Raw genomic sequence first — 144,179 nt, 5'->3', positions numbered from 1 at the left:
GATCATATCCTCAAAACTTGTCCTCTTTTTGCGGGAAACGCAAGACCCTAACTGGTCCTGGGGCGTCCAGTTGGGGGTGATAGTCAAGCCATCCCATTCGATGGATAGTCTTTTATCAATGATCATTTCCCACAAGTCAAGGACAAAAGAGGTGAAAGCCTTAATAGATTCAGGTGCTGCTGGAAATTTCATTCGTGAGTCTCTGGCCGTGACCTTGGGTATACCGCTCACTCCTTTACCAAACAAAATTGATATCTCTGGTGTAGATGGTAATATTATTTGTGGAGACGCTATCTCATCCATTACTCTTCCGGTCTCTCTTCAAAGAGGATGCCTTCACCACGAAGAACTGGAATTTCTAGTGCTTCCATAAACTTCTTACGAGTTAGTCTTAGGTCTGCCGTGGCTTAAAAGACACAATCCCACACTGAACTGGACCAATATGCAAATCCTAGCTTGGGGTCCTGACTGCTTTCATCGATGTCAGACCCGTGTACTTTCGGTGCATATCCATCAAGTTTCAAGTAAGCCTCTTCTTCCTGATTGATCAAGTGGCCTGCACCCTATCAGGATTTTTCTGATGTTTTTAATGAACAAGCTGCAGACCAGCTACCCCCCCCATCGCTCCTGGGATTGTGGCATTGACCTACTTCCTGGGAAAATGCCTCCCTGGGGCCGTATTTACCCGTTATCTGTTCCAGATGTTGATTACATCAGGGAAAACATGGCTAAGGGCTTCACCAAACCAATCTCCTCTCCTGCTGGAGCCGGTTCTTTTTGTTGAAAAGAAGGACAGAGGGCTCAGACCCTGTAAAGACTACCATGGTCTCAATCTGATCACTATCAAGAACCGATACCCTCTTCCACTCATCTCTGAACTTTTCGATTAGCTTCGTGGGGCCCACCTTTTCACCAAATTAGACCTCCGAGGCACTTACAATTTAATTTGCATTAAAGCAGGAAATGAATGGAAGACTGCGTTTAACACCCGAGATGGTCAGTTTGAATATTTGGGCCTGCCATTTTGTTTATTCAATGCCGAAGCGGTATTTCAGAGGTACATGAATGAGATCTTCAGGGACATCCTTTACAAATTCGTCATGGTCTACCTGGATGACATCTTCATTTTTTCCAAGGACCTGCAGTCCCACCGACTTCACTTGCTCGAAGACAAGTAAGAGGTCCTTACTTGTCTTCAAGCTCACCATTTGTACGGTAAGATCTCTAAATGCCTCTTTGAACAACCCTCCATGCCTTTCTTGGGGCATTTCATTTCTGTGGATTCTCTGCAGATGGATCCGTACAAACTGTGGGTCTCATTCAGACCCGCTTGCAAGCGCAGGACGCTCGCAAGCGGGTCCATGGTACCCAAATGCGCATGCGCACGATGGAGGGAACTCCGTCGTGCGCATGCGCGAGACCCGGATAGTGACAACCAAGCTGTCGCTCCGGGTCTCGCACCAAAGGGGGTGTGCTGTCGATGGTGAGTGACAGCACGCCCCCTTTGGTGGGTGTGCCGGGGGCGTGGCTGCCAGACGGAGGCGTTCCCATGGGAACGCCTACCGTCTGGGTCCGGCCCCACTGACATCACTAGTGATGTCAGTGGGAGTGATTTTGGCTCTGATAGAGCCAAAATCACTCCAGGGCTTGCGGCAGCGAGACCCTACCGCAGGGTCTCGTCGCAAGCCCGATGGTCGCGATGGTCTTGACCATCGTGACCATCATCATGGACACTCACATAAGCTGTGGGTGGCAACCCACAGCTATGCGAGCGTCCAAAAGGCCGCTCCAAATTTATCTAGGACGGCCCTGATTCACAGCGAGCGCTCTGGTCAGAGCGTCCGGCTCTGAATCAGGGCTGTGTGCCATCCGGGACTGGTCCCAACCAAATTCTTTAAAAGCCACTTAGCGATTCTTGGGGTTCTCAAATTGTTATCGCAGGTTTATCTTCAACTTCTTTACCTTAGTTGCTCCAATTGCATCCCTCACTTAAAAAGGAGCCAACCCTTCTTGTTGGCCATCTACAGTAGCGGAAGCCTTTCAACCTCTGAAAACAGCCTTTTCCACCACTCCAATGTCTGAGACTTCATTGTGTCTTGCGCTTAATGTGCCCAACATAAAGTCACCCACAGTAAGATTACCGGGCTGTTCCCTCTCCTACCCATTCCTGATCCTCCTTGGACTCATCTCTCCATGGATTGTATCTCTGAATTGCCACCATCCAAAGGGCATAACACCATTTGGGCAACTGATTTTCAAAAATGGCTCACTTTGTCCCCATATGCCCGTATTCAATTTGAGGCGAAATGTCAGAATCGGCGATAATTTATCGCTGATGATGTCATTTTTGCCTATTTCAAATATCCCCGTATTCAATTACATTGACTTTTCGCTGGTGCGAAAAAAAGTGCAGAATTGGGGTTTAGGGGTGTAGGGTAAAAAAAATAGCCTGCAGCCTTTATTAAGTCCCCTTAGGATAAACTGTGTAAAAAAAAAATTAAAATACCCTCAGGACCCCACGAAAAATGGTGTTACTTTTTGGGGTGAAAAAAAAGGGGGACAGTGTTTAAAAATAGCAAAATAAATTCAGGGGTGTTCTGCAAGTATGCGGCAGGTGTTTTCTAGAATAGGCTATTAGCGGCAGGTGCTTTTTTGCTGAATTTTTTAAAAATTAGTTTAGGGACTTGCTAGTATCCATTTTCAAGTACCCCAAATTTGATGGGACCACTTTTTAAAATGAACAAAAAAATCTAAGTGCTCTTCTGCATCACTTCTTCAATGTCGGGAAAAAAGCACCTGCCGCAGCTATTTAAATACCCGACTTTCTTCTGCAGGCAAAACCGGGGGTACCCATAGTGATCCCCCAGGCGAAAAGTCCAGCAGGCGAACAGTCTGGACTTTTCGCCTCAAATTGAATACGGGCCTTAGTCGGTCTTCCTTCAGCACCACAGTTAGCCAAAATGTTCAATGTGTTCAGGCTGCACGGTCTTCCAAAAGAGTCTGATCGAGGACTTCAATTTGTGGCTAAGTTTTGGAAGGCTCTTTGTGCTTCTTGCGGAATAAATTGAAATTTTAATCCGCCTATCATCCCCAAACTAATGGCCAAACCGAGAGGTGAACCAGGAACAGGAGACCTCTTCGTATCCTCTTCGCAAGATGACTGGCTCGATTTCCTACCTTGGGCGGAATTCTCCCATAACTTCAGATACCATTATTCTACAACACCCGAGAGTACCCGATTTCCAAGAGTTACCTCCTATAGAAGTTCCTGCTGTATCTGATCTTGTGAATTCCTTTGCAGATGTATGGAAAAGATTCACTGTTCCCTGAAAAGGGCTTCCAGAATTTACAAGAAATTTGCTGACCGGAAACGCCTTGCTGTTCCCCTTCTAAGAGTCGGATACAGAGTATGGTTATCGAACATTCGTTTAAAAGTCCCAAGCATGAAATTTGCCCGTTTCATTGGACCTTATCATATCCTGAAAGTGATTAATCCAGTGGTTTATAGATTGGAGCTCCCGCCTCAGTTGAAGTTCTCCAACACATTTTATATCTCACTGTTATGTCCTCTAATTCTCAATCAGTTTCAACATTGTCCACCCAAACACCTGAAGTTCGGGATCAACAGGGGTTCGAGTTTGAAATTGTGAGGATCCTTTACTCTCGACATCGATCAAATTGCCTTCTATATCTCATCGACTGGAAAGGATATGGGCCGGAAGAACCTGCATGGTTCAAAGCCTCAGATGTCCATGCTCCTCAACTCATTTGAGGGTTTCACAGGAAGTTTCCTGATAAACCTTATGGGTGTCCAGAGTCCACCCTGAAAAGGGGGGATACTGTCAGGATTCGGCATAGGATCGGCCGTTACTCACCCCAGCACCAGCTTCCCCTGACTTCTCGTGCAATCAGACGTCAGGTGCGGCGGTGGGTAAAGCGCTGAGGAGATTGATTAGGTGCTTTTGGACTTCCATGTGTGGCTACGTGTCTTGGTTTCCGAGGTTGCCGTCATGGGCGCCGCCACGTTAGTCTTTCTCACCTGACTGTTCCTTAACCAATGGTAGCGTAGTCTCGGTCAGCTGACACTGACCTCCAATGAACTGCTACTGTAGGGTATATAACTGGGCTCTGGACACCAGGAAGTTGCCTGTGCAACATCGTCATTTCCAGTGTATGCTGATCGTTACTCTGTTCCTGGTTCCTGTTCCTTGTCCTCAAGTCTTTGCTTATCATCTCATTACCATCCTCCGGTGCGTCTGGATTCGCACATTGTGTACTCAGTACACACCACTGAGTACAACTACCAAAGCATCCAACGGTGCGTCTGGATTCGCACATTGCATACTCGGTACACACCACTGTGTATAATTACCAAAGCATCCTCCGGTGCATCTGGATTCGCACATTGTGTACTCAGTAGTACACACCACTGAGTACAATTACTGAATCAATCCCCGGTGCGTCTGGATTCGCACCTTGTGTACTCTGTACACGCCCACCACTGAACCACCTTCTGTACTAGTGGTGGGCCGATTGGTCTGTGAGAACGCTTGTGGCTCTGCCTCCCGAATCGCATAGCAGGCTGTCCCTGCTTTGTGTTTGCATGACACGCAGCCCGTCCGCTTCCCGTCACATTTAGTAAAGCAGCCCGCCTCTCTCATGCAAAGAGGCTTTCCTTTTAAGTTCCCAGCCAGGAAAGGGTGCTGTTTCATACGCCAGACACCACAGAGGAGGAGCGGGTCCGCGGCCTGCGGTAGCAATAAATTCATGGGGGGGGGGAACCGCCATGCCTGCCAGCACAGGCAGCCAGCCCCAAGTGTCTCCTCTCCACTCTGTCCCCTTCCCCAGGCTGTGAAGTTAAACTGTAACTTCACAGTCTGGGGAGGGGACAAAGTGAAGAGGAGACAATCAGGGCTGGCTGCCTGGTAGACTCAGGCAGGAACCAGGTTAATTCAACCAGAGGGGAAGCCAGGAGAGGAGACCAATGGAGCTTGAGGGGGAGGCTATTTTTATTTTTTAAAAACTAGCTGATAGCTAGGGTCGGGAGATGGAGATATATCTCAGGGGGATGGGGGGCAGGCGTCTATTCTGTACTAGTCTGGGGGGTGGGGGAATGATGATCTATCTCTCTGAGAGGGAGGGGGGGTTATTCTGTACTAAGGGGACATGTTCTGTCTGTGGGGACGAGGCTATTTTGTGCTAAGGGGAGATGATGATCTGGGGGAAGGAGAATTTGCTGCACTAGGGGGAGATGATCTGTCTGTGGGGCAGGGTGATATTGTTTGCTAAGGGGAGATGATGATCTGTCTGTGGGGAGTGGGGCTATTCTGTGGTAAGGGGAGATGATCTGTCTGTGAGAAAGGGGGGCTAGTCTGTGCTAGGGCAGGAGGATGCCACTGGTGAGGCGCAGGATGATGGCGCTGGGGAGACGCAGGATAATGGTGCTGGGGAGTCGCAGAATAATGGCGCTGGGGAGATGCAGAACGGCGCTGGGGAGGCTCAGGTTGATGGCGATGGGGAAATGCGGATAGCTCCAAATGACCAAATATACTTTATTAATATAAAATAGTTTGATATGGGAAACTACCATTTTGTCCTGCCCCAAAATTTCTGTTACTATGTATTATCTGGTTGAACCTCTGTTGCATGTTGATAACATTGGCTTTATTGCTGCGCAAACAGGCGGCTTCCAGACCATGTGATCTCCTGCATGAATAGTGAATACCGAATCAAGAAACTGCTTGTCCAGGAAGAATCAATTTCTACAGAGGTTCCCTCCTGCAGAGAAATCATAGGTAAGAAAATGCTCATTCACCTGCTCACTGTGCTTATTCACTGGAGAGAGGGACTGGAGACATGGCTATCAACTCCTGGAGCGGTGGGCATGCCTCCAGCATGAGAAAATGGGGGGAGTGGCTTGTGGGCATGGCATTTCCCAGTAGGCCACACCCCTTGCAACTAGGTCGTACCCACTTTCCCAGGCGTGCGCCTGAGGCGCGCGCACACAGGGCCTTTTCCAGAGTTTTTTCCTCTTTAAATTCCCAATTCACCCCTTCCTGCCACTTACGTTCAGGATTCTGGAGCCCCGGATGCTGGCGCCGGTACTCTGACAAGTGTTGGTGCCGGAATCCTCACGGTCGGCACCGCATCACTTGCTGGACAGCTTTATTTTTACACTGCAATTTAGATTTCAGTTTGGACACACCCCTCTCAAAGCTAACACCCTTTTCATATCAAAATGCCGGGTCGCACCCGGGATTTTGTATGTGGCTCCAACTTGGATGCGACCTGGCTCAGACCCCTTTCAGACATGTGGCTTATTCCCGGGTTGGCCATGTCACTGCAATGTGTGCAGTGTTGGCGCTTGGGAAGGAGCTAATCTCCAAGCACCGGCTCTTCCTATGCTGTAATGGATCCTGGGTCGGATGAACCGAGTTACCCGTTTACCCGGCACCGCAGCCCGCGTAGATCCCGGGTTCAACCCTTGTAACCACCCGAGTTGAAATGTGTTACCAGGGTTTTTTTAAGGATCCTTTCAGACTAAGCAAAATCCTGGGTTGCTGCACGTACACGTGCAATAATTTGGGATTTTGCTGGGGATGCAGTCAGGAAGCCAATGGTTGAAATTAGGGGTGAGCGGGTTCGGATTTCTGAAATCCGAACCCCCCCGATCCGAGGCAGATCCGAGTCAGGCTCGACTTTTCCTGCCTGACTCGGATCTGAAATCGAGGCAAAACGTCATCATCCCGCCTTCCGCGTCTCGCGGGTTTTGGATCCTATATAAGGAACCCGCGTCGGCGCCATTTTCTCACTCGGCTGTGGACAGTGAAGAGGGAGGGTGGGAGTTAGGGCTGGCTGGGCTGTGTAGTGTAGTGTAGTGCAGAGTAGTGTTGTGCTGTGCTGTGCTGCGCTGTGCTGCTGTTGTCCATAGGGGCTGTGTCCACTACTTCAAAGTCCATAGGGGCTGGCTGTGTTGTGCTGTGCTGCTGTTGTTAATAGGGGCTGTGTCCACTCCAAAGTCCTGTGCAGTGTCCCAGTCCTAAAGGGGTGCTGTAGTGTTGTCCAGGGGGTGCTCTGTCCATCAGGGGTGCTCCCCCCAAGTGCTAAAAAAATAATATTTTTTCTGTGTTTGTGAATTGTGTGCGCAGTAGCCGCACGTGCATCAACAAAGTAGTGCCAAGCGTGCGCCTGTGTCATAAGTAAAGGGCCGGCTGGCTTGACCGTTAAAGGGTGCTGTAACCCCCAAAGTACACTCCAGTCCAAACCAAATAAAAAAATATTTTCTGTGTTTGTGAATTGTGTGCGCAGTAGCCGCACGTGCATCAACAAAGTAGTGCCAAGCGTGCGCCTGTGTCATAAGTAAAGGGCCGGCTGGCTTGACCATTAAAGGGTGCTGTAACCCCCGAAAGGACACTCCAAACCAAATAAAAAAATATTTTCTGTGTTTGTGAATTGTGTGCGCAGTAGCCGCACGTGCATCAACAAAGTAGTGCCAAGCGTGCGCCTGTGTCATAAGTTAAGGGCCGGCTGGCTTGACCGTTAAAGGGTGCTGTAACCCCCAAAGTACACTCCAGTCCAAACCAAATAAATTTTTTTTTTCTGTGTTTGTGAATTGTGTGCGCAGTAGCCGCACGTGCATCAACAAAGTAGTGCCAAGCGTGCGCCTGTGTCATAAGTAAAGGGCCGGCTGGCTTGACCGTTAAAGGGAGCTGTAACCCCCAAAGTACACTCCAGTCCAAACCAAATAAATTTTTTTTTCTGTGTTTGTGAATTGTGTGCGCAGTAGCCGCACGTGCATCAACAAAGTAGTGCCAAGCGTGCGCCTGTGTCATAAGTAAAGGGCCAGCTGGCTTGACCGTTAAAGGGTGCTGTAACCCCCAAAGTACACTCCAAACCAAATAACAAAATATTTTCTGTGTTTGTGAATTGTGTGCGCAGTAGCCGCACGTGCATCAACAAAGTAGTGCCAAGCGTGCGCCTGTGTCATAAGTAAAGGGCCGGCTGGCTTGACCGTTAAAGGGTACTGTAACCCCCAAAGTACAGTCCAAACCAAATAAAAAAATATTTTCTGTGTTTGTGAATTGTGTGCGCAGTAGCCGCACGTGCATCAACAAAGTAGTGCCAAGCGTGCGCCTGTGTCATAAGTAAAGGGCCGGCTGGCTTGACCGTTAAAGGGTGCAGTAACCCCCAAAGTACACTCCAGTCCAAACCAAATAAATTTTTTTTTTCTGTGTTTGTGAATTGTGTGCGCAGTAGCCGCACGTGCATCAACAAAGTAGTGCCAAGCGTGTGCCTGTGTCCTAAGTAAAGGGCCGGCTGGCTTGACCGTTAAAGGGTGCTGTAACCCCCAAAGTACACTCCAAACCAAATAACAAGATATTTTCTGTGTTTGTCAATTGTGTGCGCAGTAGCCGCACGTGCATCAACAAAGTAGTGCCAAGCGTGCGCCTGTGTCATAAGTAAAGGGCTGGCTGGCTTGACCGTTAGAGGGTGCTGTAACCCCCAAAGTACACTCCAAACCAAATAACAAAATATTTTTTCTGTGTTTGTGAATTGTGTGCGCAGTAGCCGCACGTGCATCAACAAAGTAGTGCCAAGCGTGTGCCTGTGTCATAAGTAAAGGGCCGGCTGGCTTGACCGTTAAAGGGTGCTGTAACCCCCAAAGTACACTCCAAACCAAATAACAAAATATTTTCTGTGTTTGTGAATTGTGTGCGCAGTATCCGCACGTGCATCAACAAAGTAGTGCCAAGCGTGCGCCTGTGTCATAAGTAAAGGGCCGGCTGGCTTGACCGTTAAAGGGTGCTGTAACCCCCAAAGTACACTCCAAACCAAATAAAAAAATATTTTCTGTGTTTGTGAATTGTGTGCGCAGTAGCCGCACGTGCATCAACAAAGGAGCAGCGCCAAGCGTGCGCCTGTGTCCCATAAGTAAAGAGCCAGCTGCCTCATTTCTTAAAGGGTGGTGTAACCCACAAAGTGCACTACTCTCCAGCAAAAATAAAAAAATATTTTCTGTGTTTGTGTGCGCCTTAGCCGCACGTATATATCAAATTGATATAACATAAATGGAGGACTAAACTTTCTCCGATAAAAATAAAATAGAGAAAGATCAAGAACCACTTCCTCCTAGTGCTGAAGCTGCTGCCACTAGTCATGACATAGACGATAACATGCCATCAATGTCGTCTGCCAAGGCCGATGCCCAATGTCATAGTAGAAGCCACATACAATCCCAAATGAAAAAGTTCAGGAAAATGACCTTAAAAAAAACATTTAAATCATCTGAAGAGAAACGTAAACTTGCCAATATGCCATTTATGACACGGAGTGGCAAGGAACGGCTAAGGTCTTTCCTTATGTTCATGACTAGTGGTTCAGCTTCACATGACGATGGAAGCCCTCCTCCCACTAAAAAAATCAAACGAGTTAAGCTGGCAAAAGCACAGCGAAGAACTGTGCGTTCTAAGAAGATATCACAAATCCCCAAGGAGAGTCCAAGTGTGGTGGCGGTTGCGATGCCTGACCTTCCCAGCACTGGATGGGAAGAGGTGGCTCTTTCCACCATTTGCACGCCCCCTGCAAGTGCTGAAAGGAGCACCCACAGTCCACTTGCTGATATGCAAATTGAAGATGTCACTGTTGAAGTACAACAGGATGAGGATACTGGTGTAGCTGGCGCTGAGGAGGAAGTTGACGAGGAGGATTCTGATGGTGATGTGGTTTGTTTAAATCAGGCTCCGGGGGAGACAGTTGTCCGTGGGATGAAAAAGCCCATCACGGTCATGCCTGGGCAGAAGACCAAACATTCCACCTCTTTGGTCTGGCAATATTTCTATCCAAATCCGGACAACAACTGTCTTGCTATATGTACCTTATGTAAAGGTGGAATAAGTAGGGGTAGGGACGTTAACCACCTAGGAACATCCTCCCTTATACGGCACCTGCAGCGCGTTCATAATAAGTTACTGTCAAGTTCAGAAACTTTGGCTAAGACCGTAAGCAGTCCAGGGACACCTAAATCCCGTTGTCCTGTTGTATCCAAGCGCCTGCAAACCACACCGTCAACTCCCTCCTCGTCAATTTCCTCCTTAGTCAGGATCGGAAGTAGTCCTGCAGGCCATGTCACTGGCATGACTGACTCTCCTATCCGGGATTCCTCCGGAGGATCCTGCATTGCTACGCCTCCTGCTGCCGCTGCTGCTGTTGCTGCTGCTGGGAGTCGTTCATCTTCCCAGAGAGGAAGTAGGAACACCACTACTTTTACTAAACAATTGACCCTCCAACAGTCCTTAGCGAGGAGGATGAAGTACAACAGCAGTCATCCTGAAGCAAAACGTATAACTGAGGCCTTGACTGCTATGTTGGTGTTAGACGTGCGTCCGGTAACCGCCATTAGTGCAGTGGGATTTAGACAATTGATGGAGGTAGTGTGTCCCCGGTTCCAAATCCCGTCTAGATTCCACTTCACTAGGCAGGCGATACCGAGACTGTACAGAAACGTCAGAAAAAGTGTCCTCAGTGTCCTGAAAAATGCAGTTGTACCCAATGTCCACTTAACCACGGACATGTGGACAAGTGGAACAGGGCAGACTAAGGACTATATGACTGTGACAGCCCACTGGGTAGATGTATCACCTTTCGCAGCAACAGCAGCAGCGTCACCAGTAGCAGCATCTCAGAAACGCCAGCTCGTTCCAAGGCAGGCTACGCTGTGTATCACCGGTTTCAGTAAGAGGCACACCGCCGACAACCTCTTAGAGAAACTGAGGGAAATCATCGCCCAGTGGCTTACCCCACTTAGACTCTCCTGGGGATTTGTGATATCTGACAACGCCACCAATATTGTGCGGGCATTACATCTGGGCAAATTCCAGCACGTCCCATGTTTTGCTCACACAATAAACTTGGTGGTGCAGAATTTTCTGAAAAGCGACAGGGGCATGCAGGAGACGCTTTGGGTGGCCCAAAAAATTTCTGCCCACTTTCGCCATTCAGCGACTGCGTGCCAAAGACTGGAGTGCCAGCAAACACTCTTGAACCTGCCCCGCCATCACCTGAAGCAAGAGGTTGTGACGCAGTGGAACTCAACCCTCTATATGCTTCAGAGGATGGAGGAGCAGCAAAAGTCCATTCAAGCCTATACATCCACCTATGACATAGGCAAAGGAGGGGGTATGCACCTGACTCAAGCGCAGTGGAGAATGATTTCTGTGTTGTGCAAGGTTCTCCAGCCCTTCGAACTTGCCACACGTGAAGTCAGTTCAGACACTGCCAGCTTGAGTCAGGTCATTCCCCTCATCAGGCTTTTGCAGAAGCATCTGGAGAAAGTGAAGGAGGAGCTAAGATGGAGCGATTCCGCTCAGCATGTGGGACTTGTGGATGAAGCCCTTCATTCGCTTTGCCAGGATTCCAGGGTGGTCAATCTGTTGAAATCAGACCACTACATTTTGGTCACCGTGCTCGATCCTAGGTTTAAAGCCTATGTGGTGTCTCTCTTTCCGGCCGACACAAGCCTGCAGAGGTGCAAAGACCTGCTGGTGAACACACTGTCAGCTGAAGCGGAACGTGACACGTCAACAGCTCCTTCATTTTCTCCCGCAACATGGGCTGCCAGGAAAAAACTTAGGTATCCTAAGCAACCCGCTGGTGGTGATGCAGGGCAGGCAGGACCAAGTTTGGACATCTGGTCCGGACTGAAGGACCTGCCAACAATTTCTGACATGTCTACTGTCACTACATATGATACTGTCACCATTGACAGAATGGTGGAGGATTACATCGTTGACAGCATCCAAGTAGGCATGTCAGACAGTCCATACCTGTACTGGCAGGAAAAAGAGGCAATTTGGAGGCCCCTGTACAAACTGGCTCTATTTTTGCCTGAGTTGCCCCCCCTCCAGTGTGTACTCCGAAAGAGTGTTTAGTGCAGCCGGGAACCTTGTCAGCGAAAGGCGTAGGAGGTTGCTTCCACAAAATGTGGAGAAGATGATGTTCATAAAAATGAATGATCAACTCTTCCAGGGAGTCCAGCCTCCAGAACGTACAGAGGGACCTGTGGTGGTGGATTCCAGTGGGGACGAGTTAATACTCTGTGAGGATGAGGATGTACACAACACTGAAGAGGGTGAGGAATCGGTGGATGAGGAGGATGAGGACGACATCTTGCCTCCGTAGAGCCAGTTTGTGCAGGGACAGATTAATTGCCAGCTTGTTTTGTGGGGGCCCAAACGAACCAATCATTTCAGCCACAGTTGTGTGGCAGACCCTGGCGCTGAAATGATTGATTTCTTAAAGTGTGCATGTCCTGTTTATACAACATAAGGGTGGGTGGGAGGGCCCAAGGACAATTCCATCTTGCACCTCTTTTTTTTCTTTGCATTATGTACAGTTTGGGGCCTAGTTTTTCAAACTGCCATCCTGTCTGCCACTGCAGTATCACTCCTAGATGGGTCACGTGTTTGTGCCGCCCACTCGTGTCGCTTAGCATAGTCATCCAGCTACCTCGGTGCAACCTTTTGGACATAAAAACACTATTGTGAGGTGTGAGGTGTTCAGAATAGACTGGAAATTAGTGGAAATTAAGGTTATTGAGGTTAATAATAGCATAGGAGTAGAAAAACCAACACATTTTGTGATTTTAGCTGTTTTTATGCTTTTTTAAAAAAAAATACAGATCCAAAACACAAAACCCAGAACCCAAAACACGGAAGGGTGGTTTTGGCAAAACCAATCCAGATCCAAAACACGAAGAAAGATCCAGATCCAAAACGAAAACACGAAAAGTGGCCGGTGCACACCCCTAGTTGAAATGCCGACTGCCGGCTTCCCGACTGTCAAATCCCGGCAGGGTACTTATGACAGGCGTCGAAATCCTGACGCCTGTCACTAGACCTGTGCTGGGAGCTCGACGCCCAGCACACCGAACGAACGTAAGCCGGGCGCCAGGCTCGGACAGCCACACGGGGGGAGGGGGGAGGGTTAGGTTTCAGGACTCCCGGGGGGATTTATGGTTAGGCACACCTCCCCAGGAGGGTTAGGCTAGGGAAAGGGGGGGTTAGGTTTAGGCACCCCCGGGGGGGAGGTTAGGGTTAGGCACCCCTTCGGGAGACTTAGGTTTAGGCTGTGGGGACGGGGGGTTAGGTTTAGGCACTTAGGTGGGGTTAGAGTTAGGCACCCCTAAGGGAGGGTTAGAGGGGTAGAGTTAGTGTTACTTACCAAAATTCGCTGACAGGATCTTCACCATACGGCCGGCGGTAATACATACTGATTCCTTTTGGTGCTCGTCTGAAAAGGGTATAAATCTCTGCACATTTTATATGTGTCCCACCTGCAGTGCGCCATGGTTTTACAAGATGCACAGTTACTGGATCACTTTTACTCTATTGCGAAATCTGAATCGGGCCCATAGTCACATGGCAAAGCAAAAGGAGAAGTAATTGCATTTTTTCCATGCCCAAATCTCTGTAACGTGTCGACATCTGCAAAATATCAACATGGACACAATGTTGACACATGAGATGTCGATAGTGAAAATGTCTACATTAGCATTAGGGTTAAGCTGAAAACTGCTTGTTGACATTCTCACCATTTCGACATTTCATCAATGCGATGATACGTGTCAACATGTTATCTGTCAACCATGTCAACATAATATTGTCGACATAATGAATGTCGACATGACAAATATCAATATTATGCTGTCAACATAATGAATGTCTACACGGTGAATGTAGACAAATATATACTGAACCAGAAAATACTGCTGTAGAATTCAAACTCCACACTTCAGAGAGCAATTCTGCAACCAATATTTGACAATACTCCAAAACGGGCCCCTAGTTTGGGAAGTTTGGACTCATACGCTGCAAATAGATAGGGATCATCTGCACATATTTTAGTTTTTCCATCTGCTCATAGATCTGTACTTAATAAACAGGGCCTATCTTAATGTGTATCATAATTCACTTTTAAATTCATTGCATGGTTGACTGAAAGCAAAATCGTTTAGATCACCTGGCATATATGTTTTTTTTTTTCTAATAAAACATGAATATTATGTATTATCGGCATCAACCTATTAATGGTGCAAAAATTTATTTTCTTTATTGTATTTGTCTAATTATGTATCAAAGAAACACAGAGCCTGATTCAGAGCCGCTCGTAAGTGGCCGCTTGTTCGCTCCGAGCGATGTTCGTACATCTGCGCATGCGTATGGGTCGTAATGCGTATGCGCCAACCAGTCATTGTGATCGGAAATCGAGGGCTCGCAAAATAGCAAGTGCCTGCTAATTTGAGTGACAGGATGAGGCGTTTGTGGGTGGTAACAGGGGAAGGTGCTTGAAAACGCGGAGTGGTGAACCGAACGCAGGCGTGCCAAACGGTCAAAACGGGCATTTTAAGGGTGTGTATAATTAAAAAAGCAGCGTCATCGGCCACGTCACTTGGTTGTTTCTTAGCCTGAACTGTTCGCATTATTGCGGTAGGATAAACCTACCACAAGCACTGCGAGCAGTTCAGATGCCTTTCGATGTGCTCGATTAATCAAATAAATAGCGGAGATGACGTATGATGCGAGCGGCCATGGGGCGTCTTTACAAAATAGCGAGTTCATGTTTCGTTCGCTCGCTCAGACATAGAGGCGTCAACAGACCGCAAAGAGCGAGCGCTCAATTTAAATAGCCGGCCCCTTTTTCTGACCGAGCGAGCGCAAATAGCGTCCGGCTCTGAATCAGGCCCACTGTTCAGACTTTTTGTCCTTTCACGGTAATAAATTCACCTCAGAGGACAGCCTAAGCCCTTCACACAGCCTGTGCTGGCAACGAATTAGTCTCAACCTGTCCTGTGACATGAACTGATAACTGTGTGTCTGCAGCTGAAATGTGCATTACAGGCATGCCAGTGTCTGACCCTCTCTCACGTGCTAGTTCTTCAAAGCAATCACATGTCTCTGAACTAATTTCTAAAACTAAGAGATCTCAGCTGCTGCAGAACCTCTTGACATGGATTCCAGGCACTCTCCTGTATATTTTAAATATTCTGATTATATATATATATATATATATATATATATAGTCCTGCACTGTAATGTACTGTAAGTTACTTGTTTCTTGCTCACTTATTTGTTCTATGTACTATGTAAGGCGCTGCGGAACACTTGTGGCGCCATATAAATAAAGGATAACTGACACAAGGCAGTGGCTAATAAACCAACGCTTCGATATATGTTTCAGTATATACTGAAACATATATGTATAAACATGTATTCTGGACCTCATTCAGACCCGCTAGCAAACGCTATGTGCTCGCAAGCGGGTCGATGGTGAGGGCCTGCGCATGCACAGCGCGTGCGCAAGCCCCAGAGCGAGTGACAAATGCACTAGCTCCGCGGCTCGCTACAAAAGGGGCGGCTGTCGATGTTGATCGACAGCTCGCCCCGTTTTGTAGGCGGGGTGGGGGGTGGCCGGACAAACGGAGGTGTTCCTGAAGGAACGCATGCCATTTGTAGGCGGCCCTACTGACATCACACATGATGTCAGTAGGGAGCTTCCTGCTCTGTTAGAGCAGGAAGCTACCTGGGGCTTGCGGTAGACTAGACCCTACCGCAAGAGTTTCGTCGCAAGCCCCGATGGTCCACGACCATCACCTAGTCACTCACTAAAGCTGTGGGTGGTAACCCACAGCGTAGCGAGCGGCCAGGAGGCCGCCTTTCAAAAGAAAAGCGGCCGCCCTCATTCAGAGAGAGCACTCGCTTTTTGCGAGCGGCTCTGAATGAGGTCCCCTGTGCGTGTGTATAATCTATTAGCTATTTGTGCATAATTTACTTGTACCTGCTGTTCAAATGTCATTGGCCCCACTGTAGATGTCCTGTCCTGCATTGCACCGGGTCTTTCCTACGTTACATCAGTGGGATCTAAGGCAATGATCTTTGACAGTCTGCCACAGATACAGAACAAATCAGTTGCACTCTGATCGCTGTATGTATCTGCTCACTGTGAGCCTTATTCAGAGTTGTACACTATTCCGTCTGCGCAATGCGCATGTGACTGAGTCGCACTGTGCATTAATAAGTCCCCCAAAAAAGCGCTTCTTGCATTAACCGCATTAATAAGTCCATAACCCTTACTTGCAAGCAGCGACTTTTTAATCGCAGAGTGACAGTGAAGGGCCATTTGGGATAGGTAACAGGGTGTGCCACAAAAAAAGCAGGCGTATTGCAAGCCCTCCTGCAGTGTGTCGCTGCCTGCGTCTGATATCCTGTATGCACAAAATTTGGCTCTGGCATCTCAATTCAAGCGACCATTCTACGGGACCATAGAGTCACTTAGGAGGCCGATTATCGAAGGATCTTCGTATGCGGTTGCATATTAGTATGAAGTTGCTTGGATTTGCGATGGCACCTGTGGGCGTCTTAATACACATCTCGGCACCTACGACATTAACATATTTTTACATATCCTCTGCAGACATAGGGCCTGATTCAGAGCCGCTCGCAAATTGTGGCTGCTCGCTGGCAAAAAGGGGCTGGATATTTAAATTAAGCGCTCGCACTGCGTCTCGTAAGGATGCCCTCTATGTTTTAGCGAGCCCCGGCAATAAGCGCTCACTAGTGTATAAAGATGCCCCCTTGCCACACGTCATCTCCGGTATTTGAAGGATTAATCGGTAACATCGAGAGCCATCGGAGCTGCTTGCAGCGCTTGAGGTAGATCTTACCCTCCCGCAAGCACTGCGAGCAGTTCAGGGTAAAAAACAACCAAGTGATGTGTTCAATGACGCTACTTTGCTAATTAAGCACACCCATTAAACTCCGTTCTGACGGTTAGACACGCCTGCGTTCACAGCACCACTCCCCCGTTCACAAGCAACTTCCCCTGTTACCACCCACAAACGGCACTATCTGTCACTCATTCCACTGGGCAGTCTTTTCAGGACGAGCGAGCAAAATCCGATCTCTCGTACTAGTTTGTGACTTATACGCATGCGCAGATGGGCGACCATCGCTCAGAGCGAGCGAGCGCAACTTAGCGTCTGGGTCTGAATCAGGCCCATAGACACAGCAGCGGTGGCGGCGGCATTTACGTATGACTCTGAATAAAGCAGTGTATTGCAGAGCTCAGCAGAGCAATTCCGACTGTTTAGTACCGACTCTGGGGGTCATTCAGACACGCTCGCGAGCGCAGGACGCTCGCTAGCGGGTCGATGTTGCCCCACTGCGCATGCGCACGACGAAGGGAGCTCCCTCGTTCGCATGCGCGAGACCCGGATAGAGACGGGCTCTCCGTCGCTCTGGGTCTCGCACCAAAGGGGGCGTGCTGTCGATGTTGATTGACAGCACGCCCCCTTTGGTGGGCGTGCTGGGGGCGTGGCTGCCAGACGGAGACGTTCCCATGGGAACGCCTACCGTCTGAAGCCGGCCCCACTGACATCACTAGTTAATTAATTAGTTAATTAATTAGTTAATTAATCACTAATTAGCGCATTTTTACTACTTACTATTGTGACTTGTATTTGCGAACTAATTAGCGCATTTTTACTACTTACTATTGTGACTTGTATTTGCAAACTAATTAGCGCATTTTTACTACTTACTATTGTGACTTGTATTTGCGAACTAATTAGCGCATTTTTACTACTTACTATTGTGACTTGTATTTGCGAACTAATTTGCGCTTTTTAAAATGCTTATTAATCATTTTAATATTTTTGAGGTTGCCCTTTCGCTTTTTGTGCAAACATTTCAACCCATTTTGATGTACTGTGTGCAATGTCGTTTTGCACTTTTGCCAAATGTGTGTTTCGCATATTTTAAGTTTGGTCTAGCACAAAATTTAGAAACAAAAATGCACAGAGTGAAATTTGTCAAATAATTTTTGTGATTAATTTCAGTTTGGACATATCATGACAATACCCCGGCATGTAAGCAGCAATGGATGGTATCATCAAGCTAAGTTGTTTTGAATTTTCTTTTGGGGTGGGTCCAAAGCCTTACATTCCAATCTTGCCATTTCAGGTTGATCTAGGGCGGATTGTTCTGGCCATGCTCCCGGAAGCCGACCAACCTCAATCTCGTCCCAGGCGTAGGCATCGTAGGCGTGCAAGGCCCCAGATATTTCGAACACGTGTCACCCTTTTTGGAATGCCCGATGATGAGGTTTTAAGACGCTACCGTCTTCCTCCCAAAATCATCATAGACACTCTCTCATTAATAGAGAGTGATCTTGAGCGGCAAATTGACAGTCCTACAGCAATACCACCACTTACGCAATTTATGGCGGTGTTACATTTCTGTGCCTCAGGATCGTTTCAAACAACGGTGGGAATAGTGGCGGGCATCTCACAATCCTCCTTTTCCCGGATCCTGAGGGCAGTGATGGAGGCACTTTTCAAGCACCTCCATCATTTTATTCAAATGCCTTTGGATATGGGTGCCCTTAGTGTGGCCAAGGCCAATTTTTACCAAATAGCTGGCTTCCCACACATCATAGGGGTTGTGGATGGTACTCACATACCACTTCAGCCTCCAGCACGGCTGGAGGCCATATTTCAAAACAGGAAACACTATCACTCCCTGAATGTAATGGTGGTAAGTGATGCCTCCCTCCAGATCCTGTCCCTGAATGCAAAATTACCAGGAAGTGCACATGACTCCTTCGTCATCCGGCAATCAGGGATATGGCACAAATTAAACAACCTACAAGCTGGTGATGCGTGGCTTCTGGGTAAGTGAAGACCTTTAGTACATAACAATGTTAAGCTTGATACACAGTGATCCTGATGTTGTCTATTCTTTTTCACAGGAGACAGTGGATACCCTTGCATGCCCTGGCTGCTCACTCCTTACTTGGCTCCCACACCAGGTCCACAAAGTGAGTTTAATACCGCACTTTCAGCCACCAGGCAAGTGGTGGAGCGCTGTATCGGCCTTTTAAAAGGCCGATTCAGATGCCTCCACCGATTTGGTGGCGAGCTCATGTATTTGCCGGATATGGTTTCGAAAATTGTGGTCCTGTGTGGGATATTTCACAACATCGCCATAAGGAGTGGTGTTCCAATGCAGCCAGAGGATGCCTTACCTGAGGATGGCCCCCCCGAGGTTGGTCGGAGGTCAGTATGTGGGGGGGCCATACGCGATGATGTGGTGGCCCGATATTTTAGGTAATTATTGATCAAACAACAGTGTGTATACCCAATGTGTTCCATTTTTTTAACGTTCATCTTTTTTTATAATAATTCTTGCACCATCTTCTGTTTGTTTGCATAATCTTTGGCACTCCCACGATGACTACTTCCTGCTACCCTTCCAAAACCTTTCTGTGGAAACTTCGGGAATATATTCTGACACCAATATTGCAACGCCATATTTTTGAAATCATGTGGGCATGGACCTTCGTCAACCAGTTCTTGATTTGTGTGTTTGTTTAGTTTTTTTGGTATGTGGAGTTTTTCTGATTATCACTGTGTGTTTTATTTGTGAGTGACCACTTTGGATTTTGATTTCTGTTGTGAATAAATATTTGGAGAGTGTCATTTGTTTCCTTTTTGGGCACGTTAGAAGCAAGTGTAAACAAACTCCCAAACGTTAATTTTACCTAAGGGGTAACCCAGTAATGAAGCAAGTGGAGCTAAAATGTAATATGTTTTCGGGGTACTAACCAACACAACAAGGAATCGTGTACAATCAGTTGCCTTCGTAAGATTGTCATGAGCAGTTTGGCCACCAAATAGGAACCTGAAAAATGGTGTAAACTATCATGTTGACCACCACAAAAAAGGAAAATGACATTGGTACTGGGAGGTGTTTCTTGTGCCTGTTTGCATTCAAAATACAACACACAATCTGTAGTGAGTTTCTGGGGCAAACCTTGCTTTAAGAGTCTACTTATGTCAGTGTAAAGAATCTTGGATTTACTCGAAACGCATGAGACAGAGCTTGATTTTAAACAGGTTTATTAAGAAACAATTTGTAAAAAAAATAAAAAAAAACCTAATTCCTAAGGAGGACCAACAGAAGCTCAAGGCCCTGCATTAGCCCGGTGACCTGCTCCCGCATACGGCCCACACAATTCAGAATCTCTTCCCGACGCCTCTGTTCCTCTGTGGGTGACAAAAGTTTGGGGATTAATAAATCGATAATGAAGCAACATTGTAAAAAAACAAAAAACAAGCAAACACAAACTTACAAGCTTGTGGGCCAAAAAAAAATTACACGGATAAAACCCAGAACCCCAAAATGTCGTATGCCAAAAATACAAGGGCCCTAAAAAAAGGCACACAGGTGTGATATGTGTATGGTGACATCAGCAGGAACAGGTAAAGACAACCCCCAAAAATACCCTAAGGCGAAAAAAAGTAAAAAAAAATGGGGACGACACATGATTACATACAAACAGTTTGTGGTGTCCAAAATAAACTTTAAAAACATACTGGTCTCCAAAACGAGAGAGCCAGAAGCCACTCCCTGGACCACCTCGGAGGTGGCTACATTCCCCAACCTGAGGGGCAAGGTGTTTTCTTGATCCTGGGAGGGGGTATTTGGAGGAGGGACGGATGGAGGAGAGGGGGAATTGGGCTGGAGGGGAAGTAGGCCAGAAATATCGGCCACAGGGTCTGCGGAGGAGGGGGGAATAGAGGAATTGGGGGTTGGAGAGAGGGGCCGGGACCGGCGTCTTGTGTGGCGATGCCGCCGTAGTGTTTGCTGTGCCCCTAAAAAATTACCAAAAAATTGTTGTTAGTTTCAACAGGAAACCAAAAAAAAAATAAAAAAAAATAAAAAAATAAAAAAATAGGACAGACATAAAAACATGCACATGCAGATATGACTACAATGACTCAATAGGACAGACATGAAAACATGCACATGCAGATATGACTACAATGACTCAATAGGACAGACATGAAAACATGCACATGCAGATATGACTACAATGACTCAATAGGACACACATGAAAACATGCACATGCAGATATGACTACAATGACTCAATAGGACAGACATGAAAACATGCACATGCAGATATGACTACAATGACTCAATAGGACAGACATGAAAACATGCACATGCAGATATGACTACAATGACTCAATAGGACAGACATGAAAACATGCACACGCAGTTAGGGCCCACAAGAATAACTTGAAAACCACAGTCCAGAACACTTACTTTCCGCAATCTGCATGCGAAAGCATGCCAGCAAGCGGGGCGTCCGCCGGTGCAGGTCCGACCACCTGCGCTCCAGCTGGCCAATATGTCGGCGTGAGCCGAAGGAGCGCAGGTGTTGACGTACCTCCGCATATGCGGAACGCTTGCGCCTATTGGAGATGGGTGGAGGCTGACTGGTGATCCTCCTGTCCATCACCTCCGTTCGCGCCTGGTGAATGCGGCGGATCTCATGATGGCAATGGTATTTTTTTGACAAAATATTTTTAATAAAGCACCCAAAAAAAATTTGATTGGCTAATGTATTTGGGAAATTAACAGGACCAATTCTATTGGTTAGTGTATGAGTCATGTGTTCGACAGGGCCAGAAATCTCTTGAGAGTTATGATAGGCTTGATGCAGTGACATGCGTAAGCTAATTTAAATAAAGAAATGAACCACAGAAAAATTGTGGGGAGACAAACAAATAGAACAATTGTTTAATTGGGGCTAACATGTCTTTGGAACAATAAAAGCGAAGGTTTCAGCCGTACGTATTCTGCGAGCAAATACAAACACGGACAAGATTAAAGTTTATTGCATTGTGTTGAAAAAAAATAATAAATTAAGCTAATTGATATATTGATTGGCATGATACGATTGAGGGAGGTAGGCCGAAAAAACAAGCAGGTAATCGGAATCTGACAGTCCCACTTCCGGTTTGTACTTGTGCGTGCGTTCCCTTCAAGCCATTTCGGGGATGTACGCTCGCTATTTGGCACGCTCGTTAGTCAGAGGAGGGGTCGCCTGAGTTTGGGGCGGATTTTTAGCTGCGTAGGAAAAAACGAGCGAGTGCTTGAATTTAAATATTTTTTTACGTACGGCGAACGTGCGTACGCCCACTTGCGAGTGGGTCTGAATCAGGGCCATAGTCATAATTGCTGGCACTTTACCTGGGCTCACCAGGAGACGTCAGAGGGTGGGAACCTGCCAGGTGGGAGGTTCAGGGACCGTGGCATTGTGCATCGGTGGCACGGTCACGTTAGGATTGGCAATCGACCATCAATAGTTAAGATCCATTTATGGTTAACTACCGATGTTCCAATGGTTCTCGCCCATCAATGGTAGACCTGGACACAATTTTTTCTCTTGTTACTGATATTTCAGGGGTTTAGCCCCGCCTCGGTACTGATTGTCCCACGACGTGCCGAGCCCCCCAGCAGTAGTGCCCATTGGGGGGTGCAAATAATCGATGGTTCACCATTTGTGCCATCTACATTAAATCACTGATGGAACAATTGATGGTGACCATAGATGGGCAGCCCACAGATGGCCATACCTAGGTTACGATGACACAATTCACAGCATACTGCACTGTCATGTGATGGATCCAGAAGGCTAGTCTACTCTGGGGAGTCTCTCTCTCGGACAGTCAGGGGGAGCTGGCAAGTAATGGCTAGCCTTCTATTTGAAATAAACTAGATATAGAGATTGCAGGACCCTTCATAAGTCTGAGTGATACATTACAGCACAGAAATTAGCGTGCTGTTGGTATAACCAAGGCACTATTTCACAAGCAAGATATAATAATAACACATCTAAGAAAATAAGTTTCACTGAATTTGAGACCCCAAATGCAAGAGATGTTTGTGAGAGGTCATCATTAGTTAGAATTAGGATGATACATGAGGGTTCTTATGATAAGAATGCGTCCCAACCTCAGACTTATTAAGGCATGATGTGTGTTACAGTTCAAGAGCTGCAGATTTTCAACACTTGATGCAGATGAAACGAACAAGGTCTATGACTGGTGTCTCGTTGTGTCAGCTGTGATAGCTCCCAGCACACACACAGATCTGTCTACATACAATTTACATTGCTCTCTCTCTCTCTCTCTCTCTCTCTCTCTCTCTCTCTCTCTCTCCTACAACAATTTATTTATTTCTATTTTTTTTTTCCTTTAGGAAAGTGCGAAATCTGATCTAAATTTAAACAGCAATAATAAAGAGCTTTCTCCCAATTTTGTTAAATGGAGGAAATGATTCACTGCCTTTGGAAGCAGAGTATGCCAAATCCCATGCACCTTCCTATATAAGGAGTCTGGGGTGTGAGGGAGGGGGAGAAGGTTTGTGAGGCTCCTCCTGTTAGGATCAGAGGTTTCTGGTCCTCTGGGAAGCAGTGACTGATCTGCACAGCTTCGGGCAGGGGGTCTCACTCCTCCCCCAGGGAGTTCCCACACTGCAGGCGGAAGCAGAGGGATCCTCTCTCCATCAAGGAGGTATCAGACATGGGGTCATTTGCCCCATCACTTGATTCATTTCAACACTCCATAAATCAATATCTCTGCATAATCCTCTGGGCAATCTATTAATAGTCATCCACCTGTATCATTGCATCACCCACTCACCCTTCACTGTAACTGCATGGTTACATCACTGTACCTGTGTACTTACATCACTGTACCTGCATGATTACATCACTACACCTGTGTACTTACATCATTGTACCTGTGTACTTACATCACTGTACCTCTGTACTTACATCACTGTACCTGCATGTTACATCACTGTACCTGTGTACTTACATCACTGTACCTGCATGGTTACATCACTGTACCTGTGTACTTACATCACTGTACCTGTATGATTACATCACTATACCTGTGTACTTACATCACTGTACCTTTGTACTTACATCACTGTACATGCATGATTACATCACTGTACCTCTGTACTTACATTACTGTACCTGCATGATTACATCACTGTACCTGCATAATCACATTACTATACCTGTGTACTGACTGTACATCACTGTACCTGCATAATCACATTACTATACCTGTATACGTACATCACTGTACCTGCATGATTACATCACTGTACCTGTATACTTACATCACTGTACCTGCATGATTACATCACTGTACCTCTGTACTTAGACCACTGTACCTGCATGATTACATCACTGTACCTGTTTACTTATATCACTGTATTTTCAAGATTACATTACTATACCTATGTACTTACAACACTGTACCTGCATGGTTACATCACTGTACCTGTGTACTTACATCACTGTACCTGTATACTTACATCAATGTACATGCAAGATTACATTACCATACCTCTTTACTCATATTACTATCCCTGCAAGATTACATTACTATACCTCTGTACTTACATCGCTATACATGCAGTATTACAATACTATACCTATGTACTTACATCACTGTATCTACATAGTTACATCACTGTACCTGCAATATTACATTACTATACCTATGTACTTACATCACTGTACCTGAATACTTACATTACTGTACCTGCATGATTACATTACTATACCTCTGTACTCACTTTACTGTACCTGCATGGTTACATCACTGTACCAGTGTACTCACATCACTGTACCTATATACTTACATCACTGTACCTGGCCTGCATGATTAAATTACTACACTTCTGCAATTACAACACTGTACCTGCATGGTTACTTTACTGTACCTGTGTACTTACATCACTGTACAGATACTTACATCACTGTACCTGCAATATTACATTACCATACCTGTGTACTTACATCACTGTACCTGCATGGTTACATCACTGTATCTGTGTACTTGCATCACTGCACTTGTATGGTTATATCACTGTACGAGAGTACTTACATCACTGTACCTGCATGGTTACATTACTGTACCTGTGTACTTACATCACTGTACCTGCATAATGACATCACTATATCTGTGCATTTACATCACTGTACCTACATGATTACATCACTATACCTGTGTAATGACATAATTACATTACTATACCTGTGTACTTACATCACTGTACCTGCATAATTACTAGGGATGTGCAGGCTCGGATAGGTTCGAGTTTGCACGTGGAGTTCGGATTTTTCCCTCCAAAAAAACGGAACTCAGAACGAGGCAAAACGTCATCTTACATGGACGAACATCATCATTCCTGGTCTTTTGTCCAGGAATGATGATGTTCGTCCATGTAAGATGACGTTTTGCCTCGTTCTGAGTTCCGTTTTTTTGGAGGGAAAAATCCGAACTCCACGTGCAAACTCGAACCTATCCGAGCCTGCACATCCCTAATAATTACATCACTATATCTGCGTATTTACATCACTGTACTGCATGATTACATCACTATACCTGTGTACTTACATCACTGTACCAGCATGGTTACATTACTGTACCTGCATAATGACATCACTATATCTGTGCATTTACATCACTGTACCTACATGATTACATCACTATACCTGTTACCTGTGTAATTACATTATTACATTACTATACCTGTGTACTTACATCACTGCACCTGCATAATTACATCAGTATATCTGCGTATTTATATCACTGTACTGCATGATTACATCACTATACTTGTGTACTTACGACACTGTACCTGCATAATCTCATCACTATACCTGTGTACTGATTCAGATCCGCTCGCTAAGATGCGTTTGCTCGTAGCTGCCGATAGTTCACAACATGCGCTTGTGTACGCATCGCAGTGCTCGTGCGCGAACCAGTGCGAGAGATCAGGAAGCATTCGCTCGCTGCGCATAGACTGCCCAGCAGAGTTAGTGACAGGAGAAGCCATTTGTGGGTGGTGACAGGGCTGGCCGCTAGAAACAGGGGAGTGGAGATGTGAATGCAGACGTGCCTGTGCGTCTCAACACCGTTTCAGAGGCGTGCATAATTTAAGGGCAGTGTCTTCGTACACATCACCTGGTTGGATTTTACACTGAAGTGCTCACAGTGCTTGCACTAAGGTATGGTCAGCCACAAGTGCTGCGATCGCATCCGATAGTACTCGATGTTACTGATGGTTGCATGCACTTCCTCGAGATGGCGTACGCAAGTGGACGCCTTAAGACAGGCTGGTGGGCATCTGCATACACAATGCGATCGAACGCCAAGACATAGTGGGCATTCTAATGCCTTGCCGTGCGATCGCCTGCCTTGCTGAATTTGCATACTCATCGAGCGCGCAAACACATCTAGTGAGCGGGTCTGAGCCAGGTCCTTAGTTCAATGTACCTGCATTATTACTTCACTATACCTATGAACTTACACCACTGTACCTACATAATTACATTACTATACCTGTATACTTACGTCAATGTACCTGCATGATTACATCACTGTACCTGCATTATTACATCACTATACCTGTGAACTTACACCACGGTACCTACATAATCACATCACTATACCTGTGTACTTACACTACCGTTCAAAAGTTTGGGGTCACCCAGACAATTTCCTGTTTTACATGAAAACTTACTCTTATTTATCAAATGAGTTGCAAAATGAATAGAACATATAGTCAAGACATTGGCAAGGTTAGAAATAATGATTTTTATTTGAAATAATAATTTTGTCCTTCAAACTTTGCTTTCGTCAAAGAATGCTCCTTTTGCAGCAATTACAGCATTGCAGACCTTTGGCATTCTAGCTGTTAATTTGTTGTGGTAATCTGAAGAAATGTCACCCCACGCTTCCTGAAGCACCTCCCACAAGTTGGATTGGCTTGATGGACACTTCTTGTGTACCATACGGTCAAGCTGCTCCCACAACAGCTCAATGGGGTTGAGATCTGGTGACTACGCTGGCCACTCCATTACAGACAGAACACTAGCTGCCTGCTTCTTCCCTAAATAGTTCTTGCATAATTTGGAGGTGTTCTTTGGGTCATTGTCCTGTTGGAGAAGGAAATTAGCCCCAATCAAGTGCTCTCCACAGGGAATGGCATGGTGTTGCAAAATGGAGTGATAGCCTTCCTTATACAAAATCCCTTTTACAAATCTCCCAATTTAACAGCACCAAAGCAGCCCCAGACCATCACATTACCTCCATCATGCTTGACAGATGGCGTCAGGCACTCTTCCAGGATCTTTTCACTTGTTCTGCATCTCACAAATGTTCTTCTGTGTGATCCAAACACCTCAAACTTCGATTAGTCTGTCCATAACACTTTTTTCCAATCTTCCGCTGTTCAATTTCTGTGTTCTTTTGCCCATATTAATCTTTTCCTTTTATTGGCCAGTCTCAGATATGGCTTTTTCTTGGCCACTCTCCCTAGAAGGCCAGCATCCGGAGTCGCCTCTTCACTGTAGATGTTGACACTGTCGTTTTGCGGGTACCATTTAATGAAGCTCCCAGGTGAGGACTTGTGAGGCGTCTATTTCTCAAACTAAAGACTCCAATGTACTTGTCTTCTTGCACAGTTGTGCACCGGGGCCTCCCACTTCTCTTTCTACTCTGGTTAAAGCCTGTTTGTGCTGTTCTCTGAAGGGAGTAGTACACACCGTTGTAGGAAATGTTCAGTTTCTTGGCAATTTCTCGTATGGAATAGCCTTCAATTCTAAGAACAAGAATAGACTGTCGAGTTTCACATGAAAGTTCTCTTTATCTGGCGATTTGGAGAGTATGATAAAACCCACAAATGTGATACTCCAGATACTCAACTAGCTCAAAGGAAGGCCAGTTTTATAGCTTCTCCAATGAACAAACCTGTTTTCAGCTGTGCTAACATAATTCCACAAGGGTTTCCAAGGGTTTTCTAATCATCCATTAGTCTTCTAATGTGCTTAGCAAACACAACGTATCATTAGAACACTGGAGTGATGGTTGTTGGAAATGGGCCTCTATACACCTATGTAGATATTCCTTTAAAAACCAGACATTTGCAGCTAGTATAGTCTTTACCACATTAACAATGTATAAAGTGTATTTCTGATTAATTTAATGTTATCTTCACTGAAAATAAACAGTGCTTTTCTTTGAAAAATAAGGAAATTTCTAAGTGACCCCAAACTTTTGAACAGTAGTGTACATCACTGTACCTGCATGATTACATCACTATACCTATGTACATTCATCACTCTACCTGTATGATTACATAACCATACCTGTGTGCTTATATCACTGTACCTGCATGATTACATCACTGTAACTGTTGTGGGCCTGATTCAACAAGGATCGCTATTCTGCTTAAACACAGGCAATGCAGTTGCTAATATCAGCGGTGATATGTAAATGTTTGCATTCACATTGCGATCGCAGCCTAACATAAGGACACCCACTTCCCCTTACTCACATCCGTATACTGGAGCAACATAGTGAAATAATCGGTAACATCAAGTAACATCGGACTCATACACATAGTTATGGCAGGTCATACCTCACTCAGGAATTGCTTACTTCAGCGAATGCTACGCTATGAGGCCTCAGGCTGCGTATGGTATCGCAGTGGATAATTTATGCACGCCCATGTAACGGCACTGAAATGCACTGGCATGCCGGCGTTTGGCTGACCACCCCTCCCCATCACCACCCACAAACGGAACTTCCTGTCAATCACTCTGCGATGGGTCTGCATGGTCACTGCGATCGCGTCCTGATCGTAGTTGCCGGTTCGCGAACATGCACTGCGATGCATACGCATGCGCAGTACCTAACAATTGGCCGATTGCATGCGTATCCTTGCTGAATCAGGCCTTGTGTACTTATATCACTATACCTGAATACATACATCACTGTGCCTGCATAATCACATTACTAAACCTGTGTACTTACATCACTGTACCTACATAATCACATTACTATACCTGTGTACTTACTGTACATCACTGTATCTGCATAATAACATCACTACACCTGTGTACTTACATCACTGTACCTGTATAATCACATCTCTATACCCGTATACATACATCACTGTACCTGCATAATAACATCACTATACCTGTGTATTTACATCACTGTACCTGCATAATCACATCTCTATACCTGTATACATACATCACTGTACCTGCATAATCACATCTCTATACCTGTATACATACATCACTGTACCTGTATAATCACATCTCTATACTTGTATACATACATCACTGTACCTCCATAATAACATCTCTATATATGTATACATACATCACTGTACCTGTATAATCACATCACTATACCTGTATACATACATCACTGTACCTCCATAATAACATCTCTATATATGTATACAAACATCACTGTACCTGCATAATCACATTACTATACCTGTATACATACATCACTGTACCTGCATAATCACATCTCTATACCTGCATACATACATCACTGTACCAGCATAATAACATCACTATACCTGTATACATACATCACTGTACCTGCATAATAACATCACTACACCTGTGTACTTACATCACTGTACCTGCATAATAACATCACTATACCTGTGTACTTACATCACTGTACCTGCATAATCACATTACTATACCTGTGTACTGACTGTACATCACTGTACCTGCATAATCACATTACTATACCTGTATACATACATCACTGTACCTGCATAATCACATCTCTATACCTGTATACATACATCACTGTACCTGCATAATCACATCTCTATACCTGTATACATACATCACTGTACCTGCATAATCACATCTCTATACCTGTATACATACATCACTGTACCTCCATAATCACATCTCTATACCTGTATACATACATCACTGTACCTGCATAATAACATCACTATACCTGTGTATTTACATCACTGTACCTACATAATCACATTACTATACCTGTGTACTTATATCACTGTACCTACATAATAACATCACTACACCTGTGTACTTACATCACTGTACCTGCATAATAACATCACTATACCTGTGTACTTACATCACTGTACCTGCATAATCACATTACTATACCTGTGTACTGACTGTACATCACTGTACCTGCATAATCACATTACTATACCTGTAAACATACATCACTGTACCTCCATAATAACATCTCTATACCTGTGTACATACATCACTGTACCTGCATAATCATATTACTATACCTGTAAACATACATCACTGTACCTCCATAATAACATCTCTATACCTGTGTACATACATCACTGTACCTGCATAATCACATTACTATACCTGTGTACATACATCACTGTACCTGCATAATCACATTACTATACCTGTAAACATACATCACTGTACCTCCATAATAACATCTCTATACCTGTGTACATACATCACTGTACCTGCATAATCACATCACTATACCTGTAAACATACATCACTGTACCTCCATAATAACATCTCTATACCTGTGTACATACATCACTGTACCTGCATAATCACATTACTATACCTGTATACATACATCACTATATCTGCATAATCACATTACTAAACCTGTGTACATACAACACTGTACCTGCATAATCACATTACTATACCTGTATACATACATCACTGTACCTGCATAATCACATTACTAAACCTGTGTACTTGCATTACTGTTCCTGCATAATCATCACATCTCTATAGAGTCTATACCTGTATACATACATCACTGTACCTGCATAATCACATCTCTATACCTGTATACATACATCACTGTACCTGCATAATCACATCTCTATACCTCTATACATACATCACTGTACCTGCATAATAACATCACTATACCTGTGTACATACATCACTGTACCTGCATAATCACATCTCTATACCTGTATACATACATCACTGTACCTGCATAATCACATTACTATACCTGTATACATACATCACTGTACCTGCATAATAACATCTGTATACCTGTATACATACATCACTGTACCTGCATAATCACATCTCTATACCTGTATACATACATCACTGTACCTGCATAATCACATTACTATACCTGTGTACATACATCACTGTACCTGCATAATAACATCACTACACATGTGTACATACATCACTGTACCTGCATAATCACATTACTAAACCTGTGTACTTGCATCACTGTTCCTGCATAATCATTACATCTCTATACCTGTGTACATACATCACTGTACCTGCATAATCACATTACTATACCTGTGTACATACATCACTGTACCTGCATAATCACATCTCTATACCTGTATACATACATCACTGTACCTGCATAATAACATCTCTATACCTGTGTACTTACATCACTGTACCTGCCTAATCACATCTCTATACCTGTATACATACATCACTGTACCTGCATAATAACATCACTATACCTGTATACATACATCAGTGTACCTCCATAATAAGATCTTTATACCTGTATACATACATCACTGTACCTGCATAATCACATCTCTATACCTGTATACATACATCACTGTACCTGCATAATCACATCTCTATATATGTATACATACTAGGGGTGTGCACCGGCCACTTTTCGTGTTTTGTGTTTTGGTTTTGGATCTGGATCTTTCTTCGTGTTTTGGATCTGGATTGGTTTTGCCAAAACCACCCTTCCGTGTTTTGGGTTCTGGGTTTTGTGTTTTGGATCTGTATTTTTTTAAAAAAAAGCATAAAAACAGCTAAAATCACAGAATTTGTTGGTTTCTCTGCTCCTATGCTATTATTAACCTCAATAACCTTAATTTCCACTAATTTCCAGTCTATTCTGAACACCTCACACCTCACAATAGTGTTTTTATGTCCAAAAGGTTGCACCGAGGTAGCTGGATGACTATGCTAAGCGACACGAGTGGGCGGCACAAACACGTGACCCATCTAGGAGTGACACTGCAGTGGCAGACAGGATGGCAGTTAGAAAAACTAGGCCCCAAACTGTACATAATGCAAAGAAAAAAAAGAAGTGCAAGATGGAATTGTCCTTGGGCCCTCCCACCCACCCTTATGTTGTATAAACAGGACATGCACACTTTAACAAATCAATCATTTCAGCGCCAGGGTCTGCCACACAACTGTGGCTGAAATGATTGGTTCGTTTGGGCCCCCACAAAACAAGCTGGCAATTAATGTGTCCCTGCACAAACAGGCTCTACGGAGGCAAGATGTCATCCTCATCCTCCTCATCCACCGATTCCTCACCCTCTTCAGTGTGTACATCCTCATCCTCACAAAGTATTAACTCGTCCCCACTTGAATCCACCACCACAGGTCCCTCTGTACCTTCTGGAGGCTGGTCTCCCTGGAAGAGCTGATAATTCATTTTGATGAACATCATCTTCTCCACATTCTGTGGAAGCAACCTCCTACGCCTTTCGCTGACAAGGTTCCCGGCTGCACTAAACACTCTTTCGGAGTACACACTGGAGGGGGGGCAACTCAGGTAAAATAGAGCCAGCTTGTACAGGGGCCTCCAAATTGCCTCTTTTTCCTGCCAGTACAGGTATGGACTGTCTGACATGCCTACTTGGATGCTGTCACCGATGTAATCCTCCACCATTCTGTCAATGGTGACAGTATCATATGCAGTGACAGTAGACATGTCAGAAATTGTTGCCAGGTCCTTCAGTCTGGACCAGATGTCCAAACTTGGTCCTGCCTGCCCTGCATCACCACCAGCGGGTTGCTTAGGATACCTAAGTTTTTTCCTGGCAGCCCCAGTTGCGGGAGAAAATGAAGAAGGAGCCGTTGACGTGTCACGTTCCGCTTCAGCTGACAGTGTGTTCACCAGCAGGTCTTTGCACCTCTGCAGGCTTGTGTCGGCCGGAAAGAGAGACACCACATAGGCTTTAAACCTAGGATCAAGCACGGTGGCCAAAATGTAGTGGTCTGATTTCAACAGATTGACCACCCTGGAATCCTGGCAAAGCGAATGAAGGGCTTCATCCACAAGTCCCACATGCCGAGCGGAATCGCTCCGTCTTAGCTCCTCCTTCACTTTCTCCAGCTGCTTCTGCAAAAGCCTGATGAGGGGAATGACCTGACTCAAGCTGGCTGTGTCTGAACTGACTTCACGTGTGGCAAGTTCGAAGGGCTGGAGAACCTTGCACAACACGGAAATCATTCTCCACTGCGCTTGAGTCAGGTGCATACCCCCTCCTTTGCCTATGTCATAGGTGGATGTATAGGCTTGTATGGCCTTTTGCTGCTCCTCCATCCTCTGAAGCATATAGAGGGTTGAGTTCCACCGCGTCACAACCTCTTGCTTCAGGTGATGGCGGGGCAGGTTCAAGAGTGTTTGCTGGCGCTCCAGTCTTCGGCACGCAGTCGCTGAATGGCGAAAGTGGCCAGAAATTTTTCGGGCCACCCAAAGCGTCTCCTGCACGCCCCTGTCGCTTTTCAGAAAATTCTGCACCACCAAGTTTATTGTGTGAGCAAAACATGGGACGTGCTGGAATTTGCCCAGATGTAATGCCCGCACAATATTGGTGGCGTTGTCAGATATCACAAATCCCCAGGAGAGTCTAAGTGGGGTAAGCCACTGGGCGATGATTTCCCTCAGTTTCTCTAAGAGGTTGTCGGCGGTGTGCCTCTTACTGAAACCGGTGATACACAGCGTAGCCTGCCTTGTAACGAGCTGGCATTTCTGAGATGCTGCTACTGGTGACGCTGCTGCTGTTGCTGCGTAAGGTGATACATCTACCCAGTGGGCTGTCACAGTCATATAGTCCTTAGTCTGCCCTGTTCCACTTGTCCACATGTCCGTGGTTAAGTGGACATTGTGTACAACGGCATTTTTCAGGACACTGAGGACACTTTTTCTGACGTTTCTGTACAGTCTCGGTATCGCCTGCCTAGTGAAGTGGAATCTAGACGGGATTTGGAACCGGGGACACACTACCTCCATCAATTGTCTAAATCCCACTGCACTAATGGCGGATACCGGATGCACGTCTAACACCAACATAGCAGTCAAGGCCTCAGTTATACGTTTTGATTCAGGATGACTGCTGTCGTACTTCATCCTCCTCGCTAAGGACTGTTGGAGGGTCAATTGTTTAGTAAAAGTAGTGGTGTTCCTACTTCCTCTCTGGGATGATGAACGACTCCCAGCAGCAGCAACAACAGCAGCGGCAGCAGTAGGCATAGCAATGCAGGATCCTCCAGAGGAATCCCGGATAGGAGAGTCAGTCATGCCAGTGACATGGCCTGCAGGACTACTTCCGATCCTGACTAAGGAGGAAATTGACGAGGAGGGAGTTGACGGTGTGGTTTGCAGGCGCTTGGATACAACAGGACAACGGGATTTAGGTGTCCCTGGACTGCTTACGGTCTTAGCCAAAGTGTCTGAACTTGACAGTAACTTTTTATGAACGCGCTGCAGGTGCCGTATAAGGGAGGATGTTCCTAGGTGGTTGACGTCCCTACCCCTACTTATTTCACCTTTACATATGGTACATATGGCAAGACAGTTGTTGTCCGGATTTGGATAGAAATATTGCCAGACCAAAGAGGTGGAATGTTTGGTCTTCTGCCCAGGCATGACCGTGATGGGCTTTTTCATCCCACGGACAACAACTGTCTCCCCCGGAGCCTGATTTAAACATACCACATCACCATCAGAATCCTCCTCGCCAACTTCCTCCTCAGCGCCAGCTACACCAGTATCCTCATCCTGTTGTACTTCAACAGTGACATCTTCAATTTGCATATCAGCAAGTGGACTGTGGGTGCTCCTTTCAGCACTTGCAGGGGGCGTGCAAATGGTGGAAAGAGCCACCTCTTCCCGTCCAGTGCTGGGAAGGTCAGGCATCGCAACCACCACCACACTTGGACTCTCCTTGGGGATTTGTGATATCTTCTTAGAAAGCACAGTTCTTCGCTGTGCTTTTGCCAGCTTAACTCTTTTGATTTTTTTAGTGGGAGGAGGGCTTCCATCGTCATGTGAAGCTGAACCACTAGTCATGAACATATTAGGGATCGACCTTAGCCGTTCCTTGCCACTCCGTGTCGTAAATGGCATATTGGCAAGTTTACGTTTCTCTTCAGCTGATTTAAATGTCTTTTTCAAGGTCATTTTCCTGAACTTTGCCATTTGGGATTGTATGTGCCCTCTACTATGACATTGGGCATCGGCCTTGGCAGACGACGTTGATGGCATGTTATCGTCTATGTCATAACTAGTGGCAGCAGCTTCAGCACTAGGAGGAAGTGGTTCTTGATCTTTCTCTATTTTATTTTTATCGGAGAAAGTTTGGTCCTCCATTTATGTTATATCGATTTGATATATACGTGCGGCTAAACACAGAAAATAATTTTTTTTTTGGTTTGGACTGGAGTGTACTTTGTGGGTTACAGCACCCTTTAACGGTCAAGCCAGCCGGCCCTTTACTTATGACACAGGCGCACTCTTGGCACTACTTTGTTGATGCACGTGCGGCTACTGCGCACACAATTCACAAACACAGAAAATACATTTTTTTTGGTTTGGACTGGAGTGTACTTTGGGGGTTACAGCACCCTTTAACGGTCAAGCCAGCCGGCCCTTTACTTATGACACAGGCGCAAGCTTGGCACTACTTTGTTGATGCACGTGCGGCTACTGCGCACACAATTCACAAACACAGAAAATAATTTTTTTTTGGTTTGGACTGGAGTGTACTTTCGGGGGTTACAGTACCCTTTAACGGTCAAGCCAGCCGGCCCTTTACTTATGACACAGGCGCACGCTTGGCACTACTTTGTTGATGCACGTGCGGCTACTGCGCACACAATTCACAAACACAGAAAATAATTTTTTTTTTGGTTTGGACTGGAGTGTACTTTGGGGGTTACAGCACCCTTTAACGGTCAAGCCAGCCGGCCCTTTACTTATGACACAGGCGCACTCTTGGCACTACTTTGTTGATGCACGTGCGGCTACTGCGCACACAATTCACAAACACAGAAAATAAATTTTTTTTGGTTTAGACTGGAGTGTACTTTGTGGGTTACAGCACCCTTTAACGGTCAAGCCAGCCGGCCCTTTACTTATGACACAGGCGCACTCTTGGCACTACTTTGTTGATGCACGTGCGGCTACTGCGCACACAATTCACAAACACAGAAAATAAATTTTTTTTGGTTTGGACTGGAGTGTACTTTGGGGGTTACAGCACCCTTTAACGGTCAAGCCAGCCGGCCCTTTACTTATGACACAGGCGCACGCTTGGCACTACTTTGTTGATGCACGTGCGGCTACTGCGCACACAATTCACAAACACAGAAAATAAATTTTTTTTGGTTTGGACTGGAGTGTACTTTCGGGGGTTACAGCACCCTTTAATGGTCAAGCCAGCCGGCCCTTTACTTATGACACAGGCGCACGCTTGGCACTACTTTGTTGATGCACGTGCGGCTACTGCGCACACAATTCACAAACACAGAAAATAATTTTTTTTTTGGTTTGGACTGGAGTGTACTTTGGGGGTTACAGCACCCTTTAACGGTCAAGCCAGCCGGCCCTTTACTTATGACACAGGCGCACGCTTGGCACTACTTTGTTGATGCACGTGCGGCTACTGCGCACACAATTCACAAACACAGAAAATAATTTTTTTTTGGTTTGGACTGGAGTGTACTTTCGGGGGTTACAGCACCCTTTAACGGTCAAGCCAGCCGGCCCTTTACTTATGACACAGGCGCACGCTTGGCACTACTTTGTTGATGCACGTGCGGCTACTGCGCACACAATTCACAAACACAGAAAATAATTTTTTTTTGGTTTGGACTGGAGTGTACTTTGGGGGTTACAGCACCCTTTAACGGTCAAGCCAGCCGGCCCTTTACTTATGACACAGGCGCACGCTTGGCACTACTTTGTTGATGCACGTGCGGCTACTGCGCACACAATTCACAAACACAGAAAATAATTTTTTTTGGGTTTGGACTGGAGTGTACTTTCGGGGGTTACAGCACCCTTTAACGGTCAAGCCAGCCGGCCCTTTACTTATGACACAGGCGCACGCTTTGCACTACTTTGTTGATGCACGTGCGGCTACTGCGCACACAATTCACAAACACAGAAAATAATTTTTTTTTTGGTTTGGACTTGAGTGTACTTTGGGGGTTACAGCACCCTTTAACGGTCAAGCCAGCCGGCCCTTTACTTATGACACAGGCGCACGCTTGGCACTACTTTGTTGATGCACGTGCGGCTACTGCGCACACAATTCACAAACACAGAAAATAATTTTTCTTTTGGTTTGGACTGGAGTGTACTTTCGGGGGTTACAGCACCCTTAACGGTCAAGCCAGCCGGCCCTTTACTTATGACACAGGTGCACGCTTGGCACTACTTTGTTGATGCACGTGCGGCTACTGCGCACACAATTCACAAACACAGAAAATAATTTTTTTTTTGGTTTGGACTGGAGTGTACTTTCGGGGGTTACAGCACCCTTAACGGTCAAGCCAGCCGGCCCTTTACTTATGACACAGGCGCACGCTTGGCACTACTTTGTTGATGCACGTGCGGCTACTGCGCACACAATTCACAAACACAAAAAATAATTTTTTTTGGTTTGGACTGGAGTGTACTTTCGGGGGTTACAGCACCCTTTAATGGTCAAGCCAGCCGGCCCTTTACTTATGACACAGGCGCACGCTTGGCACTACTTTGTTGATGCACGTGCGGCTACTGCGCACACAATTCACAAACACAGAAAATATATTATTTTTTTAGCACTTGGGGTGAGCACCCCTGATGGACAGAGCACCCCCTGGACAACACTACAGCACTCCTTTAGGACTGGGACACTGCACAGGACTTTGGAGTGGACACAGCCCCTATGGAGAACTGACTGCACAACACAGTCCAGCCAGCCCCTATGGACTTTGAAGTAGTGGACACAGCCCCTATTAACAACAGCAGCACAGCACAACACAGCCAGCCCCTATGGACTTTGAAGTAGTGGACAACAGCAGCACTACACTACACTACACTACACAGCCCTAACTCCCACCCTCCCTCTTCACTGTCCACAGCCGAGTGAGAAAATGGCGCCGACGCGGGTACCTTATATAGGATCCAAAACCCGCGAGACTCGGAAGGCGGGATGATGACGTTTTGCCTCGATTTCAGATCCGAGTCAGGCGGGAAAAGTCAAGCCTGACTCGGATCGGACTCGGATCGGGGGGGCTCGGGGGGGTTCGGATTTCAGAAATCCGAACCCGCTCACCCCTAATACATACATCACTGTACCTGCATAATCACATCTCTATACCTGTATACATACATCACTGTACCTGCATAATCACATTACTATACCTGTATACATACATCACTGTACCTGCATAATCACATCTCTATATATGTATACATACATCACTGTACCTGCATAATCACATCTCTATACCTGTATACATACATCACTGTACCTGCATAATCACATCTCTATACCTGTATACATACATCACTGTACCTCCATAATCACATCTGTATACCTGTATACATACATCACTGTACCTCCATAATCACATCTCTATACCTGTATACATACATCACTGTACCTGCATAATCACATCTCTATACCTGTATACATACATCACTGTACCTGCATAATCACATCTCTATACCTGTATACATTCATCACTGTACCTGCATAATCACAACTCTATACCTGTATACATACATCACTGTACCTCCATAATCACATCTCTATACCTGTATACATACATCACTGTACCTGCATAATCACATCTCTATACCTGTATACATACATCACTGTACCTGCATAATCACATCTCTATACCTGTATACATACATCACTGTACCTCCATAATCACATCTCTATACCTGTATACATACATCACTGTACCTCCATAATCACATCTCTATACCTGTATACATACATCACTGTACCTGCATAATCACATCTCTATACCTGTATACATACATCACTGTACCTGCATAATCACATCTCTATACCTGTATACATACATCACTGTACCTGTATAATCACATCTCTATACCTGTATACATACATCACTGTACCTGTATAATCACATCTCTATATTGTTATACATACATCACTGTACCTGCATAATCACATCTCTATACCTGTATACATACATCACTGTACCTGCATAATCACATTACTATACCTGTGTACATACATCACTATATCTGCATAATCACATCTCTATACCTGTATACATACATCACTGTACCTGCATAATCACATCTCTATACCTGTATACATACATCACTGTACCTGCATAATCACATCTCTATACCTGTATACTTACATCACTGTACCTCCATAATAACATCTCTATACCTGTATACATACATCACTGTACCTGCATAATCAGATCTCTATACCTGTATACATACATCACTGTACCTGCATAATCACATCACTATACCTGTGTGTACATACATCACTATATCTGCATAATCACATCTCTATACCTGTATACATACATCACTGTACTTGCATAATCACATTACTATACCTGTATACATACATCACTGTACTTGCATAATAACATCTCTATACCTGTATACATACATCACTGTACCTCCATAATAACATCTCTATATCTTTATACATACATCACTGTACCTGCATAATCACATCTCTATACCTGTATACATACATCACTGTACCTGCATAATAACATCTCTATACCTGTATACATACATCACTGTACCTCCATAATAACATCTCTATACCTGTATACATACATCACTGTACCTGCATAATAACATCTCTATACCTGTATACATACATCACTGTACCTGCATAATCACATCTCTATACCTGTATACATAGATCACTGTACCTCCATAATAACATCTCTATACCTGTATACATGCATCACTGTACCTGCATAATCTCATTACTATACCTGTATACATACATCACTGTACCTCCATAATAACATCTCTATACCTGTGTACTTACTGTACATCACTGTACCTGCATAATCACATCTCTATACCTGTGTACTTACTGTACATCACTGAACCTGCATAATAACATCTCTATACCTGTATACATACATCACTGTACCTGCATAATAACATCTCTATACCTGTATACATACATCACTGTACCAGCCTAATCACATCTCTATACCTGTATACATACATCACTGTACCTGCATAATAACATCTCTATACCTGTGTACTTACATCACTGTACCTGCCTAATCACATCTCTATACCTGTATACATACATCACTGTACCTGCATAATAACATCACTATACCTGTATACATACATCACTGTACCTCCATAATAAGATCTTTATACCTGTATACATACATCACTGTACCTGCATAATCACATCTCTATACCTGTATACATACATCACTGTACCTGCATAATCACATCTCTATATATGTATACATACATCACTGTACCTGCATAATCACATCTCTATACTTGTATACATAGATCACTGTACCTCCATAATCACATCTCTATACCTGTATACATACATCACTGTACCTGCATAATCACATCTCTATACTTGTATACATACATCACTGTACCTCCATAATCACATCTCTATACCTGTATACATACATCACTGTACCTGCATAATCACATCTCTATACCTGTATACATACATCACTGTACCTCCATAATCACATCTCTATACCTGTATACATACTAGGGGTGTGCACCGGCCACTTTTCGTGTTTTGTGTTTTGGTTTTGGATCTGGATCTTTCTTCGTGTTTTGGATCTGGATTGGTTTTGCCAAAACCACCCTTCCGTGTTTTGGGTTCTGGGTTTTGTGTTTTGGATCTGTATTTTTTTGAAAAAAAGCATAAAAACAGCTAAAATCACAGAATTTGTAGGTTTTTCTGCTCCTATGCTATTATTAACCTCAATAACCTTAATTTCCACTCATTTCCAGTCTATTCTGAACACCTCACACCTCACAATAGTGTTTTTATGTCCAAAAGGTTGCACCGAGGTAGCTGGATGACTATGCTAAGCGACACGAGTGGGCGGCACAAACACGTGACCCATCTAGGAGTGACACTGCAGTGGCAGACAGGATGGCAGTTAGAAAAACTAGGCCCCAAACTGTACATAATGCAAAGAAAAAAAGAGGTGCAAGATGGAATTGTCCTTGGGCCCTCCCACCCACCCTTATGTTGTATAAACAGGACATGCACACTTTAACAAATCAATCATTTCAGCGCCAGGGTCTGCCACACAACTGTGGCTGAAATGATTGGTTCGTTTGGGCCCCCACAAAACAAGCTGGCAATTAATGTGTCCCTGCACAAACTGGCTCTACGGAGGCAAGATGTCATCCTCATCCTCCTCATCCACCGATTCCTCACCCTCTTCAGTGTGTACATCCTCATCCTCACAAAGTATTAACTCGTCCCCACTTGAATCCACCACCACAGGTCCCTCTGTACCTTCTGGAGGCTGGTCTCCCTGGAAGAGCTGATAATTCATTTTGATGAACATCATCTTCTCCACATTCTGTGGAAGCAACCTCCTACGCCTTTCGCTGACAAGGTTCCCGGCTGCACTAAACACTCTTTCGGAGTACACACTGGAGGGGGGCAACTCAGGTAAAATAGAGCCAGTTTGTACAGGGGCCTCCAAATTGCCTCTTTTTCCTGCCAGTACAGGTATGGACTGTCTGACATGCCTACTTGGATGCTGTCACCGATGTAATCCTCCACCATTCTGTCAATGGTGACAGTATCATATGCAGTGACAGTAGACATGTCAGAAATTGTTGCCAGGTCCTTCAGTCCGGACCAGATGTCCAAACTTGGTCCTGCCTGCCCTGCATCACCGCCAGCGGGTTGCTTAGGATACCTAAGTTTTTTCCTGGCAGCCCCAGTTGCGGGAGAAAATGAAGAAGGAGCCGTTGACGTGTCACGTTCCGCTTCAGCTGACAGTGTGTTCACCAGCAGGTCTTTGCACCTCTGCAGGCTTGTGTCGGCCGGAAAGAGAGACACCACATAGGCTTTAAACCTAGGATCGAGCACGGTGGCCAAAATGTAGTGGTCTGATTTCAACAGATTGACCACCCTGGAATCCTGGCAAAGCGAATGAAGGGCTTCATCCACAAGTCCCACATGCCGAGCGGAATCGCTCCGTCTTAGCTCCTCCTTCACTTTCTCCAGCTGCTTCTGCAAAAGCCTGATGAGGGGAATGACCTGACTCAAGCTGGCAGTGTCTGAACTGACTTCACGTGTGGCAAGTTCGAAGGGCTGAAGAACCTTGCACAACACGGAAATCATTCTCCACTGCGCTTGAGTCAGGTGCATACCCCCTCCTTTGCCTATGTCATAGGTGGATGTATAGGCTTGTATGGCCTTTTGCTGCTCCTCCATCCTCTGAAGCATATAGAGGGTTGAGTTCCACCGCGTCACAACCTCTTGCTTCAGGTGATGGCGGGGCAGGTTCAAGAGTGTTTGCTGGCGCTCCAGTCTTCGGCACGCAGTCGCTGAATGGCGAAAGTGGCCAGAAATTTTTCGGGCCACCCAAAGCGTCTCCTGCACGCCCCTGTCGCTTTTCAGAAAATTCTGCACCACCAAGTTTATTGTGTGAGCAAAACATGGGACGTGCTGGAATTTGCCCAGATGTAATGCCCGCACAATATTGGTGGCGTTGTCAGATATCACAAATCCCCAGGAGAGTCTAAGTGGGGTAAGCCACTGGGCGATGATTTCCCTCAGTTTCTCTAAGAGGTTGTCGGCGGTGTGCCTCTTACTGAAACCGGTGATACACAGCGTAGCCTGCCTTGTAACGAGCTGGCGTTTCTGAGATGCTGCTACTGGTGACGCTGCTGCTGTTGCTGCGTAAGGTGATACATCTACCCAGTGGGCTGTCACAGTCATATAGTCCTTAGTCTGCCCTGTTCCACTTGTCCACATGTCCGTGGTTAAGTGGACATTGTGTACAACGGCATTTTTCAGGACACTGAGGACACTTTTTCTGACGTTTCTGTACAGTCTCGGTATCGCCTGCCTAGTGAAGTGGAATCTAGACGGGATTTGGAACCGGGGACACACTACCTCCATCAATTGTCTAAATCCCACTGCACTAATGGCGGATACCGGACGCACGTCTAACACCAACATAGCAGTCAAGGCCTCAGTTATACGTTTTGCTTCAGGATGACTGCTGTCGTACTTCATCCTCCTCGCTAAGGACTGTTGGAGGGTCAATTGTTTAGTAAAAGTAGTGGTGTTCCTACTTCCTCTCTGGGATGATGAACGACTCCCAGCAGCAGCAACAGCAGCAGCGGCAGCAGTAGGCGTAGCAATGCAGGATCCTCCGGAGGAATCCCGGATAGGAGAGTCAGTCATGCCAGTGATATGGCCTGCAGGACTACTTCCGATCCTGACTAAGGAGGAAATTGACGAGGAGGGAGTTGACGGTGTGGTTTGCAGGCGCTTGGATACAACAGGACAACGGGATTTAGGTGTCCCTGGACTGCTTACGGTCTTAGCCAAAGTTTCTGAACTTGACAGTAACTTTTTATGAACGCGCTGCAGGTGCCGTATAAGGGAGGATGTTCCTAGGTGGTTGACGTCCCTACCCCTACTTATTTCACCTTTACATATGGTACATATGGCAAGACAGTTGTTGTCCGGATTTGGATAGAAATATTGCCAGACCAAAGAGGTGGAATGTTTGGTCTTCTGCCCAGGCATGACCGTGATGGGCTTTTTCATCCCACGGACAACAACTGTCTCCCCCGGAGCCTGATTTAAACAAACCACATCACCATCAGAATCCTCCTCGCCAACTTCCTCCTCAGCGCCAGCTACACCAGTATCCTCATCCTGTTGTACTTCAACAGTGACATCTTCAATTTGCATATCAGCAAGTGGACTGTGGGTGCTCCTTTCAGCACTTGCAGGGGGCGTGCAAATGGTGGAAAGAGCCACCTCTTCCCGTCCAGTGCTGGGAAGGTCAGGCATCGCAACCACCACCACACTTGGACTCTCCTTGGGGATTTGTGATATCTTCTTAGAAAGCACAGTTCTTCGCTGTGCTTTTGCCAGCTTAACTCTTTTGATTTTTTTAGTGGGAGGAGTGCTTCCATCGTCATGTGAAGCTGAACCACTAGTCATGAACATACTAGGGATCGCCCTTAGCCGTTCCTTGCCACTCCGTGTCGTAAATGGCATATTGGCAAGTTTACGTTTCTCTTCAGCTGATTTAAATGTCTTTTTCAGGGTCATTTTCCTGAACTTTGCCATTTGGGATTGTATGTGCCCTCTACTATGACATTGGGCATCGGCCTTGGCAGACGACGTTGATGGCATGTTATCGTCTATGTCATGACTAGTGGCAGCAGCTTCAGCACTAGGAGGAAGTGGTTCTTGATCTTTCTCTATTTTATTTTTATCGGAGAAAGTTTGGTCCTCCATTTATGTTATATCGATTTGATATATACGTGCGGCTAAACACAGAAAATAATTTTTTTTTTGGTTTGGACTGGAGTGTACTTTGTGGGTTACAGCACCCTTTAACGGTCAAGCCAGCCGGCCCTTTACTTATGACACAGGCGCACTCTTGGCACTACTTTGTTGATGCACGTGCGGCTACTGCGCACACAATTCACAAACACAGAAAATAATTTTTTTTTGGTTTGGACTGGAGTGTACTTTCGGGGGTTACAGCACCCTTTAACGGTCAAGCCAGCCGGCCCTTTACTTATGACACAGGCGCACGCTTGGCACTACTTTGTTGATGCACGTGCGGCTACTGCGCACACAATTCACAAACACAGAAAATAATTTTTTTTTGGTTTGGACTGGAGTGTACTTTCGGGGGTTACAGCACCCTTTAACGGTCAAGCCAGCCGGCCCTTTACTTATGACACAGGCGCACTCTTGGCACTACTTTGTTGATGCACGTGCGGCTACTGCGCACACAATTCACAAACACAGAAAATAATTTTTTTTTAGGTTTGGACTGGAGTGTACTTTCGGGGGTTACAGCACCCTTAACGGTCAAGCCAGCTGGCCCTTTATTTATGACACAGGCGCACGCTTGGCACTACTTTGTTGATGCACGTGCGGCTACTGCGCACACAATTCACAAACACAGAAAATAATTTTTTTTTGGTTTGGACTGGAGTGTACTTTCGGGGGTTACAGCACCCTTTAACGGTCAAGCCAGCCGGCCCTTTACTTATGACACAGGCGCACGCTTGGCACTACTTTGTTGATGCACGTGCGGCTACTGCGCACACAATTCACAAACACAGAAAATAATTTTTTTTTTGGTTTGGACTGGAGTGTACTTTCGGGGGTTACAGCACCCTTAACGGTCAAGCCAGCCGGCCCTTTACTTATGACACAGGCGCACGCTTGGCACTACTTTGTTGATGCACGTGCGGCTACTGCGCACACAATTCACAAACACAGAAAATAATTTTTTTTTTGGTTTGGACTGGAGTGTACTTTCGGGGGTTACAGCACCCTTAACGGTCAAGCCAGCCGGCCCTTTACTTATGACACAGGCGCACGCTTGGCACTACTTTGTTGATGCACGTGCGGCTACTGCGCACACAATTCACAAACACAGAAAATAATTTTTTTTTTGGTTTGGACTGGAGTGTACTTTCGGGGGTTACAGCACCCTTAACGGTCAAGCCAGCCGGCCCTTTACTTATGACACAGGCGCACGCTTGGCACTACTTTGTTGATGCACGTGCGGCTACTGCGCACACAATTCACAAACACAGAAAATAATTTTATTTTGGTTTGGACTGGAGTGTACTTTCGGGGGTTACAGCACCCTTAACGGTCAAGCCAGCCGGCCCTTTACTTATGACACAGGCGCACGTTTGGCACTACTTTGTTGATGCACGTGCGGCTACTGCGCACACAATTCACAAACACAGAAAATAATTTTTTTTTTGGTTTGGACTGGAGTGTTCTTTGGGGGTTACAGCACCCTTTAACGGTCAAGCCAGCCGGCCCTTTACTTATGACACAGGCGCACGCTTGGCACTACTTTGTTGATGCACGTGCGGCTACTGCGCACACAATTCACAAACACAGAAAATAATTTTTTTTTTGGTTTGGACTGGAGTGTACTTTCAGGGGTTACAGCACCCTTAACGGTCAAGCCAGCCGGCCCTTTACTTATGACACAGGCGCACGCTTGGCACTACTTTGTTGATGCACGTGCGGCTACTGCGCACACAATTCACAAACACAGAAAATAATTTTTTTTTGGTTTGGACTGGAGTGTACTTTCGGGGGTTACAGCACCCTTTAACGGTCAAGCCAGCCGGCCCTTTACTTATGACACAGGCGCACTCTTGGCACTACTTTGTTGATGCACGTGCGGCTACTGCGCACACAATTCACAAACGCAGAAAATAATTTTTTTTTAGGTTTGGACTGGAGTGTACTTTCGGGGGTTACAGCACCCTTAACGGTCAAGCCAGCCGGCCCTTTACTTATGACACAGGCGCACGCTTGGCACTACTTTGTTGATGCACGTGCGGCTACTGCGCACACAATTCACAAACACAGAAAATAATTTTTTTTTGGTTTGGACTGGAGTGTACTTTCGGGGGTTACAGCACCCTTTAACGGTCAAGCCAGCCGGCCCTTTACTTATGACACAGGCGCACGCTTGGCACTACTTTGTTGATGCACGTGCGGCTACTGCGCACACAATTCACAAACACAGAAAATAATTTTTTTTTTGGTTTGGACTGGAGTGTACTTTCGGGGGTTACAGCACCCTTAACGGTCAAGCCAGCCGGCCCTTTACTTATGACACAGGCGCACGCTTGGCACTACTTTGTTGATGCACGTGCGGCTACTGCGCACACAATTCACAAACACAGAAAATAATTTTTTTTTTGGTTTGGACTGGAGTGTACTTTCGGGGGTTACAGCACCCTTAACGGTCAAGCCAGCCGGCCCTTTACTTATGACACAGGCGCACGCTTGGCACTACTTTGTTGATGCACGTGCGGCTACTGCGCACACAATTCACAAACACAGAAAATAATTTTATTTTGGTTTGGACTGGAGTGTACTTTCGGGGGTTACAGCACCCTTAACGGTCAAGCCAGCCGGCCCTTTACTTATGACACAGGCGCACGTTTGGCACTACTTTGTTGATGCACGTGCGGCTACTGCGCACACAATTCACAAACACAGAAAATAATTTTTTTTTTGGTTTGGACTGGAGTGTTCTTTGGGGGTTACAGCACCCTTTAACGGTCAAGCCAGCCGGCCCTTTACTTATGACACAGGCGCACGCTTGGCACTACTTTGTTGATGCACGTGCGGCTACTGCGCACACAATTCACAAACACAGAAAATAATTTTTTTTTTGGTTTGGACTGGAGTGTACTTTCAGGGGTTACAGCACCCTTAACGGTCAAGCCAGCCGGCCCTTTACTTATGACACAGGCGCACGCTTGGCACTACTTTGTTGATGCACGTGCGGCTACTGCGCACACAATTCACAAACACAGAAAATAATTTTTTTTTGGTTTGGACTGGAGTGTACTTTCGGGGGTTACAGCACCCTTTAACGGTCAAGCCAGCCGGCCCTTTACTTATGACACAGGCGCACTCTTGGCACTACTTTGTTGATGCACGTGCGGCTACTGCGCACACAATTCACAAACGCAGAAAATAATTTTTTTTTAGGTTTGGACTGGAGTGTACTTTCGGGGGTTACAGCACCCTTAACGGTCAAGCCAGCCGGCCCTTTACTTATGACACAGGCGCACGCTTGGCACTACTTTGTTGATGCACGTGCGGCTACTGCGCACACAATTCACAAACACAGAAAATAATTTTTTTTTGGTTTGGACTGGAGTGTACTTTCGGGGGTTACAGCACCCTTTAACGGTCAAGCCAGCCGGCCCTTTACTTATGACACAGGCGCACGCTTGGCACTACTTTGTTGATGCACGTGCGGCTACTGCGCACACAATTCACAAACACAGAAAATAATTTTTTTTTTGGTTTGGACTGGAGTGTACTTTCGGGGGTTACAGCACCCTTAACGGTCAAGCCAGCCGGCCCTTTACTTATGACACAGGCGCACGCTTGGCACTACTTTGTTGATGCACGTGCGGCTACTGCGCACACAATTCACAAACACAGAAAATAATTTTTTTTTTGGTTTGGACTGGAGTGTACTTTCGGGGGTTACAGCACCCTTAACGGTCAAGCCAGCCGGCCCTTTACTTATGACACAGGCGCACGCTTGGCACTACTTTGTTGATGCACGTGCGGCTACTGCGCACACAATTCACAAACACAGAAAATAATTTTTTTTTTGGTTTGGACTGGAGTGTACTTTCGGGGGTTACAGCACCCTTAATGGTCAAGCCAGCCGGCCCTTTACTTATGACACAGGCGCACGCTTGGCACTACTTTGTTGATGCACGTGCGGCTACTGCGCACACAATTCACAAACACAGAAAATAATTTTTTTTTTGGTTTGGACTGGAGTGTACTTTCAGGGGTTACAGCACCCTTAACGGTCAAGCCAGCCGGCCCTTTACTTATGACACAGGCGCACGTTTGGCACTACTTTGTTGATGCACGTGCGGCTACTGCGCACACAATTCACAAACACAGAAAATAATTTTTTTTTTGGTTTGGACTGGAGTGTACTTTGGGGGATACAGCACCCTTTAACGGTCAAGCCAGCCGGCCCTTTACTTATGACACAGGCGCACGCTTGGCACTACTTTGTTGATGCACGTGCGGCTACTGCGCACACAATTCACAAACACAGAAAATAATTTTTTTTTTGGTTTGGACTGGAGTGTACTTTCAGGGGTTACAGCACCCTTAACGGTCAAGCCAGCCGGCCCTTTACTTATGACACAGGCGCACGCTTGGCACTACTTTGTTGATGCACGTGCGGCTACTGCGCACACAATTCACAAACACAGAAAATAATTTTTTTTTGGGTTTGGACTGGAGTGTACTTTCGGGGGTTACAGCACCCTTAACGGTCAAGCCAGCCGGCCCTTTACTTATGACACAGGCGCACGCTTGGCACTACTTTGTTGATGCACGTGCGGCTACTGCGCACACAATTCACAAACACAGAAAATAATTTTTTTTTGGTTTGGACTGGAGTGTACTTTCGGGGGTTACAGCACCCTTTAACGGTCAAGCCAGCCGGCCCTTTACTTATGACACAGGCGCACGCTTGGCACTACTTTGTTGATGCACGTGCGGCTACTGCGCACACAATTCACAAACACAGAAAATAATTTTTTTTTTGGTTTGGACTGGAGTGTACTTTCGGGGGTTACAGCACCCTTAATGGTCAAGCCAGCCGGCCCTTTACTTATGACACAGGCGCACGCTTGGCACTACTTTGTTGATGCACGTGCGGCTACTGCGCACACAATTCACAAACACAGAAAATAATTTTTTTTTTGGTTTGGACTGGAGTGTACTTTCAGGGGTTACAGCACCCTTAACGGTCAAGCCAGCCGGCCCTTTACTTATGACACAGGCGCACGTTTGGCACTACTTTGTTGATGCACGTGCGGCTACTGCGCACACAATTCACAAACACAGAAAATAATTTTTTTTTTGGTTTGGACTGGAGTGTACTTTGGGGGATACAGCACCCTTTAACGGTCAAGCCAGCCGGCCCTTTACTTATGACACAGGCGCACGCTTGGCACTACTTTGTTGATGCACGTGCGGCTACTGCGCACACAATTCACAAACACAGAAAATAATTTTTTTTTTGGTTTGGACTGGAGTGTACTTTCAGGGGTTACAGCACCCTTAACGGTCAAGCCAGCCGGCCCTTTACTTATGACACAGGCGCACGCTTGGCACTACTTTGTTGATGCACGTGCGGCTACTGCGCACACAATTCACAAACACAGAAAATAATTTTTTTTTGGGTTTGGACTGGAGTGTACTTTCGGGGGTTACAGCACCCTTAACGGTCAAGCCAGCCGGCCCTTTACTTATGACACAGGCGCACGCTTGGCACTACTTTGTTGATGCACGTGCGGCTACTGCGCACACAATTCACAAACACAGAAAATAATTTTTTTTTGGTTTGGACTGGAGTGTACTTTCGGGGGTTACAGCACCCTTTAACGGTCAAGCCAGCCGGCCCTTTACTTATGACACAGGCGCACGCTTGGCACTACTTTGTTGATGCACGTGCGGCTACTGCGCACACAATTCACAAACACAGAAAATATATTATTTTTTTAGCACTTGGGGGGAGCACCCCTGATGGACAGAGCACCCCCTGGACAACACTACAGCACTCCTTTAGGACTGGGACACTGCTCAGGACTTTGGAGTGGACACAGCCCCTATGGAGAACTGACTGCACAACACAGTCCAGCCAGCCCCTATGGACTTTGAAGTAGTGGACACAGCCCCTATTAACAACAGCAGCACAGCACAACACAGCCAGCCCCTATGGACTTTGAAGTAGTGGACAACAGCAGCACTACACTACACTACACTACACAGCCCTAACTCCCACCCTCCCTCTTCACTGTCCACAGCCGAGTGAGAAAATGGCGCCGACGCGGGTACCTTATATAGGATCCAAAACCCGCGAGACTCGGAAGGCGGGATGATGACGTTTTGCCTCGATTTCAGATCCGAGTCAGGCGGGAAAAGTCGAGCCTGACTCAGATCGGACTCGGATCGGGGGGGCTTGGGGGGGTTCGGATTTCAGAAATCCGAACCCGCTCACCCCTAATACATACATCACTGTACCTGCATAATAACATCTCTATACCTGTATACATACATCAGTGTACCTGCATAATCAGATCTCTATACCTGTATACATACATCACTGTACCTGCATAATCAAATCTCTATACCTGTATACATACATCACTGTACCTGCATAATCACATCTCTATACCTGTATACATACATCACTGTACCTCCATAATCACATCTCTATACCTGTATACATACATCACTGTACCTGCATAATCACATCTCTATACCTGTATACATACATCACTGTACCTGCATAATCACATCTCTATACCTGTATACATACATCACTGTACCTGCATAATCACATCTCTATACCTGTATACATTCAACACTGTTCCTGCATAATCACATCTCTATACCTGTATACATACATCACTGTACCTGCATAATCACATCTCCAGACCTGTATACAAACATCACTGTACCTGCATAATCACATCTCTATACCTGTATACATACATCACTGTACCTGTATAATCACATCTCTATATTTTTATACATACATCACTGTACCTGCATAATCACATCTCTATACCTGTATACATACATCACTGTACCTGCATAACCACATCTCTATACCTGTATACATACATCACTGTACCTGCATAATCACAGCTCTATACCTGTATACATACATCACTGTACCTGCATAATCACATCTCTATCCCTGTATACTTACATCACTGTACCTCCATAATCACATCTCTATACCTGTATACATACATCACTGTACCTGCATAATCAGATCTCTATACCTGTATACATACATCACTGTACCTGCATAATCACATCACTATACCTGTGTTTACATACATCACTATATCTGCATAATCACATCTCTATACCTGTATACATACATCACTGTACTTGCATAATCACATTACTATACCTGTATACATACATCACGGTACTTGCTTAATCACATCTCTATACCTGTATACATACATCACTGTACCTGCATAATCACATCTCTATACCTGTATACATACATCACTGTACCTCCATAATAACATCACTATACCTGTATACATACATCACTGTACCTGCATAATAACATCTCTATACCTGTATACATACATCACTGTACCTGCATAATCACATCTCTATACCTGTATACATAGATCACTGTACCTCCATAATAACATCTCTATACCTGTGTACATACATCACTGTACCTGCATAATTACATCTCTATACCTGTATACATAGATCACTGTACCTCCATAATAACATCTCTATACCTGTATACATACATCACTGTACCTGCATAATCACATCTCTATACCTGTATACATACATCACTGTACCTGCATAATAACATCTCTATACCTGTATACATACATCACTGTACCTGCATAATGACATCTCTATACCTGTATACATAGATCACTGTACCTCCATAATAACATCTCTATACCTGTATACATGCATCACTGTACCTGCATAATCTCATTACTATACCTGTATACATACATCACTGTACCTCCATAATAACATTACTATACCTGTATACATACATCACTGTACCTCCATAATAACATCTCTAGTCTATACCTGTATACATACATCACTGTACCTGCATAATCATCTCTATATCTGTGTACTTACTGTACATCACTGTACCTGCATGATAACATCTCTATACCTGTATACATACATCACTGTACCTGCATAATCAGATCTTTATACCTGTATATATACATCACTGTACCTCCATAATAACATCTCTATATATGTATACATACATCAATGTTCCTGCATAATCACATTACTATACCTGTATACATACATCACTGTACCTCCATAATAACATCTCTATACCTGTATACATGCATCACTGTACCTGCATAATCACATTACTATACCTGTATACATACATCACTGTACCTGCATAATCACATCTCTATACCTGTGTACTTACTGTACATCACTGTACCTGCATAATAACATCTCTATACCTGTATCATACATCACTGTACCTGCATAATCAGATCTTTATACCTGTATACATACATCACTGTACCTCCATAATAACATCTCTATATATGTATACATACATCAATGTTCCTGCATAATCACATTACTATACCTGTATACATAGATCACTGTACCTCCATAATAACATCTCTATACCTGTATACATGCATCACTGTACCTGCATAATCTCATTACTATACCTTTATACATACATCACTGTACCTCCATAATAACATCTCTATACCTGTATACATACATCACTGTACCTGCATAATCACATCTCTATACCTGTGTACTTACTGTACATCACTGTACCTGCATAATAACATCTCTATACCTGTATACATACATCACTGTACCTGCATAATCAGATCTTTATACCTGTATACATACATCTATGTACCTCCATAATAACATCTCTATATATGTATACATACATCAATGTTCCTGCATAATCACATTACTATACCTGTATACATACTTCACTGTACCTCCATAATAACATCTCTATACCTGTATACATGCATCACTGTACCTGCATAATCACATTACTATACCTGTATACATACATCACTGTACCTGCATAATCACATCTCTATACCTGTGTACTTACTGTACATCACTGTACCTGCATAATCACATCTCTATACCTGTATACATACATCACTGTACCTCCATAATAACATCTCTATACCTGTATACATACATCACTGTACCTGCATAATCACATTACTATACCTGCATACATACATCACTGTACCTGTATAATCACATCTCTATACCTGTATACATACATCACTGTACCTCCATAATAACATCTCTATACCTGTATACATTCATCACTGTACCTGCATAATCAGATCTTTATACCTGTATACATACATCACTGTACCGCCATAATAACATCTCTATATATGTATACATACATCACTGTACCTGCATAATCACATTACTATACCTGTATACATACATCACTGTACCTGCATAATCACATCTCTATAACTGTATACATACATCACTGTACCTGCATAATCACTAGGGGTGAGCGGGTTCGGATTTCTGAAATCCGAACCCCCCCGAGCCCCCCCGATCCGAGTCCGATCCGAGTCAGGCTCGACTTTTCCCGCCTGACTCGGATCTGAAATCGAGGCAAAACGTCATCATCCCGCCTTCCGAGTCTTGCGGGTTTTGGATCCTGAATAAGGTACCCGCGTCGGCGCCATTTTCTCACTCGGCTGTGGACAGTGAAGAGGGAGGGTGGGAGTTAGGGCTGTGTAGTGTAGTGTAGTGTAGTTCTGCTGTTGTCCACTACTTCAAAGTCCATAGGGGCTGGCTGTGTTGTGCTGCTGTTGTTAATAGGGGCTGTGTCCACTACTTCAAAGTCCATAGGGGCTGGCTGGACTGTGTTGTGCAGTCAGTTCTCCATAGGGGCTGTGTCCACTCCAAAGTGATGTGCAGTGTCCCAGTCCTAAAGGGGTGCTGTAGTGTTGTCCAGGGGGTGCTCTGTCCATCAGGGGTGCTCCCCCCAAGTGCTAAAAAAATAATATATTTTCTGTGCTTGTGAATTGTGTGCGCAGTAGCCGCACGTGCATCAACAAAGTAGTGCCAAGCGTGCGCCTGTGTCATAAGTAAGGGCCCGGTTGGCTTGACCGTTAAGGGTGCTGTAACCCCCGAAAGTACACTCCAGTCCAAACCAAAAAAAAAATTATTTTCTGTGTTTGTGAATTGTGTGCGCAGTAGCCGCACGTGCATCAACAAAGTAGTGCCAAGCGTGCGCCTGTGTCATAAGTAAAGGGCCGGCTGGCTTGACCGTTAAGGGTGCTGTAACCCCCAAAAGTACACTCCAGTCCAAACCAAAAAAAAAATTATTTTCTGTGTTTGTGAATTGTGTGCGCAGTAGCCACACGTGCATCAACAAAGTAGTGCCAAGCGTGCGCCTGTGTCATAAGTAAAGGGCCGGCTGGCTTGACCGTTAAAGGGTGCTGTAACCAACAAAGTACACTCCAGTCCAAACCAAAAAAAAAATTATTTTCTGTGTTTGTGAATTGTGTGCGCAGTAGCCGCACGTGCATCAACAAAGTAGTGCCAAGCGTGCGCCTGTGTCATAAGTAAGGGCCCGGTTGGCTTGACCGTTAAGGGTGCTGTAACCCCCGAAAGTACACTCCAGTCCAAACCAAAAAAAAAATTATTTTCTGTGTTTGTGAATTGTGTGCGCAGTAGCCGCACGTGCATCAACAAAGTAGTGCCAAGCGTACGCCTGTGTCATAAGTAAAGGGCCGGCTGGCTTGACCGTTAAGGGTGCTGTAACCCCCGAAAGTACACTCCAGTCCAAACCAAAAAAAAAATTATTTTCTGTGTTTGTGAATTGTGTGCGCAGTAGCCGCACGTGCATCAACAAAGTAGTGCCAAGCGTGCGCCTGTGTAATAAGTAAAGGGCCGGCTGGCTTGACCGTTAAAGGGTGCTGTAACCCCCAAAGTACACTCCAGTCCAAACCAAAAAAAAAATTATTTTCTGTGTTTGTGAATTGTGTGCGCAGTAGCCGCACGTGCATCAACAAAGTAGTGCCAAGCGTGCGCCTGTGTCATAAGTAAAGGGCCGGCTGGCTTGACCGTTAAAGGGTGCTGTAACCCCCAAAGTACACTCCAGTCCAAACCAAAAAAAAAAATATTTTCTGTGTTTGTGAATTGTGTGCGCAGTAGCCGCACGTGCATCAACAAAGTAGTGCCAAGCGTGCGCCTGTGTCATAAGTAAAGGGCCGGCTGGCTTGACCGTTAAGGGTGCTGTAACCCCCGAAAGTACACTCCAGTCCAAACCAAAAAAAAAATTATTTTCTGTGTTTGTGAATTGTGTGCGCAGTAGCCACACGTGCATCAACAAAGTAGTGCCAAGCGTGCGCCTGTGTCATAAGTAAAGGGCCGGCTGGCTTGACCGTTAAAGGGTGCTGTAACCAACAAAGTACACTCCAGTCCAAACCAAAAAAAAAATTATTTTCTGTGTTTGTGAATTGTGTGCGCAGTAGCCACACGTGCATCAACAAAGTAGTGCCAAGCGTGTGCCTGTGTCATAAGTAAAGGGCCGGCTGGCTTGACCGTTAAAGGGTGCTGTAACCCCCAAAGTACACTCCAGTCCAAACCAAAAAAAAATATATTTTCTGTGTTTGTGAATTGTGTGCGCAGTAGCCGCACGTGCATCATTAAAGTAGTGCCAAGCGTGCGCCTGTGTAATAAGTAAAGGGCCGGCTGGCTTGACCGTTAAAGGGTGCTGTAACCCCCAAAGTACACTCCAGTCCAAACCAAAAAAAAAATTATTTTCTGTGTTTGTGAATTGTGTGTGCAGTAGCCGCACGTGCATCAACAAAGTAGTCCCAAGCGTGCGCCTGTGTCATAAGTAAAGGGCCGGCTGGCTTGACCGTTAAGGGTGCTGTAACCCCCGAAAGTACACTCCAGTCCAAACCAAAAAAAAAAATATTTTCTGTGTTTGTGAATTGTGTGCGCAGTAGCCACACGTGCATCAACAAAGTAGTGCCAAGCGTGCGCCTGTGTCATAAGTAAAGGGCCGGCTGGCTTGACCGTTAAAGGGTGCTGTAACCCCCAAAGTACACTCCAGTCCAAACCAAAAAAAAAATTATTTTCTGTGTTTGTGAATTGTGTGCGCAGTAGCCGCACGTGCATCAACAAAGTAGTGCCAAGCGTGCGCCTGTGTCATAAGTAAAGGGCCGGCTGGCTTGACCGTTAAAGGGTGCTGTAACCCCCAAAGTACACTCCAGTCCAAACCAAAAAAAAATTTATTTTCTGTGTTTGTGAATTGTGTGCGCAGTAGCTGCACGTGCATCAACAAAGTAGTGCCAAGCGTGCGCCTGTGTCATAAGTAAAGGGCCGGCTGGCTTGACCGTTAAGGGTGCTGTAACCCCCGAAAGTACACTCCAGTCCAAACAAACAAAAAAATTATTTTCTGTGTTTGTGAATAGTGTGCGCAGTAGCCGCACGTGCATCAACAAAGTAGTGCCAAGCGTGCGCCTGTGTCATAAGTAAGGGCCCGGCTGGCTTGACCGTTAAGGGTGCTGTAACCCCCGAAAGTACACTCCAGTCCAAACCAAAAAAAAATTATTTTCTGTGTTTGTGAATTGTGTGCGCAGTAGCCGCACGTGCATCAACAAAGTAGTGCCAAGCGTGCGCCTGTGTCATAAGTAAAGGGCCGGCTGGCTTGACCGTTAAGGGTGCTGTAACCCCCGAAAGTACACTCCAGTCCAAAACAAAAAAAAAATTATTTTCTGTGTTTATGAATTGTGTGCGCAGTAGCCGCACGTGCATCAACAAAGTAGTGCCAAGCGTGCGCCTGTGTCATAAGTAAAGGGCCGGCTGGCTTGACCGTTAAGGGTGCTGTAACCCCCGAAAGTACACTCCAGTCCAAAACAAAAAAAAAATTATTTTCTGTGTTTATGAATTGTGTGCGCAGTAGCCGCACGTGCATCAACAAAGTAGTGCCAAGCGTGCGCCTGTGTCATAAGTAAAGGGCCGGCTGGCTTGACCGTTAAGGGTGCTGTAACCCCCGAAAGTACACTCCAGTCCAAACCAAAAAAAAAATTGTTTTCTGTGTTTGTGAATTGTGTGCGCAGTAGCCGCACGTGCATCAACAAAGTAGTGCCAAGCGTGCGCCTGTGTCATAAGTAAAGGGCCGGCTGGCTTGACCGTTAAGGGTGCTGTAACCCCCGAAAGTACACTCCAGTCCAAACCAAAAAAAAAATTATTTTCTGTGTTTGTGAATTGTGTGCGCAGTAGCCGCACGTGCATCAACAAAGTAGTGCCAAGCGTGCGCCTGTGTCATAAGTAAAGGGCCGGCTGGCTTGACCGTTAAAGGGTGCTGTAACCCCCAAAGTACACTCCAGTCCAAACCAAAAAAAAAATTATTTTCTGTGTTTGTGAATTGTGTGCGCAGTAGCCGCACGTGCATCAACAAAGTAGTGCCAAGCGTGCGCCTGTGTCATAAGTAAAGGGCCGGCTGGCTTGACCGTTAAGGGTGCTGTAACCCCCGAAAGTACACTCCAGTCCAAACCAAAAAAAAAATTATTTTCTGTGTTTATGAATTGTGTGCGCAGTAGCTGCACGTGCATCAACAAAGTAGTGCCAAGCGTGCGCCTGTGTCATAAGTAAAGGGCCGGCTGGCTTGACCGTTAAAGGGTGCTGTAACCCCCAAAGTACACTCCAGTCCAAACCAAAAAAAAAAATATTTTCTGTGTTTGTGAATTGTGTGCGCAGTAGCCGCACGTGCAACAACAAAGTAGTGCCAAGCGTGCGCCTGTGTCATAAGTAAAGGGCCGGCTGGCTTGACCGTTAAGGGTGCTGTAACCCCCGAAAGTACACTCCAGTCCAAACCTAAAAAAAAATTATTTTCTGTGTTTGTGAATTGTGTGCGCAGTAGCCGCACGTGCATCAACAAAGTAGTGCCAAGCGTGCGCCTGTGTCATAAGTAAAGGCCCGGCTGGCTTGACCGTTAAGGGTGCTGTAACCCCCGAAAGTACACTCCAGTCCAAACCAAAAAAAAAATTATTTTCTGTGTTTGTGAATTGTGTGCGCAGTAGCCGCACGTGCATTAACAAAGTAGTGCCAAGCGTGCGCCTGTGTCATAAGTAAAGGGCCGGCTGGCTTGACCGTTAAGGGTGCTGTAACCCCCGAAAGTACACTCCAGTCCAAACCAAAAAAAAAATTATTTTCTGTGTTTGTGAATTGTGTGTGCAGTAGCTGCACGTGAATCAACAAAGTAGTGCCAAGCGTGCGCCTGTGTCATAAGTAAAGGGCCGGCTGGCTTGACCGTTAAGGGTGCTGTAACCCCCGAAAGTACACTCCAGTCCAAACCAAAAAAAAAATTATTTTCTGTGTTTGTGAATTGTGTGCGCAGTAGCAGCACGTGCATCAATAAAGTAGTGCCAAGCGTGCGCCTGTGTCATAAGTAAAGGGCCGGCTGGCTTGACCGTTAAAGGGTGCTATAACCCCCGAAAGTACACTCCAGTCCAAACCAAAAAAAAAATTATTTTCTGTGTTTGTGAATTGTGTGCGCAGTAGCCGCATGTGCATCAACAAAGTAGTGCCAAGCGTGCGCCTGTGTCATAAGTAAAGGGCCGGCTGGCTTGACCGTTAAAGGGTGCTGTAACCCCCGAAAGTACACTCCAGTCCAAACAAAAAAAAAATATATTTTCTGTGTTTGTGAATTGTGTGCGCAGTAGCCGCACGTGCATCAACAAAGTAGTGCCAAGCGTGCGCCTGTGTCATAAGTAAAGGGCCGGCTGGCTTGACCGTTAAGGGTGCTGTAACCCCTGAAAGTACACTCCAGTCCAAACCAAAAAAAAAAATATTTTCTGTGTTTGTGAATTGTGTGCGTAGTAGCCGCACGTGCCTCAACAAAGTAGTGCCAAGCGTGCGCCTGTGTCATAAGTAAAGGGCCGGCTGGCTTGACCGTTAAGGGTGCTGTAACCCCCGAAAGTACACTCCAGTCCAAACCAAAAAAAAATTATTTTCTTTGTTTAGCCGCACGTATATATCAAATTGATATAACATAAATGGAGGACCAAACTTTCTCCGTTAAAAATAAAATAGAGAAAGATCAAGAACCACTTCCTCCTAGTGCTGAAGCTGCTGCCACTAGTCATGACATAGACGATAACATGCCATCAACGTCATCTGCCAAGGCCGATGCCCAATGTCATAGTAGAGGGCACATACAATCCCAAATGGCAAAGTTCAGGAAAATGACCTTGAAAAAGACATTTAAATCAGCTGAAGAGAAACATAAACTTGCCAATATGCCATTTACGACACGGAGTGGCAAGGAACGGCTAAGGTCGATCCCTAGTATGTTCATGACTAGTGGTTCAGCTTCACATGATGATGGAAGCCCTCCTCCCACTAAAAAAATCAAAAGAGTTAAGCTGGCAAAAGCACAGCGAAGAACTGTGCTTTCTAAGAAGATATCACAAATCCCCAAGGAGAGTCCAAGTGTGGTGGTGGTTGCGATGCCTGACCTTCCCAGCACTGGACGGGAAGAGGTGGCTCTTTCCACCATTTGCACGCCCCCTGCAAGTGCTGAAAGGAGCACCCACAGTCCACTTACTGATATGCAAATTGAAGATGTCACTGTTGAAGTACAACAGGATGAGGATACTGGTGTAGCTGGCGCTGAGGAGGAAGTTGGCGAGGAGGATTCTGATGGTGATGTGGTTTGTTTAAATCAGGCTCCGGGGGAGACAGTTGTTGTCTGTGGGATGAAAAAGCCCATCACGGTCATGCCTGGGGAGAAGACCAAACATTCCACCTCTTTGGTCTGGCAATATTTCTATCCAAATCCGGACAACAACTGTCTTGCCATATGTACCATATGTAAAGGTGAAATAAGTAGGGGTAGGGACGTCAACCACCTAGGAACATCCTCCCTTATACGGCACCTGCAGCGCGTTCATAAAAAGTTAATGTCAAGTTCAGAAACTTTGGCTAAGACCGTAAGCAGTCCAGGGACACCTAAATCCCGTTGTCCTGTTGTATCCAAGCGCCTGCAAACCACACCGTCAACTCCCTCCTCGTCAATTTCCTCCTTAGTCAGGATCGGAAGTAGTCCTGCAGGCCATGTCACTGGCATGACTGACTCTCCTATCCGGGATTCCTCTGGAGGATCCTGCATTGCTACGCCTACTGCTGCCGCTGCTGCTGTTGCTGCTGCTGGGAGTCGTTCATCATCCCAGAGAGGAAGTAGGAACACCACTACTTTTACTAAACAATTGACCCTCCAACAGTCCTTAGCGAGGAGGATGAAGTACGACAGCAGTCATCCTGAAGCAAAACGTATAACTGAGGCCTTGACTGCTATGTTGGTGTTAAACGTGCGTCCGGTATCCGCCATTAGTGCAGTGGGATTTAGACAATTGATGGAGGTAGTGTGTCCCCGGTTCCAAATCCCGTCTAGATTCCACTTCACTAGGCAGGCGATACCGAGACTGTACAGAAACGTCAGAAAAAGTGTCCTCAGTGTCCTGAAAAATGCCGTTGTACACAATGTCCACTTAGCCACGGACATGTGGACAAGTGGAACAGGGCAGACTAAGGACTATATGACTGTGACAGCCCACTGGGTAGATGTATCACCTTATGCAGCAACAGCAGCAGCGTCACCAGTAGCAGCATCTCAGAAACGCCAGCTCGTTACAAGGCAGGCTACGCTGTGTATCACCGGTTTCAGTAAGAGGCACACCGCCGACAACCTCTTAGAGAAACTGAGGGAAATCATCGCCCAGTGGCTTACCCCACTTAGACTCTCCTGGGGATTTGTGATATCTGACAACGCCACCAATATTGTGCGGGCATTACATCTGGGCAAATTCCAGCACGTCCCATGTTTTGCTCACACAATAAACTTGGTGGTGCAGAATTTTCTGAAAAGCGACAGGGGCGTGCAGGAGACGCTTTGGGTGGCCCGAAAAATTTCTGGCCACTTTCGCCATTCAGCGACTGCGTGCCGAAGACTGGAGCGCCAGCAAACACTCTTGAACCTGCCCCACCATCACCTGAAGCAAGAGGTTGTGACGCGGTGGAACTCAACCCTCTATATGCTTCAGAGGATGGAGGAGCAGCAAAAGGCCATACAAGCCTATACATCCACCTGTGACATAGGCAAAGGAGGGGGTATGCACCTGACTCAAGCGCAGTGGAGAATGATTTCCGTGTTGTGCAAGGTTCTCCAGCCCTTCGAACTTGCCACACGTGAAGTCAGTTCAGACACTGCCAGCTTGAGTCAGGTCATTCCCCTCATCAGGCTTTTGCAGAAGCAGCTGAAGAAAGTGAAGGAGGAGCTAAGACGGAGCGATTCCGCTTGGCATGTGGGACTTGTGGATGAAGCCCTTCAATCGCTTTGCCAGGATTCCAGGGTGGTCAATCTGTTGAAATCAGACCACTACATTTTGGCCACCGTGCTCGATCCTAGGTTTAAAGCCTATGTGGTGTCTCTCTTTCCGGCCGACACAAGCCTGCAGAGGTGCAAAGACCTGCTGGTGAACACACTGTCAGCTGAAGCGGAACGTGACACGTCAACAGCTCCTTCTTCATTTTCTCCCGCAACTGGGGCTGCCAGGAAAAAACTTAGGTATCCTAAGCAACCCGCTGGCGGTGATGCAGGGCAGGCAGGACCAAGTTTGGACATCTGGTCCAGACTGAAGGACCTGGCAACAATTTCTGACATGTCTACTGTCACTGCATATGATACTGTCACCATTGACAGAATGGTGGAGGATTACATCGGTGACAGCATCCAAGTAGGCATGTCAGACAGTCCATACCTGTACTGGCAGGAAAAAGAGGCAATTTGGAGGCCCCTGTACAAACTGGCTCTATTTTACCTGAGTTGCCCCCCCTCCAGTGTGTACTCCGAAAGAGTGTTTAGTGCAGCCGGGAACCTTGTCAGCGAAAGGCGTAGGAGGTTGCTTCCACAGAATGTGGAGAAGATGATGTTCATCAAAATGAATTATCAGCTCTTCCAGGGAGACCAGCCTCCAGAAGGTACAGAGGGACCTGTGGTGGTGGATTCAAGTGGGGACGAGTTAATACTTTGTGAGGATGAGGATGTACACACTGAAGAGGGTGAGGAATCGGTGGATGAGGAGGATGAGGATGACATCTTGCCTCCGTAGAGCCAGTTTGTGCAGGGACACATTAATTGCCAGCTTGTTTTGTGGGGGCCCAAACGAACCAATCATTTCAGCCACAGTTGTGTGGCAGACCCTGGCGCTGAAATGATTGATTTCTTAAAGTGTGCATGTCCTGTTTATACAACATAAGGGTGGGTGGGAGGGCCCAAGGACAATTCCATCTTGCACCTCTTTTTTTTCTTTGCATTATGTACAGTTTGGGGCCTAGTTTTTCTAACTGCCATCCTGTCTGCCACTGCAGTGTCACTCCTAGATGGGTCACGTGTTTGTGCCGCCCACTCGTGTCGCTTAGCATAGTCATCCAGCTACCTCGGTGCAACCTTTTGGACATAAAAACACTATTGTGAGGTGTGAGGTGTTCAGAATAGACTGGAAATGAGTGGAAATTAAGGTTATTGAGGTTAATAATACCATAGGAGCAGAAAAACCTACAAATTCTGTGATTTTAGCTGTTTTTATGCTTTTTTTAAAAAAAATACAGATCCAAAACACAAAACCCAGAACCCAAAACACGGAAGGGTGGTTTTGGCAAAACCAATCCAGATCCAAAACACGAAGAAAGATCCAGATCCAAAACCAAAACATAAAACACGAAAAGTGGCCGGTCCACACCCCTAATAATCACATTACTATACCTGTATACATACATCACTGTACCTGCATAATCACATCTCTATACCTGTATACATACATCACTGTACCTGCATAATCACATCTCTATATATGTATACATACATCACTGTACCTGCATAATCACATTACTATACCTGTATACATACATCACTGTACCTGCATAATCACATCTCTATACCTGTATACATACATCACTGTACCTGCATAATCACATTACTATACCTGTATACATACATCACTGTACCTGCATAATCACATCTCTATACCTGTATACATACATCACTGTACCTGCATAATCACATCTCTATATATGTATACATACATCACTGTACCTGCATAATCACATTACTATACCTGTATACATACATCACTGTACCTCCATAATCACATTACTATACCTCTATACATACATCACTATATCTGCATATTCACATTACTATACCTGTATACATACATCACTGTACCTGCATAATCACATTACTATACCTGTATACATACATTACTGTACCTGCATAATCACATCTCTATACCTGTATACATACATCACTGTACCTCCATAATAACATCTCTATACCTGTATACATACCTCACTATATCTGCATAATCACATTACTATACCTGTATACATACATCACTGTACCTCCATAATAACATCTCTATACCTGTATACATACATCACTGTACCTGAATAATCACATCTCTATACCTGTATACATACATCACTGTATCTGCATAATCACATCTCTATACCTGTATACATACATCACTGTACCTGCATAATCACATCTCTATACCTGTATACATGCATCACTGTACCTGCATAATCTCATTACTATACCTGTATACATACATCACTGTACCTGCATAATAACATCTCTATACCTGTATACATGCATCACTGTACCTGCATAATCTCATTACTATACCTGTATACATACATCACTGTACCTCCATAATCACATCTCTATACCTGTATACATACATCACTGTACCTGCATAATAACATCTCTATACCTGTATACATACATCACTGTACCTCCATAATCACATCACTATACCTGTATACATACATCACTGTACCTGCATAATCACATCTCTATACCTGTATACATATATCACTGTACCTGCATAATCTCATTACTATACCTGTATACATACATCACTGTACCTCCATAATAACATCTCTATACCGGTATACATACATCACTGTACCTGCATAATCACATCTGTATACCTGTGTACTTACTGTACATCACTGTACCTGCATAATCACATCTCTATACCTGTATACATACATCACTGTACCTCCATAATAACATCTCTATACCTGTATACATACATCACTGTACCTGCATAATCAGATCTTTATACCTGTATACATACATCACTGTACCTGCATAATCAGATCTTTATACCTGTATACATACATCACTATATCTGCATAATCACATCTCTATAACTGTATACATAGATCACTGTACCTCCATAATAACATCTCTAAACCTGTATACATGCATCACTGTACCTCCATAATAACATCTCTATACCTGTATACATACATCACTGTACCTGCATAATCACATCTCTATATATGTATACATACTAGGGGTGAGCGGGTTCGGATTTCTAAAATCCGAACCCCCCCGAGCCCCCCCGATCCGAGTCCGATCCGAGTCAGGCTCGACTTTTCCCGCCTGACTCGGATCTGAAATCGAGGCAAAACGTCATCATCCCGCCTTCCGAGTCTCGCGGGTTTTGGATCCTATATAAGGTACCCGCGTCGGCGCCATTTTCTCACTCGGCTGTGGACAGTGAAGAGGGAGGGTGGGAGTTAGGGCTGTGTAGTGTAGTGTAGTGTAGTGTAGTGCTGCTGTTGTCCACTACTTCAAAGTCCATAGGGGCTGGCTGTGTTGTGCTGTGCTGCTGTTGTTAATAGGGGCTGTGTCCACTACTTCAAAGTCCATAGGGGCTGGCTGGACTGTGTTGTGCAGTCAGTTCTCCATAGGGGCTGTGTCCACTCCAAAGTCCTGTGCAGTGTCCCAGTCCTAAAGGAGAGCTGTAGTGTTATCCAGGGGGTGCTCTGTCCATCAGGGGCGCTCCCCCCAAGTGCTAAAAAAATAATATATTTTCTGTGTTTGTGAATTGTGTGCGCAGTAGCCGCACGTGCATCAACAAAGTAGTGCCAAGCGTGCGCCTGTGTCATAAGTAAAGGGCCGGCTGGCTTGACCGTTAAAGGGTGCTGTAACCCCCGAAAGTACACTCCAGTCCAAACCAAAAAAAAAATATTTTCTGTGTTTGTGAATTGGGTGCGCAGTAGCCGCACGTGCATCAACAAAGTAGTGCCAAGCGTGCGCCTGTGTCATAAGTAAAGGGCCGGCTGGCTTGACCGTTAAGGGTGCTGTAACCCCCGAAAGTACACTCCAGTCCAAACCAAAAAAAAAATTATTTTCTGTGTTTGTGAATTGTGTGCGCAGTAGCCGCACGTGCATCAACAAAGTAGTGCCAAGCGTGCACCTGTGTCATAAGTAAAGGGCCGGCTGGCTTGACCGTTAAAGGGTGCTGTAACCCCCGAAAGTACACTCCAGTCCAAACCAAAAAAAAATTATTTTCTGTGTTTGTGAATTGTGTGCGCAGTAGCCGCACGTGCATCAACAAAGTAGTGCCAAGCGTGCGCCTGTGTCATAAGTAAAGGGCCGGCTGGCTTGACCGTTAAAGGGTGCTGTAACCCCCAAAGTACACTCCAGTCCAAACCAAAAAAAAAATAATTTTCTGTGTTTGTGAATTGTGTGCGCAGTAGCCGCACGTGCATCAACAAAGTAGTGCCAAGCGTGCGCCTGTGTCATAAGTAAAGGGCCGGCTGGCTTGACCGTTAAGGGTGCTGTAACCCCCGAAAGTACACTCCAGTCCAAACCAAAAAAAAATTATTTTCTGTGTTTGTGAATTGTGTGCGCAGTAGCCGCACGTGCATCAACAAAGTAGTGCCAAGAGTGCGCCTGTGTCATAAGTAAAGGGCCGGCTGGCTTGACCGTTAAAGGGTGCTGTAACCCACAAAGTACACTCCAGTCCAAACCAAAAAAAAAATTATTTTCTGTGTTTAGCCGCACGTATATATCAAATCGATATAACATAAATGGAGGACCAAACTTTCTCCGATAAAAATAAAATAGAGAAAGATCAAGAACCACTTCCTCCTAGTGCTGAAGCTGCTGCCACTAGTCATGACATAGACGATAACATGCCATCAACGTCGTCTGCCAAGGCCGATGCCCAATGTCATAGTAGAGGGCACATACAATCCCAAATGGCAAAGTTCAGGAAAATGACCTTGAAAAAGACATTTAAATCAGCTGAAGAGAAACGTAAACTTGCCAATATGCCATTTACGACACGGAGTGGCAAGGAACGGCTAAGGTCGATCCCTAGTATGTTCATGACTAGTGGTTCAGCTTCACATGACGATGGAAGCCCTCCTCCCACTAAAAAAATCAAAAGAGTTAAGCTGGCAAAAGCACAGCGAAGAACTGTGCTTTCTAAGAAGATATCACAAATCCCCAAGGAGAGTCCAAGTGTGGTGGTGGTTGCGATGCCTGACCTTCCCAGCACTGGACGTGAAGAGGTGGCTCTTTCCACCATTTGCACGCCCCCTGCAAGTGCTGAAAGGAGCACCCACAGTCCACTTGCTGATATGCAAATTGAAGATGTCACTGTTGAAGTACAACAGGATGAGGATACTGGTGTAGCTGGCGCTGAGGAGGAAGTTGGCGAGGAGGATTCTGATGGTGATGTGGTTTGTTTAAATCAGGCTCCGGGGGAGACAGTTGTTGTCCGTGGGATGAAAAAGCCCATCACGGTCATGCCTGGGCAGAAGACCAAACATTCCACCTCTTTGGTCTGGCAATATTTCTATCCAAATCCGGACAACAACTGTCTTGCCATATGTACCATATGTAAAGGTGAAATAAGTAGGGGTAGGGACGTCAACCACCTAGGAACATCCTCCCTTATACGGCACCTGCAGCGCGTTCATAAAAAGTTACTGTCAAGTTCAGAAACTTTGGCTAAGACCGTAAGCAGTCCAGGGACACCTAAATCCCGTTGTCCTGTTGTATCCAAGCGCCTGCAAACCACACCGTCAACTCCCTCCTCGTCAATTTCCTCCTTAGTCAGGATCGGAAGTAGTCCTGCAGGCCATGTCACTGGCATGACTGACTCTCCTATCCGGGATTCCTCTGGAGGATCCTGCATTGCTACGCCTACTGCTGCCGCTGCTGCTGTTGCTGCTGCTGGGAGTCGTTCATCATCCCAGAGAGGAAGTAGGAACACCACTACTTTTACTAAACAATTGACCCTCCAACAGTCCTTAGCGAGGAGGATGAAGTACGACAGCAGTCATCCTGAAGCAGAACGTATAACTGAGGCCTTGACTGCTATGTTGGTGTTAGACGTGCGTCCGGTATCCGCCATTAGTGCAGTGGGATTTAGACAATTGATGGAGGTAGTGTGTCCCCGGTTCCAAATCCCGTCTAGATTCCACTTCACTAGGCAGGCGATACCGAGACTGTACAGAAACGTCAGAAAAAGTGTCCTCAGTGTCCTGAAAAATGCCGTTGTACACAATGTCCACTTAACCACGGACATGTGGACAAGTGGAACAGGGCAGACTAAGGACTATATGACTGTGACAGCCCACTGGGTAGATGTATCACCTTACGCAGCAACAGCAGCAGCGTCACCAGTAGCAGCATCTCAGAAACGCCAGCTCGTTACAAGGCAGGCTACGCTGTGTATCACCGGTTTCAGTAAGAGGCACACCGCCGACAACCTCTTAGAGAAACTGAGGGAAATCATCGCCCAGTGGCTTACCCCACTTAGACTCTCCTGGGGATTTGTGATATCTGACAACGCCACCAATATTGTGCGGGCATTACATCTGGGCAAATTCCAGCACGTCCCATGTTTTGCTCACACAATAAACTTGGTGGTGCAGAATTTTCTGAAAAGCGACAGGGGCGTGCAGGAGACGCTTTGGGTGGCCCGAAAAATTTCTGGCCACTTTCGCCATTCAGCGACTGCGTGCCGAAGACTGGAGCGCCAGCAAACACTCTTGAACCTGCCCCGCCATCACCTGAAGCAAGAGGTTGTGATGCGGTGGAACTCAACCCTCTATATGCTTCAGAGGATGGAGGAGCAGCAAAAGGCCATACAAGCCTATACATCCACCTATGACATAGGCAAAGGAGGGGGTATGCACCTGACTCAAGCGCAGTGGAGAATGATTTCCGTGTTGTGCAAGGTTCTCCAGCCCTTCGAACTTGCCACACGTGAAGTCAGTTCAGACACAGCCAGCTTGAGTCAGGTCATTCCCCTCATCAGGCTTTTGCAGAAGCAGCTGGAGAAAGTGAAGGAGGAGCTAAGACGGAGCGATTCCGCTCGGCATGTGGGACTTGTGGATGAAGCCCTTCATTCGCTTTGCCAGGATTCCAGGGTGGTCAATCTGTTGAAATCAGACCACTACATTTTGGCCACCGTGCTTGATCCTAGGTTTAAAGCCTATGTGGTGTCTCTCTTTCCGGCCGACACAAGCCTGCAGAGGTGCAAAGACCTGCTGGTGAACACACTGTCAGCTGAAGCGGAACGTGACACGTCAACGGCTCCTTCTTCATTTTCTCCCGCAACTGGGGCTGCCAGGAAAAAACTTAGGTATCCTAAGCAACCCGCTGGCGGTGATGCAGGGCAGGCAGGACCAAGTTTGGACATCTGGTCCGGACTGAAGGACCTGGCAACAATTTCTGACATGTCTACTGTCACTGCATATGATACTGTCACCATTGACAGAATGGTGGAGGATTACATCGGTGACAGCATCCAAGTAGGCATGTCAGACAGTCCATACCTGTACTGGCAGGAAAAAGAGGCAATTTGGAGGCCCCTGTACAAGCTGGCTCTATTTTACCTGAGTTGCCCCCCCTCCAGTGTGTACTCCGAAAGAGTGTTTAGTGCAGCCGGGAACCTTGTCAGCGAAAGGCGTAGGAGGTTGCTTCCACAGAATGTGGAGAAGATGATGTTCATCAAAATGAATTATCAGCTCTTCCAGGCAGACCAGCCTCCAGAAGGTACAGAGGGACCTGTGGTGGTGGATTCAAGTGGGGACGAGTTAATACTTTGTGAGGATGAGGATGTACACACTGAAGAGGGTGAGGAATCGGTGGATGAGGAGGATGAGGATGACATCTTGCCTCCGTAGAGCCAGTTTGTGCAGGGACACATTAATTGCCAGCTTGTTTTGTGGGGGCCCAAACGAACCAATCATTTCAGCCACAGTTGTGTGGCAGACCCTGGCGCTGAAATGATTGATTTGTTAAAGTGTGCATGTCCTGTTTATACAACATAAGGGTGGGTGGGAGGGCCCAAGGACAATTCCATCTTGCACTTCTTTTTTTTCTTTGCATTATGTACAGTTTGGGGCCTAGTTTTTCTAACTGCCATCCTGTCTGCCACTGTAGTGTCACTCCTAGATGGGTCACGTGTTTGTGCCGCCCACTCGTGTCGCTTAGCATAGTCATCCAGCTACCTCGGTGCAACCTTTTGGACATGAAAACACTATTGTGAGGTGTGAGGTGTTCAGAATAGACTGGAAATGAGTGGAAATTAAGGTTATTGAGGTTAATAATAGCATAGGAGCAGAGAAACCAACAAATTCTGTGATTTTAGCTGTTTTTATGCTTTTTTTCAAAAAAATACAGATCCAAAACACAAAACCCAGAACCCAAAACACGGAAGGGTGGTTTTGGCAAAACCAATCCAGATCCAAAACACGAAGAAAGATCCAGATCCAAAACCAAAACACAAAACACGAAAAGTGGCCGGTGCACACCCCTAATACATACATCACTGTACCTGCATAATCACATTACTATACCTGTATACATACATCACTGTACCTCCATAATAACATCTCTATACCTGTATACATACATCACTGTACCTGCATAATCACATTACTATACCTGTATACATACATCACTGTACCTGCATAATGACATCTCTATACCTGTGTACTTACTGTACATCACTGTACCTGCATAATCACATCTCTATACCTGTATACATACATCACTGTACCTCCTTAATAACATCTCTATACATGTATACATACATCACTGTACCTGCATAATCACATTACTATACCTGTATACATACATCACTGTACCTGCATAATCACATCTCTATACCTGTAAACATACATCACTGTACCTGCATAATCACATCTCTATACCTGTATACATTCATCACTGTACCTGCATAATCACATCTCTATACCTGTATACATACATCACTGTACCTGCATAATCACATCTCTATACCTGTATACATACATCACTGTACCTGCATAATCACATTACTATACCTGTATACATACATCACTGTACCTGCATAATCACATCTCTATACCTGTATACATACATCACTGTACCTGCATAATCACATCTCTATATATGTATACATACATCACTGTACCTGCATAATCACATTACTATACCTGTATACATACATCACTGTACCTGCATAATCACATCTCTATACCTGTATACATACATCACTGTACCTGCATAATCACATCTCTATACCTGTATACATACATCACTGTACCTGCATAATAACATCTCTATACCTGTATACATACCTCACTATATCTGCATAATCACATTACTATACCTGTATACATACATCACTGTACCTCCATAATAACATCTCTATACCTGTATACATACATCACTGTACCTGAATAATCACATCTCTATACCTGTATACATACATCACTGTAACTGCATAATCACATCTCTATACCTGTATACATACATCACTGTACCTGCATAATCACATCTCTATACCTGTATACATGCATCACTGTACCTGCATAATCTCATTACTATACCTGTATACATACATCACTGTACCTGCATAATAACATCTCTATACCTGTATACATGCATCACTGTACCTGCATAATCTCATTACTATACCTGTATACATACATCACTGTACCTCCATAATCACATCTCTATACCTGTATACATACATCACTGTACCTGCATAATAACATCTCTATACCTGTATACATACATCACTGTACCTCCATAATCACATCACTATACCTGTATACATACATCACTGTACCTGCATAATCACATCTCTATACCTGTATACATACATCACTGTACCTGCATAATCTCATTACTATACCTGTATACATACATCACTGTACCTCCATAATAACATCTCTATACCGGTATACATACATCACTGTACCTGCATAATCACATCTGTATACCTGTGTACTTACTGTACATCACTGTACCTGCATAATCACATCTCTATACCTGTATACATACATCACTGTACCTCCATAATAACATCTCTATACCTGTATACATACATCACTGTACCTGCATAATCAGATCTTTATACCTGTATACATACATCACTGTACCTGCATAATCAGATCTTTATACCTGTATACATACATCACTATATCTGCATAATCACATCTCTATAACTGTATACATAGATCACTGTACCTCCATAATAACATCTCTATACCTGTATACATGCATCACTGTACCTCCATAATAACATCTCTATACCTGTATACATACATCACTGTACCTGCATAATCACATCTCTATATATGTATACATACATCACTGTACCTGCATAATCACATTACTATACCTGTATACATACATCACTGTACCTCCATAATAACATCTCTATACCTGTATACATACATCACTGTACCTGCATAATCACATTACTATACCTGTATACATACATCACTGTACCTGCATAATGACATCTCTATACCTGTGTACTTACTGTACATCACTGTACCTGCATAATCACATCTCTATACCTGTATACATACATCACTGTACCTCCTTAATAACATCTCTATATATGTATACATACATCACTGTACCTGCATAATCACATTACTATACCTGTATACATACTAGGGGTGTGCACCGGCCACTTTTCGTGTTTTGTGTTTTGGTTTTGGATGTGGATCTTTCTTCGTGTTTTGGATCTGGATTGGTTTTGCCAAAACCACCCTTCCGTGTTTTGGGTTCTGGGTTTTGTGTTTTGGATCTGTATTTTTTTTAAAAAAAGCATAAAAACAGCTAAAATCACAGAATTTGTTGGTTTCTCTGCTCCTATGCTATTATTAACCTCAATAACCTTAATTTCCACTCATTTCCAGTCTATTCTGAACACCTCACACCTCACAATAGTGTTTTCATGTCCAAAAGGTTGCACCGAGGTAGCTGGATGACTATGCTAAGCGACACGAGTGGGCGGCACAAACACGTGACCCATCTAGGAGTGACACTGCAGTGGCAGACAGGATGGCAGTTAGAAAAACTAGGCCCCAAACTGTACATAATGCAAAGAAAAAAAAGAAGTGCAAGATGGAATTGTCCTTGGGCCCTCCCACCCACCCTTATGTTGTATAAACAGGACATGCACACTTTAACAAATCAATCATTTCAGCGCCAGGGTCTGCCACACAACTGTGGCTGAAATGATTGGTTCGTTTGGGCCCCCACAAAACAAGCTGGCAATTAATGTGTCCCTGCACAAACTGGCTCTACGGAGGCAAGATGTCATCCTCATCCACCGATTCCTCACCCTCTTCAGTGTGTACATCCTCATCCTCACAGAGTATTAATTCGTCCCTGCTGGAACCACAGGTCCCTCTGTACGTTCTGGAGGCTGGTCTCCCTGGAAGAGTTGATAATTCATTTTATGAACATCATCTTCTCCACATTTTGTGGAAGCAACCTCCTACGCCTTTCGCTGACAAGGTTCCCGGCTGCACTAAACACTCTTTCGGAGTACACACTGGAGGGGGGGCAACTCAGGTAAAATAGAGCCAGTTTGTACAGGGACCTCCAAATTGCTTCTTTTTCCTGCCAGTACAGGTACGGACTGTCTGACATGCCTACTTGGATGCTGTCACCGATGTAATCCTTTAACAGACAGACGCACGCTTGTCGCTGCTGCTTTGAGGATTCAAGTGCGGCTACAGCCCACACAATTCACAAAGACAGAAAAAAAAAAAGAATATTTTTATTGTTTGTGGAGCACACTTTGAGGGTTACACCACCCTTTAACAGACAGACGCATGCTTGTCGCTGCTGCTTTGAGGATGCAAGTGCGGCTACAGCCCACACAATTCACAAAGACAGAAAAAAGAAGAAGAATATTTTAATTGTTTGTGTAGAACACTTTGAGGTGTCACCACCCTTTAACAGACAGACGCACGCTTGTCGCTGCTGCTTTAAGGATGCAGGTGCGGCTACAGCCCACACATTTCACAAAGACCGAAAAAAAAAGAACAATATTTTAATTGTTTGTGTAGAACACTTTGAGGTGTCACCACCCTTTAACAGACAGACGCACGCTTGTCGCTGCTGCTTTAAGGATGCAGGTGCGGCTACAGCCCACACAATTCACATAGACAGAAAAAAAAAGAACAATATTTTAATTGTTTCTGTAGCACACTTTGAGGGTGTCACCACCCTTTAACAGACAGACGCACGCTTGTCGCTGCTGCTTTGAGGATGCAAGTGTGGCTACATCGCACACAAGTCACAAACACATTAAAAAAATAGTTTTTTATTTTTTGGAACACTTTGAGAGTTACACCACCCTTTAACAGACAGACGCACGCTTGTCGCTGCTGCTTTAAGGATGCAGGTGCGGCTACAGCCCACACATTTCACAAAGACCGAAAAAAAAGAACAATATTTTAATTGTTTGTGTAGAACACTTTGAGGGTGTCACCACCCTTTAACAGACAGACGCACGCTTGTCGCTGCTGCTTTAAGGATGCAGGTGCGGCTACAGCCCACACAATTCACATAGACAGAAAAAAGAAGAAGAATATTTTTATTGTTTGTGTAGCACACTTTGAGGGTGTCACCACCCTTTAACAGACAGACGCACGCTTGTCGCTGCTGCTTTAAGGATGCAGGTGCGGCTACATCGCACACAAGTCACAAACACATTAAAAAAATAGTTTTTTATTTTTTGGAGCACTTTGAGAGTTACACCACCCTTTAACAGACAGACGCACGCTTGTCGCTGCTGCTTTAAGGATGCAGGTGCGGCTACATCGCACACAAGTCACAAACACATTAAAAAAATAGTTTTTTATTTTTTGGAGCACTTTGAGAGTTACACCACCCTTTAACAGACAGACGCACGCTTGTCGCTGCTGCTTTAAGGATGCAGGTGCGGCTACAGCCCACACATTTCACAAAGACCAAAAAAAAAAGAACAATATTTTAATTGTTTGTGTAGCACACTTTGAGGGTGTCACCACCCTTTAACAGACAGACGCACGCTTGTCGCTGCTGCTTTGAGGATGCAGGTGGAATCTAGACGGGATTTGGAACCGAGGACACACTACCTCCATCAATTGTCTAAATCCCACTGCACTAATGTCGGATACCGGACGCACGTTTAACACCAACATAGCAGTCAAGGCCTCAGTTATACGTTTTGCTTCAGGATGACTGCTGTCGTACTTCATCCTCCTAGGGACTGTTGGAGGGTCAATTGTTTAGTAAAAGTAGTGATGTTCCTACTTCCTCTCTGGGATGATGAACAACTCCCAGCAGCAGCAACAGCACTAGGAGGAAGAGGTTCTTGATCTTTCCCTATTTTATTTTTATCGGAGAAAGTTTGGTCCTCCATTTATGTTATATTGATATATATACGTGCGGCTAAAGTGCACACAAACACATTACTATACCTGCATACATACATCACTGTACCTGTATAATCACATCTCTATACCTGTATACATACATCACTGTACCTCCATAATAACATCTCTATACCTGTATACATTCATCACTGTACCTGCATAATCAGATCTTTATACCTGTATACATACATCACTGTACCGCCATAATAACATCTCTATATATGTATACATACATCACTGTACCTGCATAATCACATTACTATACCTGTATACATACATCACTGTACCTGCATAATCACATCTCTATAACTGTATACATACATCACTGTACCTGCATAATCACATCTCTATAACTGTATACATACATCACTGTACCTGCATAATCACTAGGGGTGAGCGGGTTCGGATTTCTGAAATCCGAACCCCCCCGAGCCCCCCCGATCCGAGTCCGATCCGAGTCAGGCTCGACTTTTCCCGCCTGACTCGGATCTGAAATCGAGGCAAAACGTCGTCATCCCGCCTTCCGAGTCTCGCGGGTTTTGGATCCTATATAAGGTACCCGCGTCGGCGCCATTTTCTCACTCGGCTGTGGACAGTGAAGAGGGAGGGTGGGAGTTACGGCTGTGTAGTGTAGTGTAGTGTAGTGCTGCTGTTGTCCACTACTTCAAAGTCCATAGGGGCTGGCTGTGTTGTGCTGTGCTGCTGTTGTTAATAGGGGCTGTGTCCACTACTTCAAAGTCCATAGGGGCTGGCTGGACTGTGTTGTGCAGTCAGTTCTCCATAGGGGCTGTGTCCACTCCAAAGTCCTGTGCAGTGTCCCAGTCCTAAAGGGGTGCTGTAGTGTTGTCCAGGGGGTGCTCTGTCCATCAGGGGTGCTCCCCCCAAGTGCTAAAAAAATAATATATTTTCTGTGCTTGTGAATTGTGTGCGCAGTAGCCGCACGTGCATCAACAAAGTAGTGCCAAGCGTGCGCCTGTGTCATAAGTAAAGGGCCGGCTGGCTTGACCGTTAAGGGTGCTGTAACCCCCGAAAGTACACTCCAGTCCAAACCAAAAAAAAAATTATTTTCTGTGTTTGTGAATTGTGTGCGCAGTAGCCGCACGTGCATCAACAAAGTAGTGCCAAGCGTGCCCCTGTGTCATAAGTAAAGGCCCGGCTGGCTTGACCGTTAAGGGTGCTGTAACCCCCGAAAGTACACTCCAGTCCAAACCAAAAAAAAAATTATTTTCTGTGTTTGTGTATTGTGTGCGCAGTAGCCGCACGTGCATCAACAAAGTAGTGCCAAGCGTGCGCCTGTGTAATAAGTAAAGGGCCGGCTGGCTTGACCGTAAAGGGTGCTGTAACCCCCGAAAGTACACTCCAGTCCAAACCAAAAAAAAAATAATTTTCTGTGTTTGTGAATTGTGTGCGCAGTAGCCGCACGTGCATCAACAAAGTAGTGCCAAGCGTGCGCCTGTGTCATAAGTAAAGGGCCGGCTGGCTTGACCGTTAAGGGTGCTGTAACCCCCAAAGTACACTCCAGTCCAGACCAAAAAAAAAATTATTTTCTGTGTTTGTGAATTGTGTGCGCAGTAGCAAGCACGTGCATCAACAAAGTTGTGCCAAGCGTGCGCCTGTGTCATAAGTAAAGGGCCGGCTGGCTTGACCGTTAAAGGGTGCTGTAACCCCCAAAGTACACTCCAGTCCAAACCAAAAAAAAAAATATTTTCTGTGTTTGTGAATTGTGTGCGCAGTAGCCGCATGTGCATCAACAAAGTAGTGCCAAGCGTGCGCCTGTGTCATAAGTAAAGGGCCGGCTGGCTTGACCGTAAAGGGTGCTGTAACCCCCGAAAGTACACTCCAGTCCAAACCAAAAAAAAAATTATTTTCTGTGTTTCTGAATTGTGTGCGCAGTAGCAGCACGTGCATCAACAAAGTAGTGCCAAACGTGCGCCTGTGTCATAAGTAAAGGGCCAGCTGGCTTCACCGTTAAGGGTGCTGTAACCCCCAAAAGTACACTCCAGTCCAAACCAAAAAAAAAATTATTTTCTGTGTTTGTGAATTGTGTGCGCAGTAGCCGCACGTGCATCAACAAAGTAGTGCCAAGCGTGCGCCTGTGTCATAAGTAAAGGGCCGGCTGGCTTGACCGTTAAAGGGTGCTGTAACCCCCAAAGTACACTCCAGTCCAAACCAAAAAAATATATATTTTCTGTGTTTGTGAATTGTGTGCGCAGTAGCCGCACGTGCATCAACAAAGTAGTGCCAAGCGTGCGCCTGTGTCATAAGTAAAGGGCCGGCTGGCTTGACCGTTAAGGGTGCTGTAACCCCCGAAAGTACACTCCAGTCCAAACCAAAAAAAAAATTATTTTCTGTGTTTGTGAATTGTGTGCGCAGTAGCCGCACGTGCATCAACAAAGTAGTGCCAAGCGTGCGCCTGTGTCATAAGTAAAGGGCCGGCTGGCTTGACCGTTAAGGGTGCTGTAACCCCCGAAAGTACACTCCAGTCCAAACCAAAAAAAAAATTATTTTCTGTGTTTGTGAATTGTGTGCGCAGTAGCCACACGTGCATCAACAAAGTAGTGCCAAGCGTGCGCCTGTGTCATAAGTAAAGGGCCGGCTGGCTTGACCGTTAAAGGGTGCTGTAACCCCCAAAGTACACTCCAGTCCAAACCAAAAAAAAATTTATTTTCTGTGTTTGTGAATTGTGTGCGCAGTAGCCGCACGTGCATCAACAAAGTAGTGCCAAGCGTGCGCCTGTGTCATAAGTAAAGGGCCGGCTGGCTTGACCGTTAAGGGTGCTGTAACCCCCAAAAGTACACTCCAGTCCAAACCAAAAAAAAAATTATTTTCTGTGTTTCTGAATTGTGTGCGCAGTAGCAGCACGTGCATCAACAAAGTAGTGCCAAACGTGCGCCTGTGTCATAAGTAAAGGGCCGGCTGGCTTGACCGTTAAGGGTGCTGTAACCCCCGAAAGTACACTCCAGTCCAAACCAAAAAAGAAATTATTTTCTGTGTTTGTGAATTGTGTGCGCAGTAGCCGCACGTGCATCAACAAAGTAGTGCCAAACGTGCGCCTGTGTCATAAGTAAAGGGCCAGCTGGCTTCACCGTTAAGGGTGCTGTAACCCCCGAAAGTACACTCCAGTCCAAACCAAAAAAAAAATTATTTTCTGTGTTTGTGAATTGTGTGCGCAGTAGCCGCACGTGCATCAACAAAGTAGTGCCAAGCGTGCGCCTGTGTCATAAGTAAAGGGCCGGCTGGCTTGACCGTTAAAGGGTGCTGTAACCCCCAAAGTACACTCCAGTCCAAACCAAAAAAATATATATTTTCTGTGTTTGTGAATTGTGTGCGCAGTAGCCGCACGTGCATCAACAAAGTAGTGCCAAGCGTGCGCCTGTGTCATAAGTAAAGGGCCGGCTGGCTTGACCGATAAGGGTGCTGTAACCCCCGAAAGTACACTCCAGTCCAAACCAAAAAAAAAATTATTTTCTGTGTTTGTGAATTGTGTGCGCAGTAGCCGCACGTGCATCAACAAAGTAGTGCCAAGCGTGCGCCTGTGTCATAAGTAAAGGGCCGGCTGGCTTGACCGATAAGGGTGCTGTAACCCCCGAAAGTACACTCCAGTCCAAACCAAAAAAAAAAATATTTTCTGTGTTTGTGAATTGTGTGCGCAGTAGCCATACGTGCATCAACAAAGTAGTGCCAAGCGTGCGCCTGTGTCATAAGTAAAGGGCCGGCTGGCTTGACCATTAAAGGGTGCTGTAACCCCCAAAGTACACTCCAGTCCAAACCAAAAAAAAAATTATTTGCTGTGTTTGTGAATTGTGTGCGCAGTAGCCGCACGTGCATCAACAAAGTAGGGCCAAGCGTGCGCCTGTGTCATAAGTAAAGGGCCGGCTGGCTTGACCGTTAAGGGTGCTGTAACCCCCGAAAGTACACTCCAGTCCAAACCAAAAAAAAAATTATTTTCTGTGTTTGTGAATTGTGTGCGCAGTAGCCGCACGTGCATCAACAAAGTAGTGCCAAACGTGCACCTGTGTCATAAGTAAAGGGCCGGCTGGCTTGACCGTTAAGGGTGCTGTAACCCCCGAAAGTACACTCCAGTCCAAACCAAAAAAAAAATTATTTTCTGTGTTTGTGAATTGTGTGCGCAGTAGCCGCACGTGCATCAACAAAGTAGTGCCAAACGTGCGCCTGTGTCATAAGTAAAGGGCCGGCTGGCTTGACCGTTAAGGGTGCTGTAACCCCCGAAAGTACACTCCAGTCCAAACCAAAAAAAAAATTAGTTTCTGTGTTTGTGAATTGTGTGCGCAGTAGCCGCACGTGCATCAACAAAGTAGTGCCAAGCGTTCGCCTGTGTCATAAGTAAATGGCCGGCTGGCTTGACCGTTAAAGGGTGCTGTAACCCCCGAAAGTACACTCCAGTCCAAACCAAAAAAATATATATTTTCTGTGTTTGTGAATTGTGTGCGCATTAGCCGCACGTGCATCAACAAAGTAGTGCCAAGCGTGCGCCTGTGTCATAAGTAAAGGGCCGGCTGGCTTGACCGTTAAGGGTGCTGTAACCCCCGAAAGTACACTCCAGTCCAAACCAAAAAAAAAATTATTTTCTGTGTTTGTGAATTGTGTGCGCAGTAGCCGCACGTGCATCAACAAAGTAGTGCCAAGCGTGTGCCTGTGTCATAAGTAAAGGGCCGGCTGGCTTGACCGTTAAAAGGTGCTGTAACCCCCAAAGTACACTCCAGTCCAAACCAAAAAAAAAATTATTTTCTGTGTTTGTGAATTGTGTGCGCAGTAGCCGCACGTGCATCAACAAAGTAGTGCCAAGCGTGCGCCTGTGTCATAAGTAAAGGGCCGGCTGGCTTGACCGTTAAGGGTGCTGTAACCCCCGAAAGTACACTCCAGTCCAAACCAAAAAAAAAATTATTTTCTGTGTTTGTGAATTGTGTGCGCAGTAGCCGCACGTGCATCAACAAAGTAGTGCCAAGCGTGCGCCTGTGTCATAAGTAAAGGGCCGGCTGGCTTGACCGTTAAGGGTGCTGTAACCCCCGAAAGTACACTCCAGTCCAAACCAAAAAAAAAAATATTTTCTTTGTTTAGCCGCACGTATATATCAAATTGATATAACATAGATGGAGGACCAAACTTTCTCCGATAAAAATAAAATAGAGAAAGATCAAGAACCACTTCCTCCTAGTGCTGAAGCTGCTGCCACTATTCATGACATAGACGATAACATGCCATCAACGTCATCTGCCAAGGCCGATGCCCAATGTCATAGTAGAGGGCACATACAATCCCAAATGGCAAAGTTCAGGAAAATGACCTTGAAAAAGACATTTAAATGAGCTGAAGAGAAACGTAAACTTGCCAATATGCCATTTACGACACGGAGTGGCAAGGAACGGCTAAGGTCGATCCCTAGTATGTTCATGACTAGTGGTTCAGCTTCACATGACGATGGAAGCCCTACTCCCACTAAAAAAATCAAAAGAGTTAAGCTGGCAAAAGCACAGCGAAGAACTGTGCTTTCTAAGAAGATATCACAAATCCCCAAGGAGAGTCCAAGTGTGGTGGTGGTTGCGATGCCTGACCTTCCCAGCACTGGACGGGAAGAGGTGGCTCTTTCCACCATTTGCACGCCCCCTGCAAGTGCTGAAAGGAGCACCCACAGTCCACTTGCTGATATGCAAATTGAAGATGTCACTGTTGAAGTACAACAGGATGAGGATACTGGTGTAGCTGGCGCTGAGGAGGAAGTTGGCGAGGAGGATTCTGATGGTGATGTGGTTTGTTTAAATCAGGCTCCGGGGGAGACAGTTGTTGTCCGTGGGATGAAAAAGCCCATCACGGTCATGCCTGGGGAGAAGACCAAACATTCCACCTCTTTGGTCTGGCAATATTTCTATCCAAATCCGGACAACAACTGTCTTGCCATATGTACCATATGTAAAGGTGAAATAAGTAGGGGTAGGGACGTCAACCACCTAGGAACATCCTCCCTTATACGGCACCTGCAGCGCGTTCATAAAAAGTTACTGTCAAGTTCAGAAACTTTGGCTAAGACCGTAAGCAGTCCAGGGACACCTAAATCCCGTTGTCCTGTTGTATCCAAGCGCCTGCAAACCACACCGTCAACTCCCTCCTCGTCAATTTCCTCCTTAGTCAGGATCGGAAGTAGTCCTGCAGGCCATGTCACTGGCATGACTGACTCTCCTATCCGGGCTTCCTCCGGAGGATCCTGCATTGCTACGCCTACTGCTGCCGCTGCTGCTGTTGCTGCTGCTGGGAGTCGTTCATCATCCCAGAGAGGAAGTAGGAACACCACTACTTTTACTAAACAATTGACCCTCCAACAGTCCTTAGCGAGGAGGATGAAGTACGACAGCAGTCATCCTGAAGCAAAACGTATAACTGAGGCCTTGACTGCTATGTTGGTGTTAGACGTGCGTCCGGTATCCGCCATTAGTGCAGTGGGATTTAGACAATTGATGGAGGTAGTGTGTCCCCGGTTCCAAATCCCGTCTAGATTTCACTTCACTAGGCAGGCGATACCGAGACTGTACAGAAACGTCAGAAAAAGTGTCCTCAGTGTCCTGAAAAATGCCGTTGTACACAATGTCCACTTAGCCACGGACATGTGGACAAGTGGAACAGGGCAGACTAAGGACTATATGACTGTGACAGCCCACTGGGTAGATGTATCACCTTACGCAGCAACAGCAGCAGCGTCACCAGTAGCAGCATCTCAGAAACGCCAGCTCGTTCCAAGGCAGGCTACGCTGTGTATCACCGGTTTCAGTAAGAGGCACACCGCCGACAACCTCTTAGAGAAACTGAGGGAAATCATCGCTCAGTGGCTTACCCCACTTAGACTCTCCTGGGGATTTGTGATATCTGACAACCCCACCAATATTGTGCGGGCATTACATCTGGGCAAATTCCAGCACGTCCCATGTTTTGCTCACACAATAAACTTGGTGGTGTAGAATTTTCTGAAAAGCGACAGGGGCGTGCAGGAGACGCTTTGGGTGGCCCGAAAAATTTCTGGCCACTTTCGCCATTCAGCGACTGCGTGCCGAAGACTGGAGCGCCAGCAAACACTCTTGAACCTGCCCCACCATCACCTGAAGCAAGAGGTTGTGACGCGGTGGAACTCAACCCTCTATATGCTTCAGAGGATGGAGGAACAGCAAAAGGCCATACAAGCCTATACATCCACCTATGACATAGGCAAAGGAGGGGGTATGCACCTGACTCAAGCGCAGTGGAGAATGATTTCCGTGTTGTGCAAGGTTCTCCAGCCCTTCGAACTTGCCACACGTGAAGTCAGTTCAGACATTGCCAGCTTGAGTCAGGTCATTCCCCTCATCAGGCTTTTGCAGAAGCAGCTGGAGAAAGTGAAGGAGGAGCTAAGACGGAGCGATTCCGCTCGGCATGTGGGACTTGTGGATGAAGCCCTTCATTCGCTTTGCCAGGATTCCAGGGTGGTCAATCTGTTGAAATCAGACCACTACATTTTGGCCACCGTGCTCGATCCTAGGTTTAAAGCCTATGTGGTGTCTCTCTTTCCGGCCGACACAAGCCTGCAGAGGTGCAAAGACCTGCTGGTGAACACACTGTCAGCTGAAGCGGAACGTGAAACGTCAACAGCTCCTTCTTCATTTTCTCCCGCAACTGGGGCTGCCAGGAAAAAACTTAGGTATCCTAAGCAACCTGCTGGCGGTGATGCAGGGCAGGCAGGACCAAGTTTGGACATCTGGTCCAGACTGAAGGACCTGGCAACAATTTCTGACATGTCTACTGTCACTGCATATGATACTGTCACCATTGACAGAATTGTGGAGGATTACATCGGTGACAGCATCCAAGTAGGCATGTCAGACAGTCCATACCTGTACTGGCAGGAAAAAGAGGCAATTTGGAGGCCCCTGTACAAACTGGCTCTATTTTACCTGAGTTGCCCCGCCTCCAGTGTGTACTCCGAAAGAGTGTTTAGTGCAGCCGGGAACCTTGTCAGCGAAAGGCGTAGGAGGTTGCTTCCACAGAATGTGGAGAAGATGATGTTCAGCAAAATGAATTATCAGCTCTTCCAGGGAGACCAGCCTCCAGAAGGTACAGAGGGACCTGTGGTGGTGGATTCAAGTGGGGACGAGTTAATACTTTGTGAGGATGAGGATGTACACACTGAAGAGGGTGAGGAATCGGTGGATGAGGAGGATGAGGATGACATCTTGCCTCCGTAGAGCCAGTTTGTGCAGGGACACATTAATTGCCAGCTTGTTTTGTGGGGGCCCAAACGAACCAATCATTTCAGCCACAGTTGTGTGGCAGACCCTGGCGCTGAAATGATTGATTTCTTAAAGTGTGCATGTCCTGTTTATACAACATAAGGGTGGGTGGGAGGGCCCAAGGACAATTCCATCTTGCACCTCTATTTTTTCTTTGCATTATGTACAGTTTGGGGCCTAGTTTTTCTAACTGCCATCATGTCTGCCACTGCAGTGTCACTCCTAGATGGGTCACGTGTTTGTGCAGCCCACTCGTGTCGCTTAGCATAGTCATCCAGCTACCTCGGTGCAACCTTTTGGACATAAAAACACTATTGTGAGGTGTGAGGTGTTCAGAATAGACTGGAAATGAGTGGAAATTAAGGTTATTGAGGTTAATAATAGCATAGGAGCAGAAAAACCTACAAATTCTGTGATTTTAGCTGTTTTTATGCTTTTTTAAAAAAAAATACAGATCCAAAACTCAAAACCCAGAACCCAAAACACGGAAGGGTGGTTCTGGCAAAACCAATCCAGATCCAAAACACGAAGAAAGATCCAGATCCAAAACCAAAACATAAAACACGAAAAGTGGCCGGTGCACACCCCTAATAATCACATTACTATACCTGTATACATACATCACTGTACCTGCATAATCACATCTCTATACCTGTATACATACATCACTGTACCTGCATAATCACATCTCTATATATGTATACATACATCACTGTACCTGCATAATCACATTACTATACCTGTATACATACATCACTGTACCTGCATAATCACATCTCTATACCTGTATACATACATCACTGTACCTGCATAATCACATTACTATACCTGTATACATACATCACTGTACCTCCATAATAACATCTCTATACCAGTATACATACATCACTGTACCTGCATAATCACATCTCTATATATGTATACATACATCACTGTACCTGCATAATCACATTACTATACCTGTATACATACATCACTGTACCTCCATAATCACATCTCTATACCTGTATACATACATCACTGTACCTGCATAATCACATTACTATACCTGTATACATACATCACTGTACCTGCATAATCACATCTCTATACCTGTATACATACATCACTGTACCTGCATAATCACATCTCTATATATGTATACATACATCACTGTACCTGCATAATCACATTACTATACCTGTATACATACATCACTGTACCTCCATAATCACATTACTATACCTGTATACATACATCACTATATCTGCATATTCACATTACTATACCTGTATACATACATCACTGTACCTGCATAATCACATTACTATACCTGTATACATACATCACTGTACCTGCATAATCACATGTCTATACCTGTATACATACATCACTGTACCTCCATAATAACATCTCTGTACCTGTATACATACCTCACTGTATCTGCATAATCACATTACTATACCTGTATACATACATCACTGTACCTCCATAATAACATCTCTATACCTGTATACATACATCACTGTACCTGAATAATCACATCTCTATACCTGTATACATACATCACTGTATCTGCATAATCACATCTCTATACCTGTATACATACATCACTGTACCTGCATAATCACATCTCTATACCTGTATACATACATCACTGTACCTGCATAATCTCATTACTATACCTGTATACATACATCACTGTACCTGCATAATAACATCTCTATACCTGTATACATGCATCACTGTACCTGCATAATCTCATTACTATACCTGTATACATAAATCACTGTACCTCCATAATCACATCTCTATACCTGTATACATACATCACTGTACCTGCATAATCACATCTCTATGCCTGTATACATACATCACTGTACCTGCATAATCTCATTACTATACCTGTATACATACATCACTGTACCTCCATAATAACATCTCTATACCGGTATACATACATCACTGTACCTGCATAATCACATCTGTATACCTGTGTACTTACTGTACATCACTGTACCTGCATAATCACATCTCTATACCTGTATACATACATCACTGTACCTCCATAATAACATCTCTATACCTGTATACATACATCACTGTACCTGCATAATCAGATCTTTATACCTGTATACATACATCACTGTACCTGCATAATCAGATCTTTATACCTGTATACATACATCACTATATCTGCATAATCACATCTCTATACCTGTATACATAGATCACTGTACCTCCATAATAACATCTCTATACCTGTATACATGCATCACTGTACCTCCATAATAACATCTCTATACCTGTATACATACATCACTGTACCTGCATAATCACATCTCTATATATGTATACATACATCACTGTACCTGCATAATCACATTACTATACCTGTATACATACATCACTGTACCTCCATAATAACATCTCTATACCTGCATACATACATCACTGTACCTGCATAATCACATTACTATACCTGTATACATACATCACTGTACCTGCATAATGACATCTCTATACCTGTGTACTTACTGTACATCACTGTACCTGCATAATCACATCTCTATACCTGTATACATACATCACTGTACCTCCTTAATAACATCTCTATATATGTATACATACATCACTGTACCTGCATAATCACATTACTATACCTGTATACATACATCACTGTACCTGCCTAATCACATCTCTATACCTGTATACATTCATCACTGTACCTGCCTAATCACATCTCTATACCTGTATACATACATCACTGTACCTCCATAATAACATCTCTATACCTGTATACATACATCACTGTACCTCCATAATAACATCTCTATACCTGTATACATACATCACTGTACCTCCATAATAACATCTCTATACCTGTATACATACATCACTGTACCTGCATAATCACATTACTATACCTGTGTACATACATCACTGTACCTGCATAATCACATTACTATACCTGTATACATACATCACTGTACCTGCATAATCACATTACTATACCTGTATACATACATCACTATATCTGCATATTCACTTTACTATACCTGTATACATACATCACTGTACCTGCATAATCACATCTCTATACCTGTATACATACATCACTGTACCTCCATAATAACATCTCTATATATGTATACATACATCACTGTACCTGCATAATCACATTACTATACCTGTATACATACATGACTGTACCTCCATAATAACATCTCTATACCTGTATACATGCATCACTGTACCTGCATAATCACATTACTATACCTGTATACATACATCACTGTACCTGCATAATCACATTACTATACCTGTATACATACATCACTGTACCTGCATAATTACATCTCTATACCTGTGTACTTACTGTACATCACTGTACCTCCATAATCACATCTCTATATCTGTATACATACTAGGGGTGTGCACCGGCCACTTTTCGTGTTTTGTGTTTTGGTTTTGGATCTGGATCTTTCTTCGTGTTTTGGATCTGGATTGGTTTTGCCAAAACCACCCTTCCGTGTTTTGGGTTCTGGGTTTTGTGTTTTGGATCTGTATTTTTTTTTTAAAAAGCATAAAAACAGCTAAAATCACAGAATTTGTTGGTTTCTCTGCTCCTATGCTATTATTAACCTCAATAACCTTAATTTCCACTCATTTCCAGTCTATTCTGAACACCTCACACCTCACAATAGTGTTTTCATGTCCAAAAGGTTGCACCGAGGTAGTTGGATGACTATGCTAAGCGACACGAGTGGGCGGCACAAACACGTGACCCATCTAGGAGTGACACTGCAGTGGCAGACAGGATGGCAGTTAGAAAAACTAGGCCCCAAACTGTACATAATGCAAAGAAAAAAAAGAAGTGCAAGATGGAATTGTCCTTGGGCCCTCCCACCCACCCTTATGTTGTATAAACAGGACATGCACACTTTAACAAATTAATCATTTCAGCGCCAGGGTCTGCCACACAACTGTGGCTGAAATGATTAGTTCGTTTGGGCCCCCACAAAACAAGCTGGCAATTAATGTGTCCCTGCACAAACTGGCTCTACGGAGGCAAGATGTCATCCTCATCCTCCTCATCCACCGATTCCTCACCCTCTTCAGTGTGTACATCCTCACAAAGTATTAACTCGTCCCCCTTGAATCCACCACCACAGGTCCCTCTGTACCTTCTGGAGGCTGGTCTCCCTGGAAGAGCTGATAATTCATTTTGATGAACATCATCTTCTCCACATTCTGTGGAAGCAACCTCCTACGCCTTTCGCTGACAAGGTTCCCGGCTGCACTAAACACTCTTTCGGAGTACACACTGGAGGGGGGGCAACTCAGGTAAAATAGAGCCAGCTTGTACAGGGGCCTCCAAATTGCCTCTTTTTCCTGCCAGTACAGGTATGGACTGTCTGACATGCCTACTTGGATGCTGTCACCGATGTAATCCTCCACCATTCTGTCAATGGTGACAGTATCATATGCAGTGACAGTAGACATGTCAGAAATTGTTGCCAGGTCCTTCAGTCCGGACCAGATGTCCAAACTTGGTCCTGCCTGCCCTGCATCACCGCCAGCGGGTTGCTTAGGATACCTAAGTTTTTTCCTGGCAGCCCCAGTTGCGGGAGAAAATGAAGAAGGAGCCGTTGACGTGTCACGTTCCGCTTCAGCTGACAGTGTGTTCACCAGCAGGTCTTTGCACCTCTGCAGGCTTGTGTCGGCCGGAAAGAGAGACACCACATAGGCTTTAAACCTAGGATCAAGCACGGTGGCCAAAATGTAGTGGTCTGATTTCAACAGATTGAACACCCTGGAATCCTGGCAAAGCGAATGAAGGGCTTCATCCACAAGTCCCACATGCCGAGCGGAATCGCTCCGTCTTAGCTCCTCCTTCACTTTCTCCAGCTGCTTCTGCAAAAGCCTGATGAGGGGAATGACCTGACTCAAGCTGGCTGTGTCTGAACTGACTTCACGTGTGGCAAGTTCGAAGGGCTGGAGAACCTTGCACAACACGGAAATCATTCTCCACTGCGCTTGAGTCAGGTGCATACCCCCTCCTTTGCCTATGTCATAGGTGGATGTATAGGCTTGTATGGCCTTTTGCTGCTCCTCCATCCTCTGAAGCATATAGAGGGTTGAGTTCCACCGCGTCACAACCTCTTGCTTCAGGTGATGGCGGGGCAGGTTCAAGAGTGTTTGCTGGCGCTCCAGTCTTCGGCACGCAGTCGCTGAATGGCGAAAGTGGCCAGAAATTTTTCGGGCCACCCAAAGCGTCTCCTGCACGCCCCTGTCGCTTTTCAGAAAATTCTGCACCACCAAGTTTATTGTGTGAGCAAAACATGGGACGTGCTGGAATTTGCCCAGATGTAATGCCTGCACAATATTGGTGGCGTTGTCAGATATCACAAATCCCCAGGAGAGTCTAAGTGGGGTAAGCCACTGGGCGATGATTTCCCTCAGTTTCTCTAAGAGGTTGTCGGCGGTGTGCCTCTTACTGAAACCGGTGATACACAGCGTAGCCTGCCTTGTAACGAGCTGGCGTTTCTGAGATGCTGCTACTGGTGACGCTGCTGCTGTTGCTGCGTAAGGTGATACATCTACCCAGTGGGCTGTCACAGTCATATAGTCCTTAGTCTGCCCTGTTCCACTTGTCCACATGTCCGTGGTTAAGTGGACATTGTGTACAACGGCATTTTTCAGGACACTGAGGACACTTTTTCTGAGGTTTCTGTACAGTCTCGGTATCGCCTGCCTAGTGAAGTGGAATCTAGACGGGATTTGGAACCGGGGACACACTACCTCCATCAATTGTCTAGATCCCACTGCACTAATGGCGGATACCGGACACACGTCTAACACCAACATAGCAGTCAAGGCCTCAGTTATACGTTTTGCTTCAGGATGACTGCTGTCGTACTTCATCCTCCTCGCTAAGGACTGTTGGAGGGTCAATTGTTTAGTAAAAGTAGTGGTGTTCCTACTTCCTCTCTGGGATGATGAACGACTCCCAGCAGCAGCAACAGCAGCAGCGGCAGCAGTAGGCGTAGCAATGCAGGATCCTCCAGAGGAATCCCGGATAGGAGAGTCAGTCATGCCAGTGACATGGCCTGCAGGACTACTTCCGATCCTGACTAAGGAGGAAATTGACGAGGAGGGAGTTGACGGTGTGGTTTGCAGGCGCTTGGATACAACAGGACAACGGGATTTAGGTGTCCCTGGACTGCTTACGGTCTTAGCCAAAGTTTCTGAACTTGACAGTAACTTTTTATGAACGCGCTGCAGGTGCCGTATAAGGGAGGATGTTCCTAGGTGGTTGACGTCCCTACCCCTACTTATTTCACCTTTACATATGGTACATATGGCAAGACAGTTGTTGTCCGGATTTGGATAGAAATATTGCCAGACCAAAGAGGTGGAATGTTTGGTCTTCTGCCCAGGCATGACCGTGATGGGCTTTTTCATCCCACGGACAACAACTGTCTCCCCCGGAGCCTGATTTAAACAAACCACATCACCATCAGAATCCTCCTCGCCAACTTCCTCCTCAGCACCAGCTACACCAGTATCCTCATCCTGTTGTACTTCAACAGTGACATCTTCAATTTGCATATCAGCAAGTGGACTGTGGGTGCTCCTTTCAGCACTTGCAGGGGGCGTGCAAATGGTGGAAAGAGCCACCTCTTCCCGTCCAGTGCTGGGAAGGTCAGGCATCGCAACCACCACCACACTTGGACTCTCCTTGGGGATTTGTGATATCTTCTTAGAAAGCACAGTTCTTCGCTGTGCTTTTGCCAGCTTAACTCTTTTGATTTTGTTAGTGGGAGGAGGGCTTCCATCGTCATGTGAAGCTGAACCACTAGTCATGAACATACTAGGGATCGACCTTAGCCGTTCCTTGCCACTCCGTGTCGTAAATGGCATATTGGCAAGTTTACGTTTCTCTTCAGCTGATTTAAATGTCTTTTTCAAGGTAATTTTCCTGAACTTTGCCATTTGGGATTGTATGTGCCCTCTACTATGACATTGGGCATCGGCCTTGGCAGACGACGTTGATGGCATGTTATCGTCTATGTCATGACTAGTGGCAGCAGCTTCAGCACTAGGAGGAAGTGGTTCTTGATCTTTCTCTATTTTATTTTTATCGGAGAAAGTTTGGTCCTCCATTTATGTTATATCGATTTGATATATACGTGCGGCTAAACACAGAAAATAATTTTTTTTTTGGTTTGGACTGGAGTGTACTTTGTGGGTTACAGCACCCTTTAACGGTCAAGCCAGCCGGCCCTTTACTTATGACACAGGCGCACACTTGGCACTACTTTGTTGATGCACGTGCGGCTACTGCGTACACAATTCACAAACACAGAAAATAATTTTTTTTTGGTTTGGACTGGAGTGTACTTTCGGGGGTTACAGCACCCTTTAACGGTCAAGCCAGCCGGCCCTTTACTTATGACACAGGCGCACGCTTGGCACTACTTTGTTGATGCACGTGCGGCTACTGCGCACACAATTCACAAACACAGAAAATAATTTTTTTTTTGGTTTGGACTGGAGTGTACTTTGGGGGTTACAGCACCCTTTAACGGTCAAGCCAGCCGGCCCTTTACTTATGACACAGGCGCACGCTTGGCACTACTTTGTTGATGCACGTGCGGCTACTGCGCACACAATTCACAAACACAGAAAATAATTTTTTTTTTGGTTTGGACTGGAGTGTACTTTCGGGGGTTACAGCACCCTTAACGGTCAAGCCAGCCGGCCCTTTACTTATGACACAGGTGCACGCTTGGCACTACTTTGTTGATGCACGTGCGGCTACTGCGCACACAATTCACAAACACAGAAAATAATTTTTTTTTTGGTTTGGACTGGAGTGTACTTTCGGGGGTTACAGCACCCTTAACGGTCAAGCCAGCCGGCCCTTTACTTATGACACAGGCGCACGCTTGGCACTACTTTGTTGATGCACGTGCGGCTACTGCGCACACAATTCACAAACACAGAAAATAATTTTTTTTTTGGTTTGGACTGGAGTGTACTTTCGGGGGTTACAGCACCCTTAACGGTCAAGCCAGCCGGCCCTTTACTTATGACACAGGCGCACGCTTGGCACTACTTTGTTGATGCACGTGTGGCTACTGCGCACACAATTCACAAACACAGAAAATAATTTTTTTTTGGTTTGGACTGGAGTGTACTTTCGGGGGTTACAGCACCCTTTAACGGTCAAGCCAGCCGGCCCTTTACTTATGACTAGGGGTGAGCGGGTTCGGATTTCTGAAATCCGAACCCCCCCGAGCCCCCCCGATCCGAGTCCGATCCGAGTCAGGCTCGACTTTTCCCGCCTGACTCGGATCTGACATCGAGGCAAAACGTCATCATCCCGCCTTCCGAGTCTCGCGGGTTTTGGATCCTATATAAGGTACCCGCGTCGGCGCCATTTTCTCACTCGGCTGTGGACAGTGAAGAGGGAGGGTGGGAGTTAGTGCTGTGTAGTGTAGTGTAGTGTAGTGCTGCTGTTGTCCACTACTTCAAAGTCCATAGGGGCTGGCTGTGTTGTGCTGTGCTGCTGTTGTTAATAGGGGCTGTGTCCACTACTTCAAAGTCCATAGGGGCTGGCTGGACTGTGTTGTGCAGTCAGTTCCAAAGTCCTGTGCAGTGTCCCAGTCCTAAAGGGGTGCTGTAGTGTTGTCCAGGGGGTGCTCTGTCCATCAGGGGTGCTCCCCCCAAGTGCTAAAAAAATAATATATTTTCTGTGTTTGTGAATTGTGTGCGCAGTAGCCGCACGTGCATCAACAAAGTAGTGCCAAGCGTGCGCCTGTGTCATAAGTAAAGGGCCGGCTGGCTTGACCGTTAAGGGTGCTGTAACCCCCGAAAGTACACTCCAGTCCAAACCAAAAAAAAAATTATTTTCTGTGTTTGTGAATTGTGTGCGCAGTAGCCGCACGTGCATCAACAAAGTAGTGCCAAGCGTGCGCCTGTGTCATAAGTAAAGGGCCGGCTGGCTTGACCGTTAAGGGTGCTGTAACCCCCGAAAGTACACTCCAGTCCAAACCTAAAAAAAAATTATTTTCTGTGTTTGTGAATTGTGTGCGCAGTAGCCGCACGTGCATCAACAAAGTAGTGCCAAGAGTGCCCCTGTGTCATAAGTAAAGGGCCGGCTGGCTTGACCGTTAAAGGGTGCTGTAACCCCCGAAAGTACACTCCAGTCCAAACCAAAAAAAAATTATTTTCTGTGTTTGTGAATTGTGTGCGCAGTAGCCGCACGTGCATCAACAAAGTAGTGCCAAGCGTGCGCCTGTGTCATAAGTAAAGGGCCGGCTGGCTTGACCGTTAAAGGGTGCTGTAACCCCTGAAAGTACACTCCAGTCCAAACCAAAAAAAAATTATTTTCTGTGTTTGTGAATTGTGTGCGCAGTAGCCGCACGTGCATCAACAAAGTAGTGTCAAGCGTTCGCCTGTGTCATAAGTAAAGGGCCGGCTGGCTTGACCGTTAAGGGTGCTGTAACCCCCGAAAGTACACTCCAGTCCAAACCAAAAAAAAAATTATTTTCTGTGTTTGTGAATTGTGTGCGCAGTAGCCGCACGTGCATCAACAAAGTAGTGCCAAGCGTGCGCCTGTGTCATAAGTAAAGGGCCGGCTGGCTTGACCGTTAAGGGTGCTGTAACCCCCGAAAGTACACTCCAGTCCAAACCAAAAAAAAAATTATTTTCTGTGTTTGTGAATTGTGTGCGCAGTAGCCGCACGTGCATCAACAAAGTAGTGCCAAGCGTGCGCCTGTGTCATAAGTAAAGGGCCGGCTGGCTTGACCGTTAAGGGTGCTGTAACCCCCGAAAGTACACTCCAGTCCAAACCTAAAAAAAAATTATTTTCTGTGTTTGTGAATTGTGTGCGCAGTAGCCGCACGTGCATCAACAAAGTAGTGCCAAGCGTGCGCCTGTGTCATAAGTAAAGGGCCGGCTGGCTTGACCGTTAAAGGGTGCTGTAACCCCCGAAAGTACACTCCAGTCCAAACCAAAAAAAAATTATTTTCTGTGGTTGTGAATTGTGTGCGCAGTAGCCGCACGTGCATCAACAAAGTAGTGCCAAGCGTGCGCCTGTGTCATAAGTAAAGGGCCGGCTGGCTTGACCGTTAAGGGTGCTGTAACCCCCGAAAGTACACTCCAGTCCAAACCTAAAAAAAAATTATTTTCTGTGTTTGTGAATTGTGTGCGCAGTAGCCGCACGTGCATCAACAAAGTAGTGCCAAGCGTGCGCCTGTGTCATAAGTAAAGGGCCGGCTGGCTTGACCGTTAAAGGGTGCTGTAACCCCCGAAAGTACACTCCAGTCCAAACCAAAAAAAAATTATTTTCTGTGTTTGTGAATTGTGTGCGCAGTAGCCGCACGTGCATCAACAAAGTAGTGCCAAGAGTGCGCCTGTGTCATAAGTAAAGGGCCGGCTGGCTTGACCGTTAAAGGGTGCTGTAACCCACAAAGTACACTCCAGTCCGAACCAAAAAAAAATAAATTTTCTGTGTTTAGCCGCACGTATATATCAAATCGATATAACATAAATGGAGGACCAAACTTTCTCCGATAAAAATAAAATAGAGAAAGATCAAGAACCACTTCCTCCTAGTGCTGAAGCTGCTGCCACTAGTCATGACATAGACGATAACATGCCATCAACGTCGTCTGCCAAGGCCGATGCCCAATGTCATAGTAGAGGGCACATACAATCCCAAATGGCAAAGTTCAGGAAAATGACCTTGAAAAAGACATTTAAATCAGCTGAAGAGAAACGTAAACTTGCCAATATGCCATTTACGACACGGAGTGGCAAGGAACGGCTAAGGTCGATCCCTAGTATGTTCATGACTAGTGGTTCAGCTTCACATGACGATGGAAGCACTCCTCCCACTAAAAAAATCAAAAGAGTTAAGCTGGCAAAAGCACAGCGAAGAACTGTGCTTTCTAAGAAGATATCACAAATCCCCAAAGAGAGTCCAAGTGTGGTGGTGGTTGCGATGCCTGACCTTCCCAGCACTGGACGGGAAGAGGTGGCTCTTTCCACCATTTGCACGCCCCCTGCAAGTGCTGAAAGGAGCACCCACAGTCCACTTGCTGATATGCAAATTGAAGATGTCACTGTTGAAGTACAACAGGATGAGGATACTGGTGTAGCTGGCGCTGAGGAGGAAGTTGGCGAGGAGGATTCTGATGGTGATGTGGTTTGTTTAAATCAGGCTCCGGGGGAGACAGTTGTTGTCCGTGGGATGAAAAAGCCCATCACGGTCATGCCTGGGCAGAAGACCAAACATTCCACCTCTTTGGTCTGGCAATATTTCTATCCAAATCCGGACAACAACTGTCTTGCCATATGTACCATATGTAAAGGTGAAATAAGTAGGGGTAGGGACGTCAACCACCTAGGAACATCCTCCCTTATACGGCACCTGCAGCGCGTTCATAAAAAGTTACTGTCAAGTTCAGAAACTTTGGCTCAGACCGTAAGCAGTCCAGGGACACCTAAATCCCGTTGTCCTGTTGTATCCAAGCGCCTGCAAACCACACCGTCAACTCCCTCCTCGTCAATTTCCTCCTTAGTCAGGATCGGAAGTAGTCCTGCAGGCCATATCACTGGCATGACTGACTCTCCTATCCGGGATTCCTCCGGAGGATCCTGCATTGCTACGCCTACTGCTGCCGCTGCTGCTGTTGCTGCTGCTGCTGGGAGTCGTTCATCATCCCAGAGAGGAAGTAGGAACACCACTACTTTTACTAAACAATTGACCCTCCAACAGTCCTTAGCGAGGAGGATGAAGTACGACAGCAGTCATCCTGAAGCAAAACGTATAACTGAGGCCTTGACTGCTATGTTGGTGTTAGACGTGCGTCCGGTATCCGCCATTAGTGCAGTGGGATTTAGACAATTGATGGAGGTAGTGTGTCCCCGGTTCCAAATCCCGTCTAGATTCCACTTCACTAGGCAGGCGATACCGAGACTGTACAGAAACGTCAGAAAAAGTGTCCTCAGTGTCCTGAAAAATGCCGTTGTACACAATGTCCACTTAACCACGGACATGTGGACAAGTGGAACAGGGCAGACTAAGGACTATATGACTGTGACAGCCCACTGGGTAGATGTATCACCTTACGCAGCAACAGCAGCAGCGTCACCAGTAGCAGCATCTCAGAAACGCCAGCTCGTTACAAGGCAGGCTACGCTGTGTATCACCGGTTTCAGTAAGAGGCACACCGCCGACAACCTCTTAGAGAAACTGAGGGAAATCATCGCCCAGTGGCTTACCCCACTTAGACTCTCCTGGGGATTTGTGATATCTGACAACGCCACCAATATTGTGCGGGCATTACATCTGGGCAAATTCCAGCACGTCCCATGTTTTGCTCACACAATAAACTTGGTGGTGCAGAATTTTCTGAAAAGCGACAGGGGCGTGCAGGAGACGCTTTGGGTGGCCCGAAAAATTTCTGGCCACTTTCGCCATTCAGCGACTGCGTGCCGAAGACTGGAGCGCCAGCAAACACTCTTGAACCTGCCCCGCCATCACCTGAAGCAAGAGGTTGTGACGCGGTGGAACTCAACCCTCTATATGCTTCAGAGGATGGAGGAGCAGCAAAAGGCCATACAAGCCTATACATCCACCTATGACATAGGCAAAGGAGGGGGTATGCACCTGACTCAAGCGCAGTGGAGAATGATTTCCGTGTTGTGCAAGGTTCTTCAGCCCTTCGAACTTGCCACACGTGAAGTCAGTTCAGACACTGCCAGCTTGAGTCAGGTCATTCCCCTCATCAGGCTTTTGCAGAAGCAGCTGGAGAAAGTGAAGGAGGAGCTAAGACGGAGCGATTCCGCTCGGCATGTGGGACTTGTGGATGAAGCCCTTCATTCGCTTTGCCAGGATTCCAGGGTGGTCAATCTGTTGAAATCAGACCACTACATTTTGGCCACCGTGCTCGATCCTAGGTTTAAAGCCTATGTGGTGTCTCTCTTTCCGGCCGACACAAGCCTGCAGAGGTGCAAAGACCTGCTGGTGAACACACTGTCAGCTGAAGCGGAACGTGACACGTCAACGGCTCCTTCTTCATTTTCTCCCGCAACTGGGGCTGCCAGGAAAAAACTTAGGTATCCTAAGCAACCCGCTGGCGGTGATGCAGGGCAGGCAGGACCAAGTTTGGACATCTGGTCCGGACTGAAGGACCTGGCAACAATTTCTGACATGTCTACTGTCACTGCATATGATACTGTCACCATTGACAGAATGGTGGAGGATTACATCGGTGACAGCATCCAAGTAGGCATGTCAGACAGTCCATACCTGTACTGGCAGGAAAAAGAGGCAATTTGGAGGCCCCTGTACAAACTGGCTCTATTTTACCTGAGTTGCCCCACCTCCAGTGTGTACTCCGAAAGAGTGTTTAGTGCAGCCGGGAACCTTGTCAGCGAAAGGCGTAGGAGGTTGCTTCCACAGAATGTGGAGAAGATGATGTTCATCAAAATGAATTATCAGCTCTTCCAGGGAGACCAGCCTCCAGAAGGTACAGAGGGACCTGTGGTGGTGGATTCAAGTGGGGACGAGTTAATACTTTGTGAGGATGAGGATGTACACACTGAAGAGGGTGAGGAATCGGTGGATGAGGAGGATGAGGATGACATCTTGCCTCCGTAGAGCCAGTTTGTGCAGGGACACATTAATTGCCAGCTTGTTTTGTGGGGGCCCAAACGAACCAATCATTTCAGCCACAGTTGTGTGGCAGACCCTGGCGCTGAAATGATTGATTTGTTAAAGTGTGCATGTCCTGTTTATACAACATAAGGGTGGGTGGGAGGGCCCAAGGACAATTCCATCTTGCACCTCTTTTTTTCTTTGCATTATGTACAGTTTGGGGCCTAGTTTTTCTAACTGCCATCCTGCCTGCCACTGCAGTGTCACTCCTAGATGGGTCACGTGTTTGTGCCGCCCACTCGTGTCGCTTAGCATAGTCATCCAGCTACCTCGGTGCAACCTTTTGGACATAAAAACACTATTGTGAGGTGTGAGGTGTTCAGAATAGACTGGAAATGAGTGGAAATTAAGGTTATTGAGGTTAATAATAGCATAGGAGCAGAAAAACCTACAAATTCTGTGATTTTAGCTGTTTTTATGCTTTTTTTCAAAAAAATACAGATCCAAAACACAAAACCCAGAACCCAAAACACGGAAGGGTGGTTTTGGCAAAACCAATCCAGATCCAAAACACGAAGAAAGATCCAGATCCAAAACCAAAACACAAAACACGAAAAGTGGCCGGTGCACACCCCTACTTATGACACAGGCGCACGCTTGGCACTACTTTGTTGATGCACGTGCGGCTACTGCGCACACAATTCACAAACACAGAAAAGATATTATTTTTTTAGCACTTGGGGGGAGCACCCCTGATGGACAGAGCACCCCCTGGACAACACTACAGCACTCCTTTAGGACTGGGACACTGCACAGGACTTTGGAGTGGACACAGCCCCTATGGAGAACTGACTGCACAACACAGTCCAGCCAGCCCCTATGGACTTTGAAGTAGTGGACACAGCCCCTATTAACAACAGCAGCACAGCACAACACAGCCAGCCCCTATGGACTTTGAAGTAGTGGACAACAGCAGCACTACACTACACTACACTACACAGCCCTAACTCCCACCCTCCCTCTTCACTGTCCACAGCCGAGTGAGAAAATGGCGCCGACGCGGGTACCTTATATAGGATCCAAAACCCGCGAGACTCGGAAGGCGGGATGATGACGTTTTGCCTCGATTTCAGATCCGAGTCAGGCGGGAAAAGTCGAGCCTGACTCGGATCGGACTCGGATCGGGGGGGCTCGGGGGGGTTCGGATTTCAGAAATCCGAACCCGCTCACCCCTAATACATACATCAGTGTACCTGCATAATAACATCTCTATACCTGTATACATACATCACTGTACCTGCATAATCAGATCTTTATACCTGTATACATACATCACTGTACCTGTATAATCACATCTCTATACCTGTATACATACATCACTGTACCTCCATAATAACATCTCTATACCTGTATACATACCTCACTATATCTGCATAATCACATTACTATACCTGTATACATACATCACTGTACCTCCATAATAACATCTCTATACCTGTATACATTCATCACTGTACCTGCATAATCAGATCTTTATACCTGTATACATACATCACTGTACCTGCATAATCACATTACTATACCTGTATACATACATCACTGTACCTGCATAATCACATCTCTATACCTGTATACATTCATCACTGTACCTCCATAATAACATCTCTATATATGTATACATACATCACTGTATCTGCATAATCACATTACTATACCTGTATACATACATCACTGTACCTGTATAATTACATCTCTATACCTGTATACATTCAGCACTGTACCTGCATAATCAGATCTTTACACCTATATACATACTTCACTGTACCTGCATAATCACATCTCTATACCTGTATACATACATCACTGTACCTCCATAATAATAACATCTCTATATATGTATACATACATCACTTTATCTGCATAATCACATTACTATACCTGTATACATACATCACTGTACCTGCATAATCACATCTCTATACCTGTATACATAGGTCACTGTACCTCCATAATAACATCTCTATATATGTATACATACATCACTGTATCTGCATAATCACATTACTATACCTGTATACATACATCACTGTACCTGCATAATCACATTACTATACCTGTATACATGCATCACTGTACCTGCATAATAACATCACTATACCTGTATACATACATCATTGTACCTGCATAATCACATCACTATACCTGTATACATACATCACTGTACCTGCATAATCACATCTCTATACCTGTATACATACATCACTGTACCTGCATAATCACATCTCTATACCTGTATACATGCATCACTGTACCTGCATAATCACATTACTATACCTGTATACATACATCACTGTACCTGCATAATCACATCTCTATACCTGTATACATACATCACTGTACCTCCATAATAACATCTCTATACCTGTATACATACATCACTGTACCTCCATAATAACATCTCTATACCTGTATACATACATCACTGTACCTGCATAATCACATTACTATACCTGTATACATACATCACTATATCTGCATAATCACATCTCTATACCATTATACATACATCACTCTACCTGTATAATCACATCTCTATACCTGTATACATAGATCACTGTAACTGCATAATCACATTACTATATCTGTATACATACATCACTATATCTGCATAATCACATCTCTATACCTTTATACATACATCACTGTAGCTACATAATCACATCTCTATACATATATACATACATCACTGTACTTGCATAATCACATCTCTATACCTGTATACATACATCACTGTTCCTGCATAATCACATCTCTATACCTGTATACATACATCACTGTACCTGCATAATCACATCTCTATACCTGTATACATACATCACTGTACCTGCATAATCACATTACTTTACCTGTATACATACATCACTGTACCTGCATAATCACATCTCTATGCCTGTATACATACATCACTATATCTGCATAATCACATTACTATACCTGTATACTAGGGGTGAGCCGGTTCGGATTTCTGAAATCCGAACCCCCCCGAGCCTTCCCGATCCGAGGCCGGTCCGAGTCAGGCTCGACTTTTCCCGCCTGACTCGAATCTGAAATCGAGGCAAAACGTCATCATCCCGCCTTCCGGGTGTCGCGGGTTTTGGATCCTATATAAGGTACCCGTGTCTGTGCCATTTTTTCACTCGGCTGTGGACAGTGAAGAGGGAGGGTGGGAGTTAGGGCTGGCTGGGCTGTGTAGTGTAGTGTAGTGCAGTGTAGTGTTGTGCTGTGCTGCGCTGTGCTGCTATTGTCCATAGGGGCTGTGTCCACTCCTCCAAAGTCCATAGGGGCTGGCTGGACTGTGTTGTGCAGTCAGTTGTCCATAGGGGCTGTGTCCACTCCAAAGTCCTGTGCAGTGTCCCAGTTCTAAAGGGGTGCTGTAGTGTTGTCCAGGGGGTGCTCCCTCCAAGTGCAAAACAAAATAATATTTTTTCTGTGTTTGTGAATTGTGTGCACAGTAGCCGCACGTGCATCAACAAAGTAGTGCCAAGCATGCGCCAGTGTCATAAGGGCCGGCTGGCTTGACCGTTAAAGGGTGCTGTAACCCCCAAAGTGCACTCCAAACAAAATAAAAAATATTTTCTGTGTTTGTGAATTGTGTGCACTGTGGCTGCACGTGCATAAACAAAGGAGCAGCGCCAAGCGTGCGCCTGTGTCCTATAAGTAAAGGGCCGGCTGGCTCATTTCTTAAAGGGTGGTGTAACCCCCAAAGTGCACTAGTCTCCAGCAAAAATAAAAAAATATTTTCTGTGTTTGTGTGCGCCTTAGCCGCACGTATATATCTAATCAATATAACATAAATGGAGGACCAAACTTTCTCCGATAAAAATAAAATAGGGAAAGATCAAGAACCACTTCCTCCTAGTGCTGTAGCTGCTGCCAGTAGTCATGACATAGACGATAACATGCCATCAACGTGGTCTGCCAAGGCCGATGCCCAATGTCATAGTAGAGGGCACATACAATCCCAAATGACAAAGTTCAGGAAAATTACCTTAAAAAAAACATTTAAATCATCTGAAGAGAAATGTAAACTTGCCAATCTGCCATTTATGACACGGAGTGGCAAGGAACGGCTAAAGTCTTTCCCTATGTTCATGACTAGTGGTTCAGCTTCACATGACGATGGAAGCCCTCCTCCCGCTAAAAAAATCAAACGAGTTAAGCTGGCAAAAGCACAGCGAAGAATTGTGCGTTCTAAGAAGATATCACAAATCCCCAAGGAGAGTCCAAGTGTGGTGGCGGTTGCGATGCCTGACCTTCCCAGCACTGGATGGGAAGTAGTGGCTCTTTCCACCATTTGCACGCCCCCTGCAAGTGCTGAAAGGAGCACCCACAGTCCACTTGCTGATTTGCAAATTGAAAATGTCACTGTTGAAGTACAACTGGATGAGGATACTGGTGTAGCTGGCACTGAGGAGGAAGTTGGCGAGGAGGATTCTGATGGTGATGTGGTTTGTTTATATCAGGCTCCGGGGGAGACAGTTGTTGTCCGTGGGATGAAAAAGCCCATCACGGTCATGCCTGGGCAGAAGACCAAACATTCCATCTCTTTGGTCTGGCAATACTTCTATCCAAATCCGGACAACAACTGTCTTGCCATATGTACCATATGTAAAGGTGAAATAAGTAGGGGTAAGGACGTTAACCACCTAGGAACATCCTCCCTTATACGGCACCTGCAGCGCGTTCATAAAAAGTTACTGTCAAGTTCAGAAACTTTGGCTAAGACCGGAAGCAGTCCAGGGACACCTAAATCCCTTTGTCCTGTTGTATCCAAGCGCCTGCAAACCACACCGTCAATTTCCTCCTTAGTCAGTATCGGAAGTAGTCCTGCAGGCCATGTCTCTGGCATGACTGACCCTCCTATCCGGGATCCCTCCGGAGGATCCTGCATTGCTACGCCTCCTGCTGCCGCTGCTGCTGTTGCTGGGAGTCGTTCATCATCCCAGAGAGGAAGTAGGAACACCACTACTTTTACTAAACAATTGACCCTCCAACAGTCCTTAGCGAGGAGGATGAAGTACGACAGCAGTCATCCTGAAGCAAAACGTATAACTGAGGCCTTGACTGCTATGTTGGTGTTAGACGTGCATCCGGTATCCGCCATTAGTGCAGTGGGATTTAGACAATTGATGGAGGTAGTGTGTCCCCGGTTCCAAATCCCGTCTAGATTCCACTTCACTAGGCAGGCGATACCGAGACTGTACAGAAACGTCAGAAAAAGTGTCCTCAGTGTCCTGAAAAATGCGGTTGTACCCAATGTCCACTTAACCACGGACAAGTGGAACAGGGCAGGCTAAGGACTATATGACTGTGACAGCCCACTGGGTAGATGTATCACCTTACGCAGCAACGACAGCAGCATCACCAGTAGCATCTCAGAAACGCCAGCTCGTTCCAAGGCAGGCTACGCTGTGTATCACCAGTTTCAGTAAGAGGCACACCGCCGACAACCTCTTAGAGAAACTGAGGGAAATCATCGCTCAGTGGCTTACCCCACTTAGACTCTCCTGGGGATTTGTGATATCTGACAACGCCACCAATATTGTGCAGGCATTACATCTGGGCAAATTCCAGCACATCCCATGTTTTGCTCACACAATAAACTTGGTGGTGCAGAATTTTCTGAAAAGCGACAGGGGCGTGCAGGAGACGCTTTGGGTGGCCCGAAAATTTTTTGGCCACTTTCGCCATTCAGCGACTGTGTGCCGAAGACTGGAGCGCCAGCAAACACTCTTGAACCTGCCCCGCAATCACCTGAAGCAAGAGGTTGTGACGCGGTGGAACTCAACCCTCTATATGCTTCAGAGGATGGAGGAGCAGCAAAAGGCCATTCAAGCCTATACATCCACCTATGACATAGGCAAAGGAGGGGGTATGCACCTGACTCAAGCGCAGTGGAGAATGATTTCCGTGTTGTGCAAGGTTCTCCAGCCCTTCGAACTTGCCACACGTGAAGTCAGTTCAGACACTGCCAGCTTGAGTCAGGTCATTCCCCTCATCAGGCTTTTGCAGAAGCAGCTGGAGAAAGTGAAGGAGGAGCTAAGATGGAGCAATTCCGCTCGGTATGTGGGACTTGTGGATGAAGCCCTTCATTTGCTTTGCCAGGATTCCAGGGTGGTCAATCTGTTGAAATCAGGCCACTACATTTTGGCCACCGTGCTCGATCCTAGGTTTAAAGCCTATGTGGTGTCTCTCTATCCGGCCGACACAAGCCTGCAGAGGTGCAAAGACCTGCTGGTGAAAACACTGTCAGCTGAAGCGGAACGTGACACGTCAACAGCTCCTTCTTCATTTTCTCCCGCAACTGGGGCTGTCAGGAAAAAACTTAGGTATCCTAAGTAACCCGCTGGCGGTGATGCAGGGCAGGCAGGACCAAGTTTGGACATCTGGTCCGAACTGAAGGACCTGGCAACAATTTCTGACATGTCTACTGTCACTGCATATGATACTGTCACCATTGACAGAATGGTGGAGGATTACATCGGTGACAGCATCCAAGTAGGCATGTCAGACAGTCCATACCTGTACTGGCAGGAAAAAGAGGCAATTTGGAGGCCCCTGTACAAACTGGCTCTATTTTACCTGAGTTGCCCCCCCTCCAGTGTGTACTCCGAAAGAGTGTTTAGTGCAGCTGGGAACCTTGTCAGCGAAAGGCGTAGGAGGTTGCTTCCACAAAATGTGGAGAAGATGATGTTCATAAAAATGAATTACCAACTCTTCCAGGGAGACCAGCCTCCAGAACGTACAGAGGGACCTGTGGTGGTGGATTCCAGCGGGGACGAGTTAATAGTCTGTGAGGATGAGGATGTACACAACACTGAAGAGGGTGAGGAATCGGTGGATGAGGAGGATGAGGACGACATCTTGCCTCCGTAGAGCCAGTTTGTGCAGGGATAGATTAATTGTCAGCTTGTTTTGTGGGTGCCCAAACGAACCAATCATTTCAGCCACAGTCGTGTGGCAGACCCTGGCGCTGAAATGATTGGTTTGTTAAAGTGTGCATGTCCTGTTTATACAACATAAGGGCGGGTGGGAGGGCCCAAGGACAATTCCATCTTGCACCTCTTTTTTTTCTTTGCATTATGTAATGTTTGGGGCCTAGTTTTTCAAACTGAAATCCTGTCTGCCACTGCAGTGCCACTCCTAGATGGGCCACGTGTTTGTGACGCCCACTCGTGTCGCTTAGCATAGCCTTTTGGACATAAAAACACTATTGTGAGGTGTGAGGTGTTCAGAATAGACTGGAAATGAGTGGAAATTAAGGTTATTGAGGTTAATAATAGCATAGGAGCAGAAAAACCAACACATTCTGTGATTTTAGCTGTTTTTATTCTTTTTTACAAAAAAATACAGATCCAAAACACAAAACCCAGAACCCAAAACACGGAAGGGTGGTTTTGGCAAAACCAATCCAGATCCAAAACACGAAGAAAGATCCAGATCCAAAACCAAAACACGAAAAGTGGCCGGTGCCCACCCCTACTGTATACTTACATCACTGTACCTCCATAATAACATCACTATACCTGTATACATACATCACTGTACCTGCATAATAACATCACTATACCTGTATATTTACATCACTGTACCTGCATAATAACATCACTATACCTGTATACATACATCACTGTACCTGCATAATCACATCTCTATACCTGTATACTTACACCAATGTACCTGTATAATCACATCACTAAACCTGTGTACATACTTCACTGTAGATGCATGATTTCCTCACTGTACTGTACATGTGTACTTAGGGCCTGATTCAGACCCAGTCGCAAGCACTAAGCCCTCGCAACCGGGTCGATGGTGGCCCAGAGCGCATGCGCATGACGGAGCCGGCGCATGCGCGAGACCCAGATAGCGACGGGCAATCCGTCGCTCCAGGTCTCGCACCAAAGGGGGCGAGCTGTCAATGTTGAGTGAAAGCTCGCCCCCTTTGGTGGGTGGGCAGGGGGGGTGGCTGCCCAAATGGAGGTGTTCCCATGAGAACGCCTCCCATTTGAGGGCGGCGCCACTGACATCACGAGTGATGTCAGTGGAGAGATTCCGGCTCTGTTAGAGGCGAAATCTCTCTGGGGCTTGCGGCCACGAGACCCTACCACAAGGGTCGCAATCCCGATGGTCGCGATGGCCTTGACCATCGCGACCATCATCATGGCTGCTCGCTATAGCTGTGGGTTGTCACCCACAGCTATGCGCGCAGTCAGGAGGCCGCACAAAAAAATAAAAAACGCCATGATTCAGAGTGAGCGCTCTTTCAGAACGTCCGGCTCTGAATCAGGGCCTTGCATCACTATTCCTGCACAATTACATCACTATATTAGTGTATTTATTTACATCACTGAACCTGCATGTTTGCTTAACTATATGCTTGCACCTTCACCTTAGCTATATGCTTATATCATTTTACCTTTGTAAATACACCACCTTACCTGTATTCCTACATCACTTTACCTGCAAGCTTACATCACTTTACCTGTACGTTTGCATAATCTTACCTGTATGCTTACATCACTTTACCTGTATGGTTACATCATATTACCTGTATGCTTACATCACATTACCTATATGCTTACATAATCTTACCTGTATGGTTACTTCACATGAACTACATGCTTACATAATCTTAGCTATATTCTTACATTATCTTACTTGTATGCTTGCATCACCTTAACATATTCTTACATCATCTTACCTGTTTGCTTACATCACCCTAGCTATATGCTTACATCATCTTACCTGTTTGCTTTCATCACCTTAGCTATATTCTTACATCATCTTACTTGTATACTTACATCACCTTAGCTATATTCTTACATCATCTTACTTGTAACTATACTTACATCACCTTAGCTATATTCTTACATCATCTTACCTGTATGCTTACATCACCCTAGCTATATTCTTACATCATCTTACCTGTTTGCTTTCATCACCTTAGCTATACTCTTACATCATCTTACTTGTAACTATACTTACATCACCTTAGCTATAGGCTTACATCATCTTACCTGTATGCTTACATCACCTTAGCTATAGGCATACATCATCTTACCTGTATGCTTACATCACCTTAGCTATATTCTTACATCATCTTACCTGTTTGCTTTCATCACCTTAGCTATATTCTTACATCATCTTACCTGTATGCTTACATCACCTTAGCTATAGGCATACATCATCTTACCTGTATGCTTACATCACCTTAGCTATATTCTTACATCATCTTACCTGTTTGCTTTCATCACCTTAGCTATATTCTTACATCATCTTACCTGTATGCTTACATCACCTTAGCTATATTCTTACATCATCTTACCTGTATGCTTACATCACCTTAGCTATATTCTTACATCATCTTACCTGTATGTTTACATCACCTTAGCTATATGCTTACATCATCTTACCTGTTTGCTTTCATCACCTTAGCTATATTCTTACATCATCTTACTTGTAACTATACTTACATCACCTTAGCTATATTCTTACATCATCTTACCTGTATGCTTACATCACCCTAGCTATATTCTTACATCATCTTACCTGTTTGCTTTCATCACCTTAGCTATATTCTTACATCATCTTACTTGTAACTATACTTACATCACCTTAGCTATAGGCTTACATCATCTTACCTGTATGCTTACATCACCTTAGCTATAGGCATACATCATCTTACCTGTATGCTTACATCACCTTAGCTATATTCTTACATCATCTTACCTGTTTGCTTTCATCACCTTAGCTATATTCTTACATCATCTTACCTGTATGCTTACATCACCTTAGCTATATGCTTACATCATCTTACCTGTATGCTTACATCACCTTAGCTATATTCTTACATCATCTTACCTGTATGCTTACATCACCTTAGCTATATGCTTACATCATCTTACCTGTATGCTTACATCTTAGCTATATTCTTACATCATCTTACCTGTATGTTTACATCACCTTAGCTATATGCTTACATCATCTTACCTGTTTGCTTTCATCACCTTAGCTATATTCTTACATCATCTTACTTGTAACTATACTTACATCACCTTAGCTATATTCTTACATCATCTTACCTGTATGCTTACATCACCCTAGCTATATTCTTACATCATCTTACCTGTTTGCTTTCATCACCTTAGCTATATTCTTACATCATCTTACTTGTATACTTACATCACCTTAGCTATAGGCTTACATCATCTTACCTGTATACTTACATCACCTTAGCTATATGCTTACATCATCTTACCTGTATACTTACATCTTAGCTATATTCTTACATCATCTTATCTGTATGCTTACATCACCTTAGCTATAGGCTTACATCATCTTACCTGTATGCTTACATCACCTTAGCTATATGCTTACATCATCTTACCTGTATGCTTACATCTTAGCTATATTCTTACATCATCTTATCTGTATGCTTACATCACCTTAGCTATAGGCTTACATCATCTTACCTGTATGCTTACATCACCTTAACTATATTCTTACATCATCTTACCTGTTTGCTTTCATCACCTTAGCTATATTCTTACATCATCTTACTTGTATACTTACATCACCTTAGCTATAGGCTTACATCATCTTACCTGTATACTTACATAACCTTAGCTATATGCTTACATCATCTTACCTGTATGCTTACATCTTAGCTATATTCTTACATCATCTTATCTGTATGCTTACATCACCTTAGCTATATTCTTACATCATCTTACCTGTTTGGTTTCATCACCTTAGCTATATTCTTACATCATCTTACCTGTATGCTTACATCACCTTAGCTATATGCTTACATCATCTTACCTGTATGCTTACATCTTAGTTATATTCTTACATCATCTTACCTGTATGTTTACATCACCCTAGCTATATGCTTACATCATCTTACCTGTATACTTACATCACCCTAGCTATATGCTTACATCATTTTACCTGTATACTTACATCACCTTAGCTATATGCTTACATCATTTTACCTGTATACTTACATCACCTTAGCTATATGCTTACATCATCTTACCTGTATACTTACATCACCTTAGCTATATGCTTACATCATTTTACCTGTATACTTACATCACCCTAGCTATAGGCTTACATCATCTTACCTGTATACTTACATCACCTTAGCTATATGCTTACATCATCTTACCTGTATACTTACATCACCCTAGCTATATGCTTACATCATTTTACCTGTATACTTACATCACCTTAGCTATATGCTTACATCATTTTACCTGTATACTTACATCACCTTAGCTATATGCTTACATCATCTTACCTGTATACTTACATCACCTTAGCTATATGCTTACATCATCTTACCTGTATGTTTACATCACCTTAGCTATATGCTTACATCATCTTACCTGTATACTTACATCACCCTAGCTATATGCTTACATCATTTTACCTGTATACTTACATCACCTTAGCTATATGCTTACATCATCTTACCTGTATGCTTACATCACCTTAGCTATATGCTTACATCATCTTACCTGTATGTTTACATCACCCTAGCTATATGCTTACATCATCTTACCTGTATACTTACATCACCTTAGCTATATGCTTACATCATCTTACCTGTATACTTACATCACCCTAGCTATATGCTTACATCATTTTACCTGTATACTTACATCACCCTAGCTATATGCTTACATCATCTTACCTGTATACTTACATCACCATAGCTATATGCTTACATCATCTTACCTGTATACTTACATCAACTTAGCTATATGCTTACATCATCTTACCTGTATACTTACATCAACTTACCTATATACTTACATCACCTTAGCTATATGCTTACATAATCTTACCTGTATGCTTACATCACCATAGCTATATGCTTACACCATCTTACCTGTATGCTTACATAATCTTAGCTATATTCTTACATTATCTTACCTGTTTGCTTTCATCACCTTAGCTATATTCTTACATCATCTTACTTGTAACTATACTTACATCACCTTAGCTATATTCTTACATCATCTTACCTGTATGCTTACATCACCCTAGCTATATGCTTACATCATCTTACCTGTATGCTTACATCACCTTAGCTATATGCTTACATTTTACCTATATGCTATAAATGTACGTTTCGGTTCTCCAGAAATCCTAATCCACCCGAATTTTGTGATTCCGTGTAAATCCGAGTCGAGGTTCTAATCTCCTAAGGAGATCCGGGTAAATCCAGGTCGGGGTTCTGATCTTTTTGTGGTTCGGAATTCGGATTCTAAATCTGAATTTCGGGTTTTGGATTGCATAAATTACTTGATTTTAGTTGTTTTTAAAACTTTTTATCTATTTTTTTATTTTTCCTGATCCAAAACCAAAACCAAATTGCAGCGGCTTGCAGCGGCTTGCAGGGGCTTGCGGCAGGTGGATTTTTCATGTTTTTTGAAACTTAACTTTAGCAACTTTAAGATATGCTGTCCCCCATTTTCAAGTACCCCAAATTTGCTGGGATAAGTTATTTTCTGCAAAAAACCTCCTGAATACTATTCTTCACCGCTTACACAAAAACGCTATTTAGCAGCTATTGAGCCCGTTTAAAAACACCAAATACCTTCAGCAAGCCAAATCGGGGGTAACCATAGCTAACTCCCATGTCAGAGCATCATTTGGGGGGTGTCAGGCTGATTTTCCCAAATCTGACGGTACTTTCCGTTTGTTTAAGTTTCACGGGGTCCCATTTTCGCCTACTTTCAAATTGAATACGGGGTAAAGCGGGCATGCGCACGATCCTTTTCCGCCTACAAAACAAGCGATGTAGGTGAAAAGTCTGGGAGGTGAAAAAGTATTGCGGGTCTGCTCAAATTGAATACGGCTCTCAGTGTGTTTAAGGATGACTCTGAATAAGGCCCATGATTTGCATTTACACATTTCACTCTGTGGGGTCGATTTAATTAACTCGTCCATGCATGCGAGGGTGGCGAGTTGCCAGCAACGGCAGCTGAACATGCCCCACCTTGACCTGGACTCGCTGATTTTTGTACTCAGCCCTATGAAGCTGCAAACAAAAATCTTTGTGTCCGGAGCTATCATATGTGTGTCATTTTTTCGCACTTACTCTAATAATTCTTTGACGGGGTCGCGTTAATTAAAACAACCCCTGTATCTGCCATCTGTATTACTCATCCTTTAAATATGATTTCTGCATTCGGTTTGACTGCATTGCTGCTCTCTGTGCGCTTTACCTGTCTACTGAATTACTCATTTGTACTATGTCCTATCTATGGGGTCGATTTAATAAACTCACCGTCCACATGGAAGGGGGGTGAGTTGCTGATGCAATGTCATAGAAACGCCGGCAATGACAGCTGAACTCGGCACCCTACTGATTTTTGTACGCAGCCCTGTAGTCCGGTGCTACCGTAAGTGCTTACTTGCAGCCACAAGCAATTTGCGGATGTGAGTGAGTAATTGAATCGACCCCTATAGTGGTACAGTTGTGAGGTATGTTATGAGTACTTTGGACAGGGCTAAGCTAAGTGTTCATCTATGGCACCATGGTTTTAAAAGACATAATGACACTCATTAGGGGTTTCTCATGTAACCAGTGGTACACCCACACTGAGTGCTGGCCAGCAACATTGAGGGCCAGCAGCTAGAAGCTTCTTTCCTGTGAAGCTGCCAGCTGCTGCTCCTCCATGTTGGTAATGGGCAGGGACTGTGTTGCTGGGCTATGAAATCACAGACGGAAACCAGTGGTGCCTAGGGGCATATGGGTTGGTAGTGTCTAAATCCCCTTCATGGATAATAGATTGTATTAAATTTGTTTTACAATATAATTACTTCATCTTTTTGGAGGAATTTTTTCTGCAAATTTGTGAAACAGCGATGAGGACGATTTGCGCACCCAGTTTTGAAATTTTATATATGGTTTTGTGGGATAGAAAAACTACTTTTAATAATAATGCTTTTTCCATGAATGTTGTAATGTACAGTATAAACCCTGTATCGACAACATTTTGATTGTATGGCACAGATCAGAAAAATAATTCTTCGATTTTCTCAAGTTTTAAAATGTAAGTGATTTTAATTTGGTGTTCACTTCTAATTAGGGGCATATTAAGAGAGGAGGGGGCCCATTTACATTCCCCGTCCGGTGCCCCCTCCTCTCTCCCTGGCGGCCGGCAGCAGACTGACGGCCGACCGCAGCAGCAGTAGACTCTGGGCACTTGTCCTACGCATGTGCCGGTCGCCGGGAAAATGTTGGGGTGGCCATTTTTCTGTGCTTTGTGCAGGGCTGAGACACCCAATGCGGGACCTCGGAAAGGTGAGTGTTAGAAAATATGGGTGCAGCCATTATAAATATGCCCTTGCTTCTAATTCCAATAATTCCAAGAAAAGGAAACTGAGTTTTAGGATCTTGTATTATGTTAATGTATTTCTATAAAATTAATAAAAAATTACTCAATTTAAAAACATTTTAAGAATTGTCAGGGGAATGTAAAGAGATTTCCACTTTAACAAATTTTAAACAGCTGGATAGCAGCAGCTATCTGGAATATACGAGCTGCAATTTTAATATATGGAAAAATAATTTGCCTTTTTCTCAGTCAGTTATATTAAAACCCACATCCAAAAGTCACATGAGGTAAGATCCGGTGATCGTGGTGACCAAGATATCTTAAAGTAGTGTCTGGTGACCCGTCCTTTGGTAAAGTGTTGCCTTAGCAAGTAATTTGCATCACCACATTGTCACCAGGTGACAAAATTTGTAACTAATATTTTTTCAATAAATGGCAAGCAAGCGCATCTTCTGTTGGCCAGATTTGTCTTCATTACAAGTCTAAAGGTGCGTACACATTAGACGATATTTTACACGATTCACCCGATTTTGACGCAACGGAACGACAAATCGTGTAAAATATGTCCAAATCGTGAGTGTCCACTATCAACTGTAGATTATCCAAGGTTATAAATGTAAAACCCAGTGATTAAATGGTGGTCTAAAAAGATATAGGAGTGGATTGAAACACGCCATACTACTTGCCTACAAACAGCCAAAGTGGCAATGGTATGTGCTACTACCCAAAGTGTAGAGACTAATGACCTGTTATGATACAAGGTTATCACCAAGAGTGAGAAAGGTCTAGAGGAGATATTTGGAACTCGTTGTGGTTTGACAACAGAATTATGGCCTCAGTCCAAGTGCAGCCTTGAGGGCTGGAAGTACTTGGCAAGGTGTAGTCGTTGGGCCGAGTAGAAGCCTTGAGGGCTGGAAGTACTTGGCAAGAGGCTGGCTTGCAGAGACTGGAGACCCAATAGTGCAGCCTATACCACCGGAAAGACGCAGGCAGATGACGCAAAAGTGCGACATGTGCCGCCGAGATGACACAGACGGCAGGTCGCTGGCTTGCGTCGAGAGGTGACACAATAGTGTGGCCTATGCCGCCGCAATGACACAAGCAGAAGCACACTGAAGGAGTGGACAGATGACGCAAAAGTGCGACCTGTGCCGCCAAGATGTCACAGACGGCCGAACGCTGACTTGTGTGGAGAAGTGACACAATAGTGCGGCCTATGTTGCCGGGTTGAGACACAGACGACAGCACGTTGGTGGGATAGGCAGGAGACACAGTAGTGTGGCCTTATGTCGCCGGGATGACACAGGCGGCAACATGCTAGATAGGGTGGAAAAGAGCCGCAAAAGTGTGACCTGTGCTGCCAAGATGACACAGGCGGCAGGACGCAGGCTTGCATAGGCAAGAGACGCTGACGTGCGGCTGATACACAGGAGGCAACCAGAATGCTGGACACAACACTGGAAGGCTGCAAACACTGTAACCGGAAACACGTAGCAACGCTATCATTGGCACCTGAGCATCCCTCACGCCAGATAGAAAAAGACCACAGGAGTCAATCCGGTCACAGCAGGAATGACGGACAGTAGGTAGGAGGAGTTTCAGGGAATAGTCGCCCGGCGTTCATATCTCCCAGCAATGCGGCGGCTTGTGACATGACCAGAATGGGTTCCCAAGGCATAGCAATGTTTCAGCATGCTACCACCCCACAGAGAATGGGAATGCCCGATGAAACTTCTACCTGGAACTATGGCCACTATGCCATTTGGCTTATTCAATGCCCTACCCTTATTTCAAGCGTATGTAAAGAAGCAAGTGTAAACTATTTGGCAGTAAGTAGAGCATTGTTTCAACAAGTGCAGAGAGAGCTTCTTAGGACACATAATTTCATCAAAGGCTAAATAAATGGAACTGGAGAAACTCTCCACTATCCTGGATTGGTATCAAGGCAATCCAGAGGTTATTGGGGTTTGACTAGTACTAAACACATTTATCCCCAATTTCTTAACAGCTTTTATACTTATAACTGCCTTGACAAATAGGAGACTCATAAGTCACAACAAGATTTTGATACTACTGTATGATTCATCTCATCACCTATTCTCTGGTACCCGACCCTATACATTCATAGTTTACACATCTGAGAGTGGTAGAGAAGCCATATTCCCCAAGACCAACGCCTTAGCAAACCTTATTGCTTTCATTGAGTTGAAGCAGTCAAACAAGAACCTGCAGTATATTCAGAAGAGGTTGGATTATCTGCCAGCCAGAGGTCGCTATTCCTAATTTAGTTTGACTTCATCATACCATCATAGTTTGGATCCAGGAATGTCAAGGAAGATGCACTGTCCTGGCAGTTCTCTCCCTAAAAATCCATCATGAACGGCACAACCATTGTAACATTAGGCTGGATTCTAGAGGCAAACAGCTTTACAGAGTTACCAGACAGCATTTGGGTCAAAATGGTAGTATTCACCAAAGTACCTAAGGCACCCGAAGAAGAGAGATTTATTCTTCCTGTCTGATAACTGAAGTTTCTGCAATGGGAACATGACTCATCATGGATAGGGCATCCCAGCATCAGGAAATCAATCAAATTGATTATACCTGTAACCGTTAGGAAGGATGTCACCTTCTTTATCCAATCCTGCACTACTTGTGACTTCACCAGGATGTCACAGAAACCATCCTCAAGGCACCTGATGCCCTTGCCCATTACACAGTAGCCATGAAGCTGTGGATATCATCCCTGACCTCAATACATTGTTTCAGTAAGATCACTTCATGGCCTTGAATATACTGCTGTTGGTATTCCAACTCTCCCAGATCTTCACCAAAGAGTTTTGTGTTTTCTTCACCAAAGAGGTTTGGCACCTGCACGGACTTCAACTACCTTATGCAATTGGCTGGATATTACTATCTTATGCAATTGGCTGGATATTCTCATCTGGGTACCACAGATGCCCAGAATGACTGGTACCAAATACTTGTGTTGGCAAAGTTGTCATGGAACCGTCTAGTGCAGTACTCCATGGGGTCCCTGCTTTCTACCTTGACCACAACTTCCATCTGGTTGTGATCCCTTCATATAATGCTACTTTGGGGTTCCTTCTGCAGCCATGCATATGTAGTATCACCAAGAATTGTGGAGGAGGATGGTATCTTCTCCTAAAGGGGGGAGGGAAATCATAAGGTTCTGTTGAAATACTAGCCATAGACAATAGGTGGCAGTACACCATCAACAATGACAACTGAATACTGCTTTTCACTTATTGCAATCAACAACTGCAACTTTTATATGGTGCCCACTCACATCAATCTTTGCATGAGCAAAGTTAGAATTACATTTTTCTGTTGGTGCTTCAATTGTCTTAAATATAGATCAGACCTTTAGGGGGAATGTAATAGCCTGGGACTTTCAGGCATCGGTGAGTTTTCAGCGGGTCTGCCCATTGTCCAGGTCGGTTTTGCCTTTTAATAAATTGTAACTTAAAAAGATCTGGGAAAACTCACCAGGATGTCGGCGATGCCTGCAAGTCACAGGCTATTGCATTCACTCCTTAGAATTAAGTAAGTATATTAAAATAACTTGAACCACAGCTAGTATGGTATTTAATTGATTGAGAAAGAGGTGCCGATAAGACTTTCTCTGAACATTTATCATAAAGCACATTCAAATAATTGAATCCCACACATACAATGGTATTTATTTTAATAAAAAGATGAATTTATATGACAGGTAATTTAATGTTTCAATTAGAATTACATATATTAAAATAATTTACACCACAACTAATACTATAATATTTATTTTAGTGGAAACTGTGTTTTTAATTAAGACACAATTTCTAGTGCTATTAGAACTGAAAAGAATTTGAACCACAGCTACTGTGGTATTTGAGTGAAGCAGACATTTATATATAACACAGGAAAATGTATGGCTCTATAAAGAGCATTGTTTTGTTATTTTCACTTACAATGTAACATAATTTATTGTCATTGAAAGGATTTTTTGGGGGGTGAGTGTTGTTTGCAGTTTACACTAATACCGCTTTTATACCGAAATTCCAGGTCTGACCCGAAGGTTGGAACAGGGTTCCAATCCAGATCAGACCCGGAATTTCCCCGGCGCCGACCTAGGATATTCCCGAGTCGACACCGTTCACACCGGAGCCGGGTCTGCAAAGACCCCCCTTTTTCGGCGTTGAAGTGGACGCTTGGAGATGACGTCATCTCCAAGCACCACTGTAGCCGGCAGGCAAGTGGCATGATCCAAGTCACCCTAACCTGGATTGCACCATTTACACTGCAGGGTTTCATGGGTTATTCCCGTGTTAAACACTGTAAGCTACCTGGGTTGGATTGCCGGGTCACTCAACCCGGCAATCCAACCCAGTCCCCTTTCACACCAAGGAGCTACCTAACCCGGGTTAACCCTGCAATAACCCGGGTTTTAGCTCTGGTGTAATAGGGGTATAATTCAGCATTGTACACTAATGCCATAGCAGCTGTAATCCTGTATGTAGCTGCAGTGTGACAATATGCAAATGTCACAGACGCTGAGGGATGTATTGAGACGCCCACCTGCGACTTTTTCAAATCCAAGTATCTGCGTGGCAGATCCTTTAATAATCGGACTTCTGAGTAGCCCCATTGAAACGCAGAATGGCTGCAGACCCAGGCTGTGACACTGTGACACGTTCGTAAAACGGACTCGTCACACCTGCGTTCTTTGCCGCGGCTCCCTGTTACCTCCTACAAACGCTCTGTGACTGTCAATCACACTGCGAGTAAATAGTTGCTGTGAGTGGCTGCGATAATGTACCTTGATGCATTCGCAGTGCAACTCAGACGCATTCCTAGAATGGTGATTATCGCTCAAACATCGGAACAGCGTATTTTTTTATATTTTGAAATATAAAATTCAGGAGTATATTTTTATATTCTCCTAAATTTTAACTTTGCTCTGTTTATTTTAACTTAATCACTGTAGATTGTAAAAGATGATTCCATGTTTAGTAGACGTTTTCTTGCCTGGCTCTGCTACATCGCAAGGAGTATGACTGTCATAGCTGCACTCTCCAAGTGTTCTAATGTAGGCATGAAATAAAAAACTGGTCCTCACTAAATATTTACTGCTTCCCTATATAAAGCAATTAATATTGATTGTCTTCATAGATGAAATAATAAATATTGATTGCCCTCATAGATGAAATAATAAATATTGATTGTCTTCATAGATGAAATAATAAATATTGATTGCCCTCATAGATGAAATAATAAATATTGTCTTCATAGATGAAATAATAAATATTGATTACCCTCATAGATGAAATAATACATATTGATTGCCCTCATAGATGAAATAATAAATATTATCTTCATAGATTAAATAATAAATATTGATTGCCCTCATCAGGGGTGTATCTAGGGGTCCGAGCGCCCCTGGCAAACTAAGGGACTGGCGCCCCCCTCCAATGACTGCTTCTACTAAAAAAAAAAAAAACACACACTGGGAGTAATTTAATTCACACGTGAAGAAATAGAGAGAGTATAATTTTTATTTCTCTTTGTAATATATATATCTTTTATAGAACTTACTGCATTGCAAACCACTATATATAAATTTATAAAAACGCAAAAAAACACAGGAAAAGCTTAAAAACATTGAATCAAAAACAAACAAAATGCATTATGGGTAACATAATTTACATATATTCAAATTGGGCTATCTATACTGCATTACACTTTTTAACAACTGATACCTACACTCCACCTTTAATTTACTGAGATGATAGGTCTTTCATATTTTCCCAAATAAGAATGAAGACAGTCCATATGGATCATGTCTTATTCCCAACACAGGGTTAGCCACCACCTAAAAAGATCATAACCAATCCCCCAAAATAAGGAAAACATAAATTTATTACACTTACACTGGGGGTAGGTCAATTTACATGCCTGTAGAAATAGGGAGTAGGGAGACAATAAATATATATATATATATATATATATATATATATATGTATATATATGTATTTATTTATTTTTTTCACTTATAACACTTACTACATAAAAAGCACTGTTTATTAATTTCTATATGTCAACAACACAGGAAAAGAGGGCATCAATAACAAACAAGATGCATTGTGGGCAAGATAATTTGCATATATGCAAATTACCTTGCGAATAGAGCCTTGTGATTGATGTGGTGCTTGCACTCTTTTCCTGCACAGTTGACATATTGGAATTTCTGAGTGGTGATTGGTATGTGTTGGGTATTGTGGGGGATGAAATATATTAGGGATAAAAATAAAAAAAATGTACTCTCCCTAATTTTAAATGTTTCTAATATAAAGGGACATATAAGAAGGCTAATACATAGTAACAATGAATGGAGAACACTGGTAAGAGCAGAGCAGACAGAAGGAGACCAGGGATCTTTGCTGTAGCTAACTGCAGGACACTGCTAAGAGCAGAGGAGACAGGAGATCATGTGCTAGTGATGTCAGCGCGCCCCTGGACCATTTAGGCCAATAGGAAGATAAGTCTTTGGGGCCTTAAAATGAGAGTAAGACTGGGTGGTTCACCTGTGATATTGCCTAACCTGTATGCAGTGGTGTAAGTTCATCCGACACCCCGGAGGCAAGTTATAATTTGGTTCCCTCCCCATCACAGCTGCTAACACTGTAATGTAGTAATTTGCATGCAGATACACCTACAGTTGCACACAGAATATAGGCAATCCACAGATAATTTTAATAAGCAGAAGCTGCTTGTGCATCCTCCCTTGCCCGCAGCTCCCTTCAATGCATTCTTGTTGACATCCAGTTCCTGGAAGATCTACAGCCGAGCTTATCCTCGGGCCAGCCACTCAGAACTCTGCTGCATGGGTCCACGGCTAGGGCTGCCACCAGGGAGGAATGGGGCGGAGAGTTGTGAGTGTGGGGGACACTGGGACTGCTGCATGGTCCACAACTTGGGCTGTCCCCGGGAGGAGTGGGATGGGGAGTTGTTGGTGAGGGGATGCACTGAAACTTCTGCACGGGTCCGAGAGAGGCTAGGGCTACCGCCAGGTAGGAGTGAGTCAGAGAGTTGTGGGTGAGGAGGGCATCGGACGTGTCACACTGACATAAGAAGCTGCTGAGGAGCAGCAACACCAATGAGTAGGGACAGGCTATAGATAGATAGAGGATGCAGCTGATGGTCTGACACGGAGCTCTCCACCAGTGTATGGTGGCTTCTCAGGTGCCGGGAAGAGGTGGCATATATTTGGCGGCCGTGACGGTACACTCTGGGTACATAGTTACAGCCTTAAGTGGGGTGAATATATTGTGGGCAATGGAGGAGGTGCCCCTTCAGTGCAGGCGCCTCCATTGTCTCCTATAGTTCTGCCCCTGCCTGTATGCGATTTACTGGTTTTCAAACTGCCACACATCAGATGTGGTTTGAGTTTTCACCCGCTGCCCTACAGTTTGACTCTGAAAACTGCATCAGATGTGTGGTGGTTAGCAAACCTCATAAAAGATCAAACTTGTAGTTAAGTACCCCCATGTGTTTATTAGGGGTGATCATCGGTGGTTAACTACCATCAATGGCATCCCACTGATAGTCAATGGATTTGCTACTGATGGTGAAGATCTGATGGTATGCTGTCATCAATGGCTTAGAGGCGGCAATGTTTTTTTTTATTCAGTGCCAGGGGCACTGAGTTTAGCCCCAGTGGCACACTAAGCCCTACCCAGCTTTTCTGATTGGCCTGCCACCTACCATTCTTCACAGGGAAGTCCATCGGTGGGTGCAAATCATTGATGGTCCCCCGTTGATGGTTTAATGCCATTGATGTAAATAAACGATGGTGCCATTGATTGTGCCCATCGATGATTAACCCACTGATTGTCATCCCTAATATCTATATTAATTTCACCTTAAACAAAGGTAATTTTTTTTTCTAAAGCAAACAAAAGCTTTATTGCACCCTGCATCTTGCACTACACTGCCATCTAATGTCAACTTCATTTTTGTCCATCATTTTATACATGTGCTTTTAATAGTTTTCTTTTAGAATCCGATGATGTCAAGAGATCCCAAATGCAACAGTGCAGAGCAAGTTCCCTTTTTAGAAGAATGGAGGGCGCGGAGAGAAAGAATGAGGTTACGATCCTCTTCATCTAGCTTGGTTGGGAGCAAGTCTATAGAGATCCAGGTGAACCAAGAAGTGGATCTCCAAACACAAGCCTGGTCCTCACATGCTGGGCAAGAACATGGAAAAGATGTTGAGGGATTAAAGGTAACAGCATCGCCCAACAAAATTCAGTCTCTTGGGTCTGCAGATATCGAAGCCCATGATCCAGTAACATCTAAAACCAAAGAGAAAAAGGGGAGCACCCAGAAGAAGCATCATACTCAAATTGAGAAACGAAAACTACGGGAGAAGAGGCGACCCACTGGAGTAGTAAATATGATTCCATCAGAGGCAAGTGAAGAACTCTTATCATTTCACAGCTGTATGACACATCTCCAGTTTAATTTATTTTTTAATGAAGATGAAATCCAAGTACTTGTTTTCATTCAAGGCTCAGATTTGGGTGAAATACCATTAAGTGATATATTTTCACTTATACATTATAATTAATTAGGCTTACCATACTATTCCTTTAAACCACTTATGAATTACACAGGTTCTGTGACTGATTAATACTAGGTGTATTGCAGGCTTGAAGTCAGTCAGCCAGCCACAGAATCTGTGTGTGTCCCAATTTAAAGGGATAGTATGGCAAGCATGCCATTCATTATATATTACTTACCTGGAGTATAGGTTTCCACTCAGGTTGGTGGCTCTCTAGATATGTATTGCTTGCTCCTTCAGGCTTTTTTCTTGTAAGGTCTTGTGATGTGAGGAGAGCATTCCATGAAGGATCCACCAAAAGATGGATTTCCTGATCCTAACTCCTGCCTCAAGTAACCCCCAACAAGTCATGTTTTGAGGATTTCTGTCTGTGGAAGCAAGTGGGATAATTACTGACCCTGCAAAATAGATTAACTCACCTGTGCATGATTAAAGAAATTCATAAAACAGCTGGGCCGTGGCGGGCCCAGATAACAGGGGGCGTGGCCTAATAGCAGGAGGCATGGCCACGCCCCCTTCCACAAAAAATAAATAAAATAGCTTTGCAGGAAGCCCGGGCCCGGGTAATCTGTACCCACTACCCCCCCCTCTCGGCGCCCCTGAGCATGACCTGTTGGGGGAACATGAGGACTGGAGTTGGGAACCGCTGTATTAGAACAGTAAATAATCCTAGTATTTGTGTGTATGTAATATGGTAGAGGATATATATTGTAAACTCCTCTGGGGAAGGGACTGATGTGAATGATTAAATATTATCTGTAAAGTGCTGTGTAATATGTAGGTGCAATATGAATAACTGTTATTGGGTACGGTTAGTGTTACCAATAAAGTGAAATTATAACAGATCAGCAACTTTGTCATCAGATCATTTAGGACAGGGTATTTAACGCCTCTGTCCTGGACTGGAAAACCCAATTGGCTCAACAATGAGAGATATACATTTATACAAAAAGTTAATTCTTCACATTTCTGTGTGGGTGACAGTAGATCCAGCCACACACACCTGGGAGTGTCCATTGTTGCCCTAATCCAAAAGGAATGTGACCCATATTCTGTTCCTGATACACCCACCTTAGGCATAGACAGTCCCTGGGGAGGATAGGGTTAGGCACCACTAAGTGAGGGTTAGGGTTAGGGGGGAGAGAGATAGGATTAGGGTCGTCATTTTCAGCCTTCGGGCTTCCGGCGTTGGGATATGAATGGGACTTCATACCCATTTCGTTGAAAACTGTAGAAGCATGCATTTTTAAATGTGGGTGGGTCGCACTGTACCACAGAGACCCACAGCGTCAACCTGTCTTGTTACCACATGGCAGAAGACAAGTACAGTAAACAATTCAATAAAGCGTTAAGGCTTTTCCTGACACCCCAGGTGGTGGGTGACAGGGTAATACTGAATTGGAAAATAGAATAAGTACTATTGTGGAATAAGAAGTCCCAATAAGCTGTTCCTGTGATTGACTGCTTGGGCTTGCTGGCAGTTTTAGAACTGCAGTCACCAGCATGCCAATGGCTGCCAGAGCATGCTGAAATCTGTAATTCGAGCACCTAAACGTGTAAAAGAATAAAACATAAAAATATACATTTGAAAAACATTTTTGTAAAATCAGCCTCTTTTCCTAAATTACACAAGCCAAAATCGTAAAGTCTGGGACTTGAATTCCTCAAAGTCCTAGGAGTGATTTTATAACGTCTTATTTCATCCTCCTCTCATCTCTTCCCAATTGGTCTAGATGAAATCATTCCAGTGTGAGCATGGAAAATATTTTCAAATGCTAAACTCCCCAAATAATTTCCTTCTGTTTGAGGTGGATCTCAAGCTTCCCATTAAAACAACAAAAATATAGGGACGGCTGCTTTGTTGAACATACACCTGTTTGCAGAACATAACATACTCCTCCTGCACATCAACATACTCCTCCTGCACATTAACATGACCCCATGCACACAAACATGCCACCCTGCACATCAACATGCTCCCGAAGCATACCTATATGCCCCCTGCACACCTATATGCTCTCTCTGCACACCAACATGCTCTCCCAGCACATCAATATGCCCCCCAGCATACCAACATGCCTCCATGTACACAAACAGGCCACCCTGCACATCAACATGCTCCCGAAGCACACCTATATGCCCCCTACACATTTATATGCCCCCTGGATACCAACATACCATCTGCACACTTATATGCCCCCTCTGCACACCAACGCTCTCCCACATCAGTATGCCCCCCCAGCATACCAACATGCCCCCATGTACAACAGTATGCCCCCACAGCACACCAACATGCCCCCATGTACAACAATATTCCCCCTTGTATACCAACATGCCCCCATGTACAACAATATGGCCTCCCAGCATACCAACATGCCCCCATGTACAACAATATGCCCCCCAGCATACCAATATGCCCCCTTGTACAACAATATGCCCCCCCAGCATACCAACATGCCCCCATGTACAACAATATGCCCCCTCAGCATACCAACATGCCCCCATGTACAACAATATGCCCCACCAGCATACCAACATGCCCCCATGGACAACAATATGCCTCCCTAGCATACCAACATGCACCCATGTACAACAATATGCCCCCCCAGCATACCAGCATGCCCCCATGTACAACAATATGCTCTCTGCACACCAGCACTCCCCTTACAGCAGATTAGGCATTTGGTATGATTTACTGACGGCCGCATGGCAACAATTTGCCCCCCAGCATACCAACATGCCCTCATGTACAACAATATGCTCTCTGCACACCAGCACTCCCCTTACAGCAGATTAGGCATTTGGTATGATTTACCGAAGGCAGGCAGTGGCAGCCGACAGAGGATAAAATCCCGATCGTCCTAAGGTAAGTATAGCTAATCTAATTTTACCCCCTAACCCTCCTTAGGGGTGCCTAACCCTAACCTACCCCCCTGTGCCTAACCCTAATCCTCCCTTGAAGTGCCTAAACCTAACCCACCCGTCCCCACCACCTACACCTAAGTCCCCCCGGGGGTGCCTAACTCTAACCCCCCCTTCCCCTAGCCTGACCCTAACCTCCCAGGGGGTGCCTAACCCTAAGTTCCCTGCGGGAGCGCTAAACCTAACCCACCCCCCCGCGGCTGTCCACGCCCGGCATCCCTTCGATCGGGATGCCGGGCGCCGGTCTCCCAGCATCGGTAAAATGACAGGCGTTTAGATTTAGACGCCTGTTATGTAACCTTCGCCGGGATTAAGTAGTCTGGAAGCCGGCGGTCGGCAGTGTGTCCGCCGGTTTCCCCTACTTATATGCTCCCCACATTATACTTTTACTAATTTCCTGAAGTGCTGTCTGTCACACAGAGCATTGAAAAGCATGTGATTGCAGCAGTCACGTGACACATCAGCAGGGAGCAAGCTGATTTTTATCAGGAACTACAAGAGTTACTTCCCCTCTCTGTTCCTCTGTTCCCAAAAATGTACTCTAAATGGCACCCCCTACCAGTCCTGGTGCCCAGAGCGTGAGCTTAGCCTGCTCTGCCCATGCTTTGTCCTTGTCCCCTTGGTCTCCTCTGCTCAGCTTCTAATCATCCATTCTGTATGTGTATACATCACCATCTCTTGTAGGACCAAAGTATCCACTGCAACAGGACTTCTACCCCAAATAGGTCTCCATTATTCGACCCATCATTGGGTGACTACATGGTCCTGCAGTCGTCTACCAATTCTCTGCACACTTTCACCCATAGATATACTGACTCTGCTCTCTATACATAACCTTACTATAAAACTAAGCACCCCTTAGCTTCCTCAGCCAACCATTATTTCTTACCTTGAACTATGCCTTTTCCTTTATACATTCACCCTCTTAGCTCAGTATTGTTACCTTTCCACAAATATTGTAATGTTTTTAGATGTGAAAAGGTTATTACATGCTCTTTACTTTTGCAAAAATCAATAAGTCACTGTACATATCCGTATTAACCCTTACACCTCATAGCACACATCAGGAAAATGTAAGTATTTGTATAGTGCACAGGTTCTCAAACTTGGTCCTCAGGACCCCAAACAGTGCATGTTTTCCAGGCCTCCTCACGCAATCACAGGTGAAATAATTAGCTCCATCTGTGGATCTTTTAAAATGTGTCAGTGAGTAATGAATACACCTGTGCACCTGCAAGGTGACCTGCAAAGCATGAACTATGTGGGGTCCTGAGGACCGAATTTGAGAACCACTGGTATTGTGGACCTGTTGCTATTAGTAAATAACTCCTGTGGTTACTCTATAGGACCCTGATGAGAATGAAGATACTACTACCAATAATGGTCCTAAAGAGCGAGAAGCTGAAAGCCAGGTGAGAGACATGTCATGAGCCATCACCAATAAGGAAGAATGGTCTTCTTATACATCACCCTACAATTCTCGATATGATCATGTTATTAGCTTCGTCCATCTTTAATGTGTGCCATACACCAAGCTGTCACTTTCCTAGAGACACCAATGAGGCACAAAACTGACAGATGACCTTTAATTATGGTAGAAAGGTCCTGGCAGCTGTTCAGGTCTAGTGTTTGCTCTGACTCAGCAAATAAATGTCTCCAGGATGTGCGGAGGTGCTGCTGAGAGGAGATGGGGTTTCTTCATGCTAGTTATCAACTTTATTTGTATTATGTTTCTGTCTTTTAGAGTATGATTTGTTCTCTACCGTAAATTATAAGGATATCACTGCACAATTCACCAAAGCCTTAAAAACTGGGGCACAGACCTGCTACTAATGTCATCAGCCTAGGGCAGCTCCTTAAGTCATGAAGGGGCCACACCTGCTGCCATAGTAATGAACAGAAACCACTTCCACACACAAGTTTTATATCGAGTGGGTGGGGGGCGGGGACAGAGGAATCAATGGACTTTAATGAAACGTGTTACTGGCGCATACTTAAGAAGAATGGGGAAGTGGAGGTAATAGCAATCCTTTGGGTCACGGACATAACCACCTTACTTAGCAGACATATACTGCATAGTTGGCTTGTTTCCCTACATGTGTTTTTGGTCACACTGGAAGCACTATACAAGATCAGAGTAACATTCCAAACCTTGGTTACATCTGTGGATTTCACCACAGTCATTGTGACAGGAGGAACAGATCTATGGACTAGACAGTTTGCACTGAGTAAGTGCAAATATATTCAATCTATTGCGATTACTTGCTGGGTTACACTGAGTCTTGTTTTAAATATATGTTGCCTTTCTGCAGGCTATACCTTTGTTGCATTGTATTGTTGGATATAGGAGCTCATTCAGACCCGCTCGCAAGATGCGGTCGCTCGCAGGCAAAAAGGGGCCGGATATTTAAATTAAGCGCTCGCACTGCGTGATGTAAAGACGTCCTCTATGTGTTAGCGAACTATGGCAATGAGCGCTCACTAGTGTATAAAGATGCCCCCTTTCCACTCGCAACACACGTCATCTCCGGGAATTGTAGGATTAATCGGTAACATCGAGAACCAACAGAGCTGGTCGCAGCCCTTGAGGTTGCCTTTCCCCGCCACAAACACTGTGATCAGTGCGGCCTGAATACATGCAGGTGACGTGACCAATGATGCTACGTTGCTAATTATACACGCCCTTTAAACGTAGTTTTGGCGGCCTGACACGCCTGCGTTCGCACATCCACTCCCCCGTTCACAAGCACCTTCCCCTGTTACCACCCACAAACGGCGCCATCTTTCACTCAAAGCAGCGACCTGATAGTGGCTTACGAGCAAAAAAAATCAGATCGCAAAGACTGGCTTGCGCACGCGCACTGAGAATTATATGCATGCGCAGATGGGCGAAAATCGCTCAGGGCGAGCGAGCGCAACTTAGCGACCGGGTCTGAATCAGGTCCATAGTCCTTTGTATCCAGACTATTAGATGTGACTTATTAATTATATATTTTTATATCTAAAAGCTTATTTTGCCTTTTTCTTTTATAAGAATAATTTTTTATTAAACAATTTGATACTACATTAAGTGGACTCTTTCCTTTTCCTTATTTCTGTTTATCACTATCTCCTTCCACTTTCCCCATTCTTCTTAAGTATGCGCCAGTAACATGTTTCATTGTTGTCAAATCATTTACCAGCAGAGGAAGCTGGCTAATTGTTACAGTCTGCTACTTATAACATACTTCCTTTTTCCATATTCCATAACGTGCGCATTAACCTACCAATCACTGGACTTTGGCAAAACCTTTTCAGGAGGGCATGAAGATCTGCATATGTACAGATTAAACAATCAATATGCCCATTTATAGTAATATGTACAGCTGCACTAATATTCCAGCACTAGTGACTGCTGAGTGTCGATATAATGTATCAGCATTATGCGGTCGGCATGCTGACAGTTACTTGGGGGTCTATTTACTAAGCCTTGGATGGAGATAAAGTGAACAGAGAGTACCAGCCAATCAGCTCCTAAGTGCCGTGTCACTGGCTGTATTTCAAAAATGGAAGGAGCTGGTTGGTACTTTATCTCCGTCCACTTTATCTCCTTCCAAGGCTTAGTAAATAGGCCGCTTGGTTCATACTTCATAGTTACCATGTTGACATGACAATGAGCAGGGGCGTATTAAGAGAGGAGGAGGCCCGTGTTCATTCCCCATCCAGGGCCCCCTCCTCTCTCCCCGGCGGCCGGCAGCAGACTGGCGCGTCTGACCACCGACCGCAGCATCAGTAGACTCTGGGCATCAGAGTCTACTGTGCATGCTCAGGTCGCCGCGGAAATGGCGCGACCACTAGTTTCCTGGCGATTATCCGACTGCACATGCGCAAAACGCCAGAAAAATGGGTGCGGCAGCCATTTTCCAGCGTTTTGTGCAGGGTTGAGGCACCCGACGCAGGACCTCGGAGTGGTAAGTATTCGAAAATATAGGTGCAGGGTGTGCTGGACCCAGGGGCCCGTTTGCACCATACACCCTGCACCCATTATACATACGCCCCTGACAATGAGTGATGTTACTTGTGGGCCTATTCATTATCACTTATAGGTCCGTTACACATGCAGGTGCCAGCCAATCAGCTCCCAACTGTCATTTTTCAAACACAGCCTGTGAGATGGCAGTTGGGAGCTGATTGGCTGGCACTTTTGTCACTCACTTTTCACTCTGTCTCTTATCACTGCTTAAATAGACCCCTTATTTTTCTCCTGAGCGTGCGAACAGAAATCCGAAGAGCTTTAGCCTCGCAGCCGGCACTTTAGTCGGAGAATGCCGGTTCACGCAATAAAACACCCAGACGAGAACCGGCTTTCTCTGACTTAAATTGTAATAGTCAGAATAAACAGGGTGCTGAATTGAATAGCTCTGGGACCAACTTCCCAGCGCTATTCAACTCCCGCTAAACTGAATCGCCCCCACAACCTGTGAACTGACAGGTGCTGGTTGGTTGGTACATTATCCCTCGCCATTTTCTCTCTCTCCAAGCTTTGATACATCTCCCTATAAACATGCAGCTACAGTAACATGGCCTGAGCAGTGCAGGAGGACCCATAAAGCTACAGTGGTAATGCAGAACCCCTACCTAAGGTTTGCTTTAGGAGACCTGGATTTCGCTGCTTAACCCTTGGCCGCCATACATTATTTTAAAGCCTTTAGGATGTTATTTTGGAAGTGTGTTGATGCTGTGACTCACGTGATCTTGTTAGTGGTGGGGAAAAAAAAAAAACGGAAAATGTACAAAATGTATATTGTGATCTATTATGTATTATATCATTATAATTTATACAAGAGGTACAACTTCCAAGTACTAAAATAACAAAATGATTCTAATTTACACTGCGTCATTTATTTGTTCATCCTGTTTTCCCAGGAAGTGCGGCTATCTGAAGGAACTTGTACAAACAGGTATGTGTTTTTTCATCTAGTCTTGTGATCTGTTAGCTACCTAACAAACTTCTTACAGATACGCTTTCTTAAACCTATGATCCTTGCACCATACTCAGGGGTGACGTAAGGGGGAGGGAGGAGCGGGTACTATTACCCAGGCCCGGGCTGCTGGAGGGGCCCTGTGGGGGCCCCCCCAATCCAGTGTCGCCCCCCTCTTAAACCACAGCAGCCCAGCATACGCTGCTGTGTGCTGGGTTGCGGTGGGAGTGCTCGCGGTTGCTGTCTCCTATACCTGTGGGGGGAGAGATCACACTGATGTCGCCAGCCGAGGCTTTGCGCCAGGCTGAGGGGCTCACAGCGCCCCCCCTCCCCAACACGCAGCGCCAAAAATATATATATTTTTCTTAAATGCTAAGGGGGCGTGACAACACCTCCCATGATTAGGCTACGCCCCCTTCACTCCGGGCCCGGCCGGCCTCTCTATGCCCCTGACCATACGGCACAACATGCTCTGGGTGACTGAGCCACTACATTATGGGTAGCATAGCAAATCATTTTTCACATTTTGTTGTCCTAGTCGCATCGCAGGCAAAGTGAATCAGAGATGCTGGGCTGCGATTTTTGTTTTTGTCGCACAACAATTGCATAACGCAAGTACTAAGTCGCAGGTCAAGAATAACAGAATGTAGCGGGATGAGTAGCCACTTGTATCCCTCCCTAGGCTGCGGCAGGTCAGACCTTCCGCAAGGGTAAATGGCCGCCGATGTCCTTCAATGTTACCGATATTTAAGCGTGCATGCGATCGCGCATACAAGTACGAAGGCAGCAGTGGGCGTCTTTATGCTCGGGTGATCTTTTCTAACATTAGCATATTTACAGAGCTGCGGGTGTGGGAATGCGCGGCTGCGTACGCATTAGCGTCCACCCATTTGAATCACGCCCTAAGTCACACAAAGATATACAAGTTTCGCAATCACCATTAGTCAGTGTACTCTTGTAATGAATAAGATGGACATTTCCAGCAAATAGGACGCTTGGCAAAGCCAAGTCGCACAGGTCCTGGTTTATAGAGAGGGGCTATGTGGCACAACTTAAGGCACAGTACATGAGGCCACATCTGTAATTCTATTTTTTCCACCTGAGCAAATTAAATGAAACAAAGAGCACATAAATATCCATATAATTGGGTTTGTAGGGAAAGTCATTGGATGGGGCTACGATGATGCAATCATGTAGACACATTCCATACACGCCCCCTCTGCCCCCAGACCCTCCCACCACGGTAGCGCCCCACTCCTGCAGTGCAGACATGACTGCCTCCTCCCAGTGAAAAGGTCAGGAAGCATGGAATAGGCCCCTGTATAGTACAGCCACATTCAGGGGTCATGTATGAAAACTGGTACAATGGAAACAAAGTGATGTTGCCCATTGCTATCAATGAAATATTTGCTCTCATGAACTAAACTGAATTAAAAACATCACAGTAAATATATGAATCAGAGAATGATGAGACTTCCAGAAGAACTTCTCACTATCCATAAATACAAATAGTATCACAGTACACAGTAGTGAAGTTTCACCCTGCCCCAAACACTGTAGGTCACAATTTATTGTCTTGCACTGTTCTCCAGTATGGTGCTACTAATCCCTGAATTCGCTAGGCCAGGCCTGACCAACCTGTGACTCTCCAGCTTTTGTGAAACTACAAGTCCCAGCACGTCCTGCCACAATTTTGCTATTAGGGAATGCTAAAACTGTGGCAGGGCATACTGGTATGCAGGGGTGTTTTAAGAGAGGAGAGGGCCTGTGTGCACTCCTCGTGCAGGGCCCCCTTCTCTTCCCCTGGTGGCTGGCAGCCGACTGACGCGGCTGGCCAGCCACCGTAGCATTAGTAGACTGCCATTTTCCAGCGTTCTGCGCATGCGCAGTAGACTCCGGGCACACTCTAGTGCCTGGAGTCTACTGCGCATGCGCAGAACACAGGAAAATGGCTGCGGCGGCCATTTTTCCGGTGTTCTGAGCAACAGTGACACCCGACGTGGGACCTCGGACAGGTATGTTTCAAAAAAATATGGGTGCAGTGTGTGCACTGGACCCTGGACCCGGGGGCCCGTGTGCCCCGCACACACTGCACCCATTATAGATACGCCACTGCTGGTATGTGTAGTTTCACAACAGCTAGAGAGCCACATGTTGGCTAGGCCAGTGACGTGCGGTGAGGTCAATGGCTCGTGAGGCACACACGGAGATGGGTCTGAGTGTTGGGAGCCTGTCCTACCCCCTACTCACTGTAACTCTCCCTTCACTTCACTAAGCTTTTGTGGCCATTGATTCTCCTACCTGCATCACTGTGTCTTCTCTTGCTGTTGCTGACTGAGCTCTGATCTCTAAACACTGCAGTGCACTTCCTGGTCACATGACACATTCAAGGTGTCCATCAGTGCTGATGGCACGCCCTCCATACTCCCTCCATGCCTCTATTAGCTGTCTTTCTGTGCAGCTTACTGCCTGTGTTCTGGCCCCGCCCCCGGCTCTGCAAGCAGTGTTTGACTATACAGGCTGACCAGGTTGACCAGGCCTACACTAGGCCATGCCTCAGCAGTTTGCAAGCTCTGTGATACCCTTCTCATAGCAATAAGCCTTCTGTAGTGTATTTTTCTGCTGGTGTTTTCTTGATGATTCTTAGAATAAAACTGCTGATGCTGTAGTAATGTAGTTTGTGTGTCATTTCAGACTGCCAGACATTCATTCTCATATGCCGGCTCTCGACAGTATAGAAAGCAGCTTGAAATCAAGACAGTCATGGATGGAGGAGCTTCAGAAGGTATGAGCATTCATTGACAGACACTGATTTGTCATTTGTATCTATAAATTACACTTTATTAAGTGTAACAAAAGCTTACAAATAAATCAGACAGGCAATGCTGCAGTACAGTATTATGTACATAATAATACAGTGTACACACAAGTCTACAGTTGTCTGGGTCACTAATGCCCATGGGTCGAGATGTATCATGGCGGCACGCTATATTAAATGATAGCGAAGCAGGAAACAGTACCAACAACATGTAAAAACATCTCGTCTGCTGGAGTGGGGGAGTGAAAACTAACCCCTCCAGTGATCCCTGCTAGGCCGGCTCCACTGGGCATGCGCGAGATCTCACGTGCAGCCCGGGACCCAGCAGCCGCCGCAGCCAGGGACAGTGCTGTCCCTGCTGTGGTGATAGGAGAATGACAGCTGCAGCTGTTGAAATTGATAGCTGCAGCTGTACTGAACGGTCTGTGGCGCTGACCGTTCATACATTGGGTGGCACATCGGCGCACTCTCTTGTAGATAGCAGCGCCGATTATGACAGGGGAGCATAGTGCCCCTGTCATTTACCACCCAACCCCAGGGGCAGAACTATGGGAGACAATGGAGGCGCCTGCCGCCGGGCTCCAGCTCTGAAGGGGCACCTTCTCCATTGCCCACAACATATTCATCCCACTTAGGGTTGTAACTATGTACCCGGAGTGTACCTTCACGGCCGCCCAATACATGGCACCCCTTCCTGGCACCTGAGAAGCCACCATACAATAGTGGGGAGCTCCATGTCAGACCATCAGATCAGTGGCGTAAGTTCATCCCAGACGCCCGGAGGCAAGTTATAATTTGGTGCCCCCCCTAAAATAAAGGGAAAATAAATATGATGCATATCTATCTATCTATCTATCTATCTATCTATCTATCTATCTATCTATCTCATATCTATTTATCACATATGCACAAAAACATTAATATAAAATAGCCTTAAGTGGGGTGAATATATTGTGGACAATGGAGGAGATGCCCCTTCAGGGCTGGCGCCCGGCGGCAGGCGCCTACGTTGTCTCTCATAGTTCTGCCCCTGCATCAGATGCTGCCTTCGTCTATCTGTAGCCTGTCTGCATGCAAATTGTTACATTACAGTGTCAGCGGCTGTGACGGGGGGCACCAAATTATAACTTGCCTCCGGGCGTCTGGGATGAACTTACGCTACTGCCCACATTAATACATGGGGGAAAAGCGGTATCAGTGCACATAACATGCACTGATACCACTAAACCCCTATATCGCTGGGCGAATCATCTCCCTCATAATGCTTTAATGCCTTCTCTACTTGGACTCCTATATTTGAATGTCCAATGATGGACCTTTGGAAGAGGGTAATTTACTCTGATATTTTTACAGCCCTGGATATAAATAAATTACAATGAGCAAAATATATCACATAACATTCATAGGGATATTTCCCCTATAATCAGTGTTAAACTTCTTTAAATGGCCATTTTATTATTCAGGGACATATCTTTTAAAAGCGGGATATCGACGAAAAATACCTGTTTTTTCAGGTGATATCCACATATTTCAAACATACGCAGAATGTATTTAGTGGGGATATCAGAGATTTCGGCTGCTGTTCCTTGCTTTTCGATCACACAAGCAGCACCCATAGTTTCCTATGGGGGTTACCATATTGTCAGACTTATCATGCAAAGCATTCTGGAGCTTGGCCCTGTAGCTAATGGCCAAGGTAAGCCTATGGGCTACTGATCCCTCCCCTCTGGTACCGAGAGACACATGCACATTAGGGTGGCTGGGTCTAAACCTGGAAGCAAAGTGCTAGCGTAAGCTGTGTGAAAAATAGGGCCCATAAAATACCATTGTCATATAATAGGATATTTGAGAAACAAAGGGTAGGTTTTGACAGTGTTAGTGCAACTTTTGAAAACTCCCCTATTCATTTAAATCCAATCAGTGGTAATCAGCACATACAAAGCGGGGAACTAACAATAGATCATAGGCCAATCTACCTCCAAGTACATAAATGTCACATGAGGGTATTGGTGATTTTTACTGTGAGCTGTGTTTGTGTCTTATTAGGCAGTTAGAGGAAAGAGACAAGAGAACCACAAACTGAGCACACAGCTGAATGACAAGGAAGGGTCTGTGCTCCTTCTCCAAAAAGAGATGAAGACTCTGTCTCAGGTAAGGCTTCTGAAGCAATCTGAATGACAGCCCACAAGTACCTACAGTAATTCTGGGCACAATTCCCTGCACAGTTCGAGAGGCCTCCACTCTAGAATCCTTCAAAAATAGACTCAAGACTTAGCTCTTCTCCCAAGCATTTCACTAATGTCCCTTGTTTAAGCTTATTTTGTATTTTGTACTGTAAAGGCCAATGTAAAGCACTTTGAGTCCTTTAGGAGAAAAGCGCTATATAAATAAAATTATTATTATTATTATTATTATTATTATAATTTTCTGATTTCTATGTTTGGTAGAGATTGCGTTGAACCTGATTTTAAAGTTTCACATAAAAAAGTGTTGCCCAAACGTATGCACAGACAACGTACAGTAAGTGCATTTTATCTCTAGATTTCAAGTTGCAATTGTATTAGGAAAATAAGTAAATAATAAAAGACAATGGCACCGTTTCACCAAAAATAAATAACCATCCCAAAAGCTATGGCCTGCAGGGGAGCAAAGCTTGGGATGTCCCTATGACAGGTTGCCCTGTCATAATACAAGTCAACCCCACAGGTCTGAATTCCCTAGGAGAAGAAGTCGCACAATAACTAGGGGTGTACACCGGCCACTTTTCATGTTTTGTGTTTTGGATCTGGATCTTTCTTCGTGTTTAGGATCTGGATTGGTTTTGCCAAAACCACCCTTCTGTGTTTTGTGTTTTGGATCCTTATTTTTTTTTGAAAAAAGCATAAAAACAGCTAAAATAACAGAATTTCTTGTTTTTTAGTTCCTACGCTATTATTAACCTCAATAACATTCATTTCCACTCATTCCAGTCTATTCTGAACATCTCACAATATTGTTTTTAAGCCAAAAGGTTGCACCAAGGTAGCTGGATGACTATGCTAAGCGACACAAGTGGGAGGCACAAACACGTGGCCCATCTAGGAGTGGCACTGCAGGTTGGCAGTTTGAAAAACTAGGCGCCAAAGAGTACATAATGCAAAGAACAAAAAGAGGTGCAAGATGGAATTGTCCTTGGGCCCTCCCACCCACCCTTATATTGTATAAACAGGACAAGCAACAATTTAACAAACCAATCATTTCAGCGACAGGGTCTGCCACATGACTGTGGCTGAAATGATTGGTTCATTTGGACCCCCACAAAACAAGCTGGCAATTGATCTGTCACTGCACAAACTGGCTCTACGGAGGCAAGATGTCATCCTCATCCTCCTCAGCACCCTTGTCAGTGCTGTGTACATCCTCATCCTCACAGAGTATTAATTTGTCCACGCTGGAATCCACCACCACAGGTCCCCCTGTACTTTCTGGAGGCTGGTCTTCCCGGAAGAATTGATAATTCATTTTGATGAACATCATCTTCTCCACGTTTTGTGGAAGCAACCTCCTATGCCTTTCGCTGACAAGGTTCCCGGCTGCACTAAAAACTCTTTCGGAGTACACACTGGATGGGGGGCAACTTAGGTAAAATAGAGCCAGTTTGTACAGGGGCCTCCAAATTGCCTCTCTTTCCTGCCAGTACAGGTACGGACTGTCTGACATTCCTACTTGGATGCTGTCACCAATATAATCCTCCACCATTCTGTCAATGGTGACAGTGTCATATGCAGTGACAGTAGACATGTCAGAAATTGTTGGCCGGTCCTTCAGTCCGGACCAGATGTCTAAACTTGGTCCTGCCTGCCCTGTATCACCGCCAGCGGGTTGCTTAGGATATCTAAGTTGTTTCCTGGCAGCCCCAGTTGCGGGAGAAAATGAAGAAGGAGCTGTTGACTTGTCACGTTCCGCTTCAGCTGACAGTGTTTTCACCAGCAGGTCTTTGCACCTCTGCTGGCTTGTGTCCACCGGAAAGAGAGACACCACGTAGGCTTTAAACCTAGGATCAAGCTCGGTGGCCAAAATGTAGAGGTCTGATTTCAACAGATTGACCACCCTCAAATCCTGGCAAAGCGAATGAAGGGCTTCATCCACAAGTCCCACATACCGAGCGGAAATGTTCCGTCTTAGCTCCTCCTTAAGATACACAGTGTAGCCCGCCTTGGAACGAGCTGGCGTTTCTGAGATGCTGCTACTGGTGGCGCTGCTGCTGTTGCTGCATAAGGCGATACATCTACCCAGTGGACTGTCACAGTCATATAGTCTTCAGTCTGACCTGTTCCACTTGTCCACATGTCCGTGGTTAAGTGGACATTGGGTTCAACTGCATTTTTTAGGACACTGAGGACACATTTTCTGATGTCTCTGTACATTCTCTGTATTGCCTACCTAGTGAAGTGGAATTTAGACGGGTTTTGGTACCGGGGACACACTACCTCCATCAATTGTCTGAATCCCATTGCACTAATGGCGGATACCGGACGCATGTCTAACACCAACATAGCTGTCAAGGCCTCAGTTATCCGCTTTGCAGTTATCAGTCCTTAGCTGTCATACTTCATCCTCCTCGCTAAGGACTGTTGGAGGGTCAGTTGCTTAGTAAAAGAAGTAGTGGTGTTCCAACTTCCTCTCTGTGATGATGAACGACTCCCAGCAGTAACAGCAGCAGCAGCAGCATTAGGCGTAGCAATGCAGGATCCTCCGGAGGAATCCTGTATAGGAGAGGAGTCAATAATGCCAGTGACATGGCCTGCAGGAGTACTTCCGATCCTGACTGAGGAGGAAATTGACGAGCAGGGAGTTGACGGTGTGGTTTGCAGACGCTTGGATACAACAGGACAAAGGGATTTGGGTGTCCCTGGACTGCTTATGGTCTTAGCCACAGTTTCTGAACTCGGCAGTAACTTTTTATGTATGCGCTGCAGGTGACGTATAAGGGAGGATGTTCCTAGGTGGTTAACGTCCTTACCCCTACTTATTACACCTTTACATACGCAACATATGGCAAGACAGTAGTTGTCCGGATTTGGACTGAAATATTTCCAGACCAAAGAGGTGGAATGTTTGGCCTCCTGCCCAGACATTACCATGATGGGCTTTTTCATCCCACGGACAACAACTCTTTCCCTTGGTGCCTGATTTACACAAACCACATCACCATCAGAATCCTCCTCGTCAACTTCCTCCTCAGCGCCATCTACACCAATATCCTCATCCTGTTGTACTTCAACAGTGACATCTTCTATTTGAATATTACAGCAAGTGGACTGTGGGTGCTCCTTTCAGCACTTGCAGCGGTCGTGCAAATGGTGGAAGGAGCCACCTTTTCCCGTCCAGTGTTGGGAAGGTCAGACATCGCAACCGCCGCCACACTTGGACTCTCCTTGGGGATTTGTGATATCTTCTTAGAACGCACAGTTCTTCGCTGTGCTTTTGCTAGCTTAACTCGTTTAAGTTTTCTAGCAGGAGGAGGGCTTCCATCGTCATGTGAAGCTGAGCCACTAGTCATGAACATAGGAAAGGACCTTAGCCATCTCTCCGTGTCGTAAATGGCATATTGGCAAGTTTACGTTTTCTCCTCAGATGATTTAAATTTATTTTTGAAGGTCATTTTACTGAACTTTGGTTTTTGGGATTTTACATGCCCTCTACTATGACATTGAGCATCAGCCTTGGCAGACGACGTTGATGGCATTTCATCATTTGTGTCATGACTAGTGGCAGCAGCTTCAGCGCTAGGAGGAAGTGGTTCTTGATCTTTCCATATTTTATTCTCCATTATTTTTATGGAGTGAATAACCCCTGTTTTTTTTTTTGAAGGGCAGCGTACCCCTGCACCACACGGGACAGCACCTGTACAAAATTGAAGAATGGCAGTGGCCTGCACCACAACACACAGGACAGCACCTGTAAAAATTTAAGAAGGGCAGTGGCCTACACCACAACACAGTCAGGACAGCACCTGTAAATTTTAAAAGTTTGTTTTTTTTGAAGGGCAGTGGCCTACACCATAACACAACACACAGGACAGCACCTGTAAAAATTATTTGTATTTTTGGGCTGCAGCCCCTTGAAGGTAGCACAGCACCCCTGCCTACCCCTACTCTGATGACAGGTGTTGCTGGCTAACACGGCACGCGCACACAGAAAATATATATATATTTTTTTAACACTGGTGGTGGTAAGTCTAGAGAGCAGCCCTGAAGGACGAGCACCCCTGAACACAGCACTACAGCCAGCCCCTGTGTGGACAACAGTAGCCAGCCAGCCCCTATTGTATATGGATAACAGTAGCCAGCCAACGTCGGCAACAGCTCCCTCCCCCTTCACAGTAGCCAGCCCCTATTGTAATGTATATACTAGTATTAGTGTACTAACAAGTTTATTATTTTTATTTATTTTTATCTCACATAAACAGTACAGTAGCCAACAGCTCCCAGCTCCCTCCCTCTGCCAGCCCCTATGGACAGGACAACAGCCAGCCCCTATATGGATAACAGTAGCCAGCCAGCCTCTTCACAGTAGCCAGCCAGCCCAGTATGTAATGTATCACACAATGTAGTATCACACAACAACACTAGCCAACAGATCCCAGCTCCCTCCCTGTGCACGCTCCACAGCCGGAATGAAAAATGGCGGCGATCGCGGGACCTTTTATAGAATCCGAAACCCGCGAGAATCCGACAGCGGGATGATGACACTGCCTCGATTTCAGTTCCGAGCCAGGCGGGAAAACCCGAGCCTGCTTCGGTTCCCGGCTCGGATTGGGGGGGGGGGGGTGTCGGATTTCGGAAATGCAAACCCGCTCATTCCTAACAATAACAAACTTGTTCTCCCCCAAAGGCAATCCAAACCCAAGCAGGACAGCCAGGTCGCTAGTTGCAAGTCAGTAATGATCCCAGCAAGTCCTGCCTGCCAAGCACCAGCTGGCCTATCACTGCCAGGACATACTTGAGCTTATGCAACTGCAAGTGCCAGCATGACCTGGCAGCCAGTGCCCACGTGGTTCCCCAATAGTGAAAGAAAATAAACATAAACTTGGGATCCTCTTTCTAAAGCTGCTTCTATTAACACTACATAGTCCGTCCCTGGTGTACATCCATGCACCCAAATGTGCAAGGACTGAGACGCTCACTTTCAGCATACGTAGATGCTGAAATACTGACTGATGTGTCTTTAGATGCACCATAAGTTACACCATCAAAACTTTCACCTGCCCTATGACAGGTGCATATTTTCCATCTCAGTATGGCCTCCTATGTAAGCTGTTGTCCGTGTACGCAACTGCCCGCGACACTCCCATAACATACCAATAAGACGGACCATCTCTGCACTAAGCCGTCTCCCTGTCACCGCCCAGGATTGCCCACTACATTTTCAATACTTGTCTCCATGAGTCCATCTGAAATCGCAACTACAACTATGTATGGACACAGTTGGGACACATTCGCGGTGAGACTCAGGGCCCGATTCACTGTGGATCGCTATTCTGCTTATACGCACGCAATGCAGTTGCTAATATCAGCGGTGATATGTAAATGTTTGCATTCGCGTTGCGATCGCAGCCTGACATAAGGACGCCCACTTCCCCTTACTCACATCCGTATACTAGGACAACATAGTGAAACAATTGGTAACATTGAGTAACATCGGACCCATACACACAGTGAGGAACCCCAGACCCTACTCCGGAATTGCTTACTTCTGTGCACGCTATGAGACCTCAGGCTGCACCTGGTATCACAGTGGATAATTTATGCACGCCCATGCAACGGTGTTGAAACGAACTGGCACGCCTGCGTTCGGCCGACCACCCTCCCGTCGCCACCCACAAAAGGCACTTCCTGTTAATCACTCTGTCTTGGGTCAGTGTATCCTCTGCAATTGCAGTTCCGATCACAGCTCCTGGCTCACGCATGCGCACTGCGATGCATTCACATGCGCAGTGCGAATTAATCAGCCGATTGCTGAATCAGACCCTTAGATGATTACGCAGTAGCAGAAAATCGCTCCACTGGGTCCGGCATCAGCAGTGCTTCAGCTTTCAGTATAAGATAAGTCAGTAATTGGCACCTTACATTGTGTTGTACTTGATGAAGAGGGAGGTGCAAAGTTAGAAGTTACCTTCTTGCCTACATTATAAGGAAGGGGTGGATATTGTGTCCCAGTGCTGAATTAACAACAGGGCAGCCGGGGCGGTCGCCCAGGGTTCCCCACACAAAGGGGGCTACCATACATAGCTACATCCGCAGGGTGGGGGCTCTTGAAGCACAATGTGAACTGGGTTTTCTATGTATCATAATGTGAACTGGGGGCACTACAGTGTGTTCAACACATTTGTGGTGTTGGGAGTATTTACAAATTAAACTTTTTAATATCACCAGCATATCTTATTGATCATTTTATTGGTAGGAGCCTCACAAGTTTGATGCCCTGGGGCCCCCAGAAACCTTAATTCGGCCCCATTGTGTTCTGTTGCCAACATGAATTATATACATTGGAGCCACTCTTGCTTACTGCGATCTGTAGATGAAGGACTATTAGCAGTACCTAAAATCTCCCTTAATTCATCTGGGGGTCGAGCTTTTAGCTTTGCGGCTCTGACTATGAAACTCAGTTCCCAGCACAGATTGAGAGGCTTAGAAACCTTCATAAACAGACTCAAAACTTTAATTGTTTACTAACACATTCCACTAGTTCCTGAGAAAAACAACAAATGCTTAGTTATCTTGCCATTTTGTATCTTGCGTTTTTTAAATGCAAAAGTCCTATTTGGAGAAAAGTGCTATATAAATAACATCATTATTATTATTATTATTCAAAGTGCTCCGTCTGCCGACCATTAATAAGCAACTATCTAACTCACAGGCGCCACATACGGGATGCAGTTTATTTACCGGTGTCCTGAATGCCGGATGTTGGAATCCCGACGCTGGAAGCCTAACTCTGTACTAAAGATAGGCGGCTAAATACTGATGCCTATCTTTAGCCAGACGCCAAAATCCCGATGCCCAGCATCCTGAACGAAGGTAAGCTGGGACTGTTAGCTGTTGTTAGTCACGGGGGAGAGGGGGGAGGGTTAGTTTTAGGCACCCCTGGGGGGACTTATGGTTAGACACCCCCCCTGGGAGGGTTTGGCTACGGAAAGGGGGGTTAGGCGCCACTGGGGGGAGGTTAGTGTTAGGCACCCCCCAGGGAGGGTTAGGTTTAGGGTGTCAGCATCCTGAACGAAGGTAAGCTGGGACTGTTAGCTGTTGTTAGTCACGGGGGAGAGGGGGGAGGGTTAGTTTTAGGCACCCCTGGGGGACTTATGGTTAGACACCCCCCCTGGGAGGGTTAGGCTACGGAAAGGGGGGTTAGGCGCCACTGGGGGGAGGTTAGTGTTAGGCACCCCCCAGGGAGGGTTAGGTTTAGGGTGTGGGAAGGGGGGGATAGGGTTAGACACCACCAGGGGGGAGGTTAGGATTAGGCACCAACAGGGAGAGGTTAGGGTAGGGCACCAGTGGGGGAAGGTTAGGGTTAGGCACCACTAAGGGAGGGTTAGGGGGGGGAGGGGAGGGTTAGGGTACTTGCCAGCCCCAGTCGGGATCCTGATGGTTCGGATTTCCAGCGTTGGTATTTAATCCGCCAGCAATACATTTGGCGACATTACACTAGCCATTTTGATATGTGATGCAGTATGCAGAGATTCCATGATGATGACACTCGTAATAAATACAGAGGCTGGATGGATTTCCAACGTTTCAATGCTTTATGTGTCGCATTTTGTCAGGGTCAGCACCCTTTTTTGTCAGGGTCAGTTAGGAGAGAGCAGCACATTGTACAGCAGTGGTAGCTGACGGCATCTCCCTCTGTGTGTCCTGTCATGGTGCCCAGGGCACGTGCCCCACTCGATCCCCCCTAGATACACCATGTAGCAGTGAAAAGCCTTGTTTCACTGCCTTTGCCTATTCATAGAGAGGCTTGCCATGGAGAAAAATATTCTTTCTCGTGCGGTGCCTCTGATTTCTTTAAGCATCACATCACCATACTTTAGTATGGTGAGTGCAATTCACTAAGGAGCCTATTCATCATTGAAAACCGTATGCGGAAACTAGTGTTTCCATATGGTTACCGGGCCATTTATCGATGATGAATATGGAAGAGACGGCCATGATTATAATGCCAATTTATCCTTAATTACAATGACAGCTAAGTGATGCTCAGCTAACACAACAAAAAACATGCACAGCTAAAAGATTTACATATCGCTGTGGAGGGTCACATCAAGCATTATTGAGCATGCTTCAGAGATAGGTGCATACATGGAATAAGGGGTGCAGAGAGTGGAGCGGGTACTGATTACCAGCTCTGAAGGAGGAGAATTGACCCCCAGATCGGCACAGTATCCATGGTAAATCTTTTCCAGAGCGAGTATAACCACGCCCAGTGCTTGGCCCTGCCCCCTCTAGGACGTTTGCCTACAATATGTCTTGGTAGCCCTGCAGGGAAGTGGAAGCTCAATTTCAGCTTCCAGTTTTGCTGCTTAAATGAGAAAATAAATACAAATTAAAAGATGAAATGCGGAGATAAATAATTTTTATCGATGTTATAAGCAATAACGAAAATTATGATAAACAGAGGATAACATAATGTAAGGATGGACTGTTGAAAAAAATTGTTTTATTATATTATACTTAGAAAGTTAATGATATCTGGCACATTGCAAATGCTTTTCATAAATTCTGTGATGTTCCATATTAACAATTTTTTTTACCACTTTGTGATGTCTTAACTGTTGTTAGAGAATCTATCACTAATACATTTGCCATAAAGTACGATAACATTGCTGGATGTAACTATTGATTTAGACTTTTTGGGGCTGCCTATGCTTTCAAATCGGAGAGAAATATGATCACAAAATATGACGCGTTTCACCCATGAATGTTTATAGAATACTGAGGGATCTATTAAAGCAGTGTTAGGAGAAGTGAAAAGTGAAGAGTGGAAAGTGATAAGGTGCCAGCCAATCAGCTCCAAACTCCCATCTCACAGGCTGTGTTTGAAAAATGACAGTTGGGAGCTGATTGGCTGGCACCTTATCACTTTTCACTCTTCACTTTTCACTTCTCCTAACACTGCTTAGTAAATAGACCCCTGAAAAATATGTGAATTGATTTGCAGATCCAGTGTAATTTATTTGTGTTGCAGAAAATGAAGAGAGCTGAGGAGGAGAACAAGAGGCTGAAGGAAGAGAACCAGATACTGCTGAAGAGGATGGGACAACTGAGCAGCTAAGACAACACCCTGGATTTTCCCACCAAACAGAGCAGCACAAGGATAGAAATAGCTGTTCATCCACCAGTCACTTACCACAAAGCATTTCACAGTCAGGGACAGGAGACGAGGAAGGCTGTAAAGCGCCGGGGGTAGGAACAAACAGGAGTTGTACCGTGAATTATCTCAACATTGCGGAAACCAGGAGACTCCATTTTTGAAGAAAGTTTCAAGATTTGAAAGAATAGAAATAGTTAATGATTCTAATACAAACCCCCAAAGTGTTGCTCAGTCCCCACTGCTCATATTAAGATGTGTTAACTACCATAGGGCTCTTAAATTAATTTCCAAGCCAAAAAGCCATATTGTATTTTACTCTGTACAATTAGCATCCTTGTATACTGATGTGTCAACAGTTTAGTTCAGGCTCCAACTAAATGAGGACTCTGGGGAACTGGACTGTTCTTTGCGGCTGAACATAAGTTATATGAGCTGTGGTCATGTCACAGCGCGGTTCTCCTTCTCTGGCTATGATACCCTGCCCATAAAACAAATTGTTTCTTTGATGCATATGGGTAGACAGGTGGAGTTGGTTTATTTATTCAAAATTAAAAATGTGGAAATGCCGAATGTCAACACCGAAATAATGTCGACATTGACAGGATTGTCAAAGTCGACATTTCGACAATGCAATTTCCCATTCACTTTTAATGTACGCCTGACACAAACCGCACCTAACCCTAACACTAATCTAACCATAATCCTAAAATCGGATGTCATCAGTCTCTTAAAATCAGATGTCGTCAATCTCAAGATCCTGACAATGTCGGCATTATGTATCATGTTGAATGTCAACATTATGTACATGTGGACACTCTGAATGTTGATATTCAAACGATGTCAAGTCATTCTGAATGTCGGCATTCTGACTGCACACTGGCGGAGTTTAGCTTTTATCAGAGAACACAAAAGCAAAATAACACTTTATTGAAATGTGCTTGGTGTCAGGACCAAATTGGTCACTGTCTACTCATGCCATGCCCCCACCCATTCACAATCCAATTTAGTTGTTGTAATGTCTAAGGTCTGATGAGCCCCACTGATGTACAAGCAGCAAAGGGATTTTGAATCAAAAAATGGTGATGCTGGGTTGGTTGGTGGTGTGAAACTAACACCATCGCTCCCGGATTGTAAATTGTGATCATGCAGGGGGGGGGAGTCTCTGAGTACCTTGAAACCCCCCTGACAGACCAATCCCTCCCTACACTGACCGCAGGGAGGAGGCAGAGCTAATATGACTAGCCCCTCCCCTCATATCCTTACCAATAGCAACAATACACAGTGAGGGGGCAGGGCTTAATGATGCACCAATAGGAAGTTTGTAAGTATGTGTTAGTGTTTATGTATGCGTTATTGCATGTGTAAGCACTGTGTGGCATGTGTACTGGCAGCATCGCAATGTGGCATATTGTTAACTGTGAGCACTACAATGTGACATTATAGGAACTGGGGGCTCTGTGTGATATAATGTGAACTAGGGCACTACAATGGGCTTAACATTAACTAGGGTCTATTGTACTATAATGGAGAGCTGTCTCTCTAGAAGGGGGAAGGGGCCCCTTGAAAATGTTGCTATGGGGCCCATAAAGTTCTGACTATGCCCCTGTGTGTACATGTATGTGTGTGTGTTATATATATGTTGTGTGTTAGAGTGTTATATATAGAACCCAACCATCCCAGCAAATCGTGTATTTGCTTCTTATCCCCTCCCACCTCCTTCAGTTCTGAAAGTGCACAACTTAAGGCAAGGCCATAGTTAGGGTAGTGCGGCCGGTGCCATCGCACAGGACACCACAGGTCAGCTTGGCGCTGTTTGGGCCTGTTACATTTCTGTTTATTATCAATCTCACTTTAACTTCCTCTTATTTCATCCCCAGCATCTCCTGCCCTCCCCTATCTCTTCCCTGGCCCTTCCCCATGAGGCCATTACCCTTGTTTGGGTGCATTATGTCCCTTTGAAAAATGAGGGTGGTGCCAATGCTGTTTCTGGCACAGGGCACCAAAAAGTCTAGTTACGGCTCTGACTTAAGGTCGCACACACAGTAACACTGTAGCGGCACAGAACCTGGCAGTGTAAGCTTTCAATTTATACTATTGCTTATCAGAGCAGTTGCCTCAGCTAGTGGACAATAGTAAATAGCCCCGAAACCTGTTCCAGAATAGATCGTAAATAGCGGCGATAAGAAAGAAAAGTTTTCTGGCCATTCGTTAAATGTTTGATAAATAAGCCCCACATAGAGACAGAAAGTAAGACGGCCTTACTCACTAGCGCTTACAGCCTAAGAAATGTAAGTCATTCCAACATATACTATCGTGAAATACACAGCCTTGCAAAAGTTTTCACACCACTTCTCCATTTTTATTGAATAAAGAAAGTGTACACTGACATTTTCTGCTGTGATATTTTTATTTCAAGGACTTTAACAACATTGTAAGAAAAAGAAAAGCCTTAAAAGGAAAATTCAA

The 144,179-nt window shown here is 45.1% G+C and overlaps 1 protein-coding gene across 1 annotated transcript; it reads left to right on the top strand.

The window, feature by feature from the left end:
* Nucleotides 1-23,370: 23,370 nt before the first annotated feature.
* Nucleotides 23,371-142,433, top strand: LOC148479635 (PRKC apoptosis WT1 regulator protein-like). The gene is made up of 7 exons (XM_088454492.1): nt 23,371-23,419; nt 119,100-119,510; nt 123,932-123,997; nt 127,491-127,525; nt 130,241-130,331; nt 132,411-132,515; nt 141,588-142,433. Exons 2-7 carry the CDS (start codon nt 119,106-119,108, stop codon nt 141,672-141,674), a joined length of 789 nt encoding a protein of 262 aa, XP_088310618.1. The 5' UTR covers nt 23,371-23,419; nt 119,100-119,105; the 3' UTR covers nt 141,675-142,433.
* Nucleotides 142,434-144,179: the final 1,746 nt, after the last annotated feature.

Source organism: Taudactylus pleione, unplaced genomic scaffold (genome assembly GCF_031769625.1).
Source record: "Taudactylus pleione unplaced genomic scaffold, aTauple2 ptg000619l, whole genome shotgun sequence".
NCBI lineage: Eukaryota > Metazoa > Chordata > Amphibia > Anura > Myobatrachidae > Taudactylus > Taudactylus pleione.
Note: the sequence above shows the minus strand (reverse complement) of the source record. Positions and strands in the feature narration are given on the sequence as shown.

Excerpts from the sequence above, each read along its gene's own strand:
- LOC148479635 (XM_088454492.1), top strand. The coding sequence starts at position 119,106 with ATGATGTCAAGAGATCCCAAATGCAACAGTGCAGAGCAAGTTCCCTTT. Across the intron at positions 127,526-130,240 it reads GAAGGAACTTGTACAAACAG|ACTGCCAGACATTCATTCTC; the intron begins GTATGTGTTTTT and ends GTGTCATTTCAG. Across the intron at positions 130,332-132,410 it reads GGATGGAGGAGCTTCAGAAG|GCAGTTAGAGGAAAGAGACA; the intron begins GTATGAGCATTC and ends GTGTCTTATTAG.